Source organism: Lissotriton helveticus, chromosome 5_1 (assembly GCF_964261635.1).
Source record: "Lissotriton helveticus chromosome 5_1, aLisHel1.1, whole genome shotgun sequence".
Classification (NCBI taxonomy): Eukaryota; Metazoa; Chordata; class Amphibia; order Caudata; family Salamandridae; genus Lissotriton; species Lissotriton helveticus.
This window is the reverse complement of record NC_136065.1, coordinates 212,326,786-212,448,681: the sequence shown is the minus strand read 5'-3', so window position 1 is coordinate 212,448,681 and position 121,896 is coordinate 212,326,786. Positions and strand designations below refer to the sequence as shown.

The following is a 121,896-nucleotide window of genomic DNA, read 5'->3' as shown; positions in this document are numbered from 1 at the left end:
GGAGATCAGGGCTAGATCCAACACCGTTTTTTAGCTCATTGCACCATCCCAGTTTCAGAACCTGGCTGTATGCAAATTAGTCTGTCCCTGGCCCAGTGCATCATGGGAACAGGGCAGACCAGACTACACAAGCCAATTCTTACACTGGGAAGGAAACAAGCTTCCGGGGACCGGTTTCTGCCATTTCAGGCGTCTTCGGCCCGGCTTGCTTGAATCCTGATGGTGCAATGAGCAAGGGACTCACATCTGAGTATACCCTTCCTTGCTTAGGGTGGACAAAATTATTTACAACAAGGGGTGGTGATGGACAGAGTCTCTGAATTAAGCAGAGTACTCTCACCCAGTCAGGAGATCAGGGCTAGATCCAACACCGTTTTTTAGCTCATTGCACCATCCCAGTTTCAGAACCTGGCTGTATGCAAATTAGTCTGTCCCTGGCCCAGTGCATCATGGGAACAGGGCAGACCAGACTACAAAAGCCAATTCTTACACTGGGAAGGAAACAAGCTTCCGGGGACCGGTTTCTGCCATTTCAGGCGTCTTCGGCCCGGCTTGCTTGAATCCTGATGGTGCAATGAGCAAGGGACTCACATCTGAGTATACCCTTCCACGCTTAGGGTGGACAAAATTATTTACAACAAGGGGTGGTGATGGACAGAGTCTCTGAATTAAGCAGAGTACTGATGAAATGTTGTCATGTATTATTGCTCGCTCTTTTATGATTTTTAATAATCGAATAAAGATAATTGACTGACTGACTGACTGATTTGCTAAGAGATGAGTTGGTGGTTGCAAGTGGAGAACTTGCAGAGGGGTTCTCTATTCAAAGTACACCCAAACAAAGTGATTACCACCAATGCCAGCTTGGTGAGTTTGGGAGCAGTCCTGGATCAGATGTCAGAGCAGGCCGAGTGGTCTCATAACGAGAGGAGGGTTTCCTCCAACTCGAAGGAGCTAAAAGCAGTCCACTTGGCTCTCTTCAAGTTTGCCCCTTTTATTCAGCATCCGATGGTTCAAATAAGGACAGACAACAGGATTGTTAAGCGTTACATAAAACAGAGTTGTTATGGAGACACTGGATACATCAGGTAAGAGAAAAGTGTCTTCATTTTGGTCTCCACTTTCTGCCACACCAACACCTCACGATCGGCCTCACAGGAGTTAACTCCAACATTCTACAGTCAACTCCGGCCAGAACGACTGGAATGTACCATATGGGAAAAGGGGGAAGGAAACAGAAGGGAAATACCATGAGGATTATGATACTATGATTAACAAAATAAAACATCAAAAAGAAGAAACTAAGAACAGTTAAGAAGTACAACACATCTTCACACCTATATAAATGGAACGACAGAGGGAAAAATACTTTCACATAGAATAATCTTCATGGCACTTTGGTGAGGACCCAAGTCTTTTGGTGTCCTTGGTAGTAAGGTCTTGCTGAAGTTCTGGCGTAGCAGGGGCAAAATTGGAGTTATCATTTATTGGAGGATGGTGCTTGGCTAGTCTGTCTATACTCCACTTTTGCCCATTGTCCATGACTACCACATTGTGTTTGATTTCGGCAATCTGCAAAGGTTTAAAGAATTTGGGGGCAACCTGGGATTTTCCATCAGGTTTTTAACATATGCACAATCCGTTTTTTGGTGCCGTTCTTGAAAGTGTTATGGCATTTTGTAATCATTTTGATGGGAAGTGTTCTTATTACTTATGTCAACCGAATTGTATTGCACCTTTCCACCACCCCCACTCCAATTAGGGCAAAGTTTTGTACAAGGCTTCCTTCTTTTGAGTGAGTGAAATGGGGATATGTCGGTGACCTGGTTAGGGGCCCTGTCGTATGCCCAGAGCATGTCCTGTATGGCCCTCTCAACAGGAAGGTGATTACCAAAAGCTAGTGGTATACAATCTTTGATCATTCTGTTAACTCTTTCTACAAAGCCATTAGCCATAGGACAGTACAAGACAGTACAAGGCTGTTTTAAGGTGGTTAATGGCTAACTTAGAAAGGAATTCAGTCATGAGAGTGAAAGTAAATTTCACCCCATTATCTGAAATAAGGATGGACTGAATGCCTTCTGTAGTAAATCTGTCAATTAGGAAATCAATAAGGTACTCCATTGTGATCTGGTTTACCATCCTAGTGACAACCCAGTGGGGCTCGTAAGCAGCTAAGACAAATACAAAGCGTTTTGGTACACCTTTACAATTAATGGGGCCTATTATGTTCAGAGCACAATTTTCACAGGGGTTTTCTGGAACTGACACAAAGGATGAAGGAACCTTGCGAACAACCTTGGATTTGTCGCTATTGGCACAAAAAAGACAGTTTTTAACCTTGGATTCTACTAAAGAATCCATGTTGGGGAACCAATATCGTTCTCTTAGCTGGGCTTTAGTCAAACTCCTTCCAAGGTGACCTTCATGGACTAGATCAATCACCTTACCTCTTATACATTCAGGTGGTATTATTTTGTTATTCCTGAATATTAAGTTCTGGTTTAGGTTGATTCCCAGAAACCATTGGCCCCTTCAATAACTTCCTTCTAGCATTTGGGCCAACCCAGCCGGATATATGTCTTAAGTTGGTCAAAAGTTTTGTCATTTGCAGAGTATTCTTCCCATTCCTCTGACATTCTGACTGACGAGTGGATCTCCAGGATGGGATATTCTGGAGTGTCAAACTGTTCCTCTTTGCTCATAGGGCCACGTGTTAAGAAATCAGCTGCTTCGTTTAGATTACCAGGAACATATTACATTCTGAAGCAAAATCTTTCCAACCCTAAGACCCACAGGGTGATATGTGGGGTGCTGTGTGAGGAACCTTTAGGGCTGAACATGTATGTTAGTGGTTTAGGGTCTGTGCGGATATAGAATTGAAGACCCCATAGGAAAAACTTTAAATATTTTAGAGAACGAAACATGCGAGGGCCTCTCTTTCGACCACCTAGTAATTCACTGCAGGTATTGTAAGGGTACGCGAGTCAAAGGCTACAATTCTCTCCTTGCCGTCAATTACTTGAGATAGTGTGGCCCCGAATCCTTTATTACTTGTGTCGGTAGTTAATATCGTTTTCCTGCAAGGGTTGTAGTTGCACAGGTATGGAGAAGACAGTATAGCTTTATTGATGCTCTGAAATACGCTTTGGTGTACGTCAAGCGATTGAAATTGTGTGTACATTTTTACAAGATCCCTAAGCGTGCTGGTGAATCTACAATTTTTTTTACATATTTGCTCACGTATTCAGCAAGACCCAGGAATTCTGCAGAACATAAACGTGTTTGGGTGAACGCTGTTAACCATCTCGACTCAGGATGGAGCTCAACCAATGAGCATGCCCGATAAGCAATCTTCCCTAAAATTCGACCCCCAGAGATTTGACTAATGCTAAAAGAATACTCCTGAAGCTTTGAGACCAATCTGGTAAGTCTTACACTAATATTCAGTTTTAAATATCGTGACACAGAAATATCAACAGCAAGAATATCGTGGTCAAGAATATCGACTTTAAGGTAAGAAATTACGATTTAAAAAATATAGAAATCATTAATTTCATTTGCAAAACTATAGTTGCTTAAAATATCGCTTTTTTATTAATGTTATGTATTTTAGTATAAATTTTAACTGTATGTGATGTATTTTTTTGTATAAGTATACTTTATGTTTTTTTTAACATGCCTGTTTTAGCAGTTATTAACTTTATTTTAATTAAATTTTAAGTTTTTTTGTTCCAAATCGGGTTGTGGGAAGTAATTTAATTGCAATAAATTAATGAACATTTTTTTTTTATTAAATTGAGATTTTATAATGTTTTAAAACATTTTTTGGTACATTTTATGTGTGAGTTGTGGAGTACATAGGGGTATAAGGTGGGAAGTAATTAAGTTTTAATTAATTATTCATTAGTTGGAAATATTATTTAATTTATTGACAATTAATGATGGTAATTGTGTGATAAATTTTAGGAGCGGGTTGTGGGATTTATAGGGGTAAAGGCTGGGAAGGAATTTATGTTTAATTAATTAATAATTAGTTGTTTATTATTAATTAATTAATTGACAATTAAATACAAGAAATTGTGTAGTTAATTTTAGTTGTGGTTATGGAGTTATTAGGGGTGAAGGTTGGGAAGTACTTTATTTGTAATTCATTAATAATTAGTTGATACTTAATAATAATTAATTGATTTATATTTAATTAGGGTAATTGTTTAATAATTTGTGTGGGTGTCGGTTTTGGGTGGGGAGTAAATTAATTGTATTTACTTTATAATTAGTTGTTAAATACTTTTAGTTATTTCATTGGGAAAAAAATTATTCTGTATTTAATTTTTTTACAGTTTCATTTGACATGTGGCTTGTGGTGATTATAGGCATAAAGGGTGGGAAGTTAATTAATTTATATGTGTTTTAATTTGTTTTTTAGTTAATAATTTGTGTTTAATTGATAATTCATTATGTTGATTATACAAATAATTTTTATTTTATTTTAGATATTGGTTGTGAGTTGTGCAATGCTATAGGGTAGGAAGTTAATAGACTACATTTATCTGATAAATAAAGTATTTGTTTATACATAATTTCTAAATAAAAATATTTATTGGTTTGAAAATTATTTTTTTCTTTTATTTCATATAATATGATAGGTATTTGTGATATGTACTTAACATTTGAATATGTTTTATTTTATTCTTTATTTTTAAATTAAGTATATTTTTATTGTAATTTGTAACATATTTACATATTTTTTTATTTACTTCTTTTTAAAAATATTTGTATTTTGTTGATGATATTTTGTTTTTAATTTTGAACTGAATGGAGTGGGAATAGTAAATGTTACCCCTCCACAATCCAATACTTTCCTTTTTGATGAACTCATTGGAGGGGGAAAAGTAATTTTTACCCCTCCGCTATCCAACACTTTCCCTACCGTTTCACTGACTTGAGTGGGAATAGTACATTTTATCCCTCCGCAATTCAAAACTTTCAGCACTGTTGCACTGACTGGAGGAGGCAATTTAAGCTGAAAGATTTTTAAGCAGGTTAATGTTTTAATTTATAATAGATTTTTTCAATAGATTTTATGTAATTTGTATGTATATATATATATATATATAGATATATATATATATATCTATATATATATATATATATATATATTTATATATGGCAGCTCCAATCGTTCCTTTACTTCAAAAGACGATAACGCACTCACGGGGGTTATGCAGCAGTAATTCTTTAATCAGCTACGGACAAACAGACGCGTTTCAGACCTAAGAGTCCTTCGTCAGTGTTTACATTTGCGTGTCTTTCCGACACGTTAAATACACCTTGTTTCCTGTCAATGAAATGAATGATGGACACTTCAAATAACATCGCAAAACAGCGGCCATTTCGTAGTGGTTTCTTCACAAACGAAAACACAGTTATATAATATTGTATTATGTCATTGCCGGTCTGACATAAATGAATCTAGCTGTGTATCAGCATATCACCGGCAGATTCCTTGTCACAGCTTGCGATTTTTTCATTCAATTTGTAATTCGATTCTATCAACACCATGAAATTGCCATATTCAGACAGTGCGATCATCCGCCAATTACACGGGGCTCTTTTTTTATTTTATTTTATATTTTATTTCAAAGTTGCTGGTCAGCACTCTTGTGCTTAAACCCATCAATGGGAAATCTAATCCCCTGTCGGTGACCGAAAAAAGTAATCTCGCCGTGGATCGGCATGTCACTGACTGCTGTAATGACAGTAGGATCGCAATGTCTTGACAAAATATCCGTTCAGCACCTCATTTCAGCAATATACAACATTCATATGTCTCATAATTTAGTCCTAAATCGGCTAATGAAACCACATAAGACCTGGAACTCCCTTTCAATTTCATCCGGGTGAGTTAGTTGGTGAACCTAGTTCTTTATACAGGTCAAACTATAATCATATTTCGTTACATGGAAATTGGAGAGGGAAAATTGGGAAGTATCAGTCAAATTCCAGAGTCATAGGGGGAAGAAGAGAAAGCATAAAGAGAGAGAGGGAGAGAAAGAGAGAGAGAGAGAAAGAGAAAAAGAAAGAAGAAAGAAAAAAGGAGGAAAAAAGGAAGGAGGGCAGATTGCACTGATCATAATAACGATATGTCTTTCTATAAGGATTCTTGTAGCACCTATGTTCCTTTATAGACAAAGAATATAGTATCATATCAGCCTATCACATTATCTTCCCAGATGCACAGTGAGTTCCTCCCCAATATTCAGCCCACCCGGCTGTTTAGTTTGCATATCTATTATGTATCGCGACTCAAGTCTACGCAAACATAATAGTCTGTCTCCTCCTCTGGGATTAGATGGTACATGGTCTAGACCAAAATATTGAAGCAACTCACGGTTACTCTGATGTTCCTGAGCGAAGTGTCTGGCCACGGGATAAGATATATCCTTATTCATTATGGCTCGTTGATGTTCTAACACTCGCATCTTCACGTTGTTAATTGTGCTGCCTATGTATTTAAGGCCACAGGGACATACGAGACAGTATACCACATAAGGTGTGGTGCATGTAATAAATTCCTTAATTTTCTTGGGGTAGGATAAACCTGGAATTTGGTAATAGAGGACCGTCTTGCTGTTTTCACATGCCCGGCATCTTCCACATGGGAAAAAACCTGCCATGTCCCTAAGGGTACCCTTCGTAGGAATTTTAATGGAAGCAAGATGGCTGTGCACTACCATATCCTTGATAGATCTGGATTTGCGAAAGGTAATAAGAGGTCTTTCGGGTACATCACACCCAATTATTGGGTCAGTGCGCAGAATGTGCCAACTCCTCGAGAGCATGCCTCTTAGAGCATTAGCCCCATCCGAGTATGTCGTGATCATCCTGAATTTGTTTTCAGTATCAGAATCGCTTTTCTTTTTCTGATCACAATCAAGTAGTTGTTGCCTCGGGATTCTAGCTACTTTCTCAAGGGTTTTGTTGAGCATATCCTGATTATATCCTCTCATGCGGAACCTCTGTATGCTCTCCTTTGCTGCTGACATGAAGTCAATGTCACGGGAGCAGGTCCTTTTTAGCCTAAGCAATTCACCATACGGTATACTTCGTACGAGGCTTGGAGGATGACTGCTCTCGGCATGGAGTATGCTGTTCCCTGCCGTTGGTTTCCTATAAAGGGCAGTCTGCAGCTTACCCTCACTGACAAATACCCTCAGATCTAAGTAGTGCACTTGCTCATCACTAATGTCTGCAGTGAATTTTAGATGTAAATTATTTTTGTAGAGATCCACAATGAATTCATTAGCTTCTGCAGAGGAGCCCCTCCACACCAGAAAAAGGTCGTCTATATAACGACGCCACACCACAACGTGCCCCGCCCATTTTGTGTTGTCTCCGGCAAGGGCCACCTGCTCCTCCCACCAGCCCACGAAAAGATTCGCGTAGCTGGGGGCGAAGCAGGTTCCCGTCGCCGTCCCTGAGGTCTGTTTAAAAAATGTGTTCTGAAACAGAAAGATATTATTTTGCAAACAAAACCTCAACATTTCAATCAGCATCGTGCCATGTTCTCGATATTTGGCTGGTCTCTGATCCAGAAAATATTTGACAGCCTCCACCCCCTTGTCATGCTGTATGCACGTATATAGACGTGGAGAAGTGTGGCTCACTGGTTAGAGGCGGCAGACCCTGAAGCAGAGGTCAGACCCAGGACCAGGGTTCAATTCCTGACGCGGGAGGGTCTTGAGCCCAAAATATCCACGGACTCGATAATTCTCGTTTCGGTGCCTACTCGAGTCACAGGTTCACACTCTGCAGCTCTGGGCATTAGCTTGCTTAATCTCCACTATGGCCCCCCTGCGGCGGGATGCCTGGTTTTCTCCTTGGGGATGCCCAGTACGGGTATCTCACAGGGAACAACCAGGACGGGTTCCCAAGGCAAGCGCCGAGATGCCTACGGGTAATCGAGCGCTATATAAGAACGCTTAATAATAATAATAATAATAATAATAATATAGACTGGTGATGTCATGGGTAATGAGCAAAAAGGAGGAGTCCTATATATATATTTATTTCTTAAATTGTGTATAAATTTAAAATGATAAAATACTTCTGTCAGGCATAGCAAGTCTTCACTTTAAAATTGATTCCGATAATCAAACCATAAGATGGTGCTATCTTCACATGTGGTAACGGCTAGGGCGCTCGACCTCGGACTTGGGGATCTGGGTTCGAGTCTCGGTAACGATGCCAAAAAAAACCTCCTGTGATTCTGGGCAAATCACTTAATCTCCCCGTGCCTAAAAATGAATGCGTGTCCTCATGTAACGTAACTGGTGCTATGTAAAGCGCTCTGATATCTGATTCAGTTCGGTTCTAGTTCGCGCTATATAAAACTCTGCAAAAAAAAAAATCGTTCGTACAATTAGCAAATGCAACCAATATTAGGAAGTAAGAACATGTATAATTGTCTAATGCAATCGATATTATGTAGAAACCACATACTTACATAAAGAAGAGCATCCCATTACAAAATGGATGCTGTCTTTACCGCAGTAACTTGCCCATCTAGGAAAGTAGATTGTCCTGTGTCAGTACTATATATATTTTCACATTAATTACATGTGGTACTAAGTAAACATATACATGAAATGTTTTATAACTGTTGAATGCAACCAATACTATGAAGTAATAATATGTATATTTGCAAGTGGTATCCATACTAACGGTTAAATAACACATCACAAAATAGATGCTGTGTTTTCGACAGATAGTCACCCCCCTAAGGAAGTGGATTGCATCTGGAATATCCTGAGGGAGTGCTATTACTTGAACCTTGGAAAAAACTTAGGGGCACATTAACGCCCGCCATACCAGTGGGAAATAGGACCGCCCGCAATGGTAGCGGTGGTCCCGCACATCCCATTAGGATGCGCCCCACACTGGCGGGCGCATCCGCATTTTTAACATTGCAGCGGGCGGTGCTGAAAGCCTTTTCAATGTACAACGTGACAAGCACCGTGCGGTGCCTGCCACGTTGTACATTTGCCAGAGAGCGCTCCATTTATCATGGGCCTAGTGGGGGAATAAACAATATGTAAGGGAAGTTCCTTCAGTGGCCGTATATTTCAATTGTGTGTATGCATCTATGAAATATCAAAAAGTGGGGGAATATAAGCAACACGAGGAATGTTTAAAATGGATGCTCCTTCAAGACGGCTGGCCAGCACAAAATGAACATAAAGTACTTGGTAACACTGAAGAAAACCTAATGACAAATTGGTGAGATCAAGCTGAGCGCTTCATGGAGAATAGGGCTGAAGTATCGGAGGTGGATACCGTTACCCGGTAAACGGAGATACACGGAAGCGGGCAAAGCCTTACAAGCCACGCCTACAGAAAATGACAAATCTTTTCCTTCTCGTTAAACAATAAATCTTCAATTCACAGTGCAACATCTGCAGACAAGGCAAGACACTTTGTGAAAAGTCCAGCAGATGACCTGACGAACCGCCGAACACTGATGAAAAAAAGGCTGTGACAAACCAAGAAGAATCACGGCTTCGGAAAACCTGATCTGGATATACCTGAGCGCTGCATAAAAGTGGAGAGCAACGACAGGCACTAGCGAAGAAGAATGACTACAAGAATCCAGAGGTAAGCGGGGCTGGGGTGGTGCTGAATGGGGGAAAGTACTGGGGGTATTGAATGGGTCGGAGGACACGGTCAGTGTCTCAGTACACCAAACGACCGCCATCTCTTACCGCTCCCCGTATCTGTGTGGCGAGAGAAGAGAAAAATATTCCGAGTGCCACAAGAAATATTCCGAGTGCCACATTGTTGCAAGATCACGGAACTTTGGTCACTGAGCCTCCATACACCAATGAAAACAGATTTTCTTAAGGTGCTATGGACAGTGGCGTAAACAGGTACATGGAAAACATTCAGAGTTCCCCTGCAAAACGCCTGCACTGGCCTACTATTACTATTACGCTAGACACGCTACTACAGCACCCATTCAACTGCTCTGATTTATACCTACCAATATAACCAGCAGCATCAGGAAAACACCACCGCAGGTGGGTGGAAAAAGAAACAAGAAAGGAAGAAACTTTTTGTGCCCGGCAGTAAAAACCCTCTATTGCTTAAGAGGGTGGACTTTGCAGTTGCATAACTAGTCACTAGTCACTCTGACTATCTATATATTTGATATACAACCTTTGTATCTTATCTATCACTTGTACACGTGCATAATGGATGAGGAATCGGAAAGACGTCTGGCTGCACAAAGCCTGTTCGCAAGAACCTCCAACAAACAACAAAAAATATGTGCTCCAACAAAGGATGTGACATTACATGATAAACTCAAAAGAATGGAGAAACTCAAAAAAACGGAAATCTCAAAGTGGTGGGAGGACATAAACTTGCAAGACTACATCGATAAAGATATGGTCCCACGTGGCCGAAGGATATATACCACTCCGTCGTATGAATCCCCTAATCCTGAATTGCTCGAGGAATGGTCACAAAATTCGGCCCAGAGCTCCAAGAATATGTTGACAATTCTTGTCAAATATGCTTGGGAAGATAGGAAGAAAATATTAATAGAACTCACAATATTGGAAGACGAACTGAAATACCACAAAGAACAAGAAACAATCAGAAGAACTGAAAACACGGATGATAGGATACGAGGAGTATATTAAGACCTGAAAACAAAGGAAACTCCACGGCGACTGCATGGACTATCAATCGGGCCGGATTCTCACTTACAGTCATATGTATGACTACCTGTATTAAAAACGAATGCAAGGTGAACCCATTGAAGAAAGTGAGACAGCTCGTGGAACTGACTCAATTACTAGCAGCGACGCTGATGAAGTCCAAAACCAAGCAAATGAAAGAAGGGCGAACAGACAAAGAAAAACTGGAGTCCCTACAACGTTTTTAGACGTGTTTTGCATCATGAAAATAGGAAGGTAAACTCCGAGAGCAACACCCACCCCAAGAACACGAGCCAGAGGTAGGGGACAGAGAGGGAGAGGCCGGGGAAGAAACATGGATGAAACAAGCAGAGAAGAAAGCGAGACAAACAGAGGGAACAGAAGAAGCAGAGGACGAGCAAAAATGCCAGTCGGAAACAAGGCAACCACCTCCAAGAAACAATGATGGATAATGACATGGTAAGCAAAACTATCATCAACTTATCGAATAGACCACTCACTACATTATAAAAAAGAACGCTGTGTCTCGGTCTTTCCTTTTGCCCCACCAATTACTTTAACTACCCAGAAACAAGAATTGACATTTTCATACACATCAGAAAGGTGAAATTTTAAAAAATGGCATAAACTACATAAACCATATCAAGCAGGGTTAGAGAGTTTGCCGGAATCCCTGAACTCCATGAACCATGCCTCGAATATTATACCTACAGAGAATGATACACTATGAATCAGAGACGTAGGTCCTCTCCTAGCCATGCAAAGTATATTGGCAGAAATAGACCCAGAAGAGACACACTAGCAAGTATGGACATCATCACCAACCAAGCGACCATAACAGATTTTAAACTCAAATCTAAATTTTACCCTAAGCTTTCGCATGACAACATCAACACATTCCATGAAACCATGATGTACGAACTCATTAAGAACAGAGAACACAAGAAACAAAAAGTCACTAATTGGAATATATCCCAAACTCAAAATGAAATAATACAACTCTTGGCTAAAGACGACACTATTGTGATTCGTCATTCGGATAAAGGAGGGAACATAGTGATATGGGACAAAGAAATGTATATACAGGAAGCATTGAGGCATCTAGAAGACAAACACTTCTACTCCAAAAGCGACATAAGGGAATATAACCAAAGTATCACAGCCATGTGGGAAAGACTGGATGGATGGAGAACCAATGGCATATTACACTGGAAAGAATTTTGTTACTTGAAACGTGATTACTCAAGACTCCCTATTTTTTACCTACTCCTAAAAATACACAGGTATCCCATCACACCACCAGGGAGACCCATTGTTTCCTCTATTGGGAGCATCACAGAAAACATCTCAAAATATGTTGATTACTTCCTAAGAAACTTTGTTACAGATCTACCATCACATGTCAAAGGCACTAAGGACTTTTTGAAAAAAATACAAAATGTAAAATGGGCAAATGATCTGATCTTGAAAACTATGGATGTGAACGCATTGTACACTATTATTGATCACGATGTAGGGATAAGATCATGTCAACACTTTTTAGACCAGAGACCAATCAGGTACCTTGAACACATGAATATGTTAGTTGAGATGATAAAACTCTGTCTCACTAATAACATTTATATGTTCAAAGATGAAATCTACAAACAGACACTCGGCACAGCAATGGGGACATGCTTTGCCCCTAGCTTTGCCAACTTGTTTCTAGGGACATGGGAAGAAGAAATACACAAAGCTCCCAACATGCATCAGATGTGGAATCAGGTTAACACCTGGCTCCGCTACATAGATGACATTTTCCTGATCTGGAAAGGTAGCGTGGAGAGTGCCATCAAATATATTGAACTTTTGTATAGTAACAACTGCAACATCAAACTCACATACAACATGAGTAAAGAGTCAATTGAATTCTTAGATGCAGCAAGATTGTGGCGGGGAGGAAAGCAAGATGTTATGTTATGTTATATTGAATTTGTAGAGCGCACAGCTACTCAAAGTATCCCGGCGCTAGTTCCAGAAAGCCTACCACACTCTTATCAAATAACCTCAAAAATGCAAAGTTTTTAATTTCTTCTTAAAAGATACCGGGTCCTGCACCCTCCTAAGGGCCAATCGAAGCGCGTTCCAGGCTAGGCCTGCTTTGCGGGTGAAAGAACACCCGCCCAGCCTCTGGCGGTTAAAGCGAGGGTTCTGTATTAAGAACTGATCAGAGGATCGCAATTGTCTAACCGGTTTGTAAAAGACAAAGCGACTCTGCAGGTAGATCGGGCCCAACCCATACAGGGCTCGATGGACAATGGACAGCATTTTATATTTGAGCCGGGACTCAACTGGGAACCAGTGCAGGTGACGTAGGTGGATGCGGACACTCTGTCTTGAAAGATGGTGGCGGTGTAGAGCTCCGCGGCAGAGCCTCTTTCCCCGACTACCACATGGAGCATTGTTGATGAGTTTTAGATGCTCTCAGATGTTAGACTTACCTGTCTGACCGCTGTTGAAACCGGATGACATCGGACGGGGTCGTCTTGGGCACTGTGGTGCCCCTCCTGGCTACTGGCACTCCAAAGGCTGCTGTAGCCGACGTGTTCCGTTTCCAGGTTCCGGAACCACGGATCCGCGCAGCGGCAGCAGGGAGGCGTTGCGGCTCTCTGGGGGCGGGAGTAACACAACACAAGACGGCTGTAAGGGTTTTTCCACCCAGAGAGCTGATCAAATCTTTGCGCTTAACATCAGGAAAATGCCACCAAAATCCACGAGACAGCGGAGGGAGCAGAAAGAGATAGCAGGTACTAATGTTACTCAATTGAGACAAGAACTATCTCCTTCAAACATGGAGGCTTGCTCAGGTGAACACCAAGAGACCCGCACTCTGAAAAAACAGCAGGACACAGGGGCAGTGAAGCAGAGGATCCTGCAAGGAAAAAAACAAATAGTAGGTAAAAAGGGTAGTGTCTCAAATGCTTTGGCAGAAACAGGGGCAGCATAAGAAGGGGATAATTTAAATGCTACGCCGACACAGAAAAATAAAAACAGCAATGCCTCTGGCCTGAAGTGGGATTATTCAGACACTAGAATTATTGGCCCTCTGGAACCAACCTCAGCCCCTGTGAGTACTTCCTTTTCTGTAAATCTAGGGGTATCTGTAGCAAATGAAAAACCGTTGCGAGTCTTATCCTTGAGACCATTAAGGAACATCGGGCAGAGACCAGAGCTGATGGGAAGAAGACAAGACAGGGCAAGTAGGCTGTACCTGTGGGGAAATCTGTGAAATATTGGATGCAATGGAAGTAAGAACTGTTGCGGTGGAGAAGGATTTGGATGCTGTTAGAGAGCAAACAAAGACTCATGAAGCCCAACTATCTGACGTGATGTGGAAACTGGAGGACTTACAAAATCATCAGCGAAGAAACAATCTCCGAGTCCTTGGGATTAAGGAAGGCATGGAAGGTGATGTCATTAGGGGTTTCATGCTAGGCCTTTTAAAGGAGTCTTTTCCTGAACTGATTGGATGGGATTCGGATTGAGAGATCCAGTGGGTTCATAGATTTCCCTTCGTCCGCCATAAGGTGCCTAGCAGAGATACAAATCAGTCGAGGGCAATTCAGATTTTTTTTCTCGTAATTTCTCACTTCATTTTTCGTACGCCCTGATTTTTGCCATATAACTGTGGAGCGTAGATGGCGCCTGCGGCAGTTAATTAAACCGTTTCAAGATGCTGGGTTCGAGGCAATTTTACCTGCTCCTGCGAGGCTAAAAACGGTTGTTAAAGGGGCTGCTAGATTTTTTGCTTTGGAGATTCAGCCTAGAGAGTATCTTGAACAAGCTCAGGGGGAGAAGAGAAAAGCATAAGAATTGCGTGAAGAGGGCTGGTTGCGTGTCATTAGTTTATAAGGAACCAATGCTATCATGGCTTCTCTTTCGTAGGGCCCTTTTCCTTTTCTTATCTGGGATGGCGGGGGTAGAAAAAAAAGAATTTGTTGAACAATAGAGCTGTTTTTTTTTTCTTCTGTGTGGGGGGGTGGAGGCGCCGTGGCTCTGTGTGCTTTCTCTATCATACAGCAATGGGAGGTCTGGCAGCTTTCACAGGGTGGGGGAGGGGGGAGGGTGTGAGGGGTGGCGGGGGCGGGGGGGGCTTGGTTTTTTGGTGATAAAGTTGAAAGCAAACTACAGCTAAAGAATGTTATATTTTTTTCTCTGCTTTTTTTGTGTCTTCACTATTTTTGGAACCTGTAAAAAGTGTTAAAATTACAAAAATAAGAACCCAATGTTTTCATAGAAATCTGACAGGGACCCTATGTAGTTATGATGGGAGTCCTATGATTAATATAAATCTGAATTGTTGGATTTGTATGAAAAGAAGTGATCTAATGAATAATGGCTAATCTTCGTATTGCAACTATAAATATTTGTGGCCTTAATGATGGGACTAAAAGAAGAAGGATGCAAGAAGATCTTAAAGTCTTACAAGCAGATCTGGTGTGTCTTCAAGAGACTCATATAGCCTGTAAAGATTATAAATTGCTCGATACTTTAGGGTTTAAGCTAACTGCATATACTACACAGGACGTCAGGACCGAGGGGGAGGCAGTTTTGTTTAAAAGCAAAAATATTACGTGTGAGAGAAAGATTGCGGATAACTATGGCAGGTGGATAATCATGGAAATTAAAGGAGGGGCCGGTATATTCACTCTGTGCTCAGTATATGCCCCGTGCTAGATGACCCTTCAGTACTGAACCTCTTATCCATCGAGCTCCCTTCTTGCCTGCTCCCTATCTAGTATGTGGGGATTTAAATATTAATGGATCTAAAGGCATGTCAGATAAAGCTGAGGCAGCAGGCAAGAACCGTAAACCTCAAGCGTCTAGGGCGATGAAAAATCTGCTTAGAGACGTAGGTTTGACTAATGCTTGGCCTAGTCTGAGGGGCACTGAGCCTGGATACACCTATTATTCGGCTCCTCATTGCAAATTTGCAAGGTCAGATTACTTTTTGGTCTCACTATCCCTTTTGGAGAAAGCTCAGATAGAGATATTCCCTAGGGTAATGTCGGACCATAATCCTTTAGTTTACGAAGTTCTACTGTTAGGAGTAAGGAGGGCACAGAATAAATGGACTTTTGAGAGAGCACTTCTCTCTGATCAGGATTATGTGAACTATATGAAAGGCTGGATTTGCGAGTTTTTTAGTTATAATAAAGACAGTGCACCCCCAGGAATGATTTTGGAGCGTCAGTGAGAGGGGAGACACTGAGATATAGTCTGAACAAACATTGAAATAGTACTGAACAAATCAAGGGCTATTATCAGAAATTAGCTCTTCTGGAATACCAAATTAACCTATTTGGTAAATAATTGCGGGGATCCCTATATAATTACGTATTCAATAATGGTGACTAAAGCTGCTTTGAATGATTTTTATATGGAAAAAATGCCTGGCAAGTATCTCGCTAAAAAACAACGTCCTGAATATAGTGAGACAGTATGCCTATTATTAGCAGTTAGGACTAGGACATATAAAGCAAATTAGGAATCTGCAGGGGGACATAGTGTCTGATGCCACAGAGATTAGGGAAGCCTTTAAAGAATATTACAAGGTATTATATATAGCGGCAGCCCCACCAGAAGTAAACAAGATAACTCACGAGCATGAATTTCCGCATAGAGCGAGGTTATCACTGGAGGAGGCTTCTTTTTTGGGTACTGAAATCTCTCAGGAGGAGCTTTATAGGGCTCTGCAAGCTCTTCCATCTAGCAAGGCCACTGTTACGGACTGCATACCACTAGAATTTTATAATCTTTTTGTTAATGAGGTTGGCCAGGAGATGCTGGGCTTATTTAAGGAGGTTAGAAATGGGGCCATATCTCCAGCATCATGGGAGACCGCTAATATTATACTTTTTTTGAAAAAGAAAGGGAAGGACTATGAATATGGGTTCTTATAGACCAATAACACTGTTAAATAATGATACTAAACTATATTCGAAGATATTTGCATCTCACCTTAATAAGGTTTCGCAGCACTTAGTCACGGTTTGGCAACATGGTTTTATTCAGGGTAGGGGGACGGACGACCATATTAGATGGCTCATTTCGCTATTTGGCGCGGCATATGTCCTAAGGAAACCGTTATCTACGGCCTTTTTAGATGCCGAGAAGGCTTTCGATCTCGTGTCGTAGAGCAATTTAAGGAGGTGTTTAGAAGCGAATGGTCTTGGCTCAGGGTTTATTAAAGCTATTCAGGTTTTATACGCTAAACCCACAGATCGATTACAAATCACGGGAGGAGAGTCAGAGGCGTTCGTAATAGGCAGGGGAACTAGACAGGGGTGTCCATCTTCCCCCCTGTTGTACTCATTATACATAGACTCCTTTCTTCGATGCCTTGCGGCTTCTATGAATATTCTTCCAATTAGCCTACATGGCCGGAAAACAAAGTTATTGGCTTATGCCGACGATTTGGCGATTATCACCTCTGATCTGGATACAGCGATTGCCGAAGTTGAAATACTGGCCGAACACTTTGGCTTATTTTCAGGCTATCGGCTGAATAGAGCAAAAACCCACATCTTAGCTAATAGGTATACCTCCGCTGCTGATAGTAGGATTGTGGAAGAGGCCATATATTTAGGCATACATGTAAGAGCTAAGGTTGAATATATTATAGACATAATTCTTACCCCCATAACCAGTAAAATCAAGAATGATATGTGCCGCTGGGATAAACTAAAGCTATCTATAATTGGCAGATGCAACCTGGCTAAAATGATGATTCTGCCTAAACTATTATACATCTATCGCACAATACATGGTTAAGGCAGATCGAAAAGGAGGTTGCTAGATTTGTATGGTCCTATAAGCAGACACGTAGATCAAATAAATTCTTATCTCTTCCTAGGGAAAGGGTGGGTCTTGGTTTACCTCATTTGAAATTATATTAGCAAGCAGCTTCTTTTTTTTTTTTTTTTTTTTTTTTTTTTTAAATATATTTATTAAGAAATTTTTTCCCCCCCTCAGCTTTCCCACATATTCCAGCATATGTGTTACAGCACATACCAATTACTCAGGTGACTGTACAGTACATATACATTTCAATGTTTTTATACAGATTTACATATCGTAAACAGATATAATAAAAAAAGAAAAAGAGAGAAGAAAAAGAAAAACAGCTCAAATCAAACTTCTGTTGCATTATTCTAGAATTATCCTGCTAGATTTCCACGTCGTAATTGGTTGCCATATTTTTTTGCCTAGGGCCTTGGCCCTTCTACCTTTCCTGTCGTATATCGCCTTTTCTAGATTATATATAGTAAGGAGACTAGCAATCCAGTCTGCGAATAGTGGGGGAGCCTTATTCAACCAAGTCCTTGCTATACAGATGCGGAACACTGCTAATGAAACAAAAATAAACTCTACTGGCATAGCTTCCCTCGTGACCACTACCCCTAGAATGATTAATTCATCTAGCAGCTTAATCTTAATCTTAAGCGTTTTAACAAAAAATTCTTCAATCGCCATTTTCAGAGAGTATAGTTGTGGGCACTGCGCAAACATATGTACAATATCTGCGCCGCTCGCATTACATCGTGGGCAACTTGTTCCTGTTGTTCCACCCCACTGTGCAATTCTAGCCGGTGTATGGTAAAGTGAAAATAATGTTTTGAAGTGTTGTGATTGGAGGGTTGCCGAGCATAGCACCGTTCTACCCAGATCTAGTGACTTCTGAAAAGTTTCTGAGCTAGTCCCCAATTTTTCCATCCATTTTTGTGAGTATTTGGCCCTATCATCTGGCTTAGTTCCTTTCAGTTCTGCATAAAGATACCTTATCGTGCATTTGGTTGTTGTTTTTATATAATCCATAATTTTACAGTGCTGCATCCCAAGCGGACCGCCTTGTTTATGTGTTAGAAAACTCCTCACTTGTAGGTATTTATAAAAACTATTGTGCTCTAGACCAAATTTTGATTTGAGTGCTCCAAACTGCATGATATTGGCCTGCACATCCAGTAAGTTCCCTATCTGCCTAATACCTTTATGGAACCAATCAAACATAGTGGCATCCTTAAAGATCTCCCTCGGCAGTGAATTATTTGTGTACAAACTTGTGTAGTTATTGAATCTGCCTAGCCCTAGTTTTTTAGCCACTGCTTTCCACACCCTATATACTGCAATCAGCGTCTTAAATCTCGTGTGTTTAAAATACGTAAATTCAGTAGTATTGAAAAAACCATTCTCAGCTTCCTCCCCCAACAATATGGTATACACATTAGGTAAGCCCGCCTCGCTATCCGTTGGTTGCTCCAGACCTCCCCCTACCATTAACACTTTACTGTATTGTAATACCGCAGCCCAATAATAGAGCCTAAAATCTGGTGCTCCCCAGCCCCCTTTTTCCCTATCTACCGTTAAGTGTCTATATGCCCTTCTTGTTTTCCCTTTCACCCAGATGAATTTATTCAAAATCAATTCTAATTTGCTAAACCAACCATTTTCAAAGTAAAGGGGAATGGATCTAAGTAAATACAACACTTTAGGAAATGTTATCATTTTTATGACATTTATTCGTCCCATTAAGGTCAAATGCAAGTTATTCATTCTTTCTGTATTTATTTTAATTTTCTCCAGCAATGGTCTCATATTGGTTTCGACTAAACTATCTAACTCGGATGTAATCTTTACCCCTAGATAGGTGACTTCAGATGCTATTCTTATATCGTGATAATTTACCCAGTTATTTTTAATTATTTGTGTTTTCCCTTTATTTAATGAATACCCTGAAAATGTGCCAAAAAGTGTAGCCTCCTGTTCAATTTCCATAATAGCTGACCCAGGATCCGGAGTGAGCACTGCCACGTCATCCGCGTATGCAAGTGACTTATATGCATAGCCCTGTAGACCAATCGGGAGGATGTTCGAGTTTCCTTCTAACCTACGCAAAAAAGGGTCTAGATATAGGGCGAATAACAGTGGTGAGGCCGGGCAGCCCTGTCTTGTACCCCGCTTTATGTGAATATCCTCTGTATACCCTCTATTAATCCTCACCTTCGCTGTTGGTGCCGCATACAATGCCTTTATAGCCTGTATATAACCTATGCCAATCCCAAACCACTCCAAAGCTTTCCACAGATAGTGCCAGGAGACCCTGTCAAAGGCCTTCTCTGCGTCCAAAAAGATGGCTGAGGCAGGGTCTCCTGCGGCTCCAGTGACGTCCAATATGGTGATCATTCTCCTTGTGTGTTCCGTTGTGCCTTTCCCTGGTATGAAACCATGCTGTGTTGTGTGTACCAGCCCCTCAATTACTCTACTAAGTCTTTGTGATAAAGCCTTGGAATATATTTTCGCATCTGCGTTCATGAGCGTGATTGGCCTATACGACCCAGGATCCAGATGTGGTTTATTCTTCTTTAAAATAACTACTATACTTGCCCCGGCCCATGACTGTGGTGTACTGTCCCCTAACTGTGCTTGCCTTAAAGTTTCCATCATATCCATCCCTAGCGTATCCCAAAATGTCCTGTAAAATTCTGCCGGTATCTGGTCCGGTCCTGCCGCCTTCCCCGGGGGGAGTTTGGAAACCGCATTATGTAGTTCGCTCAGCCTTAGTGGTGCCTCTAGAGTTTCTTTATCTTCCAAAGACAATTCCTTGTGTGGGATGCCATCAAGATAGTGCTCTATCTCGTCTCCCTTACTAACCATGTCTTGATCATAAAGTTCCGAATAAAACTCTCTGAACACCTCCCTCACCTCTGCCACTTTGGTTACAACCTTTCCAGATTTATTCTTGATTTCTTTGATTTCCCCAGCTGCCAGGTCTTGCCTGGTGCGCACTGCAAGCATGTGTCCAACCCTCTCGTTGAACTCGTGGCATTTTTCTTTTTTTGCCAAATAATTAGCCGCAGATTTGATGGCTAAGCTTTCCCCAGTTTCTGCTTTCTTCAATTCTATTTCTAGTAAGACCTGCTCGAGGGGTTCTTGATTAATAACATGCTGGATAAGCTGTTGCTCAAGGTTCCTTAAATCCTGTAGCCTGCTGGCTAGCTCCGTTTCCTCCTTTTTACGCCTGCGTAGAGTGTAAGCCAGTGTTTCCCCCCTTACCCCTGCTTTGAATGCATCCCAGACCATGCCTGCGGTTGCCGTGCCTCTGTTTACCTCCCAAAACTGTGTAATCCACACCCTCATTCTACAAACGTAGTCCTCCTCTCTCAGCAACCCTCTTTCAAATGTCCAATGGTACTCTTTATGCCTAATACTGTGATTCCGGGAGAAAGACAGCACCAGTGGGTTATGATCTGAAGAAACCCGAGGTAAAATTTCTATATTCAGCTCTGACACTAATGGACTGGAGACCAAGAAGTAGTCTAGCCTGGCAATGCTTTTGTGAGGGGCCGAGTAAAATGTACTGCCTGTCCCTGTGGGGTTGTATGCTGCCCAAACGTCTATCAGCGCATTATTATTCATTAGATTGACAATGGCTTTTTTTACTCTCTTCTTACGCACGCCCTTCATCCCCCCTCCCCACATACCCAACCCAATTAACCCATTGATGTTGAAATCACCACACATGATTATAGGTTCGGGCCATAACGACAGTTCGGTATCTAGATACTCAAATAACTCAGGCTCGTCTTCATTAGAACCATATGCAGAAACAATTGTGTAGCGAGAGCCGGCTATTTCTCCTTCAATCATCACCCATCTGCCATCCTGGTCCTCCTTCTTTCTCTCTACTTTCATCAAACCTTTTTTTGCCAGTATGGCTACTCCTTTTGTTTTGGTATCCTGGTGCGTATGCGCTAATACATCAAATCCCAGCTGATCTAAAAGATACCTATCCTTCCCCCTCACATGCGTTTCTTGCAGGCATATGATATCCATTTTTAACCTTCTGCACATGGCCGCAACTCTCTGCCTTTTACCCCCATCATTTAACCCGCATATATTGATTGTAGTAATTCTTAATGCCATCTGTTTTCATAAAAGAAACCAAAGAACAGATCCGCCTGATATTTTCCTGCCACCTTTATGTGTCTGCATACTTTTTTATTTTGTGCTGTACAAAACCTTATCTCTTTACCCCCCCTTCCTCCCCCCCCTCCCCCAACCCCCCCTTTCCCCCCCTCCCCTTGCTATCCCCTCCCGTGTCACGGGCAAATAGGTCAATTTTGACCTATGTGTGGCTGCGTGCTACTGTAGTGTCGCTCTCCTTCCCCCGACCTAGTTGACCATACTACCCACGTGAAGTCCCATATGCAGTGTGCCTACTATTTTTCTTCCTTAGCCTATACTGGCTCTGATTCCTTGCCCATCCTGCTTTTCTGGAGCTCTGTAATCTCTGCAAGGTATTCTCCCGCTTTTACCTCTGAGAAAAACATTCTGGTGCGGCCCCTTGTAATTACTTTTAGCTTTGATGGATACATCAAGTACGCTTCTGAGCCCTGTCGTTGAAAAGGAGTGATAAGCTGTCTCAGTTTCCACCTCCTTTCCACAGTACAATGGCAGAAGTCGGGCCTCGTAAAAAAGGTTACCCCCAGCGCTGATTTTTTCCTCTCTGGCCTTGCGGACTCAAAGATTTCCTGCCTGGCCAAAAAGTTACCAAAAAAGACCAACATAGCCCTAGGGAGACTATTCTGATTACTACTGTGATGGTTACTACCACTACCCCCCTTCTGCGTTAAAGGAAATCTATGCGCTCTCTGCACTTCGACTTCCCACTGCCACTGCGCCTCCGGGTATGCCTCTTTTAACAGCTTGACCATAAACCCCCTTGGGTCCTTCCCTTCCAGTCCTTCCTCAATGCCTAGAAAGCGAAGGTTATTCCGTCTTTGGCGATTCTCAAAAGCCTCCAGCTTCCACTGCACGTCTTCGATCGCCTTCCCTTGTTCTGTTCTCGCATTCTGCCAGTCTGTAACCTCGTCCTCTAATTTCCCAGTCCTTTCTTCTACTTGTTCCACTCTGCTTTCAACCTCCTGATATTTTTTGTTCATTTTCCTGATGCTTGCATGTATTTTCTTTGAATCCTGCCTTGCGCGTCTGCTTTCTTGGCGAGCTTCTAAATGTATTTGCTTCAGCATAGAGACCACACCGTCCAACGTTGCTTGAGGCGGGATATCATTTAGCTCGTTAGGGACGTTTAAGGAATAAGTCTCGGATGCTGCTCCCAGGTCTTGATCCTGGAAAATTTTTGATGCACTCCCATAATCCCATAACAGCTTCCTGTTTGTGCTGGTTGCTGCTCTGTCCAATTCTCTGTCGCGCCTTATCATTGTTCTTCTTCTTTTCTTTTGTGTTTCCCTCTTTTTGTGCTCGCCAGAGAGGGATCTTTCGGAGTCTGTCCCAGAAGTTAGGTCTGTATTAGAGTCCTCTACCTCTTCCTCTGATCCCAGCAATGAAGAGTCTGACCCCTCAGTCACAGAATAGAACTTTTCCCCCTCCGGGGAGCATACTCTCCTCGCTTTCGCCCCCTTTGCTGTTTGGCTCTGAATACTTTTCATGCTGCCCCAAGTAGACTGAACCATTATACTACTGCCCACGGGCGTTGGTACTAGCTCTACTTCATCCAGAGCTTCGAGCATTTGGACAGTGTTAATGTTAATCTCCCGTAATTCCCTTGATCGGGTAGAAGTATGCTTACTTGTATCACTCTCCATCACTGAGTCTGGTTCTCCGCCTGCACTGCCGTCTTTGCTCGTGCTGCTGTCCTCCCCAGCCTCACCGGCCTCCTCGGCAACCTCCGCTGAATCTTCGAGCCCCTGTGCGTCTCCCGCTAGAGGTTTGAGTGCTTCGGGCCCCGGTTGCATAGCAACCGCCGTGCTTGCGTCCTCGCGGTCGGCGAGGGGAGCTTCCGCATTCAGACTTGGTTTGGGAACCGAAGCGCCGGGCTCGCCTCCAGCGACCAGGGTTACCTGCTGATTTCTTCCAAAAGCCTCCGTCACGGTGGGCTGTCTCCGATCCTTGCCAGCGACAGGTACAGTGATAGCATGTTTAGCTGACCCGCTTTCGGAGTAAGGGCGCCTCTGTTGCGCTTTACCTCCAGGAGTCTCCTGTTGTGTTGCTTGTGAGGCAGCCTTCGTTTCTGCCTTGGAGTTGGCTTTTTCTTTGTCTTTGTCTTTATCTTTCCCAGATCTCTCGCTCTTCTTGGGCAGCGTTTTCTGCGAGGTACCGCTTGTGGCCACAGTTGATGTACGTTTGTTCAGTATAATTTTTGGTACAGCCCCTGCGCGCTGGGACATCCTTAGGGCTGTATTGAAACTGCCAGCAATCGCCTTTATAAAATGCTCACGATAAAAGCGCCCCCAGGTTGTAATCGCCTTCTGAATCTCCTTGAAGCTAGAACTGCCTTCAGACCAAGGTAAACCCCGTAGGATCAGCATATTTTTAGTCCATATCCAGCCATTTACTCCCTGGGTCCAGGAGAAGGAGTGGGTGCGACTTCACTCTACAGCAGCCTGGCAGCCATCTTGCCCTCCTTAGCAAGCAGCTTCTTTACAATATTATTGGCCTCTATTTGGTTTTATCAAAAGGGAAGAAATTGATTCTAATCATGTGCCATCAATATTTGATAATTTGATAGACTCACAGGCCAATGGCTGTTTGCTAAAAAATATATGAACCTAATTATTTCAAAAAAGCTCGCTTTAAGACTCTAATAGCAGCATATGGAAACTGGGCGGGGTCAGGAAAAAACTAGAGCTTGGCAGATATAGTAGATATACACAATTGATGGATAATAATCAGATACCTGAGGCATTGGCAGATGAGTGCCTACAAAGGGGGGATAAATGCAAAACAACAGTTGATGGACAGAATGCAGAACATTGTCATACATTCACCCCGGTACAGAGATCTGGGCCTATATCCATTGTTTTTTTGCACTCCACACCACCCCAGTTCAGACATGGCCATATGCAAATCAGCCTTCACCCTGTGCCTCATGGGAACAGTCCAGCCCAAACTGCCAAGCCATGTCTCTCCTGGACCGGAATCAAGCATCCTAGGACCGGTTTCTGGCTATCAGCCGTCTTCAGCCAGGATAGCTTGACTCCAGTGGTGTGGAGAGCATGGGACTCACGTCTGAGCATACCCATCCCACTCGGGGTGACAAATGCAAAACAACAGTTGATGGACAGAATGCAGAACATTGTCATACATTCACCCCAGTACAGATATCTGGGCCTAAATCCATCATTTTTTTGCACTCCACACCACCCCAGTTCAGACATGGCCATATGCAAATCAGCCTTGACCCTGTGCCTCATGGGAACAGTCCAGCCTGAACTGCCAAGCCATGTCTTTCCTGGACCGGAATCAAGCATCCTAGGACCGGTTTCTGGCTATCAGCCGTCTTCAGCCAGGATAGCTTGACTCCAGTGGTGTGGAGAGCATGGGACTCACGTCTGAGCATACCCATCCCACTCGGGGTGACAAATGCAAAACAACAGTTGATTAACAGAATGCAGAACATTGTCATACATTCACCCCAGTACAGAGATCTGGGCATAAATCCATCGTTTTTTTGCACTCCACACCACCCCAGTTCAGACATGGCCGTATGCAAATCAGCCTTGACCCTATGCCTCATGGGAACAGTCCAGCCCGAACTGCCAAGCCATGTCTTTCCTGGACTGAAATCAAGCATCCTAGGACCGGTTTCTGGCTATCAGCCGTCTTCAGCCAGGATAGCTTGACTCCAGTGGTGTGGAGAGCATGGGACTCACGTCTGAGCATACCCATCCCACTCGGGGTGACAAATGCAAAACAACAGTTGATGGACAGAATGCAGAACATTGTCATACATTCACCCCAGTACAGAGTTCTGGGCCTTAATCCATCGTTTTTTTGCACTCCACACCACCCCAGTTCAGACATGACCATATGCAAATCAGCCTTGACCCTGTGCCTCATGGGAACAGTCCAGCCCGAACAGCCAAGCCATGTCTTTCCTAGACCGGAATCAAGCATCCTAGGACTGGTTTCTGGCTATCAGCCGTCTTCAGCCAGGATAGCTTGACTCCAGTGGTGTGGAGAGCATGGGACTCACGTCTGAGCATACCCATCCCACTCGGGGTGACAAATGCAAAACAACAGTTGATGGACAGAATGCAGAACATTGTCATACATTCACCCCAGTACAGAGATCTGGGCCTAAATCCATCGTTTTTTTGCACTCCACACCACCCCAGTTCAGACATGGCCATATGCAAATCAGGCTTGACCCTGTGCCTCATGGGAACAGTCCAGCCCGAACTGCCAAGCCATGTCTTTGCTGGACCGAAATCAAGCATCCTAGGACCGATTTCTGGCTATCAGCCGTCTTCAGCCAGGATAGCTTGACTCCAGTGGTGTGGAGAGCATGGGACTCACGTCTGAGCATACCCATCCCACTCGGGGTGACAAATGCAAAACAACAGTTGATGGACAGAATGCAGAACATTGTCATACATTCACCCCAGTACAGAGATGTGGGCCTTAATCCATCGTTTTTTTGCACTCCATACCACCCCAGTTCAGACATGTCCATATGCAAATCAGCCTTGACCCTGTGCCTCATGGGAACAGTCCAGCCTGAACTGCCAAGCCATGTCTTTCCTGGACCGGAATCAAGCATCCTAGGACCGGTTTCTGGCTATCAGCCGTCTTCAGCCAGGATAGCTTGACTCCAGTGGTGTGGAGAGCATGGGACTCACGTCTGAGCATACCCATCCCACTCGGGGTGACAAATGCAAAACAACAGTTGATGAACAGAATGCAGAACATTGTCATACATTCACCCCAGTACAGAGATCTGGGCCTAAATCCATCGTTTTTTTGCACTCCACACCACCCCAGTTCGGACATGGCCATATGCAAATCAGGCTTGACCCTGTGCCTCATGGGAACAGTCCAGCCCGAACTGCCAAGCCATGTCTTTGCTGGACCGAAATCAAGCATCCTAGGACCGATTTCTGGCTATCAGCCGTCTTCAGCCAGGATAGCTTGACTCCAGTGGTGTGGAGAGCATGGGACTCACGTCTGAGCATACCCATCCCACTCGGGGTGACAAATGCAAAACAACAGTTGATGGACAGAATGCAGAACATTGTCATACATTCACCCCAGTACAGAGTTCTGGGCCTTAATCCAGCGTTTTTTTGCACTCCACACCACCCCAGTTCAGACATGGCCATATGCAAATCAGCCTTGACCCTGTGCCTCATGGGAACAGTCCAGCCTGAACTGCCAAGCCATGTCTTTCCTGGACCGGAATCAAGCATCCTAGGACCGGTTTCTGGCTATCAGCCGTCTTCAGCCAGGATAGCTTGACTCCAGTGGTGTGGAGAGCATGGGACTCACGTCTGAGCATACCCATCCCACTCGGGGTGACAAATGCAAAACAACAGTTGATGGACAGAATGCAGAACATTGTCATACATTCACCCCAGTACAGAGTTCTGGGCCTTAATCCATCGTTTTTTTGCACTCCACACCACCCCAGTTCAGACATGGCCATATGCAAATCAGCCTTGACCCTGTGCCTCATGGGAACAGTCCAGCCCGAACTGCCAAGCCATGTCTTTCCTGGACCGGAATCAAGCATCCTAGGACCGGTTTCTGGCTATCAGCCGTCTTCAGCCAGGATAGCTTGACTCCAGTGGTGTGGAGAGCATGTGACTCACGTCTGAGCATACCCATCCCACTCGGGGTGACAAATGCAAAACAACAGTTAATGGACAGAATGCAGAACATTGTCATACATTCACCCAAGTACAGAGATCTGGGCCTAAATCCATCGTTTCTTTGCACTCCACACCACCCCAGTTCAGACATGGCCATATGCAAATCAGCCTTGACCCTGTGCCTCATGGGAACAGTCCAGCCGGAACTGCCAAGCCATGTCTTTCCTAGACCGGAATCAAGCATCCTAGTACTGGTTTCTGGCTATCAGCCGTCTTCAGCCAGGATAGCTTGACTCCAGTGGTGTGGAGAGCATGGGACTCACGTCTGAGCATACCCATCCCACTCGGGGTGACAAATGCAAAACAACAGTTGATGGACAGAATGCAGAACTTTGTCATACATTCACCCCAGTACAGAGATCTGGGCCTAAATCCATCGTTTTTTTGCAATCCACACTACCCCAGTTCAGACATGGCCATATGCAAATCAGCCTTGACCCTGTGCCTCATGGGAACAGTCCAGCCCGAACTGCCAAGCCATGTCTTTCCTGGACCGAAATCAAGCATCCTAGGACCGATTTCTGGCTATCAGCCGTCTTCAGCCAGGATAGCTTGACTCCAATGGTGTGGAGAGCATGGGACTCACATTAGAGCATACCCATCCCACTCGGGGTGACAAATGCAAAACAACAGTTGATGGACAGAATGCAGAACATTGTCATACATTCACCTCAGTACAGAGATCTGGGCCTAAATCCATCGTTTTTTTGCACTCCACACCACCCCAGTTCAGACATGGCCATATGCAAATCAGCCTTGGCCCTGTGCCTCATGGGAACAGTCCAGCCCGAACTGCCAAGCCATGTCTTTCCTGGACCGGAATCAAGCATCCTAGGACCGGTTTCTGGCTATCAGCCGTCTTCAGCCACGATAGCTTGACTCCAGTGGTGTGGAGAGCATGGGACTCACGTCTGAGCATACCCATCCCACTCGGGGTGACAAATGCAAAACAACAGTTGATGGACAGAATGCAGAACATTGTCATACATTCACCCCAGTACAGAGATCTGGGCCTAAATCCATCGTTTTTTTGCACTCCACACCACCCCAGTTCAGACATGGCCATATGCAAATCAGCCTTGGCCCTGTGCCTCATGGGAACAGTCCAGCCCGAACTGCCAAGCCATGTCTTTCCTGGACCGGAATCAAGCATCCTAGGACCGGTTTCTGGCTATCAGCCGTCTTCAGCCAGGATAGCTTGACTCCAGTGGTGTGGAGAGCATGGGACTCACGTCTGAGCATACCCATCCCACTCGGGGTGACAAATGCAAAACAACAGTTGATGGACAGAATGCAGAACATTGTCATACATTCACCCCAGTACAGAGATCTGGGCCTAAATCCATCGTTTTTTTGCACTCCACACCACCCCAGTTCAGACATGGCCATATGCAAATCAGCCTTGGCCCTGTGCCTCATGGGAACAGTCCAGCCCGAACTGCCAAGCCATGTCTTTCCTGGACTGGAATCAAGCATCCTAGGACCGGTTTCTGGCTATCAGCCGTCTTCAGCCAGGATAGCTTGACTCCAGTGGTGTGGAGAGCATGGGACTCACGTCTGAGCATACCCATCCCACTCGGGGTGACAAATGCAAAACAACAGTTAATGCACAGAATGCAGAACATTTTCATACATTCACCCCAGTACAGAGATCTGGGCCTAAATCCATCGTTTTTTTGCACTCCACACCACCCCAGTTCAGACATGGCCATATGCAAATCAGCCTTGACCCTGTCCCTCATGGGAACAGTCCAGCCCGAACTGCCAAGCCATGTCTTTCCTGGACCGGAATCAAGCATCCTAGGACCGGTTTCTGGCTATCAGCCGTCTTCAGCCAGGATAGCTTGACTCCAGTGGTGTGGAGAGCATGGGACTCACTTTTGGCCGCCATAAGTGTGGCAGGGTATGCTCAGACGTGAGTCCCTTGCTCACTTTGCCACTGGATTCAAGCAAGCCGGGCTGAAGACCGCTGAAATTCCAGAAACCTGTCCTCGGAAGCTTCTTTCCGGTCCAGGGAAGACATGGCTTGGCAGTTCGGGCTGGACTGTTCCCATGAGGCACAGGGTCAGACTGATTTGCATATAGCCATGTCTGAACTGGGGTGGCAGAGTGGGCTAAAGAACGGTGATGGATTAAACCCAGATCTTTTGACTGGGTGTGAGTGTTTGATTGATTTAGATGCTCCGTCCATCACCACCGCCTTTTGTACCGCTTTTGGCCGCTATAAGTGTGGCAGGGTATGCTCAGACGTGAGTCCCTTGCTCACTTTGCCACTGGATTCAAGCAAGCCGGGTTGAAGACGGCTGGAATGCCAGAAACCGGTCCTCGGAACTCGGAAGCTTGTTTCCGGTCCAGGGAACACATGGCTTGGCAGTTCCGGCTGGACTGTTCCCATGAGGCACAGGGTCAGACTGATTCGCATATAGCCATGTCTGAACTGGGGTGGCAGAGTGGGCTAAACAACGGTGATGGATTAAACCCAGATCTTTTGACTGGGTGTGAGTGTTTGATTGATTCAGATGCTCCGTCCATCACCACCCCCTTTTGTACCGCTTTTGGCCGCCATAAGTGTGGCAGGGTATGCTCAGACGTGAGTCCCTTGCTCACTTTGCCACTGGATTCAAGCAAGCCGGGCTGAAGACGGCTGGAATGCCAGAAACCGGTCCTCGGAAGCTTGTTTCCGGTCCAGGGAAGACATGGCTTGGCAGTTCAGGCTGGACTGTTCCCATGAGGCACAGGGTCAGACTGATTTGCATATAGCCATGTCTGAACTGGGGTGGCAGAGTGGGCTAAAGAACGGTGATGGATTAAACCCAGATCTTTTGACTGGGTGTGAGTGTTTGATTGATTCAGATGCTCCGTCCATCACCACCCCCTTTTGTACCGCTTTTGGCCGCCATAAGTGTGGCAGGGTATTCTCAGACGTGAGTCCCTTGCTCACTTTGCCACTGGATTCAAGCAAGCCGGGCTGAAGACGGCTGGAATGCCAGAAACCGGTCCTCGGAAGCTGGTCTCCGGTCCAGGGAAGACATGGCTTGGCAGTTCGGGCTGGACTGTTCCCATGAGGCACAGGGTCAGACTGATTTGCATATAGCCATGTCTGAACTGGGGTGGCAGAGTGGGCTAAATAACTGTGATAGATTAAACCCAGATCTTTTGACTGGGTGTGAGTGTTTGATTGATTCAGATGCTCCGTCCATCACCACCCCCCTTTTGTACCGCTTTTGGCCGCCATAAGTGTGGCAGGGTATGCTCAGACGTGAGTCCCTTGCTCACTTTGCCACTGGATTCAAGCAAGCCGGGCTGAAGACGGCTGGAATGCCAGAAACCGGTCCTCGGAAGCTTGTTTCCGGTCCAGGGAACACATGGCTTGGCAGTTCGGGCTGGACTGTTCCCATGAGGCACAGGGTCAGACTGATTTGCATATAGCCATGTCTGAACTGGGGTGGCAGAGTGGGCTAAAGAACGGTGATGGATTAAACCCAGATCTTTTGACTGGGTGTGAGTGTTTGATTGATTCAGATGCTCCGTCCATCACCACCCCCTTTTGTACCGCTTTTGGCCGCCATAAGTGTGGCAGGGTATTCTCAGACGTGAGTCCCTTGCTCACTTTGCCACTGGATTCAAGCAAGCCGGGCTGAAGACGGCTGGAATGCCAGAAACCGGTCCTCGGAAGCTGGTTTCCGGTCCAGGGAAGACATGGCTTGGCAGTTCGGGCTGGACTGTTCCCATGAGGCACAGGGTCAGACTGATTTGCATATAGCCATGTCTGAACTGGGGTGGCAGAGTGGGCTAAATAACGGTGATGGATTAAACCCAGATCTTTTGACTGGGTGTGAGTGTTTGATTGATTCAGATGCTCCGTCCATCACCACCCCCCTTTTGTACCGCTTTTGGCCGCCATAAGTGTGGCAGGGTATGCTCAGACGTGAGTCCCTTGCTCACTTTGCCACTGGATTCAAGCAAGCCGGGCTGAAGACGGCTGGAATGCCAGAAACCGGTCCTCGGAAGCTTGTTTCCGGTCCAGGGAAGACATGGCTTGGCAGTTCGGGCTGGACTGTTCCCATGAGGCACAGGGTCAGACTGATTTGCATATAGCCATGTCTGAACTGGGGTAGCAGAGTGGGCTAAAGAACGGTGATGGATTAAACCCAGATCTTTTGACTGGGTGTGAGTGTTTGATTGATTCAGATGCTCCGTCCATCACCACCCCCTTTTGTACTACAAAGGGGGGAGAAAGCAGGGGTATTTAGGATAGGCGATCTTTTGACAGGGGACACATTGACTCTTTTGATGTAGTTAGGGCCAGATTCAATATTAACAGTCTGGAATTTTTTTACGTTTTTACAAATAAGGGATTTTCTTCTTAGAAAAGCTGGTGGGGCAGTGGGGTTTTTCCGTGATTCCGTTGATGGAAGCGCTAACAGATAAATCTGGTTTTTCAATTTCGTCTCTGTATAGTATGTTGCTGGATGGTGTAACGGATGACCTTGAAAAGCACACACTGAAATGGTAGGTCAGGGTAGATGCTGGTGATTCATGCCTTTTGGAGTCAAAAGAAATGCGGGAAATGGTATTATGCACCGCAAACTTGCAGGCACAACATTTTAAGACTCTTTTTGATTTGTATATTATGCCAGCGAAAATTGTTAAGTGGGGCGGCATAGAGGGGACCCATTTTTTTAGGTGTAAGGGATATGGGGGGGATAACATTCACATTTTCTCTACTTGTCCTAGCTTAGATTCATTAAGAAGAGAAATCTCAGGCTTTCTGCAAATATGTTTTAAAAAAAGAAGTACTGCTTTCTCCACAGCTTATGCTACTAGGGGGAACAGCACAAGATGATCCTAGCAGTGAGTTCTTATTTATAGCTATGTCAGTGCTCAGACCATGTGTCGCTTCAGCGTGGCTAGATCCTCTCCCTCCGACTTTTCTGCAATGGAAAGCCCAGTTATTACATATATTTAATTTGGAAAGAGCAATTTATGAACAAAAAGGTAGGAAAGGCAGACATAAAGGGCTTAAGATTTGGAGTCCACTAAAAGACTGGGTTAACTGATTAAGTCAGGAGAGTTAATATGGGTACTATGATGAACTTTATCAATTTAATAAGATGTGTTTTTTCTTTTTTTATGAATACGCTCCGGATCATATGCTATACGTTAGATGCTGGTTGTCTCTGTTTTGTGTAACTCATTATTTATATGAACATACTGGTGTTCGGACAAGGAAAATGTTGTTATTTTGATGTAAAGCTGTCTTTTGCTTTCTTCTGCTTTTTTCTGTTTGGTAGTATGTTTGCTTATATAATATAAAATAAAAATATATTTAAAAACAATAAAATGAATTCTTAGATGTAGAAGTAACAACAGATGGTGACAACTTAATACAAAACTGCACAGGAAGAGTACAGCAGGAAATAGCCCTCTCCATGCTCTCAGCAGCCACCCGGATGTACTCAAATGGCATATTCCATTTGGGGAACTTCTGAGAGAAAAAAGAAACTGCAGCACTGATGAAGTATTTGAAGAGGATGCGGAAAAGATTTAAACAACGAGGCTATCCCGAATTGGGTGATCAAATAGTCATCAAAAATTCAAACAAATAAGTAGAGACCAAACCCTCCGAGAGAAACCAACAAAAAAGGAAGACAACGTGAGTAGAGTTATTTTAACCTACAACGAGGAATCCATACAAGTGGCTAAAATATTGAACGATAACTGGAACATCCTCAAAAGTGATCCAGTGATCGGACAGGACCTGCCGGATCGCCCCATGATAACATACAGAAAAGGGAGAAGTCTCAGAGATATCTTAGTGAGAGGAGACATCACTACAGAGCAGAGAACACATCATCACAACCTACAGTGATTTTTTCCCTGTGGACACTGTAAAGCATGCAAATCCAGTGTTATGGTTAAAACATACGACGCACCCAGCGCTACAAAAACCATCAAACAGTTTCTTACCTGTAGCTCTGCTTTTGTTATCTAGGTGCTAACATGCCCCTGCAAGATAAATATGTAGGGAGCACCTTTTTTGCAGCAAAAGCGTATACTAGAACACTTACGCACTATATTCAACAAAGACAAACACTACCCAGTGGCAGGCCATTTTGAGGAATATCATCTTTCGAACAGTTCATTCTTGAGATACTTTATCATTGAGCAAGTCCAAACGAAAAAAAAGAGGAGGCAATCGTACGCTCCACCTGAGAAAACGGGAATCATGGCATATAATTGATTTACAGACAAGAAGCCCATGGGGCCATAATCAAGATGAGGAAATTATTATACACTTATAGGATGAGTAGGGACGCCCGAGTCTTGACCAGCCTCATACTACCATATCCAGACACAGTTGTAGGCCTGTAATCCGAGCTTGTACACTGTATTGTCACGTCTTTGCATATGTAGAGAAGACCTTTAACCCTTAGCTGGTTCCTAGTTTTAAACTTCATTTATTTTCTTTATTTACAGGAGGAAAAGAAGGGACCAACACTTATCTGTATGTAGCAGTAAAGATCACCTAGTCTTTTCTTCGAGAACCGGAGGAACCAGCACTCAACATGGTTAAAGATGAGATCAATGCACTATTTTCTTTTAATTTCGATATCCTGACATGATTTTCACTTTATTATCCACGATCTATTGATATATGCACTGTATACACGGTTAGTGAGAGAGTTCTTTATATATCCATTTGTTGACGTCGGGTGCACCACCAACTTTGATCTTCACGTCCACATAGGAATCTTCCACTTCGAGAAAGTCCATGACACACTTACATAGAATAACCCCCTTACTGTGATTTAGAGAGACTAAGGGCCAACATTAGTCAGATAATGTGTCTAGGACCAGTTTGCCACTCACCACCTGGAATTTTCAATACACATAGATTATTTCCCAATCTCTGCACTAGTGAGAATGCCATGGTATATTTTAAAAAGATTTCCAATTGGGAATTTTCATCCTTATTATAACGTAATTGCCACTTTCTGCCTTTCTCTCATACCACTAACAGGCATAGCAAGCCTTCACCTTAAAATTTATTCCGATAATCAAACCATAAGTTGGTGCTATCTTTACATGTGGTAAAAAGCGACATTTAAATATATTGTGTGTACAATTAGCAAATGGAACCAATATTAGGAATTAAGAACATGTATAATTGTCTAATGCAATTAATATTATGTAGAAACCACATACTTACATAAAGTAGAGCATCCTATTACAAAATGGATGCTTTCTTTACCGCAGTAACTTGCCCATCTAGGAAAGTGGATTGTCCTGTGTCAGTAGTATATATATTTTTCACATTAATTACATGTGGTACTCAGTAAACATATACATAAATGTTTTATAACTGTTGAATGCAACCAATACTATGAAGTAATAATATGTATATTTGCAAGTGATATCCATACTAACTGTTAAATAACACATCTCAAAATGGATGCCGTGTTTTCAACAGATAGTCACCCTATTAAGGAAGTGGATTGTCCTTTAACTATGTCTAGTCACTAAGGGGCCGATTCCGATTCGGTAAAATCCCCTACGAATAGCCGTACGGAGCATATTTCCCGTACGAATCATACACCTTAAACGTCCCCACACGTACAATGAAGTACGATCCGAACCCAAAGCAGATCTCCGTACAAATCATACGAAAGACTATACGACTTAAAAATCCGTACAAATCAAATTCGGAACACGCAGTACGCGACGTCCGTACAGATTGAAGCAGCTTTTTCCGACACAGCAAGTACGATTCGTCACATCAACACTCCGTACAACTCTTTTTCTACGAGAGCTGAAAACATCCGTAAAAGCAGATTTCGACTTGAACCGTGTACGAAACAGACACCCCCCCCGGGTACGCGAGTATACCCCATGATTGCAGGGGTACGGTGCATAGGGGTATGGTGCGTAGGGGTACGGTGCATAGGAGTACAGTGCGTAGGGGTATGGTGAATAGAGGTACGATGCGTAGGGGTACGGTGCATAGGGGTACGGTGCATAGGGGTACGGTGCATAGGGGTACGGTGCGTACTCCCATGATTGCAGGGGTACGGTGCGTATGTGATTGTGTGACTCTCTGTACAAATTGCTCATACAACGTTTCCCGTACGAATCGCGTTCTCGTTCCCAGGTCCGGATCGTACTTGTCGGGTCATACAGCATGTTTAGGATTCGTACGGTTCGTATCGTATGGATTTTCCCTTGCTTTTCATACGGTTCACAAAGATTCAGACGTATTTTTTTCCTACGGATCGTACTACGCGATTCGGACGTATTTGTACGATTCGTACAGAAAGGGCTACGAATTTGAATCGTCGTACGGATTAGTTTCCCGAATCGGAATCGACCCCTATATGTATGTTGGTGTAACCCATTACCCAGTGTTTGAGCAAGAGGACTGCGTTCCCCGAAACGTGTAACTGGAATTAAAAACTTTGCATCTGGAATGTCCTGAGAGAGCGTTATTACTTGGACCTTGGAAAAAGCTTAATTTCCGGTGGGCTTCGCTGGAGTGCGCTCCATTTATCACGGGCCGAGTGAGGCGGAAGAAGCAACATGAGGAGTGTATTAATTATTATATATGTGTGTTTAACTTTTATAAATTAAGCTTATTTGTTATGTTTGTTAAAGTGTATATTACATTTCATTAATTCTTTTAATTAATGTTAATATTTAATGTTAATATTTAATATATGTAATATGTATTATTTTATATATGTAAATATATATATATATATATATATATATTACCTACTGGCGGTCGCCAGTAGGTATATATAGTTAGGATTTTTTCTCTATGGGATTTTTGAAAATTCTATGTCTAATAACTTTGGCGTTTGTGGACGGAATTGGCTGAAATTTTCAGGAAAATGGAACATTTTGTTTCTGAGCAGCCCCTGAAAATTTGGGGGGGGTTCGTCAAGGGGGGGCCGAGAAAAAAGTGTGGGTCCCAAAACGTGTTTTTAACATTGAGTTTTCCATAGGGCGGTTGGCCTCACTTTTAGCCCGAACGGCTGAATGGATTTGCACGAAACTTGGCAAAATTGTAGGGACTGGTAGCCCGATGTGCCTTTGCTAGGTCTCAATATATGTGCTCCAGTGGATTTTGAGAAATTAACGTTCAAAAAAAGATATATATCTGTAACAGCGGACCAGGCAGCGCTCCGGTTCGCGGACTTTACGCGTTACGGCGTCTGTAAACATTCCAAACAGTCCGTAGCGGCCGCCATCTTGTCTCTCGGTAGGATCGAGAGACAAGAGGAGGCCAAAGCGAAGGGGCAAATGACCATAAGGGGGCATAGTAGATCCTCCCTGACCCTCTAGGTTTGATGTGGAGGTTTTAAAAGGGCCCCGCGGGGCAAAAAGAAAAAAATAATAATAATAATCGAACGGCTGAATGGATTTGCAAGAAACTTGGCAAAATTGTAGGGACTGGTAGCCCGATGTGCCTTTGCTAGGTCTCAATATATGTGCTCCAGTGGATTTTGAGAAATTAACGTTCAAAAAAAGATATATATCTGTAACAGCGCTCCGCTTCGCGTACTTTTCGCGTTACGGAGCTTTGCGAAGCTGATTGGTTCTCCGGCGTCTGTAAACATTCCAAACAGTCCGTAGCGGCCGCCATCTTGTCTCTCGGTAGGATCGAGAGACAAGAGGAGGCCAAAGCGAAGGGGCAAATGACCATAAGGGGGCATAGTAGATCCTCCCTGACCTCTTAGGTTTGATGTACCATTTTGCCAAGCTTGGTGTAATTCCGTTCAGCCATTCAGGCTGTAGACGTATCTAAATGTCCTATGGAAAATTGCATGGGGAAAACACATTTGAAAGTGTTGAAATTTAGAACCAATTAAAATGTTACTTTGGTTTTGTATTTGTGTGTGATGAAAGTTAATTGGTTATGTATATATCTAAAATGAGAGGAAACCACAGCCATTTTGTGATACTACTGTCTGAGGTACATTTGTGAGGAATTTTTGGTGGTCAATTGCTGGTGTTTGATTTACACAGTACTAACACTTCTCCTACTTTTAAAAAGGTGAGTTGTTAATTTGTAAGGGGAACTATGTTGTACACTTGAAGATAATTTGAAAAATGTTTTCTGTTATTTATTTACAGTCCTTCTGTTATACTAAATACTTGATAAAGTTAGTTTTATATTATGTATTACTAAAAACGATAAATGAAAGTGATTATTTTTTTCTGCAATTTACAGCAAGCAATTTCAAAATAAAATGGCTCACAATGAAGAGACCGTGGCAATTTCTTTTGAATTATCCACTACATGTATTGAAATTGAGAGCACCAATAATGAAATATTGTCACAAGGAGGAGATGACTTGAATGATTTTTTTGATCAATCTGTTGATGGCGAATTTATCGAATGTTTGGAGACCATAGAGTTAGAAGAATCATCATTGCAGATTTTTCATGAGGAGATTCCAGATGAGATGATTGAAGAGGAAATTCCTGATGAGGACATGTTACTAGTTCTTTCAAATTTTGAAAATTCAGAAGAATAAATTTATATTTAGAAATCAAAAATAGTTTGAGACATTATTCATTTTTATTTTTAATTTATGAGGTTGTAGCGAAGTGATTGTAGTATAAAATGAGACTTATAGTATAGAGTGCAACATTTTTATGTTACATGGTAAGTTTACTCATATTTACTTCCCTTCTCCCACTATATTATCTCCAATGTGTATTTGACATCTCTTCTTCATCTCCGGCCTCCTTTCTCTCACTGTCTGTCTCTGATGCATCTTATCGCTGCCATTTTGTGTAATTACAGAAGAGAGTAAAAAAATAATAGTTCGGAACGTGAAAAGGGGGCAAAGTAGAGTACCCCTCACCTCCTAGGCCTTCTCAGGCGGTCCCAAAAGGATCAGTTTCTGCTTTCCTGAGAGATTATGGTATGAGTTCCATATACCACAATAACTTGCATTACAACATGCAAGATATCTATCTCCTATTACCAACTTTTGGAGATATTCGCGCTAAGCGCGAATATCTCCAAAAACTAACACCTGCCCTGAGCAGTTCTTAGCCATGTTATCCAATGGGAGGTGGATAACATGGCTAAGAGCATTAGCTCGGTAATGCATGAATATCGCTGACTTTTTAGCGATATTCATGCATTGCGGCCGTTTTTTATCGCATTTGCGATAAACCTTGATAATAGCAAGGTTTATCTTCGATAATTTCTGACGATGCTTAGCGGTAAAAAATTCGTTGCTAAGCATCGTTAGCGATAAATATCGCTTAACTTTGGTAATATGCACCAACGTCTGTTAACGTTCGATTCGAAGGAAATGAGGAAGTGTTGAAAAACATTGTCTGCGTCATCTTGCCTTTTTTGAAATGCCACACTTTTGTCGTGCACGGCAGCCATTTTAGATGCCTTGACCAGACCCACTCTCTGCACGCTGTCGATCCTTAGCATGGCTCCCCACCTTCGCAAGCATCTTCCCCAGGCACTGGTCACCCCCGCTCTCTGAGTTATGCATGGGCAATAAACCTCCCCCCATCTGCGCTGCTCTTCCTTGAGAATCACACTCTGTGCCCGCCCGACACCTCCCTTTTGCCCTATTCACTACCGCACCCTCTGACACTCCTCTTCCTCTGTGTCCAATTGTCCAGGCTATCAGCTAGCCCTGCAGATGTAGTTTATGGCCCCAGCTGTAAAGAATCACCCCTCTTCAAAGGAGTTATAGTAGATCAAGGCCCACACCCGATGAGATCGGTCACACCACACGTGTTCCTACTATCTGAAAACCATCCTGTATTGTGATTGGGGAGGGGACCGAGCCTGAAGCGGAAGATTCCAGGGATGACTCTTTGTACATCAAAGTTTTTACAATTATGTGTCATATTAAAAATATATAGCACTCCAACAAAGTAGTAGGATTATAAAACTTTAATAACTTATAAATATATACAACAAAACAAAAACAGCAAAAACATTTAAACAACGAAGAGACCGTGGCAATTTCTTTTGAATTATCCAATACATTTATTGAAATTGACAGCACCAATAATTAAATATTCTCACAAGGAGGAGATGACTTGAATGATTTTTTTGATCAATCTCTTGATGGCGAATTTATCGAATGTTTGGAGACCATAGAGTTACAAGAATCATCATTGCAGACTTTTCATGAGGAAATTCCTGATGAGGACATGTTACTAGTTCTTTCAAATTATGAAAATTCAGAAGATGTTGCCTGGGTGCCGCACTGATTTGGGTATCCGGCGTGGGGCGTCCCGGGGGGTGGATTGTCAGTAGCGGTCTGTTGTGCGAATAGTTCCAAGGCAGCAGAAAGCGCTGAAATCTGGATGTCACGAAGGTGATGTCTAGTAAGTTGCCACCCAGCAAATAACGGCGTGGGGCGCCGCGGGGGTGAGTGAGTCCAGTAGGCACCACAGCTATACTTATCGGCATTGCAGAATTACTGCTGGGGACAATGCCTGTGCTGTAGCAGGGTCACAGCAGAAACAAAAAGGATTCTGTTGAAGATGTTGTTGGTTTTCAATTTGAAAACAGTTCTGGTGTCAACTGCTATGCTAATGTAGTGGTTAATGTTTTGTTTTCTCTAGAAAATGTAAAAGAGGGGGAGGCAGTCCATAGTTCCGGTAAAAGGGCAAAGGAAAGGATCGGTGGTTTGAACTATCAGTCAAAAAGGGGAGGGGGTGCAACAATTTTTCCTACCGGGTCACACTGTGCTTTCACCGGAACTGAGGTCTGCAGGATTCTAGTCATTCAAACTGAGGCTGGTGGCAGCATGGGAGCGCCGACGTCCCGCGGATACAGTTTCGTCACTCCACGGGCGATCATGGCAGTCATTCCCCATCGGGGGTGTCTGCGGGGGTCGGAGACTCCCGCGGCTCCTCTAGAATCTTCAAGGTCGTGGAGGACTACGGTGGTGGAGTCAACCAGTGACCGGGCCATTTCTTTATGCTGGGCCCACTCTTGCCAGGTCGACCGCCATTTTGAGAGTTCGGTAGCTACTGGCGATCGCGGGGTCAAATGAGCGGACGGGCTCCACCCTGCCGGGCGAGACGTTGCAGCATCGCCACAGTGGAAGAACCCTTTTCCGGGCGCCTGGAGCGCTGAGGGTGCAGCTGGGAAGCCTCCACCTGGGGAGGCGGGAGAGGCCTGTTCGCATCGTCTCTCCCTCCCAGTGCACCCCACGGCGTCTCGCTTGACATTTGTTATGGCCGGACCAGGCGATGAGGATGAGGGGGGGGGGTCGGAGGCATGTGCAAGACATCCCCCCCCAGTGTTGTCGCAGCCATTATAAAAGAAAGAAGAAATGTCCCGTCCGTCTTTGGGCCGCACCTCCGGTGGATGGCGGCCGGACGCCCTTTGCTCTGGCCCCATGAACGGGTTCCTTGGCTCATCGGCTGCAGCCGGATCCCGTCGGCCCCAGCCCCCGGCCGTTGGTGGCCGGACCGGGAGAGAGTGTGGAGGGACAACCTGCAACTCTCAAGGGCCACCGCGGCCGGACTGGGAGAGAGAGGGGAGGGTCGAGGACAGGGACATTCCCCCCCTGAAACTCTCCAGTGTTGTCAATCCCCCTGGCCGGGTCCCGCTGGCCTCGGCCTCTCCTCCGGCTACACCCTACGTGATGATCTCCTGGCCGAGGCGTGGCAGCAGGACCCGCCTTATATGTGTTGCTTCCGGCTGGGCGTAGCCGAAAACCTGTTGCCCTTTGGAAGTTTCTAGAATGGGGCGGATGTCTGCTGACTTCTATCTTTCCCAGTTTGCCGTTATTTGGCCGTGGCAGGCGGTGGGACAGACACGTTTTGGGGCAGTGAGGGGCGATGTTTTCAGGTTTCTTATTACGGGCTTACTTCTAACGTTTCTTGTTTCTAGGACAATAATAGGTTTTATCATTACGTATTGTTATCGTTTCTTTGTTTGTTATTTAATAAAAAGTTCATCAGTGGCCTAATGATTTTCGTTTTCCTATTCTTTTCTTTCCAGGTTGTTTCATGCTAAAGTTTCTGTTAACAGGATACAGTGATCACTTCGTTATTATTGCATATGTCCTTTTCACTAGGGGTGCTCTCTGGTCGGGCCAGATGACCTATCTCTAGTAAATGGTCCGGGTGAAACAGGTGCATCAATCAGTGGGGAGTAGATAGGCATGACAGATTACAACGGGGGAGAAAGGTCCGCATTACGTACCCTTTCACTACTTGCAAAGATTTTCCTACGTTTATTTGCAAACAGGGAATACCTCCAAAAAGAACTAATTCCCAAACAGTCAATGTTCGGACAATCAATCAATCAATGAGGAATGAAATAGGTACGACGTGTTAAAGGCTTGCGTTACCTACCCTTCACTATCTGCAAAGGGAGAGAGAATATTCCTATTCTTCCTCGTTTGCAGGCAGAGAAGATCCTTAAGAGAACCAACTTCGAACAATTCAATGCTCGATTCAAACAATCAACAAGGGGTACTGTGAACACAAATGAACGTCGCTTATGTACATACACATTGCTATTTTCAACAGGTTGTTCCTAATGTTTCTATTTTAGCGAGGTCAAAAAGAGATCCAATTAGTGGCCTACTGATTTTGCTCGATTCCTTTTGTTTTTTTACACGATTTTTCGCTATCTGCAAAGACTAAACAGAGTATTGCGACTCTGTGCTTGTTTGTAAATAGAGAATGAACCAAAGAGAACAATCAATCAAATGGAGAGAGAAGCAGGCACGACGGATTACAACGGGGGCAAAGGCCTGCGTTAACTACCCTTCACTATCTGCAAAGAGAGAGTACTCCTAATAGAAATGAGGGGTGGGGGGCAGCATTCAAAGCAGATCAGTGTGCATAAACACGAAAATGTTTTTACTTACCACGTACTTGACATTCGACAGTGTATGATATTTGCTATTAAAAAACCATTGAAATTCACTGAAAAAACCATAGGTTATAGACCATATATAGTTAGGAATTAGCATTTACAAAACCTTGAAAATTCACTGAAAAAACCATAGGTTATAGACCATATATAGTTAGGAATTAGCATTTACAAAACCTTGAAAATTCACTGAAAAAACCATAGGTTATAGACCATATATAGTTAGGAATTAGCATTTACAAAACCTTGAAAATTCACTGAAAAAACCATAGGTTATAGACCATATATAGTTAGGAATTAGCATTTAAAAAACCTTATTTTACTCACGCAAAACCATTGAAATTCCATATATAGTTAGTTGCACTAACTATATATCGCGCACCCGCAATCCACTGCTGATCATGTCACATATTACATCATTCATGACATGGTCAGTGACATCACTGATGACATCACTGATGACATCTCAAATGACATCACTGATGACATCAATGATGACATCTCAATAGACATCATTCTTGTGCTAATACGATAAACCTCTTCAGACTCTAATATAACCTTAGATACACTCAGTGTATACAGACACTCACACACTGTCACTCATCCATGGAGTTACTCACACACCTAGTCAGTCATGCAAATAAACAATCTCACCTCCATTTCTTCAACTATACAGTTATACACACCTTACTTATTCAAACATATACTAACACATATTTACTCTCTTATACAATCCCTGATACAAGTTCACAATGATCCATACAACCACTCACACATTCAGTGGCTCTCATGCACAGTTATTTATATATGCCAACTCTCACATGTACTGTGTTTTACATATGTACTTACTATGACATGTAGCATTGAGATATCCATTCACTCATCAATACACTAATGCACACAGTCAACTGCCCATGTAGCTGTTTCCACATGCACTCTTGAACTCATACACCAATTGGTCTAAACAGTAGAAAGATAAAAGGTCTCGGTTACTGTGATGGCATTCTTCGAAGTGGCGTGCCACTGAGTAGGCTTTATCTCTCTTTGCTGTTGCCCGCATATGTTCGAGCACCCGCTTCTTAGTTGCATTAATGGTGCTCCCAATATATTTCATTTTACAGGGGCATTCCAGACAGTATATGGTGTACTCTGAATTACAATTACAATTAAGTAATGTATTTATGTCTCTTGTAGCCTTCCCTTTTCTACCTGGTATCTCATAAGATGTTTTTATGGCTATATTTGCACGCCTTACATTTCATACAGGGAAAGAACCCCTTTACTGGCTCTTTTCTCTTGGCGGTGACATCGAAGTGACTCGAGACTAATAGGTCTCTGATGGATTTGGACCTCCTGTATTGTTATTAGTGGTCTTGTGGAGATGTGATTTTTTAGGATGTTATCGGTCTTAAGAATATTCCAATTCTTACGAAACATCTGTACAATTTTGGCTGACTGTGTATTGAAGAGTGTAATCATACGCACAGGTTCAGGTGTATCAGAGCCCGAAGTTCTTTTAGTGGTCTTTGCTACCAACAGACCTTTTCTTGGAATTACTTGAACTTTCTTGCCGGCTGTCTCCAAAGAATTATCTGAGTAACCCCTTGCTTTAAAACGTGTGCATGTTTCTTCCTTAGCTACATTATAATCCTGCTCTGACAAACAGTTTCGCTTCATGCGCAGAAGTTCCACATATGGGATGGTGTGAATCATACTTCTTGGATGGAAACTTCTGGCATGGAGCAAAGCGTTGCCGGCAGTCGGCTTTCTGTACAGTCGTGTTAAGATTTCAGAGTATTTGATGTAAACCTCCAGGTCAACATAAAAGACCTGAGTGCTGCTTATCTGGCCGCTGAATTTCAGATTGAGGTTATTGGTGTTGAGGAAAGATATAAATTCCTCAGCCAAAGAGTAGGTCCCCCTCCATATGATGAAAAGATCATCAATGTAAAAGGTCCAAAACTCTACCTTTTCCACCCATTTTTCCGGTGTATCCCGCCAGGCCACGTGCTCCTCCCACCAGCCAACGAAAAGATTTGCGTAACTGGGGGCAAAGCACGTACCCATCGCGGTACCCCTCTGTTGTCTATACAGCGGACCTGAAAACATAAAAATGTTGTTCTCCAAACAGAAGGTTAACATCTGCACAAGCATTTCATTATGTTTTTGAAACTTCAAGGGACGTTTACTAAGGAAGGATTTCACAGCTGTTATGCCTTGGTAGTGTCTTATGCAAGTATATAAACTCGTGACGTCAACAGTAATAAGTAGCATTCGAGGTTCCCATTTAACGCAAATTCAAGAGAGACGAATTGGATTATAAAAATGGTCGAATTCTTACATTTGCGAAGCGGTTTGATACATTAAAGAAAAATTATCCAATGCAGAAGCCAAGTTCAAATAGTACAAGTGCCAGCGACTCGGAAATAAGTGAACCTGAAACAACAAATGGAGCAAGTAACATCCCCCGGGTTGATTTTTTTAGAAGAAATGCACTTGATGTATATGGATCAAACAATGTAACGAGGGAGAGGACGTGGCAAAAAGACAGAAAGAGGCCAAGGAAGAGGGGAAAAATCATCCCTAGCACCAGAAAATCAGACGATCAAAACGTCAAAAGACAATATCCATTACGCAATCGCAAGTAGACAAAAATTTGATTATCAATTTATCGAAACACATGCTAACTGTGGATGAAGAAAGTGCACTGAATAAGGGATTATCCTTCTGTCCAGAAAACCATTTCAATTACACAGAAGTACGTATAGATCTGTACAAATACATCAGAAAACTAAAACTGGCTAAAATCCATGCAAATAAAAAAGCAGTATCCCAGGAACCAATGATACAAATGGAAACAACACAAATTGACCCAACAATCAGTATTGATCAAGTACAAGATTTAAAAACAATGTTTGACCTATTATATGATCTGGAAGGTGAAGAAATGACAGAAGAGGATGTACTGGAACATCTAGAAATTGACACCAATCAAAGAATCAAGAGTGGCCTGAAAAGGAAATCCAAATATTGCCCAGTATTGCCTCCGGGAAACAGAATAGACCAATTCAGTGAGGCAATGATAGATGAATTGGGAAAAATGACCAATACCAGAACTGAAAATAAGGAAAACTTGAACAAAAAAGAGCGGGAAGCTATCAAACATCTAATGGAAAATCAAACGCTAACAATCAAACCCGCGGACAAGGGGGGCAACATTGTCCTGTTAAACACAGAAGATTATCTCCAAGAGGCATACAGGCAACTGGACAACAGAGATAACTATCAAAGACTACAGCACAACCCAATAAATAAAATGATCATAGAGTTAAATCAAAATTTGACCAAGTGGTATAATGATAACTTACTTGATGATGACGAACTTAAATTTCTAATAAAAGACTTTCCAGTAATCACCACCATTTATTTCTTACCGAAAGTACACAAGACCCTTCACCAACCACCTGGAAGACCAATTGTGTCATCTTGTGATTCTCTGTATGAAAATGTGTCTAAATATGTAGATCAATATTTGGCACCAATTGCACGGAGTATGAGTTCATACATCCAAGACACCGGGGACTTTTTAAGGATACTGAATGGATTGACATGGAATGACCAATTACTGATGATAACAATTGACGTGGTATCACTGTATACGTCTATTCAACATGAGATAGGATTACGAGCATGTAAATATTTCTTGGAACAAAGGAAGATCACTGAGAGGAAACACACACAAATGCTGTTAATCATGATTGAAATTTGCCTAAAGAACAATATCTTCTACTTTAACAAAGCATTATTTCAACAAAACTGTGGAACAGCCATGGGAATATCTTTTTCACCAAACTACGCCAACATAACAATGGGATGGTGGGAAAAACTAATAGCATGGGACACAGAAAATCAGGATTATCTAGATAAAACAATACTCTGGGTCCGTTACATTGACGACCTGTTTTTAATCTGGAACGGTACGGAAGATGAATTTAAGAGCTACTTTCAGAAATTGAATAACAACCAGATTGGTCTATCATTCACATACAATTCAAGCAGAACGCAGATACCTTTCCTGGACACACTGATATACATTGAAAACGACACAATTCAATCCACACTCTATCGAAAAGAAACTTCCACTAACAGTATATTGCACGGAACAAGTTTCCACCCAAAGCCATTGATGGCCAGCATACCTTTTGGAGAATTCGTGAGGATGAAACGTAACTGTTCAAATGCAAAGGAAGCTGAAAACAAGATAGAAGAGTCCATGGAAAGATTGAAGGCTAGAGGATATAGAAATTACACCTTACAAAAATGTAAAAGAAGAATAGATCTAAAAACTAGAGAAGAAATCCTGATACCAAAAATAAAGATGCAAACTGAAGAGCAAAAACCACGCTTCATTACAACATATAGTAAAGAGAGTGGTAAAATCATGGGAAAACTGAAAAAGTACTGGCATTTGATTGAAAAAGATCCGGATATAGGAAAATTGGTGGGATCCAAACCTACCGTAACCTATCGCAAAACGAAATCAATCAAAGACATGGTAGTAAAAAGTCACTTCTCAGTAAAGATAGACAACAATTGGTTAACAACTCAACAAAATGGATTCTATAAATGCCAATCTTGCCAGGCGTGCAAAATAGGAAAGAACAAAAGGTCTATCATTGAACCAAATGGCAACACAATTGAAATTAACGAAAGAATCACTTGTACCACACAGTTTGTGATATATATCATCGAATGCAATTGTGGGAGCAAATATATTGGAAGCACAACCTGCGCTCTCCGGAAACGAATCTTGGAACATATCAGAGCGGTAAAAAATAAAGACTTGACATATGCAACCGCCAAACACATGATACAATGTCAACAAGGAGATTGGAGAGCGATGTCCTACTATGGCATAAGAACAGTCATTTTAAATGAACGAGGTGGGAATAGAATTCAAATATTACGCCAGATGGAATCCAAGCTGATCATAAGACTTAAAACGAAGACCCCGAGAGGGATGAACTCTGATGAAGAACTGTACATACATTTAGAAGAATAGAGACATAATTGCTAATGTTGAGGGAATTTGAAAGCATTGTTGAACTGTGTGGCCGAAAATTAATTTACAATCCTGCATAAGATGATAACTGATGAATCTTTAATACTATACGAAGTATACAAAGAGAGGAAAAAATGTAATTAAATGTACTTAGTCTAATATGATGCATACTTGAATGATGGTAAAATAACAAGGCACTCAGCCCTAACATAACATATAGGAACACAGAATCTTGTGGACCAGTAGAATTATGAGTACTATACTCATGCAATTGTATTAATCAGCCATAGCATCGACCAGTCTAAGGCCAGTTATGCGAACTCTAAAAAATAAACTCAAACAAATACTAAATTGTAAAATGTAAGGATGCAGGATTGAAAAATGTACAAGTATAAATAACCTCCATGAAATGGTCGGAAAATGTAAATTGTTATTTTTCTTTTTCCGTTATTTATTTTGATTATCAAAATCCAAGCACTACATTGCCCAGAATGCCCCAAAATGGCTGACTAGGCTTATATTGTGTGGAAATAGAAAACTCACTAACCGTGAGCAAAGCCGAGGAGGCTGAAACGCGTTGGTTGGGTTTGGTTGTTCAAATAAACAAACTTCAAGACTTCCACTTCTGAGTGCTGTGCAATTTGTGTAAAATTGAATTTAGGGCCAGGATCCGGCTCCCTCGCCAAGCACCGACTGCGAGAGCGCGCTGTGTATAGGATCACATTGTGGACAATATATATACACATATATATATATATATACATATATATATATATATACGAGATTTTGACATCGATATTTTTTTCCAATCTTTTTTGTACCTACCATTAGAAATATAGGATGTTGATATTTTTTAATTCGATATTGTGGTATGGGAGTATTTTAGGAGCCGATATTCTGTCAGTGAACCAAGCTATCCATAAGCTATTGGAACGCGCTGGCGGCAGACACCAGTCCAAACAGTAGATGCAAATACTTGTATGCGCTCAAGGGTGGCACAAAAGTAGTAAGCTCTTGAGAATCAACAGTAAGGGCAATCTGGTGATATGCAGATCAGAGGTCAATAGTGGAAAACCATTGTGCTCCCCCAAGTTTACTAATAACTCCTGAATTTTAGGGAGGGGAGGGCAATCCACTATAATATTCTTGTTGAGGGTGTGCAAGTCAGCCTACAACCTAATCTTGTTATTCCTCTTGCGTACAAAGACAATGGGGGCCACCCATTGTGAGGAATCTGCAGGTTTGATAATGCCTTGAGACAAAAGGGAGTCAAGTGAAGCCTTAAGGTCAGCCTTAAGGTCAGCCCTGGCACTCAGCGGAACAGGACGCATCTTATGAGCTACAGGTTGTGCACCAGGCTTTAACCTGGTCCTGTGTTCGACCCCTTTAACCATACAACCTGGTCTGAAAATACAGGATTAAAATCCGCCGAAATTTCAGTTACAGATTCCTAATTTACATCACAAGACAGAACAGTAATTGTCCCAGAACCACAGGTGTAGATGATCCTGGAACCAATAGTATGCCCATCTTTGCCAAATCTTTCCAACCAACAATATCCCTTCCTTTCACAGCAACATAAACTTTGTTTTTTGTTTCTCTTCCCAGACATATCACATTGGAAATAAAATAACTCACCAAATGCCTTGGGCTTAACATCAGTAGATAACAAAGTATAATCACTACGCCAGTACTTATAAAACGTGGCATCTCTAAGAATGGTAATAGGTGATCCTGAATTCACCATGACCGAGAGAGTAACATTGTCAATCTGAACTTCACAGACCGGACCTTTGATTAGGCATTCCTGAAAGCCATCATCAAGTGTAAGCACAACATTGATAAGGGAATGAGTACACATAAGAACAATAGTTACTTACCTGTAAACAGGTGGTTCTCCAGTATTGGTGTCTTTCATAGATTCACATGCCTGAATCATTCCCCGTCGTCGGAGTAGGAGTCCCACGGTATATAAAAAAGCAATAATATGCCATAAAATATATAGCAAATATCAGAAATACCAAACCAGGAAGTAAGTAGCACCAACTACAGTAGAAAAAACTTCCACACTCATGACTATCTTAGTCATTATGTGTTAGTCCAAACAGCGGCCAATCAGGCGACAGCACCCACCAGAATGTTCTCCCCAGAGGCTCAGGCTCTCAGATTTTCTCGCACAGGAGTGAAACCCCATAATGCCTGAGTGAGTCTCTGGGGGGAGGCGGGCGGGTTGCATGTGAATCTATGAAAGACACCAATACGGGAGAACCACCTGTTTACAGGTAAGTAACTATTGTTCTTCTCCAGTATTAGGGGTGTCTTTCATAGATTCACATGCCTGAATCAGAATAGTAAGCAATACTCCCAGCATAATGCTCGTAGACGTTAGAGCGGCATATATATATATAGATATATAGTATACATGTAAAACAAAAATCATCAACATCAGATAAAACGTCTAAAGAGCATAAAAGAGGAGGTGGAAACAGAGGCTCACCTTATTTGAAAAGATTACGCAGCACTGCTCTTCCAACCGAAGCATCTGCATCGTCTGCTGAATCTAGACAGTAATGTCTAGTAAAGGTGTGCCTGCTGGACCACGTAGCAGCTCTGCAGATCTGTCGAAGCGGCACACCAGCAAAAAGGGCAGTGGAAGAGCTAACCGCCCTTGTAGAATGTGCTCTTGGTAAGGCCTGTAAGGGCCTACCGGCCTGTTGATGACAAAGTCCAATTGTAGAGGAGACCCATCTAGCAATGGTCTGTTTTGAAACTGCACAGCCCTGGCGCTGCCGTCCATAAGCCACAAACAGCTGGTCTGTCTTGCGGATGGTAGATGTTCTTGATAGGTAAAATTTGAGGCATCTTCTAATATCCAGCGAATGCAGTGCTCGTTCAGCCGGAGACTGCGGGGCTGGAAAGAATGTCTTGAGGTCAACCGGCTCATTTAAATGAAAATCCAAAGGTACTTTTGGCATGTACTTTGGGTTAGTACGTAGTACTACCGAGTCAGTGGTAAATTGGATGAAAGGCGATCTAGATGTGAATGCCTGAATATCGCTAACCCTTCTAGCAGATGTTAAAGCCAGTAACAGTGACACTTTCCATGTTACAAATTTCAGGTCCACCTTATGGATCGGCTCGAAAGGGTGACGCATGAGCTGAGTTAGTACGACATTCAGATGCCATGTAGGAGGAGGTTTCCGCACCGGCGGAAACATACGAAACAATCCTTTGAAAAATTGTTGTATAATCCGTACAGAATACAAAGAATTTGATCCATCTTGACGATATCTGGAAATGGCAGCCAGGAAGACCTTAAGAGTAGAATGTGCCAAACCCAATCTGGCCAAGTGCAAAAAGAAGGGTAGAATTTTCTCTGGCTTGGCATGAATGGGATGAAGACCATTAGACTGGCACCATGCACAGAAACGCCTCCACTTTAGTCTGTCGGTTTTAATCGTAGATGGAGCTCTGGCCTTCGCCAGCACCTCCTGGCAATCCTGCGGAATGTTTAAGTGTGCAAATTCCATGTGCTGAGGAGCCAAGCCGACAATTTTAGCGAGCTCGGGTCCGGATGATACACCTTGCCCTTGTGGGTAGAGAGAAGATTCGGAATGCGAGGAAGTTGGATCGGGTTGCATTCCGAGAGGAGGAGCAGCTCGGTGAACCAGTATTGCCTGGGCCATCGTGGAGCAATCAGGATCAACCGGCATGGTTGCTTCTTCATCTTCTTGAGGACTTTCGGGATCAGTGGTATCGGTGGAAAAGCGTAAGCGAATATTTGATACCAACTCATCGAAAGGGCATCCCCGCATGAGTCCTTGTGGGGAACCCAGCTTGCAAAGTATGGGCATTTCCGGTTCAAACAAGTCCAGATCCGGATGCCCCCATGTCTGAAAGATGCGGTCTAGAGATGGTTGATGTAGTTCCCACTCGTGGGTGCAACCTGAGGATCTGCTGAGAGAGTCCGCTAACACATTCGCGATTCCCGGAACATGGACAGCTGATAGATGGATATTGTGAGTCAGGGCCCAACTCCAAATCTCTTGTGCCTGGTGCGACAGCCGGGCTGATCTCGTGCCCCCCTGCTTGTTTAGATAATGCATGCAGGTGGTGTTGTCTGTCCGGATCACAACCGTGGCACCTTCTAGGGTCGCCTGAAAGGACTTCAGGGCTAGAAAGATGGCGTGCAATTCGAGCCTGTTTATGTGCCACTTCATTTGGATTTTGTCCCATTTGCCGCTGACCGTCATGTCCTGGAGGTGTGCACCCCATCCTGTCATAGATGCGTCTGTCGTCACTATGAACCTGGGCACTTCCGTGAGGAAAGAGCATCCCACTTGTATGTTGCAACCTTGGCCCCACCATTGAATCGCTTCTCGCATTCGTGGTGTTATGTTTATGATGTCCTCGAAGGACCCTGACACCTGAATCCACTGGCGACTGAGCTCCTCCTGCAGGGGCCTCATCCGAAGACGACAGTTGGGGGTGAGAAGAATACAGGAAGAAATCATCCCTATGAAGGACTTGAACATGCGAACTGAAACGCAGCTTTTTAACAACAGCGCAGCAGCCAGCCGTTGTATCTTTTCCTGTCTCTCCTTTGAGATAAATACTTGGGCGAGCTTGGTGTCTAGCGTCCTCCTTGCTGGTGTTAGGCGTGATTTCTGGAAGTTCACTGTGAAACCCAGGTCTTGCATCAGTGACAGAGTCTTTTGAATGTGAGTTTTTGCCATGTTGAAGGAACTGGCCTTGATAAGGCAATCGTCTAGATATGGATATATCTGTATTGACTGCAATCGAAGGTGGGCTGCCACCGGTGCCAGCATCTTTGTGAACACTCTGGGGGCTGAGCGCAGTCCAAAGGGAAGGACCTTGAACTGGAAGTCCCTGCCAGCCACTCTGAACCTTAGAAACTTCCGGTGCCTGGGAAAAATTGGAACATGGAAGTATGCATCCTGAAGGTCGAGTGTTGCCATAAACTCTACCGCCGAAAGAAAATGGAGGATCTCTTGTAGTGTTAGCATCCTGAATGACAGTTTTTTGAGAAATTTGTTGAGGGCACGCAGGTCGAGGATGGGTCGCCATTCCCCCGACTTCTTGCGAATAAGGAAAAATCTTGAGTAAAAACCTTTCCCTTTTTGATGATGAGGAACCCTCTCTATTGCTCCTTTTCGAATCATAATATTGATCTGGGCAAACAGCTCCTTGAGATGTGTTGGAGGAGGTCCTCTTGGGGGAAAATTTGGAAGAGTTTTTACGAATTGCAAAATGTGACCTCTGGCTACCACATCTAAAACCCATTTGTCCGTGGTAATCTTGGACCAATTTAAGTAATTTTGGGATATTTATCCTCCAATTTGGTTCGGGTCGGGGCAAAGTGGCGGCAGGATGCGTCTCTCACTTTTTATTGTCTCTTCCACGGTAGTTGGATTTTCCTCTAGACTGAGAAAAATTTCCCCTTCTTTGCCCGTAAGTCTGTTGACGATACGGTTGGTATCTTTGGTTTCCCTGGGCGGAAGTATAGGAGCGCTGTTGGTTATAGTTCCCTCTATTAGAGAAATTCCCTCTTCCTCTTGCTCCATGAAAGGAAGACTTCCTGTGTTGTAGTGTGCCCAGCGAACGTGCTGTCTCCGTATCCTTCTTGATGGCTTCCAGCGCATTGTCTACATGCTTTCCAAATAAATGCTCTCCATCATAAGCCATATCTATAATCCTTGTTTGGACCTCCTGTCTAAAAGATGTTGCCCTCAACCATCCTTGTCTCCTGAGAACAGCTGCACCTGCTAGCTGACGAAAACCTGTTGCAGCAACGTCCACTGCAGCATCAATCATCTCAGATGAGACGCACTCTCCTTCTTGAAGGATCTTCTTTGCTTCCGCTCGATCTGGCTCAGGAAGTTTATCCACATACGGCAAGATGTCCGACCACATCTGCCTCTCGTATCTCCCTAATATGGCCAGGGAGTTTGCGACTTTAATAGACGTAGCTGCAATCGTAGAAACTTTTTTCCCGATTGAATCTAGACGTCTCCCGTCTTTATCCGGAGGAACAGAGACCTGAGCTGATGGATTAGAAGATCTCTTTTGCGCTGCCTGTGCTACCACAGAGTCTGCCTTTGCTTGCCCAATGAGGCACGCTGGAGATGAATTAGGCGCCCTATATTTTTTATCCACTCTTGGGAGCACTGCTGGTAAAGAATTAGGTTTGGACATGATCTTCAGTCCTTCCTTCCATATGAACTCTATGATTGGAATGGTCCAACTCTGTTTCTGTTGCGAAGACTTGAAATCATACAAGAAGCATTCATCTTGTTTCAACTCCATGGTTATCAAGAACCTCTTTGTTGCCCTATCCATGATCTTGTGGAATGAGGCAATGTCCACAGGAGGTGACTCAGATGTTGTAGGTTCCGCCGGAGAGGGTGTGTTTGCATTGTAATCCTCATACTCCGACGATTCCGACTTATTGTCCAATTCTCCTTCTTCCTGCTCCTCATTATCAGAGTACTCATCATCCCCTGTTTGAGGAGCTATGACTTCAGACGCAGGCAATGCTGTACGTCCTTCTTCCCGTGGCTCGGAACCAACTGGCTGTGTCTGTCTTGAAAGCAGCGTTGCTGTTTTAGGCCTTGGCGTAGATACCCGAGAGTCACCTGACTCTGAAGGTGGAAAACGCCTATAATAGTCGCTGAGCATGAACTGCAAATTGCGAAATAATTCCTCAGGCATTTGCATGTCGGAAGCAGGCCTGTTCTCTTGTGACAAAGGCTCTGTTTCTTGTATATCCTCTTCCGTATCACCGTCCTGAATTTTAATCCGGAGGTCAGACGGACTTCTGGCCACTCCAAAGTTCTCATCCTCGTAGGATCCCTCCTCATCAGAATCCAAAAGTTTCTCTGGCACTACCAGAGTAGAAGGAATTACCTCACTAGTAGCCCGTTTCTTTAACAGCGTAGCTGTAGTTGAAGGTGAGGGTAACGGTATTCGAGATGGCTGTGCTGACCTGACTTGTAAGGCAGTGCAGCTTGACAATGGCGGCGTCGATGGGTGCACCTCCGTCGCCGACGAAGCTGTTTCTTGATGTTGAACCTTTTTCTTCGTCGACAGAACCATCGTCGACGGTTGATCTGTCTTCGCTGTCGACGACTGCTTGGATGATATCTTCGTCGACGAGGTCGTCGACGATAATGTCGTCGACGGGGTCGTCGACGGTTGCTTCGTCGACGGGGTCGTCGACGGTTGCTTCGTCGACGGGGTCATCGACGGTAGCTTAGCCGACGTTGATTTCGCCGTCGACGAGGATTTTATCGTAGACGGTAACGCCGTCGACGAGAGCTTCGTCGACGAGAACATCGTCGACGGTACAATTTTCATCGTCGACGGGGAGCCACCCATCGACATTAGGATCGGAGACGAGGAACTCGTCGACGGTACCTTACCCATCGTCGACGGGATTATCTTCGACGACGAGATAGGCCTGATCTGAGCATGAACCAGCGTCGGAGAAGAAGCCGAAGACATCACTAGAGCTGGTTTCGGAGAGGAAAAAGTCATCGTGCAGGTGGTAGACGTAGTCACATGAGAGGAAACACACTCCTTTTTTGACGTTGACATTGTGAAAGGTGGCAATTGAGGAGGCACAGACTGTGAAGAGTTCTTGGGAACTGTAGATTTCCCAGACTTCTTAGAGGACGCACCATCCATCCTACCAGGAGGAAGAAGCTTCTTTGAAACACTAGTCCCAGAAGATTCCAGAGAAGGTTGGGCCTTCTTGGCCACCTTCGCCCTGGGAGATGAAACTTCAGTTTCAGCCTTCCTCTTACTGGAAATATGAGAAGAAGTAGAGGCAATGCTTCCTACCTCAGACAAAGGGTCGTCCTTGTCCTTGAGTCTGTTAAGCCACAAAAGTAGTCTTCCTTCTCTGTCCCTGATGGTCTTAGGGGGGAAGGTCCGGCAGATCTTGCACTCCTTTGCCTTATGGTCAGGATAAAGGCAATATAAACATTTTTTATGGGGATCTTCCTTGAATAACCTAAGTTTCCCACAAGAATCACAGGACCTGAACAGTGATTTAGAAGTAGACATTTGAAAAGTCTTGAAAAAACTACTAATCTTGAAGAAAAACTGAGCAGAACTCAGGGAGACTCCCTTCACACGACGTGCGGTAGAAAATCTGAGAGCCTGAGCCTCTGGGGAGAACATTCTGGTGGGTGCTGTCGCCTGATTGGCCGCAGTTTGGACTAACACATAATGACTAAGATAGTCACGAGTGTGGAAGTTTTTTCTACTGTAGCTGGTGCTACGTACTTCCTGGTTTGGTATTTCTGATATTTGCTATATATTTTATGGCATATTATTGCTTTTTTATATACTGTGGGACTCCTACTCCGACGACGGGGAATGATTCAGGCATGTGAATCTATGAAAGACACCCCTAAAACTGGAGAACGTCCACACTACTGTTCTTTTCAGAATGTTTAAAACTATCAACACTTCTGCAAACGCTTTGAAAATGACCTAATTCTTTACATGAGAGGCATTTCTTGCCCAAAGGGGGACAATTTGGGAGATTACTCATGTGAGTCTTAGATTTACATTTAAAACAGGCACCAAAAACTCTTTTGTTGGGTCCTTTAAACGTTTTCCCTTTCATATTAATTGTGCACACTTCTTCACCACTTTCAGTACTAGAGGAGACAGAATCGAAGTTGGAAGAATCAGGGTGAAGAATTTTAGATGACATAAGTGATTCTTCAATACTCCTTGCTAAGTCAAGAACCTCAGTTAAAGTTGGATTCCTGTAACTAAGTAACCTTTCTTGAACTTTTCTGGAAGCATAATTAAAGACAAACTGGTCACTGATATATATATATATATATATATATATATCCAAATAAGGTCCAAATTCACAAGGGTCAGCCAAAACTCTGAGGAAGGAGACATGTTCTTCAATATTTTCCTCAAGTTGCTGTTTGCGTTTAAAAAATGTGTGATGATCTAACATAATGTTTGGTTCATCTGAAAATTGCTTGTGTAGTCTGGCCACAGGTTCCAAATAAATATTCCACGGGACATCTCCAGAAGGATCAGGAAAGGGGGGTAGGCTATCAAAAATGCATTGAGCAGCATCACCCAAACTACCAAATAACATTGCACACTTGCAAGCAGGACTGAAGGCATTGGCGTCAATGTCAACTAAATGGTTTTCAAAAAGTCTGAACCAATATACCAATTTAATGGAATGCTCGCCAGGTTGGCTTAAAAATGGAGGTGGTTGCGTAATGGAAGATTGCTGCGAAGTAGCCATGGTGAAATAGAAAATTGACTTGCAAAGGAACAGGCTTCCAAGAACTCTGAACCAGTGAAATGAGAAGGAGTGGCAACAGAAGTTAACAAATGAAGCAGATCAAAACAGATCAAGGGTATGTTCCAAAGGCTGCCATGAAACACTAGCCAAATGCTTGACAGGAAATATGAGCCACTTGTAGACAGTTATTGAAATCAAAAGGCATGCCTTTTGTGCCAAGGCAATGATGAAATAAAATCCATAGATCCGAAAGTGAATGCTCGCAGTTTCAGAAAGGAATAGTATGCACCATTGAGTGCTGCTTAAAACGAGCCAATGTGGAGCAGATGTTGTTGGGGGCACGCCCGTTAGAAGCCCGACAGTTTAGGGAGTGCCGAAGCTGACTTGCACACACCCTTGAATGAATCCGGAAGGGGTGTGGTGTCACCGCCCAAGAGATCCAAGTGTTGGGCAGTGAGAGGAGCTCCAGGGGAAATCCAGAAGGAGCTCAACACACCCTTGAATGAATTCAGAAGAAGTGTTATCAGGGCTTTAAGTGGGGGGGGGGTCTGTGGGGGTCTGAGCACTCCCAGTTTTTTGCGGGGGACCTCGAAAGCGGTCTCAAAGGGGCTCTTTTTTCAGGCCTCAAAGGTCAAAGGTAGGGTAACCAGACGTCCCTGTTTTTGTTGGTGTTTCTGGGGAGCATGCACGCGCACTGCTTAAGCAAATCAAGCTAATGCTCTCCCAGTACCCCTGGCAACCCTACACCAGCTCAATCAGAGGCACAACTAGAGTGCCCACAACTCCTTGGTAGTGTGCTTTCATCGCACCATTGTGTCGATCAATGGTAACTCAAGTGGGATCATTTAGCAGCTTAAACCACTTTGTGTGAGAAACTGCCTACATTTTGATATCTCTTTACTTCTGATCATTGGAAACTTGCTTGTAAAAGTCCAGTAAACAAAAGTTAGACATGAAATAATACAAACGTGTTTGCACAGAAGAAATTTTTATGTGACCGCATCATAACAAGGATGTGACAGCCCTATTCTGCAGGTGTGAAAACAGCAGGCTGATTTTGTGCGCTGCAACGCTGGCCTGCAGTATCGCCCAGTTGTTTGGAAAACCACAAGCCTCTTGGCGTGTTTACTGCCTGTGTTAAAGCCACAGAGGGGCCTATTCAGTGACCTGGCGACAAGTACCCACTGGCATACCCACGGGACGACGAAGGGGAGGAGGGAGCATTTGCACTGTTGAACAAAACGCCCGTGGGCACAGTAGTTGGAAGTGTGGAGATGCAGGGGTGAAAAAAGACAAAGAATCATTAACATGCAAATGGTCTTTTAAAGACCTGTGAAGTACTCGGGTGCGGCTGTGTGTGCACCTGGGAAGCTGTCTCAGACTGGGCTGCAACACAGAGGGGGCGTGGGGGCTCTGAGGAGTCCTAGAGCTGATGGCTTGTCAGAGCAGGGGGTACAGCTACACTAGTTATCTTTATTTAGATCACGCCCCTACTTAGATAGGCCACAACCCTTCGAGGTTTACCCTTTTAGAGCACCCCCAGTTTTTTTTCCCACTTAAAGGCCTGAGTGTGATGTCACTGCCCAAGCGATCCAGGTATTGGGCGGTAGGCGGAGGTCCAGGGGAAATCCAGGAAGAGCTCAACAAATCGGCATGCATGAAGGAGTGGAGGGTACCATCCAGGAAAGCAGCATGAATCAACACAGGCATCCACGGTAGAAGTTGGTGCTGCGAGGCAAGCAGAAAAGCGTTGCTGAAAATGTAAAAACGTCCTAAAATAAGTAATGATGTCGGTGGGTCAAAGAGGAAATGTTTGTCGCCAAAATGTAATAAATTCCTTGGGAGGCGTTGCAAGATTTCAGGTATCTTTTATTAGAAGACTTCAGACCCACAACGCTCTGTGTGCAGCCATCTCGGATCCTAGCAGCTTACTGGTGAGTAACGGGAAACGAGCTAACCGCAGTGGAATCGCTTGTGGAGGATTCAAAGTCAACACTTTCAAATGAATACATATAGTGCTCAAAGAATACAAGCGCAAACAAGAACTTGTACGTGCTGGAAACATCGCGCGTGCACACACATGCTTAACATCACAATACAGTAATATCACACAGACACTTAAAAGAACAACAAATGTTCGGTATTTTACTGTTGGAAATGTAGCAACCAACATGTTCCAAAGAAAGCCCCCCATTTATGCAATCTAATTCACAGATGGTTATTTCTACCTCTCCATGAAGAAACCACAATTTTTAAAGCTCACAGAGGAGAGACTGAGTCCTGCACCCACCTTTCCCACACAAAGCACTACATTTAAGTGTCACATATGAAAGATTGGTGTTTCCTGCTTTTTTTGGACACATTTTAGGTTTTTTTTAATAATTTAGCGCAATTTACAACAATAATCTATGTTTGACATTATACATGTTTTTGGGTGATACAATTAGGGTTGCAGGCATGGATAAATGAAAAAAAGGGAGCATCTTAAGTCTTGTAATAAAACAGCAACCATAGGCATACGATGATAATGAACCTAAAAGGAATATGTAAAAATCCCAAAACTCTCTAACCCACCCCCAGAACAAGTTTGGGTGGTCCTAGTGTTGACTAAGAATTAGTCAGTAGGGTGCTTGTGGGGTCCGATGCGGCCCAGGAGGTGTCAGAATGTCTAAGTACATGCCCCCTGACTCACATATGTACGGATATTTCAATATCGCAGAGGGGAGAGTAATCCCCCATAGGGATTTGTTTGGTTCGCTGAGTTGAAAACAGTCCTTTGTTACGGCCTTATATGTGCCTATCATTGTTGACCTCAGTCCTAAGGTTTCCCACCTGAACCTTTATTGGTGCCAGTGGACTAGTGGATTTTACTCTACATCCATCATATCTCAGATACTTGTACTGGAAACTGTTCAAATAGCACATTCTAATCAAAAGAGATTGCCTTCTAACGGAGATTTCCAATGCTGTGTAATCAGTCTCCTGGTCAGGAGTAATGAAAGGCCAACAAAGCATTGCATCACTGCCGCAAGAGCTCCCCCGAAATCTCCCCCAATGCCCCGTCAGGAAGGGGCAAGACCAAAGCATGTGTAGAATTTCTGCATTGGGTGAGCGACAATGGGGGCACTCCGAATTCGCCACAAGGTACATTGCGTGTAGTTTGTGTGGTGTTACGTACGCCCACAGTATAAACTTTAAAATTGAATACATTGAAATTGGGTACTATGGCAGATACTTTTGGGGTATTCTAAGATGCAGGACCATTCCCTGTCAGTTAGTTCCCTCACTAAGGGGGTGATTATGATGGCATGTGGATCGCTACCGCCGGGCCGGCGGTGGTGATCCGCCCACCATCTCAACCTGATTTACCCCGCCATATTATTATTACTTTTTTGCCTGTCGGCAATCGTTCCGATTGCCGGCCGGGCGGAGCTGGGGCACAATATGGTGGCGGTGCCTAGAAGGCCCCGCCATCCATATTATGATGCATTGGTTGAAAGGCCTTTCCATGGCAGCGATGATGCCATGGAAATGCTGGCAGAGATTTGCTGTGGGGGCCTGTTGCGGGCCCCTAGGGGGTGGGGGTTGGGGGGTGCAGTGGAGGGTACCCATGGTACCCCTTGCAGTTCCATGTACAAGGTAGCAGGCACCACACAGTGCCTGCCACATTGTACATGGGAATGCACAACAAGTTCATTTGGCAGCGCGGTTGGTTCTGCTGTAAGCAGCACCCGCCGCAATGTCAAATATGTGGAATGCGACCACCAGGGTGGGAGACACATTCTAATCAGCGATGCGAGACCGACGCACGTCTGGTCACCGATCCCAGCACCTCGAGGATGGCGGGCTGACTTTATGGGCCCCTAAATTGGCTTCCCACTTGAGTTTCAGGGGCGCAAGCGATATCATGAGATGTTCCCTCAAGCCTCAGTAGGGCCAACATACCAGGTGGCTCCAGTGCCCCATTGTGTGTAGCGCTCAGAGTAATTCGTAAGCAGAATGTTCCATATTATCCGCCACCCAGTGTTTGCATACATAGGGCCAGATTAAGATGCTATTCGCAAACTGTTCTGAACAACTCGGTCTCGGAATCGTTTTCAAACTAATCGGGTCCTGCGAGCCGAGCGACCGATTATGATGCTTCCCAAAATCGTTTGGTCGGACTTGCATTGATTTCAAAGGGAGAAAGTGTTCTGAACGAGAACACAGGCTACCATTGAGAAAAGGAGTGGTTGGGGAAAACCTTGCACCATGTGGCGGGCACCCCATGCGCCTGCCACATTTTGCATGGTTGGGAAGAGGGGTCCCTTGGGTAACCCCATGGGCCCCATTTGGACACCTCAGAGTGAAGGGGGGCCGACAACAGGCCCCCAAAGACAGATTCTAACAGTGTTTCATGTAGGGCAGACCGAATGGGAATGGCTGTCCGAATCAGTCATCGTGATCGCTCGGAAATCGTGTCCATAGAGCTGTACGATTCGGCTTCAAAAGCTCAGGCTGTCAGAATACTTTTTGGAACAGATTCGGTCTGCCTGAAAAGTTTCCGGGCATCGTAATTGGGCGTTGGAAATGTGTACGATTCATTCAGAAACAAGGGTTCCAAATCGGATCTGCAATACCAAATCCCATTTGGAGCTGTTCCGAACAACATCGTAATCGGCCCCATAGTGGAGGATACTATCGTGAATCAGGAACAAATAGTCAGGCAACCCATGAACTTGCGCCAACTCCGCATGGGGCAGAAGGACGCCATCTACAAATAGGGAACCGACTGTAGTCACACCAACCTGTCTCAGGGGCCCAGAATATGGACAGTCAATATGCCTGTGGAGACCACAGAGGGGGATATTTGGGGCATACAGTGTATGGGTGTTAAGAGTATTTTAAGGCCATTCTCCATTACATCAGTGCAATGTGCAACAATAATGAGCCTTCATGTAAAACCGGGCACTCTGGACATAACAGTGTATGGAGCTTCCCCTGTTGTAGGTGTACTGTTGTGTATTCTATTTCATAAAGGTTATGGCCAGCTCACCAATATGATAACCATTGTAGCTGTCCAGCTATGCAGTAGGCTTTAAAATCAGGGCCCCCATTCCACAGGAGCATCACCATTTTTGCCAGCGCCAACCTGCCTGCGACGGATATAGGTATTCTGATCCAGAAGGAAACCTGAGTCTTGGGGAATTGATCATGCATAAAGTTAAAGTTAAAGTTAAAGGTTTTATAAAGCGCTCGTAGACCAAACGGTTTCTTGGCGCTGAGGAAGGAAGTACGAGGGGGACAGGGGTGCCACCTATTCGGCAAAAGCTTGCGAGAAGAGCTCGGTTTTCAGAGCCCTACAGAGAAGTCCATGTAGGAAGCAGTAGTTCTAATGCTGAGGAGAAGAGTATTCCAAAAGGAGGGTGCCAAGAAAGAGAAGCTCCTGCCACCGTGTTTCTTCCTTCTGTAACGAGGAATGCACAGAAGGTGCTGAGAGGAAGACCGAAGATCACGAGTGGGAACATAAGCCTTAAGTTTGGCAGTTGTGAAGGCAGACGCTGTGCCGGCAAGGGCCTTAAAGATCAGGCATCCAAGTTTGAAAAAAAAACGTTCAAAGAGCGGTAACCAATGTAATGTTTTCAGCAGTGGGGTAACATGATAGTGTTTGGGGAATTTGTAGACTAACCTGGCAGCCTGGCATACCAAGTTTCTTCGAGTATATCACATGTTTCAATCGGATTTTCTAAGTAAAGGAAGGAGGCAGGTTACTTTTCAATTGTAGCCCAAAACAGAAGAGTGGGTTCTTTATAAGTGTCATAGAAACAGTACCCGCAGGACTTAGTGGTGTTTATTTGTAAGCATGACACTCAGACAAACTGTGCGAATAGGTGGGCCAATTCAGCTGTATTCGTCTGGAGATCTTGAAGATATAGGTGCATATTGTTGGTGTATAGGGACACCGAGTGAACAACCTGACAAATCGAGATTCAAACATTAGGCATAGTTTGATGGAGATGTTAGGCAAGTGGTTCTACTGCCAATACAAAAAGGAGTGGAGACAGGGGGCAACCTTGATGGGTCCCGCAAAGTACCAGGGAAGTTTGGGAAATGTGTTGGCCTGTGTTTGCCCTGGCTGTGGGCAAGGTATATAATAGTTTTACCCACTGAAGGTACTCCATGGGAATACTGGACCTTTTGTCTTTTATGGTAGCTCCATTTCTTGAGGCAGTCACTGCCTTCCTAATTTGTTTAATCAATTTCCTTTTTGCACTGCATGTGTCCATTACTATCACGACTGTCAGTTACATTCGCGACAGCCTATATGGGTATTTATAGTAGTAATCTCTAAGGACTATCTTTCCCCTACAGGCTTTACGAAGTTACGTGCCTCTGATGTTGACAGTCCATAGTAAACAACCTTATGTACTACATTTCCCTGGCAGGCCTAGCACTGCCGCACGCACGCGACTCTGATGCTTCATTAGGCACCAAAGCCTCAGAGAAACACTCCTGCCAGAGTCTCCCTACAGCAAGATTAGCGACACGTAAGGTGAGGCGTTTGATTGTGTTTTTGTGAGATGCCCCATATTTTGGTTTTGATATTCCCAGCCGCATGCAATATACATTTGATACCCATTTGCTGGATTCTCAGTCACTATGCGTACTCCATTTTATTTATTTAGATCTGGCCGTTTTTACTTTGAGACATAGTTGTCCTTGATTAGAGCCTACTCCATATATCTTCAGGTGGTTATTGCGTTCCCCAGGTTGACCTTGTGTTTGGGTGCACATGGGTACTCTACTTGGCTAACTCGATCCCCTCAATTTTTGTTGTTTTTCACTCATCTTTTCATGTCATTAAATCACTTACTCAGGGACGCATTGGCCCCCTTCTTGTGCGTGGATACATTGTGATCCTGTCACACTCTGTAGATACCTTGAAGTCATGGTTCTTTACAACAATACACTGTCTACTTGTTGCACTCGCATGAGAAGAGTAGTCTACAGAGCACGTGAAGTTACACATTGAGTTTGCTGAGATGTGTCTAGCCCACACTAAATCTTCAACAAAGCCAACAGCACCATCGCACCCCATCTCTAGAAATCAATCAACATCTCCTTCAGGACAGCGACCTTTCCGGAGAGCTGGAAGCACGCAGAGATCAACGCCTTACTTAAGAAACCCAAGGCGGACCCCAAGGATCCCAAGAACTTCCGACCCATCTCCCTGCTCCCGTTCCCAGCAAAGGTCATCCAAAAGCCCGTCAACAAGCAACTGACCAGCTTCCTCGAGGAGAACAGAATCCTGTACCCATCCCAGTCCGGGTTTTGCAGCAACCACAGCACCGAACCTGCCCTCATTGCCGCCACTGGCGACATCAGGACCCGGCATGACAATGGAGAAACTGCGGCCCTCATTCTCCTGGACCTGTCAGCCGCCTTTCGACACGGTCTGCCACCGCACACTACGAACACGCCTCCACGATGCCTGAATCCAAGAGAAGGCACTGGACTGGACCACTTCCTTCCTCTCCGATAGAACTCAAAGCGTCCGCCCCACCCATTCCGCTCCAAAGCCACAGAGATCATCTACGGCGTACCCCAAGGCTCATCCCTCAGCCCAACATTGTTCAACGTCTACATGGCACCGCTCGCCCACGTCGCAGAACGGCACGACATCAACATCTCCTACGCCGACGACACCCAGCTGATCCTTTCCCTCACCAAAGACCCCCACACCACCAAAACCAACCTCCACGAAGGAATGAAGGCTGTCACCGACTAGATGAGAAATAGCCGACTGAAGCTGAACTCGGACAAGACGGAGGTCCTCATCCTCGGATCCACCCCCTTGGCCTGGTACGACTCCTGGTGGCCGGCTGCACTAGGAGCACCACCTACACCCACCAACCACGCATGCAACCTAGGGATCATCTTTGACTTAACCCTTTCCATGAGGAAGCAGGTCAAGGCCGTCTCCTCCTCCTGCTTCAACAACCCACAGAAACAAGATGGACGGTCACCTAGGCCCTTGTCAGCAATAGACTGGACTACGGAAACGCACTCTACACGTGAGCCCTGGCCAAACTCCTGAAACGACTTCAACGCATCCAGAACGCCTCTACACGCCTGATCCTCGATATCCGGCGCCACAACCACATCACACCCCACTTGAGAGACCTGCACTGGCTCCCCATCAACAAGAGGATAACCTTCAAACTCCTCACCCACGCACACTAGGCACTCCACAACACCGGACCAGCGTATCTCAACAGCCAACTCAGTCTCCACACCCCCATCCGCCAGCTCCACTCCGCAGACCGCGCCCTCGCCACCGTCCCCCGAATCCGAAGAGTGACCGCCGGCGGCAGATCATTCTCCCACCTCGCCGGCAAGACATGGAACACCCTCCCCATCCGCCTGCGGCGGCAGACCGAAGACCTCCTAACCTTCAGGAGACTTCTCAAGACCTGGCTCATCGAACCGTAGCAGCACCCCGCCCCCTAGCGCCTTAAGACCCTCACGGATATGTAGTACGCTTTATAATTGTTTGATTGAGTGATTGATTGATTGAGATGTGTGTGTTTTTATTTGCTTTTTATCTGCTTTATGTTTGTTGACATATGTGTCTATATATTAATATAGAGCTTTAAGTGTGCATGAACTCTGTTGATGGTAGGGTCGAACCTTATTCATTTTCTCAGGGTAAGGTTTTGATGGATATTTCTAAGAATGATTATATACCTTGGTTGTGGTGTTGGTGTACACTGATGGTCTACATTGAGTGGTATAATGCAAATGTTTGAAAAGTGCTCATTACCATTATTTGAGAATCTGTTGCCACTGCGCACAGTTGGTCAAGAGTACAGGCTTGAGCATATTTGAAATACCTTATTTGTGAGTGTTTTTATGATTTCATACACGTTTTTGTAGCAAATTGCCTGAATAGTCTTAAGAATGTCGGGAACAACTTAGTCCTAAACACGGCAGAAACACGTTGACCGTACACAGGGTGAACATCCATAACCCTGTTTCACTCTGCCTTTAACTTCCATCCCTTAGGGCTTAAGAATAAAGTTGTTTTGCTCCTATAGAGATAGTTTTAACACACTATTTTCCTTTGCACTCTGCCCCCCATCCTACCCCGGAGGTATCAATACATTAAAACCCTCCCACTCTTTTCCTTTAGGAAAATTGTAGCCCACACTGGGTACCTTGTGGACCCAGTGTGTGGAGGGACCCAATGATGAAGCATGCCACCCTTGGGTGAGTGAGGGTTCTCGTCCAAACCCCTGTGGTGCCCCACCACCTCGATTTATATTTTTTCTTTTTTCTCTGTTCTTTTTGCATGCTGCTACTCTATACACGTGTGAGTTTAGTTATATAACACTTTTACCCACTGAAGGTACTCCGAGGGAATTCCGTACCACTGCAAGGTTGCCAGCATGTAATCCCAGCCCAGGAAGTCAAAAGCTTGCCAGATGTCCCACCTTTGAAAAAAAAGCACAGCGTTTGCCGAGAACTCAAAGTGTAAGGATTTGACAAAAATAAGACCTGCCTCACTCTGTGTCTCTTTCCCCTTTTCCACCATCCAGAAAATACTAGTGAGATGGAGGAATGCATTCTTCTCTCCCTCTCTAGTAATCTCAGCCTGAATATGCACAGTGTCCGAGGAGCAGAACTTCTCTTCACCCATCGGTTCAACTGCAAGTTATAACTAAGCCTCCACTTCCGTTCCTAGGCAGAGACAATAAAGTGAGATGTGAGAAATAGAAAATGGACCAGAGAACCACAGTGTAACTTGGGGGCCATCAAGCATTGGCAATCATGAACAGTGTTCTGTTACAGCAGTGGTTCCCAAACTTTTTTGACCCGTGGCTCCCTTGACCTAATTGGCAGTTGGCCGTGGCTCCCCACAATTTTTTTACCGGTGGGCTGGTGGGGGGGGATGTAAGCCCGACCTCGGGAGTACTTCCTGTTGCCTTCCTTACATTAATTGGGATGCAATGAAGGTATTATAAATATATTTGTAACAAAATAAAAAGTTAACAGTTGTTTAATAAAAACTTAAGGGAGAAACGATACAAGATTAATAGCCAAATATGTTTTCATGCAACTTTTTTTAACCACACAACAATAGTTTCAAATGCTGACAATACAGCCCTGCACACATACATAAACACCATTGCAGCAAATGTAACAACACCCACACCAATTCAGCACATGCTGTGGAGCACACACACCAAGCATTACATCAGGTGATTTGAAAAGGGAAGGCTGATCTGGCAAACACACAAATAAACCAAAAATGATCAACATTGAACCATTAATAAAGGGCTTGTTTAGTGTGCAGCAGTAATTTTAAAACATTTAGAGACAGATGGTTTGCTGAAAACATATGTGCAAGTATCCCGCAAATTTACAAGAACAATTGTTTTCCCTCTTTTGCCACATGCATTATTTTAGATTGTAGCGGAATACCAACCACTGATTTCACTTTCTGCGAGATACTGCTTGTTACCTGCACTTTTGCTTTCAACACACTTTCATACAGTTCAATTATTTTCTTAATGTTCGCAAGAAATGCATTAATTGATACGTTCTTCCATGATTTTAATGTAAGAAAAAGCAACTATATTCTAGTCACATTCTGGGAGTTGTAGGCCCGAGAAGAACAATAGTTACTTACCTGTAATCTGTGGTTCTCCAGTATTGGTGTCTTTCATAGATTCACATGCCTGAATCATTCCCCGTCGTCGGAGTAGGAGTCCCACGGTATATAAAAAAGCAGTAATATGCCATTTGTACATAGCAAATAACAGTTATAATAAACCAGGAAGTAAAGTAGCCTCAGCTACCAATGAAAAACTTCCACATTAGTGACCATCCAAGTCATTATGTTAGACCAAACTGCAGCCAACCAGGCCACAGCTCCCACCAAGGTATTCTCCCCAGAGACCCAGGCTGTCAGATTTTTGTAGCACTGGAGTGTACCAGAGTCTATATATATACATCTTAACAGTCTGGGTGAGACTCTGAGGGGAGGTGGGTGGGTGCATGTGAATCTATGAAAGACACCAATCTGGAGAACCACAGATTACAGGTAAGTAACTATTGTTCTTCTCCAGTATTAGGGGTGTCTTTCATAGATTCACATGCCTGAATCCGAGTAGTTAGCAGTAATACAATATGTCGCTCTTAGACGCCAAAAGAACAGTTTTCATGCATGAAAAGAAAGCAATGCAATAACATATGAAAGCGTCAAAAGAGCAGAAGGAGGTGGGAGAGATTACCAGAGGCTCACGTTATTGAAAAAGATTACGCAGGACTGCTCTCCCCACCGAGGCATCGGTATCGCTTGAAGAATCCAGACAGTAGTGCCTCGTGAATGTGTGTCTGCTGGACCATGTTGCGGCTCTGCAAATGTGCAGGAGAGGCACACCAGCAAACAAAGCAGTTGAAGAGGAGACTGCTCTCGTAGAATGCGCTCTAGGTAAGGTCTGTAAGGGTTTACCTGCTTGCTGATGGCAGAGCCCTATCGTGGATGAGACCCACCTGGCGATAGTCTGTTTTGTCACAGCACAGCCTTGTCTTGGTCTGCCATGCGCTACCTTGGGCATGTACTTCGGGTTGGTGCGTAGTATCACAGAGTCATGTGTGAATTGCAAGAATGGTGGCTTAGAGGTGAACGCTTGCATGTCACTCACCCGTCTGGCTGATGTTAATGCCAGCAGTAATGCAACCTTCCAAGTGATGAACTTGAGATCGACCTTATGGATAGGCTCAAAGGGATGGCGCATAAGCTGAGCCAGTACTATATTCAAATGCCATGATGGAGGTGGTCGACGTGTTGGTGGAAACATACGAAATAAACCTTTAAAGAATTGTTGGATTATTCTTGAGGAGTATAGAGAATTCTTACCATCCTGACGGTATCGTGATATGGCCGCTAAAAACACTTTAAGTGTTGAGTGCGCCAAACCTGATTTAGCCAACTGCAAAAAGAAAGGTAAGATCTTTTCCGGTTCCACATTCATGGGATGTAAATTCATAGTTTGGCACCAAACACAAAAACGCTTCCACTTGAGTTTGTAAGTTTTGTTTGTTGAAGGCGCTCTAGCATTGGCCAGGACTTCTTGACAGTCATGTGGAATGTTCAAGTGTGCAAATTCATGGTGTTGAGGAGCCAAGCCGATAATTTCAGAGAATGAGGGTCCGGATGATACACCCTGCCTTCTTGAATTGTCAGAAGATTTGGAATTTGAGGCAGTTGGACTGGCTCGTGCTCTGACAGAAGGAGAAGCTGTGTGAACCAATACTGTCGTGGCCACCGTGGAGCAATCAGAATTATTCGACACGGTTGTCTTCTCATTTTCTTGATGACTTTGGGAATTAACGGAATTGGCAGGATGGCGTAGGCAAATATCCGTTCCCAATTCATTGACAGAGCATCCCCGCAAGATTCTCTGTGGGGAATCCAGCTCACAAAGTGAGTACATTTCTTGTTCTGATATGTTGCAAAAAGATCCAGATCAGGGAAACCCCATTTCTGGAAGATCCGATCCAGCGCTGGCTGATGCAGTTCCCATTCGTGAGTGCTGTTCTTGGATCTGCTCAGTGAATCTGCCAGCACATTGGCTACTCCTGGAACATGCACCGCTGACAAGTTGATGTCGTGATCCAGAGCCCAATTCCAGATCTCTTGAGCCTGTTGAGACAATCGGGCTGATCTTGTGCCCCCCTGCTTGTTCAGGTAATGCATGCTCGTTGTGTTGTCTGTTCGAATTAACACTGTCGAGCCTTCTAGAACTGCCTGAAAGGATTTTAAGGCGAGGAAAATGGCCCTTAATTCCAACAGATTGATGTGCCATTTCTTTTGTTGAGTGTCCCATTTGCCACTGATCGTCATCCCTTGAAGGTGAGCGCCCCAACCTTCTAGCGAGGCATCCGTGGTCACTATGAATCTGGGGACTTCTGCGAGGAAAGCACAGCCCACTTGCAGGTGGTGTTTCTGACTCCACCATAGGATTGTATTCTTCATTCGAGGTGTTAGGGTGATGATATCCTCGAAGGAACCCGATATCTGCACCCATTGGTGACTGAGTTCCTCTTGTAAGGGTCTCATCCTCAGACGACAGTTTGGAGTGAGAGGGATGCACGATGAGATCATCCCTAGGAAAGATTTGAATCTCCGAACAGAAACGCACTCTTTTCTGAGGAGTGTGGTTGCCATTGTTCGGATTTTCTCCTGTCTTTCGTTTGAAATGAAGACCTGAGCGAGCTTGGAATCCAGCGTTGCTCCTAGGAAAGACTTCCTTTGTGATGGTATCAGATCTGATTTCTCGAAGTTCACTGAAAACCCCAAGCTTTGAAACAGGCAAAGGCATTTCTGGACATGTGCGTTTGCTGTGTCGTAGGAATTGGCCTTGATAAGGCAATCGTCCAGATAAGGGTATATCTGAATACCCTGCAATCGTAAGTGGGCCGCTACAGGTGCTAACATTTTTGTGAATACCCTCGGGGCTGAACGTAGTCCAAAGGGAAGCACCTTGAATTGGAAATCCCTGCCAGCCACTCTGAACCTTAGGAACTTCCTGTGTCTGGGGAAAATAGGTACGTGGAAGTAGGCATCCTGAAGGTCGAGTGTTGCCAAGTGGTCCCCTTCTGTCAAAAACTGGAGGATCTCTTGGAGAGTTAACATTCTGAACGTTAATTTTTTGATGTATTTGTTGAGGGCACGCAAATCGAGGATTGGGCGCCATTCCCCTGATTTTTTGCGTATCAAGAAAAAACGAGAGTAAAAGCCTGTTCCTCTCTGGTGTTGAGGTACTCCCTCGATTGCCCCCTTTCGAATCATTGTATTGATTTGGATGAATAGCTCCTTGAGATGTGCTGGAGGCGGCCCCTTTGGTGGTGAATTTGGAGGGGTTTTTACAAATTCTAATATGTGGCCCTTGGACACCACATCCAGCACCCATTTGTCTGTAGTAATCTTTGACCATTTTGAGCAATGTAGGGATATTCTTCCTCCAATTCATTTTTGGCTGGGACACTTTGGCGGCAGGAAGTGAATCTCACTTCTTGTTGGTGTTGTCTCTCCCCCGATATGTGGCTTTTCCTCTGGGCTGTGAATAAGTATTTCTTCTTTGGCCATAAGGTTGTTGTTTATATGGCTGGTACCTCTGGGTGTTTTGGGTGTTTGTATAGGAGCGTTGTTGGTAATATCCTCCCCTATTTGAGAAGCTTCCTCTTCCTCTAGTGCCACGAAAGGAAGATTTGCGATACTGCAGAGTACCCAAAGATCGTGCAGTTTCAGTATCCTTTTTTATGGCCTGCAAAGCCTCATCCACATGCGAGCCGAATAGGTACTCGCCATCATAAGCCATGTTTAACACCTTGGCCTGTACCTCCTGCCTAAAGGATGTAGATTTCAACCATCCCTCTCTCCGAAGGACTGCGGCTCCTGCCAACTGTCTGAATCCTGTAGCTGCTACATCCACTGCAGCATCAATGATCTCTGACGATGCACACTCCCCTTCTTGCAGAATTTTAATAGCCTCAGACCGGTCCGGTTCAGGCAGTTTCTTAATGTAAGGCGATATGTCAGACCACATTTGCCTATCATACCTGCCAAGAATTGCCATAGAATTAGCAACCCTCACTGTGGTCGCTGCAATCGTTGATACCTTTTTTCCAATGGTATCGAGTCGTCTCCCGTCTCTGTCCGTTGGAGTGGAGATTTGAGATGACGGGTTCTTCGCTCTTTTTTGAGCTGCCTGCGCAATGACTGACTCCGTCTTGGCTTGGCCAATCAGGCAAGCAGGTGAAGAAGCTGGTGCTCTGTATTTTTTATCCACCCGAGGTAAAACTGCAGGTAAAGAATTTGGTGTGGCCATGATCTTTTTACCTTCTTTCCAAATAAAGTCTATAATCGGAATAGACCAACTTTGCCTCTGAGACAAATTCTTAAAGTCGTACAGGAAACATTCGTCCTGTTTAGTCTCCATGGTAATGAGGAATCTCTTGGTGGCACTCTCCATAATCCTATGGAAATTCGCAATATCCACCGGTGGCGATTCAGACTTTGGCTGTTCATCTGGAGAAGGTGAGTCCGCCTGATAATCTTCATACTCCGACGAATCTGATTCATCTAATTCACCTTCTTCCTGAGCCTCTTCCTCAGTAATTTCATCCTCCGTTTGGTTATAGGGCACCGGTATGCGAGGGTTATGCCCGTTTCTTCAGGTATAGTAGGCATGGAATCTGGGGCCACTCTGGGCTGTGGGGACGAGATATGTGAGTCGCCAGACTCCGAGGGCGGAAAACGGCGATAGTAATCGTCCAACATGGACATTAAATTTCTGAAAAGCTCCATAGGCATTTGTGTCCCTGGTGGTGGTGCAGTATCCAACCTGGGCGAATGTGTCACTTGCTCCTCTTCTTCCTGATCCTTTACCAGTATAAGTAATTCAGAAGGACTTTTGGCTGCTGGAAATAAATCATCACCAGAGTCCTCTACCTCAGAGTCCAAGAGCCTGTCTGGCATTGTTAGTGGCGACATACATGCAGACTGGGATGGGCGCTTCTGTAGTAGTGCCGCAGTGGTGGCTGGAGATGGCAGCGACATAACGTTACTTTTTGCTGACCAGACTTGGATATCTGTGCAAGATGACAGCTTTGGGGTTATTGGATGCTCTTGAGCCACTGGGGTGTCTTGTGGCGTAGATTTTGTTGCGAGCAATGCAGTCGCCGTCGTTGAACGCTCCGTCGACAACTGTGGTTGTTGAGACTTCGTCGACGAGACGTGTTTCGTCGTCGACGACGTCGCCGACGGAACTGTTTTCTTCGTCGACGGGGCCGTCGACGGAACCAACTTCTTCGTCGACGGGGTCTTCGTCGACGTGGCCGTCGACGGGGTCTTTTTCGTCGACGGCTGGATGGTCGACGGGGTCTTCCTCGTCGACGATGGGATGGTCGACGGCACCTTCGTCGACGGTGACGTCGTCGACGGTAAAGTTTTGTTCGTCGACGGTAAAGCTGTCGTCGACGGCAAGGTTTTTGTCGACGCTGAGGAGTGCGTCTTCGACGGAGGCTCGTCGACGGTTGGAGAGACCTTCTTCGTCGACGAGATGGGACGAATCTGGACATGGACAAAAGTTGGAGAGGACGCCGAGGACATCACCAAGGAGGTTTTAGGTGAGGAAAAAGTCATGGTAGAAGTCACTGGAGTGGCTGTCTGACAGGAAACCGGCAGAGAAGTCGCTGCCTTGGTAACTGGCCTCTGAGGTGACAATAAAGACACAGTCTTTTTAGACACTGGTGGCTTAACAGATTTTTCAGAGGATTTCTTCATTTTAGAGGTAGATGGCTCATCAGCGTCAAGAGTGAGCTGGGCCTGCTTCCATCAGAAAAACGGATCAGCTATTTGTAGCGCATGGCAGACCAAGACAAGGCTGTGCTGTGACAAAACAGACTATCGCCAGGTGGGTCTCATCCACGATAGGGCTCTGCCATCAGCAAGCAGGTAAACCCTTACAGACCTTACCTAGAGCGCATTCTACGAGAGCAGTCTCCTCTTCAACTGCTTTGTTTGCTGGTGTGCCTCTCCTGCACATTTGCAGAGCCGCAACATGGTCCAGCAGACACACATTCACGAGGCACTACTGTCTGGATTCTTCAAGCGATACCGATGCCTCGGTGGGGAGAGCAGTCCTGCGTAATCTTTTTCAATAACGTGAGCCTCTGGTAATCTCTCCCACCTCCTTCTGCTCTTTTGACGCTTTCATATGTTATTGCATTGCTTTCTTTTCATGCATGAAAACTGTTCTTTTGGCGTCTAAGAGCGACATATTGTATTACTGCTAACTACTCGGATTCAGGCATGTGAATCTATGAAAGACACCCCTAATACTGGAGAAGAACAATAGTTACTTACCTGTAATCTGTGGTTCTCCAGTATTGGTGTCTTTCATAGATTCACATGCACCCACCCACCTCCCCTCAGAGTCTCACCCAGACTGTTAAGATGTATATATATAGACTCTGGTACACTCCAGTGCTACAAAAATCTGACAGCCTGGGTCTCTGGGGAGAATACCTTGGTGGGAGCTGTGGCCTGATTGGCTGCAGTTTGGTCTAACATAATGATTTGGATGGTCACTAATGTGGAAGTTTTTCATTGGTAGCTGAGGCTACTTTACTTCCTGGTTTATTATAACTGTTATTTGCTATGTACAAATGGCATATTACTGCTTTTTTATATACCGTGGGACTCCTACTCCGACGACGGGGAATGATTCAGGCATGTGAATCTATGAAAGACACCCCTAATACTGGAGAAATGTAAATTATTCACTAACAATTTGGCAAATTAACTTCCAAGTGTAATTGTGCTGAACTGTAATGTGAAACCAGAGCTACAGGGTCCCTTTGAAACAGAAGCAGGGCCTCAAACAGATCGATGCAGTGCAACGCGCACAACAGGCAGAATTAATTTAAAGCCCTTCCAGCTGTGTGAGGCGATAGATAACAAGATTGATAGCAGCGCGGCGCCCCTGGCTTCTCATCACGGCGCACCGGGGTGCCGCGGCGCACACTTTGGGAACCACTGTGTTACAGGTACATTTATTTTGAATAATTACTGGGCCCACCACATAGGGGAGAGAAATTCACTGATCTTACCTCTCCGAAACACTTTCCTTACTATTGCACAGACTGGAGTAGGAATAGTAAATCTTACCCCTCAAAAGCTCAACGCTTTCCCTACTGTTGCACAGACTGGAGTGGAAATAGTAAATATAATCCCTCCAAAATTCAACACTTTCCTGATTGTTGTCCTGTTTGGAATGAGAATACTAAACGTAAACACTCCGTAGTCCAACACTTTCCCTATTGCTGTTCTGTTTGGAGTGGGAATAGTAAATTCAAACACTCCGAAGTTCAACACTTTCCCTACTGTTGCACAGACTGGAGGTGGAAGAGTCAATCTTACCGCTCCTTACTCCAATACTTTCCCTACTGTTGACATGTTTTGAGTGGGAATAATAAATGTAATCCCTCTGAAATCCTACGATTTCACTACAGCTGCATATACATTTATTTTATTTTTTTAGAATACTTTTAGTAAATGTGATTTTTGGGATTATATTTTTTATATTTTATTTATTCAGTAGTTTATTTAATGTGTTGCTATGGATTTGTTAATATGTTTATGTTTAATATAAATATATTACCTACTAGAGGTTGCAAGTAGATAGTTATAGTTAGGATGAAGTTTCCATAGGGAGAAAGTATTTTCATCTGCCAAACTCTTTGGCTTCATTGGACAAATCCTTGCGAAATTTTCAAAACTATACACCAGTCACTTCAACTGCAGTCTTAAAACTTTCGGGGTGATCAGTCAAGTGGGGGCCGAGAAAAGGGGGGGCCCAAAACGTTGGTTTTTTTTTTGTTTTTTTTTTTGACATTTTTTTTTATTATTAAACAATTTATTGCAGTCAGTAACAGCCAAACAGCACATCATTATAATGCAGTCCTTCTAAATAACATACATCTAGCCCACTTACATGATCATGGTACACAGCCATTTAGCCAACAACCCTAGTCGGGCAGGCGGCGTATATCCCTCAAAGCGCAGAAAAAGATAGTACTTTTGAACAATGACAACCCGCACCCCGGGGTGTGAATGAAAAAATATATACCCCCAGTGTGTATTCCTCAAGCATTCTTTATGCGCACCTGTTCAATGATAATCTCGATCTCTTGCAGTCTGCCCTAGCTAGCTCCCCAGCAGTGCACTTACTGTGCAATCAACTTTCACACTAACCATCTCTTATTACAAAGTAGTATATTCAGTCTCCCCAGGCCTCAACCAATACCAGCTGGCTCATTCACACTCTGAAATCCTCGATTGCATTCCTTCTCTATTGTCACTTCAGCCGCCCTTGCAGTAGTCTGCACATAGGTAATATACAGACCCCAAAAATTCTTTGGTCTGCTCCGGGGAGGCAGCAACTCACTGTAATGTATCGATTGCGTGGAACAGTACATCATATCTCGTGTCCACTGTCGTAGCGTCGGGACCGGTCCTCTCATCCAACATACAGCTACACGCTTTTTGGCTATAAGCAGCCCCATGTCCACTAGTCTGCGTATTGCTCTAGGCAGGTCCTTCGAGTATCCCAACAAGGCTAGCAACGGATCTGGTGTAAGTTCAGCCTCTACCGTCTTGCCTAACTCCACAAATACACTTTCCCAGAAGGAATAGACTCCCAGGCACAACCATGCCACATGGAGGAAGTCCGCGACCGGCGAGCTGCACCATTTGCAGCTCACCTCTTCACGCAGGCCATATCTACACAATCGTTCAAGAGTATAATATATTCTATTAAGATATTTGAAGTGGACCAACCTATGTCTACCGTGCCGTGACACTTTTTTAGTAGCTGTAAAGCAATAAGCCCACCTGTCGTCATCCAATTGAACATCTAGATCATGTTGCCATGCTTGTCTGGCAGCTGTGTACTTATGTGTCCTATGTGACATTGCTATTTTATAAATAGCTGATATCATTTTCCTGGGTGATGTGCTCTTGATAACATGCGACAATTCTCGAATCTCTGGCGGTTCTTCCAAACCTTCGCCTAACTGTGCTCTAAGAGCACTCCTCACCCTATGGAATTGGAAACTAGTTAGAAGTGAGACACCATCCAGCGTACTTGTCGCCTGCTCCAGAGTGCAAACAGTCCCGTCACGAAATAGATCCCTGCTACTTTCATGTTCAGTTCTTGCAATGCCGTTAGAACTCCGCGCTCCGTACATGGTCTCAGCCATCTCATCCACTCTAGTGTCATAGTCGGAGAATACAGCAATGCGCCCGCTTGATGCTGTAACAACCAGTTCCACGCATGTCTAGTAGTATTCAGGGAATCCACTATACCGGTCCTGCGGTCAACAGGTTCCATTATTATCGCCGGTAAAGGAAGGGGCTCAGCAAAGAGCCGCTCCATCCGCAGGAAAGGGACGTCCGTCCCACCATGTATCCAAGCATGCAACTGTGCAGCTTGCTCCGCCCTATAGTAGAGTTCAAGATCCGGAGCGCCTCGACCCCCCAGGTGATATGGCAGTGTAAGCACTCCCCACTGGACCCTAGCTTCCTTTCCTGCTCATGCCAATTTTATCATCACTAGCCGTAGCCTGAGAAAAAAGGTGCGCGGAAGCACCAAGGGAATATTTGTGAAGAGGAACAAGAATCTAGGTAGGACTATCACTTTCATAATATAGATACGCCCCATCAAGGACAAAGGTAGTCGGCACCATAGTTCAACCTCATCTTCCAGTCTTGAAATAGCCACGCCATAGTTATCAGAATCTGTGTGCAACCGAATACCCAGGTATCTTACGGAGTCAGTCGTCCACTGCAACGGGTATTCCATTTCAAACTCGCTTGTAACTGGTGTAAGTGGGAACACTAGGGATTTATCCCAGTTAACCCATAGTCCAGACAGCGTGCCAAATCGAACTACTTCCCTGATAACTGGGGCCAAATTAGGCTCCGGATCCCTTACATACAAAAGCGTGTCCTCCGCGTGGGTAGACACTATAATTTTATACGTCGGGAAGCCAATACCTTCGTTCCCATGGTACTCCTTCAAGGCACAAGCCAAAGGTTCCGCCACCAGAGCATACAGCAACGGAGACAATGGGCACCCTTGTCTGGTGCCCCTAGTAATATTAAAGGAAGCTTGACCAAGTCACCAATCCACACTTGGGCAGTGGGCTTATAATAGAGAGTACCCAAAAATTGCAAAAACACCGCCCCAAGCCCCATTCTCGTCGATACTTGCTTTAAAAACGGCCACTCCACAGAGTCAAATGCCTTTTCCATGTCGAGAAAAACAGCCACCGCTTTGTTTTCCGGACGAACGTGTTGCATCGTGCCAATACTGTACGAATATTTTAAGTGAGGTTCCTATCAGAAATGAAGCCAGCCTGCTCTGGGGCTACCAGAATATGTGACATCAGGGCAAGCCTGGTGGCTAGTATTTTCGCTAATATTTTAACGTCTACATTAAGCAAAGACAAGGGGCGGAACGACATGCACTCGTCCAGAGTCTTGCCCGGCTTAGGGATGGCCACCAGCATGGCCTCCCTCATGGATGCGGGTGCGTGCCCATGGTACACATATCATCAAACAGGGCTGCGAGGTGTGGCAACAATTGTTCTAAAAACGTCTTATAGAACGCAACTATCAAACCATCCGACCCTGGAGCACTACCTGCTCTCATGCCACCGATCGCCTCAATTATCTCATCTCTCTCGATCGGGTGCATGAGAAGTTCCCTATGTGAGTCTGGAAGGAAGGGAAGCCTTATATACTCTAAATATTCAGCTATCTGGTCATCTGACCCTGCCGACCTGGAACTATAGAGTTCCGAGTAATACTGTCGAAAGCGTTCTGCTACCTCCGACACTTCAGTCAATAACTCCCCACTCCCCGCCTTAATCTCGGTGATTTGAGCCTTACCACGCCTCGTTTTCATTAACCGTGCCAGTACAGATACCGGCCTCTCTCCCTCTCCATACACACGCGCCGTGGCATACTTCCCCATGTGTTTCACTTCACCATCCGCAGCTGCATGGTATTCCTCCAGTGTCGACTTAATTTCCTCATCTAAGGATGCATTCCCCTGGGCAATTCGCCTCTGTTCCAGGCGTTTTAACTTCCCTTCCAAATCAGCTAAAGTTCTACGAATAGTTCTAAGCACTCCTGAATGTTTGGCCATCACCACCCCCCCCCAGATGTACGCCTTAAATGCCTCCCAGACAATTTGGAAGCTATCAACCGAGCCAGCGTTCGCTTCAAAAAAAGTATCTGGGGCAACTGCCAGCTCCTCTCTGAACACCGGGTCTAGTAGGGAATAAGGTGGAAATCTCCACGTGAAAGGCGGTATTCGCCGACCCGGGCGCTCCAACACCAACAATAGGGGAGAGCAGCGGAAGCCATCCAGTAATCTATTCGGGTGTGTATGTTATGGTATGCCGAGTAGTGCGTGTATCCCCCTTCCCTACATTTCTCACCCGCCACACATCCAGACGTATCATAACCTCCTCTAGCTTCCTTGCTGCCGCTGCCAGACTCCTAACTGGACCCGCCAATCTATCCAATTCCGGGTCTCTCACCAAGTTGAAGTCTCCTCCCCATAGTATCTTACAATCCCCGCCTTGCGCAATAATTCTGGCTATATCCCCAAAGAACTCAGGGCAGTCATAGTTGGGACCATATATGTTCACTACCAACAGGTCTAACCCCTGACCCGTACATTTTGACATAACATATCTGCCCTCCGGGTCCTCTCTGAGCAGTGTAAGGTTAAGGGATGACCTCGAGTTGACCCAATTCAGTACCCCTCTGGCATGCGTAGTAAATCCAGCTGCGTTAACATTACCATCTAACCCCCTATGCCTCAACATTGGGCTCATTTTCGGTAGATGCGTCTCCTGTAAGAGAGCCAAATCGATATTCTGCCTATGCAGATAACTCAACACCTTCCTGAGCTTACGGTGATCATTCAGACCTCTAACATTCCATGTCAACGTCCGTATCTCCGTCTCTCGCTCCCGTTCCTCCTACTGATCACGTACCATTATCCAAGCAAACAAGACTTATTGTGAAGTGAGCAAATGTGTGCATTGACATGCCTAGTAGCTTACACTCAAAGAACACCCAACAGCTGTAACGGACCCCGCCTCCCCACCTACCCCACCCCTCCGCTAACCCCTCCCACAGCAGACCTCCCCCAACATGGCCGCATGTAAGTCAAATCCCTGTTCCCACCCCCCAACATCCCCCCTGACCCACAACCCCTCCAGAATAGAAACAACAACAGTGCAAGGATCATGTAAGCGGAGGTAGCCCAACGTTCCCTACTACAATAAGTACCAACAATCAGAGGAACTGGCCCTGCCCTCGTGTGCCATCCAAGTCATAGTTCCAGCTTAGACTATAAATCGTCTAATCCCCACAGATCAACATACACGCCCCCACGGCATAGTGTGAGATAACACACCGACTTGCTGTCTCCGTGTCCACCCCACAACCTCCCAGATCCTCCGCTACTGAGTGCATAACGTGAACATGAGATAGTCCCAACCAATACTCAGCGACCTCTGTTAATACTCGTAGCCTCCTCCAAGTCCCAAGTCTCTGTTTAGTAATTACTCTTCTCAGACAGTCTGCACAATGAGTACTACTTTCATCTCTCCTACCTGGTAACGCAGTGCCCCCTTCAGCGCAGTCTATTATAGCCACACATTACCCAACAGCGTCTGTTGCACCTATCAGTCCTGTTCCTCCAGCGCAGCCTCTTCGGACACGTCCTGCTGTTCTCGTCCCGGACTGGTCTTCCGCTCTTTCGCCCAGTTCTTGATAGCTTGCTGTAAGACTTTAGGGTCTGTAAAGATGTGAGATCTCCCCTGCCGATTTACCCGCAGCTTCGCAGGATACAACATGGCGTAGTCCACCTCCATTTCTTGAAGTTGCCTTTTCAGCGGCCCAAAATGTTTGCGGGCCTCCTGCACTCTAGCGGTAAAATCGGGATATAAAGAGAGTTCTGACCCTTCATACCTCAAAGTCTTCTTGTCTCGGGCAACACGGAGAGCTGCATCCCAATCGCGATAGTTAAGCAGTTTAGCTATGATCGGGCGCGGGGCAGCTCCCGTCGGCGGCCTAGGCCCCAGCGCCCTATGCGCTCTCTCCACCACAAACATCGCTGAGAAAACATTATCTCCTAGCAGCTGGACAAGCAATTTTTCAATGAACTGTTCCATATTGCCTGTGGCTGTCGATTCGAGAAGGCCCACGATTCGCAGGTTGCAGCGCCGGGAACATGCCTCTAAGTCCTCGTCTTCTCCTGCAGGATACGCATGACTCTCCCCAGTTGCTTATGATCAGCATCTAGTGTAGTATGCGCCTCTTCTACCTCTGTCAGGCGCCTGTCAGACATGTCCAGCCGCTCGGCGTGCTTATCTAGGCGCTCCGCCATTCTGTCCATTCTATAGGTTAAAGCATCCATTTTAGTACCCAAACTGGTGATGCCGCTCTGTATCGAAGTTCCATGGACTTGAGTATGGACCGTATTTCTTCATCTGCGTTGTCTTGCGCTGGCGGCTGCACCCCAGCACCCCCGCCAGGTCCAGGGTCTTGCGATTTGGATCGTCTTTGCCCAAACGCCAGCTTAGATTGTGTTTTGTCTCCTTTGCCCATTGTGGCCGTTGGCGCCCGCCGCCTGCAAACAGGGTGCTATCACTTCCGGACCCCTGCTAGCCAGAAGGCAGATGCCACTCCAGCGCTGACCTCACCGATCCCCCAGTGCAACCTCTCGCGTCCTGCAGCCACCGTTCTCCTGCAGTGTGTCTCACTGCCCCCCACAGAGTCCTGCATCTGACTGGCCACAACGCACCCCTCCTGGCCTTCTCCTGCCCAGTCCGGTCACACAGTATACACCAGGAAGCCTAGTAAGCCCCGCACCTCCACTCACCAGGCCACTATGGGGGAATCGAGTCTCTCGTAGGGCTCAGCACTCTTCTCCACTCTGGTCAGCATGGCACATATATGAGGCGTAGATGGCCTCTAAGAAACCCCGCTCGCTCCATTCCCTCACTTATCAGTCACCAGGGGGTTCAGGGCCACATAAGTCGAGCTTCCTCGAGTGCCCTTGCGCACCATGCAGCCTCCAGCCAATACCCCCGGAGGGGGGAGGCCCACACTCCGCTCCTCGCCTTGGAGGGCTCACCTCCCTTCTCCTCCGTGTGTGCTCCGTCGGGTGTCCACTGACGGCCTCTCCTCCGCCGCTGCACTCGCCTGATGTCCTGCGCCTCTCTCCGCTGTGATTTTCAGCACTCCCGCCGGGATAGTTCCGTACTGGCCCCTCCTCCCTCGGGGCCAAGGGCAACAGTGCGCCGCACGTCGTAGGACGCAGCCCCGCCTCTGAGGGCACTGCACACCGGGGATCAGCGCCCAGCGTGGGAAAATACCCCATCGCCTGTGCTCACGCTACCAGGCGCTTTGGAAACGGAACGAGCGTCTCTTTCGGCTCCGGACCTCTTCAGATGCCGCGGGGGCAAGTCGGTATCTCGCACCACCGCCACAGCTGCAGGATAAATGAAGGATTGTCGGATGGCTGCACGGAGCTCTGGGCTCAGGCGGCCATTACGCTCCCGAGCTAGCTCCGCCCCCCCCAAAACGTTTTTTCTCGATGTTAATTCCCATAGGAAACTTTAGACATGGTTACAGCGGTAACTGCTGAATGGAATTACACCAAATTTTGCAAAAAGGTAGCGCTTGGTCCCGAAAGCGAACATTTGTTAAATGGTCTAAATCTGTGCTGTAGTTGGTGAGAAATGTAAAGATTACTCAGATATAAAGCTGTGGCTGAGGTGGATCCACGACCCCTACCGATCTTGTGCCTTAGATCTGACTGGCTGCCAACCCTTCAAACCAGGAAGTGTTGGCAGCCATCTTGTGACTCGGTTGAAGCGAGTGACAAGAAAAAAGATTTAAAAAAGAAAAGGGGGCAGGGTAGAAACACCCTAACTCCCTAGGCCTCTTGGGAGGCTCTAAAAAACATTTTTTTCTTTCCATTTTCAGCAGGAGTTGCAGTGGATCCGCGAATACTGCTGAAAAGTTTTTTTAAACGAAGAGCGGGTTCCAGCTCCTCATTTAGGGGCTCATTAGGATCGCGGACGGATTCAAGTCAGAGTAGGGGGGAACGTTCGCATGGGCAGCAGCATTCCCTCCGTAAAGATTAGGATGTGACCGACAGGGTGGCGGTCACATCCTCTATCTTTAACATTGCGGCGGGTGCAGCTTGAAGCTGCACCCGCCGCAATGTTAAAAATGCATACATTGCATTTGTATGCATAAAGCGGCAGGCACCGCGCGGTGCCTGCCGATTTCTGCATACAAATGCAGGGGGGTACCATGGGTACCCCCCATGTGCACCCCCCACCCCCCCCCCTTCACCCAGGGGGCCCGCAACGGGCCCCCGAAGTCAAAGTCCGTATGCTTTTCCACGGCGGAAAAGCCGCAGTGGAAAAGCACCTCTTTTACACTATCCTAATATGGCTGGCGGTGTCTGATAGACACCGCCAGCCATGTTACAGCTTTTCCGCCGCGGTTGTAAGTCAACCGCGGCGGAAAAGCGGCGGACTGAAACCAGGACCCACCAGCCATCCTAATGTGGCTGTGGGTCTTTGGTGGGTCCGCAGAGAATTTTCCGCATCCTCCGGGCCGGCGGTGGCTTCCGCCGGCCCGGAGGATGCGGAAAATCCTCCATCCTAATGAGCCCCTTAATTAGGACCCCGGGTGAGCCAGGGCCCAGGGCCAACTATAAATAATGATGGGGGCCTACGCGGGCCCCGACGGCCCCAGGCACCGCCATCTCCCCAGGGCTTTATTAAATTATAATGCATATTGGCTCTCTAAAATAAAGTCTATCCAGGTCAGCTCCTATCCTGAAAGTTTGGGGGTGATTCGTCAAGCAGGGGCTGAGAAAAAAGGTGGGTTCCAAAACGCGCTTTCCCCGTGTTAATTTCCATAGGAATATTTTGCGACGAGCTACAGCTCAAACTGCTGAACGGAATTACCCCAAATTTGGCAGAAAGGAAGAGCTTGGTTTAGAAAGCGACCTTTTTTCAAATGGTGTAAATCAGTTCAGTAGTTTTTGAGAAATTCAAAAAATAAGAGTAAAAAAATCAATTTCCCATAGGAAACTTTGTGCAAGGCTACAGCTGGAACTACTGAACGGAATTACCCCAAATTTGGAACAAAGGTAGTGCGTGCGTCAGAAAGAAACCTTTTTTAAATGGTGTAAATCCATTCAGTAGTTGCTGAGAAATTAGAAAAATAAAAGTTTAGATATCCGGGCGGATCCTAAGTTTTTGTAAAAAGATAATCGGCGCAATTCGCGCTGAGGTGGCGGGTCCCGTGTTTCATTTTAATGAGACCCTGGGGGTGGGCTAGGTCCTGAGGGCATTTCTTAAAAAATAATAGCGGGGGCTCGCTGGTGATGCAGGGGCCCGCTGGGGTCCCCGCAGTCTCGGGGCTTAACTCAAGTTGGGAGGGGGGTTGCACAGCCCCCCCCCTCCTGGAGCGTTCCATCTGCTTCATCTGTTTATAACTTTGGTGTCGTTTGACGATTCTTTACAACATTTTCCAAAACGTTTCTCTTTTTTGATCAGTTGCTATCTTGAAAGTTTAGGGGTGATTGGTCAAGGAGGGGCTGAGAAAAAAGGGGAGTCCTAAAATGTGTTTTCTCCATGCATTTTGCATAGGGAACTTTAGACAAGGCTACAGGTCAAACTGCTGAACAGAATTACGCCAAATTTGGCAGGGAGAAAGGTCGTGGTCCAGAAAGCGCGGTTTTGTTGAAATTATGCAAATCCATTCAGTAGTTTTTGAGAAATATTAAATTTTACTGATATCGATATTTGAGAATTCTGACATCTGATAGATTGTTTGAGGGGTTACGAGCATGAGCTTGCTGCCCATTGGCTGTGAACGGCTGAAACTAGAAAGTGTTGGCAGCCATTTTTTTTAATTAGTCCGTCAGCTCGCATCTCTCCGTGTAGAAGCCATCGGGTCTGTTGTTTTACCTCTGCAAGGCAACCCTGAAAATATACCGCAGCTCTGTCTGTGCAAGATACTCCTTTCACGCTGGCTCTGTCCACATCACCAGGTCGCAGCTATGCCTTTTGAAGCCAGTCCATCGGCTCGGAGCTCTGTCAGTCAGTCCGTCGGAATGAACTCATACACTACCCAAACACCACTGCACCACCCTAAACACTAAAACTACTCCCATTACGTCCCCCTAAACTACAAAAACACCACTGCAGTACCCTAAACACTAAAACACTACTGTCAGCATGACCCCCTACACTACCCAAACACCACTGTACTATCTATCCTAGAACACTACTCCCAGCATGACCTCCTACACTACCCAAACACCTATGCACTACCGTAAAGTCTAAAACACTACCCCAGCACGATGTCCTACACAACACAAACACCACGGCACTACCTTAAACCGTAAAATGCTATTACCAGCACGACCCCGTACACTACCCAAACACCACTGCACTATCCTATACCCTAAAACAGTAACCACAGCATGACCCCGTACAGTACAGAAACACCACTACACTGCTGTAAACCCTAAATCTATCCCCAGCTCGACCCCCTACACTACCCGAACGCCACTGCAATACCCTAAACCATAAAATACTAGCAGGCCATCGGCTCACAGCTCTGCGTTTGGTAGTCGACGGCCTGTAGCTATCCCTCTGCGAGCCGAGACCATGGGCCTCAGGTGTCCCTCTGCAAGGCTGCTCGACGGCCCGCAGGTCTCCTTGTGGTAGCCGATCGCAGGTGTTACTCTGCGAAAAAATATTGGGAATATAAGGTGGGTCTAAAAAGAGCCTTTGTGTTTATTAGTTGGAGCTACATATAATTGCGGATGCATAGCTTCAGGTTATTCAGAAAAACTCAATTTCCCAGATCTGGGAAGTGTACTCCATCACTTCTGTAGATATCAGCCATATGAAAACGTATGTTGTTATGGTAGATCGATCCCATTCAATGGTCTCTGAGGTATGCAGAGACAGCTTTGTTGACATTCTTCCTATATTTTTCAATCTGAGGACAACATTGGTTTGACCAATTCCACTTCTGTCTCTGGCATATATTGGAATATACAAAGACAGTTTGAGGCAAAAGCAACATCAATTGTCTAAAGGTGTCCTTCATTAGCATTTCCAAACCTACCCCAGTCAATGTGCCTAGGTCATTACCATCACAGTGCACAATCATGAGGTCAGGATATTGGAGATCCAAACAGGTTTATAACCAAAGTGAGCAATTGGTGCCACTTCAATCCGCTTTGTCCAACCCATCTAATGTCCACATTTTGTAAACCAGGTGTAAGTCAATACGTCTCTGTTCTGCATACCTCTTGCACCAGAAAACAAAGCTATGTCCTACGATCCACACTAGCATTTTGAAGGTATAACTGGAAGATATGGATAGATGTCTTTTTTTCTCATACAAACGGATGACTGATTGGGTGATGAAAAGCATTGTTTACTACAAAGTAGGGTGCATATTAGTTTGTCGAAAAGCATCTTTGTCATTGGTTAATAAAAAGCAGTTCCAACGTGTAGTACAAGTGATAGGATAACATTTGCTCAGCTCAACAACACCTGCATTTGGAAGGCACTGTTTGAACTTAAAAATGTGGTGAACTTTTAACCTGCAGGTGCGTTAAATATTTGATAAAATGTTGCAAAAAAATATCGGTAGGTTTGAAAAATGTATTAACTTTTAACCTGCAGGTGTTGTAGAATGTTCTAGAAAATGTGTTGATAGAATACCTTCAACGTATGTGTTCTTACATTTGTTTTAAAACTGTATATATGGAAAGTTGAAAAATAACCAATAGAGAGAAGTTTTGCAATTAGAAAAAATCAAGGAACTATTCTGGATTGTTCTTTACATGTATTTATGTGTGGAGCAACAGGGAAATTGTGCCATTACTGGTTCCATTCTTGATGAGAGTGGTGCATTACATGTACTGTTTGACAAGGAAAGAATTACATGCGTTTGTGACATTTGGAACCTGCATACCAACTACGAACGTAAATTAAATTATGCTTAGTGTGGAAATAATGGGGAAGGGATAAGAGTAGAAAATTCATGTGTTATTAACTTAACAGAGATGGAACAAAAACCAGAAATGTTATGTGGACAATTTGTGATCAAATTTTTTATATTGAGGCGTAGATTTCAATATCAGTGAAGACTGGTGTGTTACTGGGAGGCTTTGGATTTTGGTGTTGTTATCAAATGGAATTTGTTGGGGAGCGTTTCTTCAGAAGACATTTTTTTGTAAATATGTGAGAGATAAAAAATAAATGAAAATGTTCTGTGTATATTTTAGCACAATTTTGTTCAGAGTGCTAAAGTAAATGTGATTATTAGTGAAGGTAATTGTCAGAATGTGTTTGTCTGCTGAATATACGCAGTCCTTTAAGTGGTCCGGGTCTTGTCGCTACTGACATTTAAGACTGTCACCAAATGTTTCTTTCCACTTAAAGCTGTTAATATATGTATAGTAAAGGGACAATAAATAAAAAGTTTGGGAATTACACCTTTATTTATTCTGTCCAGCTGGCACCACTATTTTGTGCCCGCAGCGGTACTGTTTATAAAAATAATCTAATACAGTTCTTCGTATTATAAAAATAGCAGTTCTAAGTTTATTGCCATATTGGTAGGGTTTGTACTATATAGGAATGTTGTAATCAGTTTTAATGGTATAAAACTGCACTGTGTTATGTTGGAAATATTACATATGTATAGGTCGTGATGTTATATTTTATACTGTGAGGTACATTTGAATATAAGTGAAGACAGGTGTTATACTGCGAACCCGTTCAGAATGTTCACATATTGTATGGAGAGGAAATGGACAAAGTAAACGTGGACGTTGTTTTCTGTATGTATGCATGGTTAGAATCATTTGATGATACTTTGAGATATAATCTAAACAGAGTTCCTGCTTCATAATTGGGTACACTACACTGTGTAAGTAGTTAGCGACTAAATCCTGCTAAGGGATTATTTATTGCTCGTTCTTACCAAATAAAGGTGTAGAGGGGCGTTTCTTTCAAGAGATATTTTATAAATGTGTGAGAGATAAAAAAGAAAAAAAATGTTCTTAGTAAATTTTCTGTACGATTTTTTCACACTAGTAAACTAACTGTGATTATAAGTGATGAAAATTGTTAGCTTGTGTCTCTGTGCTGAATATATGGAGGCCTTTAAGCGAACCGGGTCTTACCGCTGCTACTCTTTTCAGACACCCGCCATTTTTTTTATCCACTTAAAGCCGTGAATATACGTATATTAAAGGAATGGAACAAAGAAAGTTTAGGAATTACACCACTGTTTACTGTCCTTATCTTCCACGCCCATTTTGTGCGCCCAACAGTATTGTTTGTTAAAATTAAGTAATCAAGCTTTATCTAGTTTGAAAATAGTAGTTATATTTTTTTTGACAGGTTCGTGGGATGTGTACTGTAAAGAATAGTTCGTAATCAGTTTCAATGGTACAAAAGTGACGTGAGATATGTTTGAAAGATTACATGGTTTTAGGAATATGCTCTCACTCTGCGAGTCCTCGGACCCGCAGTTGTACCTGTTGAAGCCAACACTGGGAATATACCGCAGCTCTCGCTCTACGAGATACCCTCTTCACGCTCCTTCTCCCCACATCACTGCCCCGCACCTATCTCTTCACAAGTGGACGGTCCGCACCTCTCCCTATACTAGTAGGCCCGCAGCTGTTCCTCTGTGAGCTGGCCCGCAGCTCTCCCTCTTCAAACTGACTGGCCGTAGCTCTCTCTCTACGAGCCAGCGATTTGCTTAATAGCTTTTCCTCTACAAGCCAGTCCGCCGGCTCGCAACTCTCCCTCTGCGAATCACCGGTCGGCTCGCTGCTCTATGTCTGCGAGCCGTTGAGCCCGCTGTTATAGCTTTGCAAGCCAACACTTGATATATATACCGCAGCTGTCTCTGCAAGATTTCCCCTTCTCGCTCCCTCTCTCCACATTACTGTCCCACACGTATGCCTTTGCAAGCTAACGACCCGCATCTTTCCCTATAGCAGTAGGCCCACAGCTGTTCCTGTGGGAGTCGGCATGGAGCTCTTCCTCTTCGAGCCGACGGGCCGCAGCTGTTCGTCTAAGAGCCAGCTAGTCGGCTCGGAGCTCTTCGTCTACGACCCAAGTCGCCGGCTCGCAGCTTCCCCTGTGCAAACCATTGTTCGGCTCGCAGCTCTTTCTCTGTGAGCCGACCCGCAGTTGTATCTCTGCAAGCTAACACTGGAAATATACCGCAGCTCTCTCTGCAAGATACCCCCTTCACGCTCCCCCTCTCCACATCACCGTCCTGCAGCTATCCCTTTGCAAGCCTGCGGCCCGCACTTTTCCCTATAGGAGTTGGCCCGCAAATGTTTCCGTGCGAGCAAGCCCACAGCTCTTCCTTTGCGAGCCACAGCTGTTCCGGTACAAGCCTGTCCGCGGGCTCGCAACTGCCCCTCTGCGAACCACCGGTCGGCTTGCAGCTCTTCTTCTACGAGCTGGCCCACCGGCTTGCAACTCTTACTCTGCGACCCACCGGTCGGCTCGCAGCTCCTTGTCTGTGAGCCGTTGAGCCCGCTGTTATAGCTTTGCAAGACAACACTGGAAATATACCTCAGCTGTCTCTGTGAGATATCCCCTTCTTGTCCCTCTCCCCACATTACTGTCCCACACGTATGCCTTTGCAAGCCAACGACCCGCATCTTTCCCTATAGCAGTAGGCCCGCAGCTGGTTCTATGGGAGTCAGCCCGGAGCTCTTCCTCTTCGAGCCAACGGGCCACAGCTGTTCGTCTATGAGCCAGCTAGTCAGCTCGGAGCTCTTCGTCTACAACCCAGGTCGCCAGCCCGCAGCTTCCCCTGTGCAAACCATTGTTCGGCTTGCAGCTCTTTCTCTGCAAGCCAACCCGCAGTTGTATCTCTGCAAGCTAACATTGGAAATATACCGCAGCTCTCTCTGTCTGCGAGATACCTCTTCACGATCCCTTTCTCCACATCATGGTCTCATAGCTATCCGTTTGGAAGCCAGCGGCCCGCACCTCTCTCTAAACCAGTTCGCCCGCAGCTGTTCCTCTGCGAGCCGGCCCGCAGCTCTCCTTCTGTGACCCGACGGGCCGCAGCTCTCCCTGTACGAGTCAGTCAGTCGGCTTGGAGCTCTTTCTCTATGAGGCAGCCCACCGGCTCGCAACTCTCTGTCTTCGAAGCACTAGTCGGCTCGCAGCTCTTCATCTGTGAGCCGTCGGGTCTCAGTTGTAGCTCTACAAACCAAGACTGGAAATATACAGCAGGTGTGTGTCTACGAGATACCACTTTCACGCTTTCTCTCACCATATCACCTTCCCACACGCATGATTTGCAAGCCGACGGCCTGCACCTTTTCTTATAGCAGTCGGCGCGCAGCTGTCCTTGTGCGAGCTGGCCCGCAGCTCTCTTTCTGTGAGCCCATGGGCTGCAGCTGTCCCTCTACGAGCCAGCCTGCTGGTTCGCAGTTGACCCTCTGCAAACCATTGTTCGTCTCACAGCTCTTCGTCTGCGAGCCGTCGAGCCCACAGTTGTACCTCTGCAAGCCAACACTGGAAATATACTGTAGTTCTGGCTGCGCAAATCCCCTTCATGCTCCCTCTTACAACATTAGCGGTCATAGCTATATCTTTGCAAGGCGACGGCCTGTACTTTTCACTATAGTAGTTGGCTCGTAGCTGTTCCTCTGCTAGCTGGCCCGCAGCTCTCCCTCAGCATGCCATGTAGTTTAGCAATCCTTCTGTCAGTGTCATGCAGTTCTTCAATCATCCATCCAGCACTATCTACTTATCCTTTCACTCTGCCAATACGAAAGCACTTATGAATTTACCATGTACTCTGTTTGCAACACTGTAATCATTCTAGTTAATAGTTATGTACTTATGGAGTGGCCTAGCCACTAAGACAAGTGTAGCTATAATATTCTGTGCAGCATCTATCCACACCTGTAACCAGCGACATAATATGGGTAAACTCCTATAAAGAACCAGTTAGTACCCATACAGTCTAGGAATCATGCTGTCAGTGCCATGCACTTTCCTAATCACCCTTCATGCACTATATACTTATCTTATTACTCCGGTAATATCTAAGCACTTATAAATTCACCATCCACTCTGTTTGCAGCAGTGTAATCATTCTAATTAGTAGCTATGTACTTATGAAATTGGGTAGCTAGTAAGACAAGTACAGCTACAATATTCTGTGCACTATCTATGCACACCTTTAACTAGCTACATACCAATGGTACACTGCTATAAATAAACAGTTATTATCTGTGCAGGGTAGGACTCATGATGTCAGTCCCATGCACTTTTCTAATTACCCATCCAGCATTATCTAGTTATCCTATCACTGCAACAAAACCTAAGTAATTTCAACATGCAGTCTGTTTACAGCACTGTAATCGTTCCAGTTAGTAGTCATGTACTTATGGAATGGCCTAGCCATTAACACTACTATAGATACAATATTCTGTGCACTATGCATGCAGATGTCTAACCAGGTACATACTATTGATATAGTCCTGTAAATACCCAGTTAGTACCTACGCAGTGTAGGAATCCTCCTGTTAGTCCTATACACTTCTCCAATCACCCATGCAGCACTATCTACTTATCCTATCACTCCGCCAATATCTAAGCACTTTTAAATGCACTCAGGCACTCTCATTGTAGTTTTGTAATCTTTTAGTCACTAGCCATGTATTTATGGAATGATAGAGGTTGTTACCATGCAGTTCCATAATTAGATGTGTACTATTAAGGCTGTGCTCTAGTATCTTTCACACTACTCATACACTACTATAATTATGCAGGTAGCACTGTTCCATTGCTGAAAACATTGATCTAGTTTCTTTGTATGCATTTTTATAGTTATATATGTGAATATGTATGCATAATTATTTTTATTATATTAAATTGTTTTCAAAAAATGTTTTATTTTACAGATATAGGAAAGAGTCAAAATGACAAGAAAAGAGCAAAGAAAAAGAGAACACAGAAAATAGGTTTATTTAAAACAAAAAGGAAAAGAGGAATTAGATCAACTACAACATGGATCTTTAAAGAAAAAGTGTTCTGGTATGAGAAGGAAAGATTTTTTTAAAACTTGTAAAAACTGTTTCTAATTTAAAAAAATAAAAAACAGACAGTTGCAACAAGAACAGTGAAACAAAAGGAAAAGAAAAATGTATAAAAAAATGGCAAATTGGATTATCGGGAAAATAATTATGGTGGACGCAGGAAAAAACAATTTTCGTAAATTCGAAAAAGAATCTATAAAAGTAGAGTACTCCAAAATGTACTCAAAAAATGTAAAATATATAAAAGGAGATCAGCATTTAACAGACAAAAAAAGGATATTCTAAGTGAAATTGAAAAAGCCTTTGAATTGAAAAGAAAATTATTCATCTTAATTATAAAAAGATTGAAGACTTTAAATACAATAATGCAGAGTATGAAGGACAAATGTAAAAGGAAAAGAATTGTAAATAGAACTAATTATTGTAAAATATTTTCTGGGGAATGGAAGCATACTTCTAGAACGGAACCTTTTTTAATGAAGAAAGTTATTTTCAAGAAAATAGATTACTGCATGTAGTTGATACCTGTGGTCATTGTTATGAAGAAAAAAATGGCTTTCCAATTGAAAAAGAAAAGATGGTTCTTAGAAATGTTGAACAGTTAAAGCTGAGGAAGTTCAAGGGAGACGTACCCAGGCTCCAGTGTTTATATGGGATTGTAGTAGTATTTGTAGTATACGCCAACAATCTATTGATATTTTACTAGATTTCTTAAGAGAATATGGAAGAAAAACTGTCAAACAGAAGATTAAGAAATTACAAGGACTAGATCCTTGCAAAGTGAGAAAATATACAGGGTTGCAAGGTCATTCTTTGGCTTGTCCTTCTAAGAAAGTGTGTCAAAGTCGTCTTCATCATTTAAGAATGTTAGCAGTACATCATTCAGAAATTCGAAAGTTAGTTAGAAGATTATACTGCGTGGAAAGTCCTGAATTATGTTTAAATGAAATTAATACAGCTTTTTTGCATGGTTCAGTGTTGGATGTAAAAAATGTTTGTGATCTTATGGAGTTACGTTTCTTTGCTGGTCAAGAGGAGTGTAGAGAACGTTAGAGTTTGGTAAGTGTAGGTGTTGAAGAAGAGATGGAAGATAGTATAATAATAATAATAATAATAATAATAAACAAATTTATAAAGCGCATGGTTACACTGGACTAGTGTGTCCCCGCGCTGCAGTACAAAAAATGCACATATTCTGGACAGGGCAGCAAGAGCAGAGACCGGTTAAACAGGCAGGCTAACCGAGGGAAAAAGCCAAGTTTCCAACTCCTTTCAGAACATAGGGGCTCATTAGGATAGCGGGCGGAAAATCACCCTGACCGCCATGGAGGCGGGAAACAACCGCCTGCCGGGACCGCAGATAAACCGGCGGTCAAGTTAGGATCAACCACCAAAAAAGACCGACCACGGAGACATCGGACAGGAAATTAGGATATCCCCGATGGTCTCGCGGTACGATCCGCTGTTTCCGACCACCGCGGTCGCACACAGGAGTGAATAGGAGAGACAGCGGAAGAGCTGCAGCATAGCCACCGCAGCGGACGGTACATGAAAAACATGGCGGACGATGCCAAAGCACCGCATACCTGCAGCTCAAGGTACACCAGCGTAAGGGCCATTGCAGCAAAGGTGCGAGCCCTGGGGGTATCCAAGCTACGACGCACCCACTGCCACAAGAGGTGGGACGACATCAGCCGGCTGGCAAAGAACATGGCTAAGGTGACATTGGGGCTGCAACCGCGCACTGGGCGTTTGGCACGGCGCAACTTAACACCACTGATGGTCCGCATATTGGCAGTGACTAATCTGGAGCTGGATGCATGTCTGAAGAAGCATCGCCAGCAAGGCAGGGGTGAGTATTTGGGGAGGGTGACTTTGGCTGGGATCGGATGCATGTGTACAGGGCCTGTGGCAGCGGTGGCCCATGTGATGTTCGTATGGTGGTGCTGTGCTGTGTCATGTGAGTGGCTTCTGGGATGTGTGCTAGTGTCAGGCTGTTGTATAGCGTTTTAGGACCCTAGTGTAATTATCCTGATTCATGCCCTTATATAGGTATAACATATCGTATCCCTATATAGGAATTGAAATCATAACCACTTTAAGACATAACTCAAGTAGTCCTATTACGGCTTGGCTACTTCCACTAGTTCCAAAAATCTACAACGATTTATTGGAAAAGCCCGCCTTCAGTAGTCAGGGACTTCCCACTGCATGAATATTGATTTAGCCAAGAACTCATGGAGTTTTCAGAGAATTAAGTTTCGAATGACGTTATTATGTCCAATCTTACGTCAAACTCGGCACCTTCAAGGTATAAATATGCCCACACTTGTCCAAAAAAAGACACAGTGGTTTGGAGCAGTTCGACTATCTACTTGCTCGACGCGCCCTGCTGCAGCATGTGCCGAAGGAAGCCGACCCTCCAGCTGACGCACTGAGAGATACTGTACTTTCTCCAGCCTAGCAATCCAGCTCCAGTGTTTCCAGGCTACCATAGCGGGTTGCTGGGAAATCGAGTCCTGAGAGAGAGATACCAGACCTCCTACATTCTAAAAACCAAGGTACGGAGCTGATTAGACCCTAAGAGAATTCTTGGATTAGATTCTTGGCAAAAGAATACTGAAACTAAGCTACACCTCATTTACTTCTTCCCTTGTACTAGACCTAGGTTAGGTACACCGGGGTAGGCGTATTTTAGAAGCACCAGTTGAGTACTTTTAGTCATTATATATTAATGTATGTATTTTATGTATTTTATGGCTTAGAAACGATATCATGCTTTTACAGTACTATTTTATAATACTCTTCGTACTGTACGCATTTTACTTTGCAACCAGTATTACGATTGTAGCAGTTAATTTCCTCTGCATGAGAAAGAAGACTGTTCAATAAATTCTTTTTATTGAAAACGCCTGTGAGAAGTTGGCTTGGTATATGATGTTCACTATTCTAGTGAGCACCTTGCACCAGTCCAAACAACCCTTATGGTGATGGTTGTAAGTCAACCTTATAGACCAGCTATCCTAGTGGTAGTGTGGACAGAACAGTCTTAGGCTAAAAGACTCTTGAGGGCGTGTAAAGCCAGCTGTTTTACCATATGTAACCCCTTGAATATCAAATGAAAGGACACAACACAGGATATATATAAAATATATATGTATTTATTTACTAACACACTCCTCTGAACTCTTTATGAGATCAGGGGCCAAAGCACACAACAAGTTATTTAGTCAGAATACGTTAAGTTGCACAAAATACAGTCAGGCCCTAGAGACGAAGAAAACCATGGATTAAGAAAGTGGTATAAGTACCACGTCAGGAGAAAAGGAAAGGCCTAGGGCCTAGAGAATCGCTGGGGCTACACTATCTGAACCTTAGTTTAGATGTAGGAGGCACACAGGCGGCGCGTGCAGTGTCTTTGCACACACGCGAGTGTCAATGTTAAGTCAATGGGAACTTAGAAGTAAGAAAAAGAAGGATTTAGGACACTTCCGGTTTAGCTAGGCGGAAACAACTAAAAACCTAGACACTTGGATAGTCAATACCCTTGGGAGCACCGAAGTTCTCGCGTTTTCCTCACCCACAGGAAGCGGGTGCATAGGTTTGAAGATGTGTCGGGTTTCGCCGTTGAAGCCTATGGAGCCTGTGAAGAAAGATGCTGCAGGCGACCAGGAGGAAGATGTCCGGATGGATCCAAGGGTGGATCGAGGATGAAGAGGACCTGAAAGCAGAGGGGACAGAGTCTGGGTCACTAGCCAGTGACCGGGTGGAACCAGGAAGGAACCAGGCGAAGTCGAGGAGCAATCAGGTGCTGTCGTGAAGCTTGTCTCTTCAGCCACGCGGACCAGGAGGCTTCGAGGATGACCAAGTGATAGAGGCGAGCTGTCCCAAGAAAGTTCTCGCAGATGGAGGGGTCGACTACCGGATTGGAGTCAACAAGCCTTGGCAAAGGCAACCCACGCAGGATTCAAAGAAGGCTTCTGGTGCAGACCAGCAAGGTCTGAGGTGCCTCGCCTTTGCAGGGAGGCAAGGGCCAGTCTGGAGCAACCAGACCAGCGAGGTGATTCAAAAGGATTGTCGTCACAGAGGCTACTAGCCAACGGGCCAGCAACCGGACAACGCGCCGAGCAGAACACAAGCAGAAGGGCCCCACGCAGAACTCATGGAGTGTGGAGGGCTGATCTTCAGTGCAGGTGGAGCTCGGATTCGGGGCTTCTCAATCCCCAGTGCAAAGCTTCGAGGATACTTCAGGAGCTGCACAGTTAGCAAGTTGCAGGCTTTTCAAGATGTCCGGTCCCACGTGTCTCATCGCCTCCACGGATCTCAGCTGTGCTGCAGACGTGAAGAGAGGGTCAGAGAGGTCTGGAAGTCTGGGTCTTGTCAGGCTCTGTGCTCGGGTCCCGGCGGGAGCGTCGACAAAGCAAGCCGTTGATTTGCTGGATGGTGCCTGGTTGCCCAGGGTGGTCACTCCTTGGCCACAAGGGAGATTCTTCAGTCTTCAGCTTCGGCAGAACGTCGAAGGTCCAGAGTTTCGTGTCAAGTTTCGGTTCAGGATTAATATAAAGTCTCAGGACTCAGCTCCTACCTTTATACAACTAAAAGGGGCTGGATTACTTTCTAGGTCCCTCCTATGGGTGGGACGAGGAAGGAAGGTGGTTACACCCCCTTTCCTTTGTCCAGTTTCGCGCCAGAGCTGGGGCTGGAGTGCCCCAGCAACCGGTTTGAACTGGGGTATGCATGGAGCACCTAGTGTGCCCCAGGCAGTGTCTCAATCTATTCAGCCCTCCCTGTCCCAATACACAAAGTCCTGTCTGGGGTGGTGCTCGCACCTCTCCAGGCAGGACACCTATTGTCCAAACCTCCGTGACTAGAAGGACTCCCAGCAGCAGGATGTCAGACTTGTGTCTGTGGCAGCAGCGTCCATTTTGTGATGCTGGGGCTCTGGTTAACTTTAACCGGGATAGTCAGCAACAACATGTCTTCTCCTTCGAGACGGGTGGAATGCTACCCATTCGCCAGAATTGGCGAGGGGGTAGTATTCCAAAGCGTATGACACCTTACACGACATGTTTAGATAAAGCCAAACCAAAGTTAGCATTCACCCGCGAGGATTATAATGCACTTAAGAGTATATGGTATGGCAATATCATAGAACAGCTATAAGGACATGGTTCCGGAAGCTGCAGACAGGCTCAGCTCATGCTAGAGCACCATCTCACACATAACCAAGCACTCTGCCTCCAGGATTGGTAAGGCCTGCCATAGGGGTGACTTATAGGTTACTGTGTGTCTATATATAAGGATAGATATAGGAATACTATACCTAAGCAAGGGGTGATTACACGACCTTGCCCTAGCTGAGTGATCAGCCAGTTGTGTCAGTTCTGCATTTGCGTGGTCAGTCCCAGGTCTATGTTCCACTGTAAAGTCCATTCCCTGTAGGGAAATGGACCACCTAAGAAGTTTGGGGTTTTCACCCTTCATCTGATTTAGCCATAGGAGGAGCTTGTGGTCGGTCTGAATCTTGAAGTGAGTGCCAAACAAGTATGGCCTCAGCTTCTTCAGGGCCCAAACCACAGCAAAGGCCTCCCTCTCTATAGCTGACCAACTTTTCTCCCTAGGGGTCAGCCTTCTGCTTATGAAAGCAATGGGCTGGTCTTGACCATCTATATTCAGTTATTCAGTTGTGAAAGAACAGCTCCCACACCCAACTCAGAAGCATCTGTTTGGACTATGAACTCTTTGGAGTAATCTGGACTTTTCAGAATAGGTGCAGTACACATGGTCCGCTTCAGGTCATCAAATGCCTTTTGACAGCTAACTGTCCACTGAACTTTCTTTGGCATCTTTGTGGAAGTTAAATCATTCAGTGGTGTCACAATGGACCCATAGTGTTTAACAAACTTCCTGTAGTACCCAGACAGGCCCAAGAAAGCTGTGACCTGTGTCTGGGTGATTGGAGGAGTCCAGTCTCTGATGGTCTGGATCTTGCTCTCCAGTGGTTGCACTTGACCCCCACCTACCAGGTGGCCCAGGTACACAAATTTGCTCTACCCTATCTGGCACTTAGTGGCCTTGATAGTGAGGCCTGCCTTCTGCAGGACCTCTAAAACATTCCTCAGGTGGAACAGGTGATCCTCCCTGGTGGAGCTAAAGACAGCAATATCATCTAGATAAGCCGCACAATAGTCATCCAGTCCTATGAGGACTTGATTCGCCAGCCTTTGGAAAGTGGCTGGTGCATTCTTCAAACCAAAGGGCATTACCACAATTTGATCATGTCCTCCTGGGGTCGGAAAAGCTGTCTTGGCTTTTGCATCCTCAGCTAATCTGATTTGCCAGTAGCCTGCTGTCAGGTCAAATGTGCTGAAGAACTTGGCAGAAGCCAATCTATCAATGGGATCGTCTCCCCTGGGGATGGGGTGGGCATCTGTCCTAGTGACAGCATTGAGACCTCTGTAGTCCACACAAAACCTAACCTCTCTCTTACCATCTTGGGTGTGAGGTTTTGGCACCAGGACTACTGGACTGGCCCAAGGGCTCTCAGAGGGCTCAATAACTCCCAGCTCCAACATCTTTTGGACTTCTGTCCTAATGCAGTCCCTGATATGGTCAGGTTGCCTGTAGATTTTACTCTTGACAGGCAGACTGTCACCAGTGTCCACCTCATGGGTGCACCAGCTTGTCTGACTTGGGGTCAGGGAAAACAGATGTCTGAAGGACTGAAGAACGTGTCTGCAGTCCTGTTGCTGATGGTCAGAGAGGCTGTCAGCAAAGACTACACCTTCTACTGAACCATCATCAGGGTTCTGAGTAAGCAGGTCTAGGAGAGGGTCACTCTCTTCCTCCTGCCCCTCATCTGTAGCCATGAGCAAGCCCATGTCTGCCCTGTCGACAAATGCTTTAAGTCTGTTGACATGAAGCACCCTGTGGGGGCTTCTGGGAGTCCCAAGGTCCACCAAGTAGGTGACATCTCCCTTCTGTTCAACTATTGTATGGGGTCCAGACCATTTGTCCTGGAGTGCTGCTGTGGCCACTGGCTCCAACACCCACACTTTCTGTCCTGGCTGGTACACAGTCAGCACAGCCTTTTGGTCATGCCAAGCTTTCTGAAGTTCTTGGCTAGCCTCAAGGTTTTTAGAAGCCTTCTCCATATACTCAGCCATCCTGGAGCGGAGACCAAGTACATAGTCCACTATGTCCTGCTTAGGCTTTTTAAGAGGTAACTCCCATCCTTCCTTCACAAGACATAGGGGTCCCCTTACAGGATGCCCAAACAAAAGCTCAAAAGGGCTGTAGCCAACCCCCTTTTGTGGGACTTCTCTGTAAGCAAACACAAGGCAGGGTAAAAGGATGTCCCATCTTCGCCTCAGCTTTTCAGGTAACCCTTTTATCATCCCTTTGAGGGTCTTGTTGAATCTTTCCACAAGCCCATTGCACTGTGGGTGATAGGGGGTGGTGAACTTACAGTTGACACCACACTCCTTCCACATTGCAGTCAAATATCCAGACATGAAGTTTGCACCTCTGTCAGAGACAACCTCCGTTGGAAACCCCACTCTGGAGAATACTCCAAGTAGGGCCCTTGCCACAACAGGAGCTGTTGTGGTCCTCAGGGGAATAGCTTCTGGATACCTGGTGGCATGATCCACTACCACCAGTATAAATCTGTGCCCAGATGCTGTTTGGGGGTCCATTGGTCCTATAATATCTATCCTCACTCTCTCAAAGGGTACCCCCACCACAGGTAGTGGTATGAGGGGGGCCTTTGTTGTGCCACCTGATTTGCCACTGGCTTGGCAGGTAACACAGGAGCAATAAAACTCATTGGTATCTTCTGACATATGGGGCCAGTGAAAGTGAGGGACAAGCCTGTCCCAAGTCTTGTTCTGGTCCTGGTGTCCTGCTAGGGGAATATCATGGGCCACGGTAAGAAGGAAGCCCCTAAATTGCAGAGGTATAACCAACCTCCTGGATGCACCAGGCTTGGGGTCTCTAGCCTCTGAATAAAGGAGCCCATCATCCCAATACACTTTATGGGTACCTTGAGCATTCCCAGCAGCCTCAGCAGCAGCCTGCTGTCTGAGGGGTTCAAGAGAGGAACAATATAATTGTGCCTGCCTCAGATCTGCCCTTGAGGGTCCCCCTGTCCCAAGAAACTCAACCTGATCAGGCTCAAGTTCTTCTAGGACAGTTACCTCTTGGATCTCAGAATCATCCTCCTGGGAGGGCTGATCCTCAACCTGAGGCAGGGGGGAGGCACTGCCTTAACCCTCTTGCTCTTTCTCTTGGGTAGTGTCTGGTCTATTGTTCCAAGATCCAGCACTTGTTCAGGTAAGCACTTTTCGGCCTGTTACCTGGTCACAGCAAGGACATGTGCTGAAATTCCCAGCATTTCTGCATGGGTCCTATACTCCACCTCAGACCAAACTGAGGTTTCAAGATCATTACCTAACAGGCAATCTACTGGAAGGTCTGAAATCACAACAACTCTTTTGAGGGCAGTTACCCCTCCCCAGGAGAAGTTAACAACTGCCATACTATGGGAGGTAGTGGCATTGCTAGCGTTGGTCACTAGGTAGGTCTCACCTAGTATGATCTGATCAGGGTTCACAAAGTTAGGTGTCACCATGGTGACACTGGCACATGTGACATGTAGGCCTGAGCCATCTTGTCATTTATAAAAGGCGTCTGCCTGTACTTGCTCAGATTGCTGGGACTTACAGTAGAGGGCATTGCTATGTCCCCACCACAGACAAGAACAGCCTGAGTTGGTACTCTGACTAGGCAGAGTCCACCTCAGTTCCCAGGGTCAACCCTACTACACCCTTTTGCTGGGAACCACCACTAACAGCAGGACTAGGGGGAACAGTTGCCTTAGGGGCAGTGGTGGTTGGTGCTGTGCCCTTCTTGGTGCACTCACTAAACCAGTGAGAGACTGATTTACAGTATCCACACCAGGGCTTCTTTGTGCCTTCTTGTTTCTGTTTGTTCTTTTTGGAGCCACACTCCCACTGTGCCTTTTGGGGACCTGGTGAAAACTTCTGGTCTTTTTGTTTCTGCTCATTACCCTTCTGGTCTGCCTTTTTCTGATCACCACCCTGGTTCTGGTTTTTCTGCTTAATCCTGGTCCTGACCCATTTGTCTGCCTTCTTTCCCAATTCTTGGGAGAGGTCAGATCAGAGTCAATCAGGTACTGATGCAATAGCTGGTTTTTACAGTTGCTAAGGATTTGCTCTCTCATTATCAAATTATACAATCCTTTATAGTCCCTAACTTGACTTCCAAATAACCAGCCTTCCAGAGGAGTAAGTTTAGAATGTGCATTATTATTAATTGTCGCATTACCTTGTTTACTTTATACTAAATCTAAGACTTTCTTTTCAACTCCCCCTATTTTACATGTTAGGTTATTTCACTGACGGCTGAGCCTTCGTCGATCAGGTAGGAAACGGGTCGCGAATCTCGCTTCTCGTTGTAACCCCCTTTGTAAACCTTAATTTGGCCATGACACGCGCCTGACGATCACGCAGATCTCCCTAATGTGTTTGAATTTAGCCGAACTAATGCGACTCCGTTTGCTTAAACCCAATGATTCCCTACTACAGTGGTGATGACTATGTTCGTCCATTTCTATACAGCGGACCTCTTAATCTCAATGCATGCTGTATATGCACTCATTTAACTTACCGGTCGCCACCAATGAGCCCCTATGGTACTAACAGCCTGGTTTGTAATAATCTGTACCCCATGGTACCACACTAGCCTTCACTATGTGTATTTTTTGATTCCTCAGAATGGTGCCAGGTGTGCACCGAACTTAGAAAGTGAGAACCATTGATTTGACAATTTGTGACAAGACACTATATGCTCAACCACAGGAGCATTGTCCAAGTAAGTCTCCCAGTCCCACCTTTTATTGTTATATGGCAGATGTGCCAGTGCCTTCATTTAAGACTTTCCCCTATTTCTTTTTTTAGAATTCCTAGGAGCCCACGCAGGCCCACGTCGTGACGGTTCAGACGTTGACTGTTGCACTTATGTAGGTATTCCCTACATACTGATTATATACCGAATATAGCTCACCACAAGCATGTAATGCTAGACTTTATATTTTAGGTTCTCTCCGTCTGTCCTGACGAAGACACCAACATGAGGCCAGAATAACCCTTAAGCGTACATGGGGGTCGAAACGTAGACTACGCCAACTTAGCACACCATAGGATCTAATGAAATGGATTTATCTAACCTATGTGCGATGTGATCTGGGAACAGTTCTACTAGCTTGATTGTAAAGGCTTATTGATTTTAAATGTGATGTTATCAATGTCACACCAACTTTACCCAGTCCCTCACAAACCTTATCACATCCCTTCCCTTCCTCACTGAGAGCACCATAGATGTAATGATTTGAAGATTACATTATAAACCCTTGAAAATTAAAAACATTTCTTTGATGAAGAATCTACAAAAGTACTTGATTGCAAAAATAAATGCAATTCAGACTTTGAATATTGTAAATAGTTTTTTCATTCTGTTGAGTTTATAATTATTGACACGTATATGTGGTGAACGTCTGTATGGAGCAATACAGAACACTTGTGGAATAATTGTGTAAACTCAGACCATTTTTCTTGTACTTACCTATTGACCCAGGTCCATCAGTTTTCAGGGCTCACCCCGTTAAAACTCAATATATAGGTTATTTCTCTGTGCATAAAGATTGAATTGGTCTAAATAGATAGCCCATAGTTCCAGCATGTGAAGTTTCAGGATTTAGGGTCCATTACAACTTTACTGTTTTTTATATTTACTGTTACCTCCATTGGGAGTGGCTCCCGAGATGAGAGTAATTGTCGGTAGTCTCCTGGCGGTAATTCAGGTGAGTTTAAGACCTCGTGGAGCAGATTTGAGGTTGAAACTAATGTTACCATCACCAGATCTGTTATTTGCCCCCATTTAGTGTGCATATCTTCCTCCGGTTTGATCATTTGTCCTACTTCATACTCATCAGGAGTTCTTGTTCCTTGGCCCAGACATACTGTTTTTACCTAACTCTCTGGTTTAACGTCTTAACCGCGGCGTTTTTTCCGCGGCGGTGCGGGCGTTCTGAAGAGTGGGCGGGGCTGCGTCTGCAGTTGGCCGACAGCAGCACTAGGGAGGTAGTGCTGCCGTCTGCCAACGGCGGACGGCAGCACGCAAGGGGTTAATTGGAGTTTGTAGATTGCACGTTTCTGTTTGCAGAGTTAACATGGCTCCAGATGGATCTTTCATTAAGTCAAACTTGTGTGGAATCTTCATTGATTTTCCAAACATACGAGCCATTGGCGAGATTAGCAGCTGTTTGCTAATTTTGCCTTAATTTTAATTGAAGTTGCTGGAGATTGGAGTTTTGTTTCCTCTTTATAGGGGTAAAAGGAGGTCTCTCCTTGCCTGTTCACATAGCCCTGTTTGGTGATGCAAGTATTCTAGATAATGCAGTCTCTCAAGCTTACAGAATTATATTCTCTCTGCCAAGTTACACCTCCCCCTCAGATAAGAATAGAATTTGGACGACAAAAACAGTCACAAGCTAGACGCAGAGCATATATAATATACTGGAGTAAAATCAGGAAAGCCAATCCCAACTCATTGAATCATGTTATGGGACGAACTACAACACTGCCACACATCACCAGGAAAAGCATATCTGCAAGAGTTGATTGTTCTTACAGGTCTTGTACAACTCTGGGACACTACAATTGACCTATAGGCCTTTAAGCGTTTGGTTAAGAAGTCACTTAAAATTCAATCAGTCATAGAGGATGAAGTCACATTATCAAAAAGGTCACACAGATGGATGACATTAAATAATTATAAGTCTATTGCCCTACAAGATTATTTTGCCATGGGTTAACCACTTTTATCAAGCAGCAGTTTTTAAAATATCGACTGGGTAATCACCAGTTAAGCAACACATGGCTCCTTGGCTACGCAGAAATCTACCTGCCAGCTGTCAACTCTGTGGGAGCTGCAAGGAAGATCTGTTGCACTTGGTTTGCTCCTGTAATATTGTAATGGCAGAAAGAAAACAACTATCAATCAAAGCTTTCAACCAAAGAGGAATGTAAACAAGAAGGCAGGCAATTCTAGGCTGTTTTGACCCAGGGGACCCTCGGTTAAACGGCCACTTTGTCAAATTCTTGTTAACGGTGGAGCAAAGATCATAGAAAACGTAATTTAGTCAGAGCAGCTGATATAAGCTATTATTCATTGCCATATCATCCTTTATGAACAACATAGTGTTTCCCAAGGCATTATCAGGGATACACTTGTTGACGTTTTAATTAAATCCTCTTGAAGGTAGACTAATGAATCGAAATGCTCTCCTTTACAATTGCACTTCCAGTCTTAAGCCGTGACTTTACTTGTTTTTTACTACATGACATATTGTAAATTGAACCTAAAGATTTTATCATTGGAATTGTTAATTGTGTCTTGTAGCTATGTCTTACTATGTAAATGTATAAGTTATCATTCAATGGCCATATCACCTTTTATGAAATAACTTATTGTTTCGCAAGGCAATACCAGGGGTAGACCTGTTAACTTTCGAATCAACTCCCCTTGAAGGCAGACAAATTAAATGAAATGCTATTTTGTACAATAGCACTTCCAACTTTCAAGCTGTGGCTTAACCGTTTTTATTTGTCAAATTTTAAATGGAATTGTAAAGACTTTACTATTGGAATTATTAATTGTCTCACTAAGTAAACATGTGTTATCTCGTACAACTTTTATTGTAATGGTTTTAAGTAACCTCGCAATCATTTGATTAAACGTGGACTTAAAACTGTTTGGTGGTGTCTAAAAAACTCTAAACCATTTATAGGTTATTGTCTGTGTCAACAGCTTACTCTAAGATTAGAGCCTGCACACACCTTGGTCCTCCTATCTTACCCCTACACGCCCTGCTTTTTACTCGTTACCCTTCTTGAAAGCCTACATGGGTTTTATATGGCAATTGAGTGCTGGGAGGGCTTGTCGCTGATTGACTTACAGTGCACAAGCCGCACCAACGTAATGCCGGCCGCTTCCGTGCAACGGGGAGGCAGTGCTTCAATCTGCTGTTCGTATTTTGCCCACCACCTTTCTCCATGTGTTCACACTCACTCTGTGGCCACCGTAATTGGTAAGGTATCCCCCCCACTTTGTGTTCATCTTACCACTGGACTGAACGCTTTATCAGACTTGTCGGGCTGGTGGGCTGATGGGTTCTTGAACAGATTTGACAGGTTGATATAAGCTGGTAAAAGCTTGGTAGGTTGGTAAGACTGGAAAAAGCCAATGGGGCAACCCTGATATCCCCAGTCTGGGCTCTTGGCAGTGTAATGGGAGCTAACAGAGGCCTGGGGCAACAATAATCGGGTGTCGCTCTCTGGATTAATAACAAAGTCGCACAGGGACTAGCACAACAGTTTTACAACTAAGCATTTGTCTACTTGTCTATCTATGGGCTTACCTCTACTGCTGCCACCGCCAAAATCTGTTCCAAAGATCTGGTCCCAGGTTCCTAAGCCGAGACCAGAGCAGCAATCTCTGCTTTCGTCCCCTTGCTTCCCCTGCGTTCACCGCTTCCACCGCTGCTAGTCTGCACCAGTCATCCGGCATCGTGAGGAGACAGACTGGGGACCGGGCTTTAGGTCGCAGAAGACCCGCACCCACTGCTCCTTGGCTGCCCTCGGAAGTTGATTTGATAATTAAACTCCACTACATACCACTCCACAACAGAAAATATAAATCCACGTAACTTCTTTACCGCGGTGCAAATTCTGCTGCAGTGCGGGAGTTCTTTTAAGTGGGCAGGGATGCGTCGGCCAACGGACGTGTGCAGCACTACCAAGGTAGTGCACGAGACAGCCGTTGGCAAGGGGATAATTACACTCCGTGACACACACTCCCACTCCACATAATTCCAATACACTCAATGCCACATAATTTACTATCCACATATTTCCAATGCACATCAGGCCACATAATTCCACTCCACACCACACACTTTTCCACACCACACAATACCACAACTAACAATTCCAATCCAACCCTTATAAATCAACTCCACATCACTTACTTCCACTCCACTCCATAACACATAATGGAGTTCTGACCTAAATGCGTGATGTATTTGTAGAAAGTAGTCGGTACTTAATTCCTCGAAAATAAATACCCGAAATCAGTGATGAACGGAGAGAAATTGGGGCCTCGGGAGGAACACGAACAGGGAGAACTATGAAGCAGTTTGGAACTGTTTCCTTGGAGAAATGAAGCTGCTCATAGAGGGCGGGCGAGGGCTGTACAGGGAGGGGCCGGGCTGTTCACGGGGAGGACCTGGATTTGGAGGGGAGGGCTCTCTGAAGCCAGGGGGAGGAGTTTGTCCGTTATAAGCTCCACTGAAGCCACACATTCAGTACTTTCAATCTACTCAACCACCGGAGCTGTCGGGAGTAACCGGGTGAGTCTGAGGCAACGACTGGAGGTTTTTTCCTTTTTAGGGAGGGGGCGGACGGACGGACGACCTTGATATGCGTGCTATAGAAAGGGGCAGCGTTTTGGTCTTACCTATGGTCAGTTTAAGCATACTCCGCCTTGGTTGGCGCGTGGGGTCCGTTTACCGAATGGCCGTTATTATGGATGCGTTGCCGGTCCTCGGTGGTGTCTGTGCTCGCTGGACGCGGTGTTTCTGCTCCCTGGGCTCGGGGTCTGTGAGGACGGCGAGTAGCGCCCCTTCCCCACAAGATGTCTACCTCAGTGAATGTGGTAAACAGCCCAGACCCCCGCCTCGCGGGCTCCACGCGGTCACTGGGAGAGAGAAGGAAGTGAGGCAGGCGGATCCGGCCGGTTCCTGTCGGTGCCGCGCGCCGCGCTCGGAGGTAGGGTGATGGAGGCGCAGCTTTAGTGGGGCTTCCCTTCACCCTCCCATGACATGCGCTACTCATACGGCTTAAGTTCATGAAATCCGCGTTTTCTAATAGATTTAGAGGTGTTGCTCCAGTGTCTTTAAGTTCGTCTGTTCGACGCCCGCCCCAGGTTGAAGGAGCTCATTCAACTCTAGCCGGTCCGGTTCTGAGGGGGAGGGCGGGGGTCAAAGGAACATCGCCTGAGCGTACGTGTGCGCCGGAGCGGTCATCTCTGGGTGATCCACGTATGAGGTGAACTGTACAGGGGTTCCCCATGCTGAGGGTTGCATTTAAGGGTGGCTATTGTTGAAATGGGGCACTAAGCTTTGCTTGAGGGGTTGTTGACGGGTATGGTACCCTACGTATGTGGGCTGCAGTTGTCTTGTAGCGGTGTTAAGGAGTCGCTGCCGACTCCAGTCTGTGGTAACGTTGCTGGTATTAAGTACCTCTCCGGCTTAGATGGGTGGGGGGGAGGTATTGGGCTTGCATAGTGGCGGTTTTTGTATTTACGCCGATCAAAGTGGCAGCACTTGCTTTGCCAGTGGCAGGTGAACAATGGCATCCTGTTTCCCCATGGATATTTCAGTGGTAAGAATGTGTTCCAGCGGTATATGAATGTGCCGTTTTCACGGGCAGCAAATAACTGATTTTTAGGGTATACACGTAACACCCTTTAGGTTCGTATTTGTGTGCATAGTTGAATGGTTGTTGTGTTTTGTTTTTTTCCTTCTACTAGCGGGTGTCTATTCCGCGGTGATACCCTGTCGAATACTTAAAACGTTTTCCCAGGAACTACCTTGCCACATCATCCTGCTTTTAAACCTGTATGCGTTAGTCCTTCATTAGGTTATTTTTTTTTAGTTTGCATGCTCTGATCTGACTTTGTCGTGCCTCGGATGCCCTGCGGGAATGGGTAGGCCCTGCCCTCGGTTTGCTTCCTGTCTGTTATTTGCTGTTGATGCAGGTGGCCCCTGGCCTCACTTTTTTCCCCATCTCTTGCAGATCTGTCACCATGTCGGTCTCTCACAGTTCCAAGCTTAACAAGTCCGTCCGGGACCAGTACATGAAACTCCACCAGGGGGATCAGGTACAGGTAACCTATGTCTGGATCGATGGCACCGGGGAGGGCGTCCGCTGCAAGACCAAAACCGTGGACAACGAACCTAAGTGCTTAGAAGGTAGGTCAATGTTAAGCAAATAGCTGAGATAAAGTTCATGCTAAATAGCCCATCCTTTCACTGGATCAACATTTTGTTAGTTTTTAAGCTATAATCGTGGCCAATAGAATTATGCGGCAGTCGACTAGGCTGACTAAAATTATGTTGCTATTTACCCCTTTGATATTTAATTGTTTTGTAATCTCTTATACAAGGTAAATATTTTATTCACCTCGTTGTCACCAGGCTAACTAAATATATAAATACTCAACTGAAGAACAGTTCCATTTAGAGGCCTTCCCCTGCCCGCAGAAACCATTAGTAACTTTCGGTCTGTTTGAGGTAGAAACTTAAAAAAAAAAAGCTTGGGTTAAAATATGCATGTTGGCAGCAGACTTATTTTTCTCCCATAATTTTGCGCAAGGTCAGTCGTAGAACTTCAGTGTCTTTGCCTATAGTTAACACTTAACACCCTTAAGAAGAAATGTTTGGCTGTGATTGTCTTCTTGAGGCATTTTCAGCCGTTGAGTTCGAGCTCAGATGTTGCGGCATACGACTTTGCCAGTCAAATCTCTGGGGTCATGCATGGGTCTCCCAGGACGTCCAAACAGCCCTGTGTTTGCGACGGGATTAAAACATTTGAAGCTTTCAACCAGGTTCACCACCCCCATGGCTTTCTGCCATAGCTGCCCCATTCCCCTTCTGCCGATCTACAACCCCCTTTCTCCTTATGCATTCCCTTCAAGGTACTGGGTACTCAGTAACGCTTGAGTTAATACTGCTTCATGGAAGTGGAGATTGAGCTTTTGGGCACATTAACCTACTGGTCCGAGGTTCCTCAGTTATGGCACTTTTCCGCCCTGGTTCTACAGACTGACACTGAATTATTTGCAATTCCCACTCAGATGTCCCAGAATGGAATTTTGATGGCTCCAGTACCTACCAAGCAGAGGGCTCAAACAGTGACATGTACTTGATCCCGGTCCAGATGTTTAGAGACCCCTTCTGCTTGGACCCGAACAAGCTGGTGATGTGCGAAGTACTGAAATACAACAGGAAGCCAGCAGGTGAGAACTGAGTAATTAAATTGAGCTTAATGCTGCATTTTTGCCCCTCATTCATGTTCATGCGTAGATAAATGTGTGTGGGGGGGGGGGGGGGGTACCAGGTTGGATATTTTACAAAGTTACAACTCGCATACTGATGCACCCAAAATGATTACTTTTGTACACCTTAAATACAGGAGTGTCTGCTAGACTAGCAAAACAAGCAGTCCTGTCCCAGTTAGCTCTCGTGTTTAAATCCAGACACCTGGCACAATCAAGATCTTTTCTTCTTAAAGACTTTGTATTATGTATTTTTATAGTTATCATGCCAGTTTTCTTCATTCTGCCCATTCACAGCCGGTTCAGTGCTGTATTTCCCGTCAGTTTCAGGCACTACTGTGATTTCTTTTTGAGGTCCATATTTTTGCTCTATGAAAAAGCTAAAACATTTGTCAATACCACAGTGCCAATTTATTTAGCTTTTTAACCTTGTGCATTATCCCACAGAGACCAACCTGCGCAACACGTGCAAGACAGTGATGGAGAAGGTGAAGGACTCTCACCCATGGTTTGGCATGGAGCAGGAGTACACTTTGCTGGGTATAAATGGACATCCATATGGATGGCCAGAGAACGGATTTCCAGGACCCCAAGGTAAGAATGATGGTGGTGCCAAGCATCTCTTGTTGATGGGTGGTGCTTGCATCTTCGATGGAAGGAAGAGCTGTATCTTAAAACGTCAGTCAACTTGATTGGTTGTATTGGCGGGTATTGCCATAAACTGGACTGAAATCATGCAATGATTAGTTTAACATGTATAACTCAAATCACGAGTTACCTAGTAGAATGGATTTAATTTACAAACACCACTGGTAGAGTGGATGCTGCCGTACTGTACTATTCCACACTGATGGGAGGCTCAGCACACTAAAGATCATGTGATCTGGTAACGCTGCTGGTCATGTGGTTTATGCAGGGCCAGCTGTTTACCTTCAAATGTTTGCTTTATGCTCCATTAACCCAGGATGTGCTTTCAGAGCATTTCTTTTCTTCGTCATTGAGCTTTCTAGCTACTGACTAGAAGCGCCCTCCCACACACAAAGGTGTAAGCCGCATTGCACGCCCTACACCCTCGGTAGTGATTTTCGGTCACCAGGGAGCCTGCCACCTAAACATTTGTGTACCTTGGCCGGTAAATGGCGTGCTACATTAATCACACATGCATGTATGTAAATTTATCAGGGTAATGGAACACACATCTGCTTCGCGTGCAACGGTTGGAGATGTAGGACATGGTTTGTGACTTCCTTATTAGAAGTGCCACTGGAAATATGCAGTTTCCAAGCTTTTTTCTGCTTCGTTATGGATTTGCCACATAATCAATCGGTTGCACGATTTGCAGGTTTTTACGAACTTGCAGTTAAAAAGTTAAAGGCAGCTTGTCATAGCGCAGTAGAAGGCCCTTAAAGGTTAAATGGTCATCTTTCAGTTGTTTCTGTAGTTTGTGGATAAACTGGTACTAATGAGGTAGGCTTTTCCCCAAACTGTATTCACCATTTTGTGATTGCTTATAATTTGGTGTTCCCATGTGGTATTCTGGTGATCCCGCTCATTTAAACCTAAGTTTTAGCCTGCTGCAGATGTCTTTCGCACTCAATGGCTCAAAGGAGTCGGAAACCTACTCTGAAAGGACGCTCTTGTCACCTCGTGATATGCTGTTATGACAGCCACGTGACGGGATACTATAGTGGCACAATGAGTTGGCGTGCATTTTAGTAGTTATCTAGGCTGAAGCTCCGTTTTTTGCTCTTAATCTATCAGTGAACTTTCCTGGTTATTTACAAGGAGGGTGAGGGGTGGCATGAGGGTCCCTGTGATCAGCTAGTTGACCTCTGGTTTACTAGCCCATCAAGGGTTGAAGAAGCAGTGTTCTAATGGCATTTGTTTGTTCTAGGTCCATACTACTGTGGTGTTGGTGCTGACAAGGTGTATGGACGGGACATTGTAGAGTCCCACTACAAGGCGTGCCTGTATGCCGGGGTCAAGATCGGTGGAACCAACGCTGAAGTCATGCCTTCTCAGGTACATAGCAGCACCTGGCAAACCTTTCCCTCAGTTGGGGGGGGGGGGTTGTTTTTAGCTCTGTATTCTGAAATAGCCTGTAGCTTGGAGGCAGTGTGATTGATGCTGCAGGAGATTTCTAACTGTTTGCCCGAGAAGTAATATGCAATTGGGTTGGTATGACTACCTTTGTAGGATTGGTGAATGATTGCTTTGCACTCCTGCTTATGCTGTTTAGGTGAATGCCTTTAATACTCATGCCTCTTGAGTGGTTTTTTTAATATCTTGCTGCAGTGTACTATCTGGAGGCTCGATAATTGCATTTAATTGTGCACGCTACAGTTGTCAAAGCTGTCCAGAAAGTCAGGGTTGGCTTTAAAGCTGTGATTACCCTTTAGAAGTACCTGCTCCTAAAATATAGGAACCCAAGCAATGCTCGGGACTAATGGTCATGTAGCTTGTTTACAGAAGGCTATTTCACCAGAGTGAAGGTCTCGTGTCCACATTGAAAGCACTCTGGAGCATACAGTAGATGCTGCAACTTCCTGCATGGGTGGAAGGATACAAAGTGAAATCCTTTTAGAGCACCTGTCCACTCTACATTAATAAAAGTAGACCAAGGCTTTTCACTGTTCAAAAATAACTTGAGGAAACCAGGGATGTGTGGTACTAGTTGTGGACGGTGAATGACTGTTGGGTAGTAGCTCCAAGGTAAAGCAGTTAACTTGCATGGGCATACACAAATTAAATTGAAAAGCAATCGAACTTTATGGAAATATGAACAATAAATAATTTCCAGTTTAATTTGAATGGAGTCCGTCTTCTATTGACCAACCCCTTAAGTGTGCCCAGCCTCAAGGATGCGTTTACTCTAATGTAACGCACTAACCAAATTCATACACAAATTAACCCAGATCCCTCCCATTGGTTCTGAAAGTGGGTGGCGGCAACATGTGCAGTCCTCCTACACAAGGCTTCTCGCTCTAGGGGGAGCTTAACTCTTTCTTAAATAGAGGGCAAAACTACAACTTAATGTAAAGGGGTCCTTCAGCAAAGGCTCTGCCCTCCAACAGTATAGTTTTGACTTTGAGCAATCTAATGACCATTTGAACAATTGCGTTTGTTTATGCTCAGTGGGAGTTCCAGGTTGGTCCCTGCGAAGGCATTACCATGGGAGATCATCTCTGGATGGCTCGTTACATTCTGCACCGAGTGTGTGAAGACTTTGGTGTTGTGGCAACGCTGGATCCCAAGCCGATGACTGGAAACTGGAATGGTGCAGGATGTCACACCAACTACAGCACTGATGCTATGCGCAAGGCAGGCGGGCTCAAGTAAGTCACCTGACCACTCTACAGTAGCATTGTTTTCAGTTTTACACTGAAGTAACAGCCATCTACAGTTCCAAGGCACAAGGAACAGCCATAATGTCCAGAGAAGTGCACTCCTAAGGAGCTATTGATTTGGGTTGAGGACCCTACTCTAACCCAGTTAACTACCTGCGGGTGCCCGCCACAGCATAATATTGCTTAGTAAATTAGACCCTCAAAATAAGGTCACAAAATTGTAGTGTTTCACAGGGCTTCCTGTGGAAAGTCGAAACAAATGACTTCTTTTTATATCGTCCCCTTGTATTGCAGTTTGTGGTTCTCATTGCAACTTCCATAATCAAAATTGTGAATCCAAGCCCAACATTTAACTGCGGCATGCAGACTTAACATTTACTAACTGCAGCCTGTAAGAATCTGCAGTGGTTGACTGCCGTTTCATCCAATATTTATAAATGCATTTTGTTGGGATTGGCGCTGTAGTAATTGAAATCCAGCAGTCAACTGGAGTTGAGGTGCTATGCAGAGCCACTTGAGTAACTTATGGTATAGTATATTTTTGAGGTGGTTAAACTGTAAATAAGAGCCCTGCTTAAGTCCAGCATCCTGGTTGCATAAATCTACTCCTGCTACCCACCCTGTCGTGTCATGCCTCCTGTAGGCATTAATTACATTTAGCTTCCACTTAAATTTGCTGAAGTAGGATTTTTTTATGGTGCATGAAGCTGTGCTAACAAATTGATTTGCTCACATTTTAGTGTGACAGCCTGCATGAGTTGCGTTTTTTTTAAACATTTATACTTATTCCCTCATCAGTAGTTGCCTTTACCTGCATGCTTGTGAACTTTGAGCTAAATAGGACTTGTAAAGCGCACTTAATGCATTAAAGGTTGCTTTGTAGGATCAAGTTAATTACACTTTTTTTATAATGGGTAACATAAACAAGCCTGTTAAACTGTCATCCCAATATTCGTACCGTCGTGAATATATAAGAAATGGAGGACTATTTCAGTATTTGTAGCAGTGGTAACTTTTGTTTACGTATTTGGCTATCTGCACAGGAACGTGGGTACTAAAGCAGCTTAGGCCAGCAGCAGTCTTTCAATGCAAGCGCAAGGTGATTCAGTATTACTACACTGATAGTAGACCTAGTCCTACTGGGTGGATATAGATTGGCTAGTTTACAGTTGATGTATCATTTTGGTAGCATATAGCTATCTAATTTAGAATTATGGCTGCTGTATAGATGTAGAATGTGGTGGGGTGGTATAGCTATGTTAGATGGCCTTCAAAAGTCAAACTATGTGGAGAAGCTAAATAGTTTTTTGGGTTTTTTTTCATAGCCTCTGGCAGAAGTGGCTCCTTTTCGAAAGGTGTGGGGAGTGGATAGCAGTTCCTCTTTAGCAAGACATGCCAATGGAGTATGCCCTTAATGTTAACCTAACCTTTCTCTCTTCCTCGCTTCAGATACATTGAGGATGCCATTGAGAAGCTCAGCAAGAGGCACAACTATCACATCTGTGTGTATGACCCACGTGGCGGCAAGGACAACTCCCGGCGGTTAACTGGTCAACACGAGACCTCCAGCATACATGAGTTTTCTGCTGGTGTAGCCAACCGTGGTGCTAGCATCCGCATCCCACGCCAGGTGGGCCAAGAAGGCTTTGGCTACTTTGAAGATCGCCGACCTTCTGCCAACTGTGATCCTTATGCAGTCACAGAAGCCCTGGTGAGGACAACACTTCTCAACGAGACAGGCAGTGAAACTAAAGACTATAGCAAAAACTAGGTTTTTTAATTTCCAACATTTACCCATTGCCCTTTTTCTGTAGTTCATTTTATTTCGAGTTCCTGAAGATACTGTTTTTATTACAATTATGCCAGCGTCTAATCCCAGGGGTAGTAGGTACTAGTCGCTTGGAGTTTTAATGGCCAGTGGTACGTTTGGCATGACCTAGTTTAGTGCACTGCAGACAACCTAGGCCTGAACTGACCTGTATGGTCTTCCAGTGTTGAAGAGGGGCATAGAAGCTTGACTACTGGACTTTATATGGCGTTGACTCTAAATATCCCTATTCTGGTCGTCTCCTTGGCTTGGGCTTCATCCACCCTGGCTGACCCTCTGGTTCGTACTTACTAGTGCCCAAAAGCTGGCATTTGCGTGAGCTGTATTCCAGCTCTTGTACTACGTCGGCATCCTCTAGGCCTCCTGGAGTTTTTGTTAAGACTATCCATGGGGGACCTGTTTTTAACTCGTTTTGAGATGATTGGACTTGAGTTTTGTGGGAGTGTGACTGTCAGTGTAAATATTATTCCCGTAAATGCTGCTGAAAAGTATTTTAACTGCATTCCGACTTAATAAATTAAAATGGAGTACAACATTGTGGTACTTTTTTGAGTATACTTCTGAAATCGTGGGGTTGAGTGAATAGTATATTCTTTACAACCAGCTGTTAAAATACGCTTGTTCATCTCCATCTCGTCTTAATTTCCCCATGGCATCTTCCCCCTTTTCTTTACGAGTACATTTAAAGGAATCAGTGACTATTATTTTTTTGACTGCATCCTGCCTCACTTTGCCGTGCCTAGGTGGCTGCACCGTACGGCTATAAAATTTACTCCTTAATGGCATGTCTTTATTTTTTCGGGGGAGATGGGGTGAAGCGAGGACCAGACTACCCTCCACTGAAGCAGTGTGACCCGTTCAAGTCTATGGAGAGGCTAAAGAGCACCGGAGTGACGTTTTGGGAAACTGTTAAGATTTATTACAAAATTCAAAGGCATAAATACAGAAAATAAAAGATGAAGCAACAGCCTCATAAAAGTCTCAATGTGGCAGAAACCCAGTATCGGGCAGCCTGTCTAATAGAAGGTGAAGCCTCTGGCTCTCCCTCAAATCCAGGATTAATATAGTATTTTTTTATTCAAGGCATCGAAACTGCAAAATCAAGGTTGGATCTGGTTATAAGTTGTATACCAATTTAGAACTAATAGACTACATGAACATTGATTCTGCTCTAATATCTGGAGTCATGAAAACAAACTAGTTAGATAAAGTGAATTGATGTAATGGAGCGTGTGATGTCTTTGAGAATTGTTACAGAGCTAGTGTCTTTCCATAAACAAATCAACATGTTGCAGTGTCAGCATTTTCGACAAGTCGTGTTGAGGCTGCGTTTTTTTTTTTTTTAGCCTAAGCCAGGAAATACCCCTTTATGCACCTCAACAAATTCATTTCAGTTAGTTCCAAGTCAGTATACACGTGAATTCAAGTGTAATGCACAATATAATGGAGTATTCTAGTTTAATGGCATTTTTGGGCCTTTCTGTCAATTTATCGACATTTTTCACTAATCTGCCTTTTGTGATCAAAAGGCGGATCAAACTAGAATTTCCACATTGCTTTAACCAAAATACACACTTGATTAGATGCCTAATTTCCTTAAAATGAATTCTCAAACGATAAATCAATACACTGGTATGAGCATGCACACTTTATCAACCTTGTGCACAGCCTTGTTTAAAATGTAATTGTTAGGTCTCTAACATCCATTACCTGTAAACTAGCAGTCCTAGGCCTAGCAGTAGTGACGGACTATCTTTAGAACCAAGCAACCAAATTCCCACTTGTAAAGAAAAATACAGCCAGTCTCTATAAAAACGGGGAGCCTTATTATAATGCAGTCGTTTTTTATGTCCAAAATCTCGTTCCACTTCACCCCCACTCCTCCTTAATCGCTAAACCTCAAACTGTTTACAATAGTCTGCTGCCCCGTCCCAACCTCTATAAAGCGGATTGTAGACTAAGTGTCTGGTACTCCATCTTGCACTTATCTTACATGTGATCTTCCTCTTAAACCCACAGTTCAAATTATTTACTTGTTAGTTTGTGCAATCATTTCATGTCTCTTGTTCAAATTTAACAAGCTTTTAACATTCAGCATGCCCCTTTCAAGCTGCCAAACACCTAACCAACCTTCCTAAAGCACTTTCCAGTGTCACCAAACCAGGAACACAATAATTGTCATAAGCCACAGCATGCATAGTAATTATCTAATTGATCTGGGTTAATGAACCAGTAGTATTTAAAAGTAATGCGACAGATAACCAATTTTTATAGCCACTCTTATAGATGTAATTGTGGCTCCCAAATCATCCAACACGACTTGTCCCAGTTTTATTTTCTTCAAACCAACAGCACCACTAAAGCAAGGGAACAGCCACCCGTTATAGGACAGGCTCTTCACCACCCATAAATCTGCAGAAAACTTCATGTGAAAGGTGGTGTTGGGTGGCAAACTCCCTTGACCATAACTTCTGAAGCCTCATTGCATGACTGAACAATTAATCCTGTCACATGCCAGTATCGCTCCTGGATGCTCATTTGAAGCTCTTAACTTTGTTCTTTAGTTTTGGTCATTCTAATTCATGCAACTTTACTCAAACATACTCAAGTTTTGGTCTGCTTAGTATTCAAGTTAGGTTGTGAAATCATTAGCACTTAACTAGAATAAGTCCCAGAACATCTAGAAATGGGAACTTATAAGAGTTTTCGCTTGTTTAAATATACTGGCATACGACTGCACAATGTCTTTAGCTGGTCGTATGTTGTACCTTCAGTAATGTAATTTATTACATAGCCTGTAGTTAACTAGCATAGGTATCTTGTTCGTGACTACTCCCTAATCTGCCCCTCTGTGTTAATGATGTTGAAATTAGACATTGGGCCAATAGCCACTATTGGTGAAACCATACTAAAATGTTTGCATTACTTATGTGCTCTCTTACAGAGAACACATGGAGTGCCCAAAAATCAAAACAACCCTCTGGCAGGTGTTTTTATTTCTACTGTTCAATTCAGCATTTGTTGCGAAATTCTATTTCTTCTCGATACTTTAACAAATTCAACGTTTTGTAAAGTTCTAAATCTTAAGTTTCAAAGGCACTAAGAATTTAACAAATTCAAGGTGGTTCTTTTTCTGGCTCAATTCAATGATTGGCAACAGATTACGATTCCACATCTGAATCGTAACGGATACTAGATGTGTGCACTCATGCATATTGTTTTGGATCATTTTTGTTCTCTTGGCAGCCGGTTGTTCAGTTCCTATTATCAGAATCCGTTGCAACTGCCTCTGGTTCTTTTGACTCTGATCTTTGGTTCTTCCAGCGTTTTCATTTACTGGTTCTGTTTCAGGCCACTTTTCTTGCTGCACATTTCGACTTTTGTATTTTCACTCATGATTACTGCTGAATCTTCCCTCAGAATTTGTACTTTGATCAGCAATTTGACTTGCTGTTAGTCACTTTCCCTTGGGGATTCTTGGATGGATTTTCAGAGCTGACTTTTTTGTCAGCTAGATGAGTTTTCTTGTTGCTCGTGACTTTGCAACAGTTCTCTTGACCTTCGAAATACTGATTTTCAGTCTGAATTTGACTCATGGTATCTTCAACCAGTTTCAGGATTCACTTCCCATCCGGATCCATGCAGCGAACTTCAGCTTGACTGTGAGTCAGTCACCACTTCATCCACCGTCACTCTTGTTTGAGCTGCACAGATCAGCTATGGGATGCCAGCATACTTTACAGGTGATACTCACAAGCAGAACTTGATGTGGCCCTTTCTACCTCTGCTCTAAAGCTTTTCTGGATGTGCTTCTTGATCAAAATCCAGTCACCTGGATGCCATGTGTAGTACTGAGTTATTGTTGTCAATGCTGTTGCCAAGTTGACTGTCATGGACACATTTACCACATCAGCCAAACCTATGCAGTAACTGATGCAATATAATTAGGTAGTGATTAACGTGATGTTGAAAGGACATGTGATTCGCATAATCCTTCTCATGAGGCGAGACCAGTCTTTTTATTTGGAGTACTCCTTGAGAACAAGAGGAAGAGCATTGGGCTATTTCAGATTTGTGGAAGCAAACATTTTATGATGAGATTAATTCTCTTGACAACTTGGAATAAATACAGTGGAAGCCTTGCCCGAGCTGGAGAGCAGTACAACATTTAAGGACCTCATTTTCAAAATTGTTCCACCAGCTGTCGATAGAAGTAGCCAGACCAAGGAGTTTGGCTAGTCATTTTGTCTCTTCTGAATGGCTAGGCCAGGGCCCATGTAGAAGACAAGCGGACAATCCTAAGAATGTATCAGAGTTCATTATACATAGGCATTTCTATAAAGTCTGCTTTAAGTGTAGTGATGGACTTTATGATTTGCATATGACTCAGTGTTTGCTTACCATGATTATTTCTCTGGTAAGTAATGCACATTTGACAGATTGTCTGCGCATCTGCTACAATTTGTGTCAGTATTTCCTAAAGTTTCTAGCATTCCATCTCTCCCTACACAAGTGTCTGTGCTGGTAGCTGGCCATTGATTGTAGCATAGAATGGCATATATTGATCTGAGGTTATCATAAGTCGAAACTTTTGAGAGTAACTTAAAGGGAGAAGTGAGGGAATGGTGGGTTGTAGGAATTTTATGTATTCCTGCTGATTTTGGAAGTTTACGTCGCAAATACAAGGGAATGTGCAGTTTTAGGCAACGTTTGTGGTTTGCCGGACATTGTCTAAGAATTTTTAAATCCACATGTGGCCTCCCAATCCCCACCCATCACCCCCGCCCCATGTCTAGTTTTCAGAAATGTCTGGGTTTGGTAGGTTCCCCCTGGTGGCAGCTTACCAGACCCCGAAAAGTGCAGTCACTTAGCATAAAAGACTATTTTGGGACTTAGCCCAACTCTGCTACTCATATGTGGAAAAAATAAACCTCTGCTATCATTTCTCTTTCCAAAAAGATCTGGGCAGAAAGACTTGGGGCCATATCAAGAACGGCAATAATATTATTGTGGCTTTAGCAGCAGGAAACTGCTGCAATAAGGGGCTTAAATATGCTCTAGAGAATTCCAATGGAAGCCCAGGTTTGTGGTCCTTCAAACCAGAACCTGGGCTTCTATATGAGTTCTTTGGGGCATATTATCAACCACCTTATCGGTGCTTTAGCGGCAGTTTCCTGCCACTAAAGTGGCTGATGTTGTTGCCGTTCTTGATAAGATGGCCATGTATGTCATATTGGAGGTGGAGGCTAGGTCTGATATGTAGTAGGCACACTGTCTCACACTGGTGGGGCAAGTGACTTTTGAGCTCAGACAATGGGGAGAGCATCAGCCCATTGCTGGGGGTGGTTCGCTTCAAATATAATCCCTGGTGGTCTAGTGGGTGGATCCTCGCTGAAGGATCACCATCCTGTGGCAATTTCCAAGTAGCGATCCACTGGGGAATGGTACCATCCAGCTATCCCATCTAAATCAGTGCTCGAGGTGCTGAGAGATCCTGCTGTGATAATCCACCTAATTAGTTTGATTCACTTTCGTGCACCGAAGAGAAGTAATGCCAACCCAGATTAAAGGTACATAACCTGAAAAAACAGGTTAATTAAAAAAATGTCCTATCCAGTGTCCATGCGGCCCCTTGCAAATCACACTGACTTTGCAGACAAGTTTAACACAATCTCGAGCTTTGTGAATGTTTGCATTGTTCCGCATTCCATCCACCCATTTGTTCCTTTTATACAAACCCCAAGGCACAACTCAAAGTGAACAGCATTCTCTCTTTGGAATTCCCTAGAAATATAAGCATGAGACAGGGCTGCTCCCGTTGCTGATGCTGTTTGCCCTAGCAATGGAAACCCGTGGTGGAATGGATATGGTTGATGCCCAGATACAGAGATGGCAAACTACTTGAGAAGAACAGATATCCCTATATGCAGATTTTTTTTAATTTTAAGAGTTTTCTATAGTGCTGGCTAGACCCAGTAGGTATCAGTGCTTTACATGCAAAGATGAGGCAAGATAATGAGGCAAACAAGTAGATAAAAAGATAGTGAAACAACATGAAAAATATACAAATCATGAATAAATCTGAACGGTGCAAAGCTAAACAGTTCAAGTAATTAGGAAGGAGGTGTTCGGAAAGAGGTCAAATAGTTACAGAGAAAAATATAACGTGGAGATATTGGAGATTTGGTGTAACAGTCGCAGGTTATGACCCCCAATACTCATTTGGCAAAACATGCCATACACGTAGATAAAAGAATGATGAAAACAAACTGCGAGATATATAAATCAAAATAGATTAACAGGGGCAAGAAATTACACATTTGGTAGTATGTAAGAGGAAGTTCAGGAGAAGGATAAAATATTACTGATATGGTGAATTAAGTGTAGGTCCCAGGTTATGATCCCCAGTAATGGTTGAGGAGGTGATTATTTAGGTCATTTTTGAAACTGCAATATGAGGGGTTACAGTGCAGGCTTCATAAGAGGGAGTTCCAGGTGATGGGGGCATTTCCAGAGAAGGAGTGTGATTGTGTGGAATTCTTTTTATGCAATGGTGGGATTAGGAGGGTGTTGGTGCTTCTTAGAGTTCGAGTGGTGCCTGCAATGAGGAGTTTCTTGGAGAGGTACTCTAGTGTTTTGGTGGAGGATTTTCTGAGTGATGCAGGCAGTTATGTAGGCAGATCTACCTTCAATAGGGAGCCACTTAAGAGATTTGAAAGCTGGGGAGATATGATCCTAGAGTTTGCAGTCTGTGATGAGCCTGGCTGCAAGGTTGAGCACAGCTTTGACTGGAGCAAGGTGGATTTTGGGGATGCTGTTGAGAATGGCGTTACCATAATCAATACGTGAGAGGACAAGTGATTGAACTACAAGTCATTGGTAGGTATGAACGGTTTGATTTTCTTTAGGTGACGGAGAGTGCAGAGGGCTCCTTTAGCAGAGTTTTAGATGTGGACGTTAAGGGTTAGGGTGTTGTCGCTAGAAATACCGAGAGATTTGACTGAGTTTGACAGGGTGAGTGAACAGTTGTGTGTTAAGGTCAGAAATCCAGGATTGCACAGGGAGAGGGATAATTTTAGGGGAGAAGAGCATGATTTCAGCTTTGTTAGGGTTAAGTTTAAGATGATTAGAATGGAACCAGGTTTGGATCTTGGTGAGGGTGTTGTTCAGGTGTAGGATGTCAGCATGATTTTTGATCTTGTAATAGATTTGGGTGTCGTCTGCATAGAGGTTGTAGTTGATGCCTGCTTGATTGTGAGGGGTTCCATGAAGAGGTTAAAGGGGGAGAGAGAATAGATCCTTGGGGGACTCCAAGGGAGACCGGAGTGGGATTAGAAAGACAGTTTTGAATTTTGATTTGCTGAGTTTGATGTAGGTAGGAGACAAACCATTTGTAGGCAGTGCCATTAAGGCCGAAGCGGGTCTTAAGCACATTAAGTAGGGCTGAATGGTTGACTATCAAATGCAGCAGAGAGATCTAGGATAAGAATGCAGGACTCTCCCTATCAAGTGAGTGGTGGATGTCATCAATGACCTTGAGCATTGCAGTTTCAGTGCTTCAGCCTTTCCTAAAGCCTGATTGTGAGGGGTCGAGTAGTTTGAAGTATTCAATGTGTTTATATAGTTGTAATAGGACACATTTTTCAAGGACTTTGAAGAGAAGTGGGAGGTTAGTGATGGGGCGGAGATTGTTTAGGTCATTTTGGTCAACTTTGGGGTTCTTTATTATGGGAGAGATTGGTCCAAGTTGAAGGGAGGAAAGTTTTGATGATTGTGGTCCATTATGAGATGATATGCTTAATGGCAGGGACCAGGTTAGAAGGTAAGGGGTCTTTAGTGTGGGAGGGTGGAAGGACTTCAAGCTCAGTCATAGATAGGGAGGAAGTTGAGCAGGAGGCATTGTTCTTTAGTTGTGAGTTAGGGGGTTTGGGTTCTGGGGATGAGGTCAAGGCTAGGTCTGGGGAGTGGTTGGGGGGTGAGGAGGTAGGCAGGTAAGGAGAGTCTCGGGAGAGGTAGAATAGTGGGCAAGGGAGAGAAGGGGTC

At 44.7% G+C, this 121,896-nt stretch overlaps 1 protein-coding gene and 1 long non-coding RNA gene across 3 annotated transcripts; one reads left to right on the top strand and one right to left on the bottom strand.

The window, feature by feature from the left end:
• Positions 1-978: 978 nt before the first annotated feature.
• Positions 979-106,220, bottom strand: LOC144754334 (uncharacterized). The gene is made up of 3 exons (XR_013594710.1): positions 106,078-106,220; positions 104,981-105,193; positions 979-1,200 (listed from the first exon to the last, which is right to left on the bottom strand). It is a non-coding gene; the product is annotated as an uncharacterized LOC144754334 (long non-coding RNA).
• On the top strand, positions 105,833-114,386 carry LOC144754333 (glutamine synthetase). Of its 2 annotated transcripts, none has more exons than XM_078642022.1 (7): positions 105,833-105,970; positions 107,418-107,593; positions 108,478-108,639; positions 109,126-109,272; positions 110,573-110,700; positions 111,814-112,013; positions 113,475-114,386. In XM_078642022.1, exons 2-7 carry the CDS (start codon positions 107,428-107,430, stop codon positions 113,794-113,796), a joined length of 1,125 nt encoding a protein of 374 aa, XP_078498148.1. In that variant the 5' UTR covers positions 105,833-105,970; positions 107,418-107,427; the 3' UTR covers positions 113,797-114,386. The 2 variants fall into 2 exon arrangements, with proteins under 2 accessions (XP_078498148.1, XP_078498149.1); XM_078642023.1 differs by lacking the exon at positions 105,833-105,970 and adding an exon at positions 106,366-106,388.
• Positions 114,387-121,896: the final 7,510 nt, after the last annotated feature.

What these genes read in the sequence shown, in the direction of transcription:
- LOC144754333 (XM_078642022.1), top strand. Translation starts at nt 107,428, where the DNA reads ATGTCGGTCTCTCACAGTTCCAAGCTTAACAAGTCCGTCCGGGACCAG. An exon ending in ATACAACAGGAAGCCAGCAG is followed by an intron (nt 108,640 to 109,125) that starts GTGAGAACTGAG and finishes ATTATCCCACAG; the next exon opens with AGACCAACCTGCGCAACACG. An exon ending in CGCAAGGCAGGCGGGCTCAA is followed by an intron (nt 112,014 to 113,474) that starts GTAAGTCACCTG and finishes TCCTCGCTTCAG; the next exon opens with ATACATTGAGGATGCCATTG.